This window comes from Amborella trichopoda, chromosome 13 (genome assembly GCF_054954075.1).
Source record: "Amborella trichopoda isolate Santa Cruz 75 chromosome 13, AtrichopodaSantaCruz75HAP2 v2.0, whole genome shotgun sequence".
Classification (NCBI taxonomy): Eukaryota; Viridiplantae; Streptophyta; class Magnoliopsida; order Amborellales; family Amborellaceae; genus Amborella; species Amborella trichopoda.
Genome location: NC_142348.1, coordinates 46996878 through 47141056, shown reverse-complemented (window position 1 = coordinate 47141056; position 144179 = coordinate 46996878). Strand labels below are relative to the sequence as shown.

At 36.3% G+C, this 144179-nt stretch overlaps 9 protein-coding genes and 1 non-coding gene across 43 annotated transcripts in view; 4 read left to right on the top strand and 6 right to left on the bottom strand.

The window, feature by feature from the left end:
• Positions 1-7375, bottom strand: part of LOC18438306 (protein NRT1/ PTR FAMILY 4.5) — a 10466-nt gene extending 3091 nt beyond the window's left edge. Inside the window, exons 1-6 of one of the 2 annotated variants that reach the window (XM_088856682.1) lie at positions 7294-7375; positions 7092-7170; positions 6706-6923; positions 5884-6333; positions 3038-3162; positions 892-1201 (exon numbers count right to left, since the gene is read on the bottom strand). In XM_088856682.1, the coding sequence (XP_088712808.1) occupies positions 1132-1201; positions 3038-3162; positions 5884-6333; positions 6706-6923; positions 7092-7170; positions 7294-7296 (945 nt within the window). In that variant the 5' untranslated portion in view covers positions 7297-7375 and the 3' untranslated portion in view covers positions 892-1131. Of the gene's footprint in view, positions 1-891; positions 1202-3037; positions 3163-5883; positions 6334-6705; positions 6924-7091; positions 7171-7293 lie in introns of those variants that run through there. The other variant, XM_020669945.2, reaches the window with a different exon arrangement.
• A 6706-nt stretch (positions 7376-14081) lies between these two features.
• Positions 14082-22809, bottom strand: LOC18438305 (uncharacterized). Its single transcript, XM_006848491.4, has 7 exons — positions 22332-22809; positions 19987-20114; positions 19693-19878; positions 19484-19582; positions 19299-19370; positions 18179-18295; positions 14082-15431 (listed from the first exon to the last, which is right to left on the bottom strand). The coding sequence occupies exons 1-7, from the start codon at positions 22609-22611 to the stop codon at positions 14292-14294; spliced, it is 2022 nt and encodes a 673-aa protein (XP_006848554.2). The 5' UTR covers positions 22612-22809; the 3' UTR covers positions 14082-14291.
• A 7886-nt stretch (positions 22810-30695) lies between these two features.
• MAPKKK5 (mitogen-activated protein kinase kinase kinase 5) lies at positions 30696-40750 on the bottom strand. 5 transcript variants are annotated; one of them, XR_016048303.1, is made up of 11 exons: positions 39930-40750; positions 38132-38773; positions 37896-37983; positions 37590-37652; positions 37321-37481; positions 36963-37038; positions 33656-33715; positions 33462-33572; positions 32771-33017; positions 32500-32594; positions 30696-31504 (listed from the first exon to the last, which is right to left on the bottom strand). XR_016048303.1 is itself a non-coding variant. In XM_088856681.1 (11 exons), the coding sequence occupies exons 1-11, from the start codon at positions 40111-40113 to the stop codon at positions 31264-31266; spliced, it is 1950 nt and encodes a 649-aa protein (XP_088712807.1). In that variant the 5' UTR covers positions 40114-40750; the 3' UTR covers positions 30696-31263. The 5 variants fall into 5 exon arrangements, 4 of the variants coding, with proteins under 4 accessions (XP_088712807.1, XP_006848552.3, XP_020525599.2 ...); XM_088856681.1 differs by having other exon boundaries at positions 32771-32980; positions 38132-38792; XM_006848489.4 differs by having other exon boundaries at positions 32771-32980.
• A 12529-nt stretch (positions 40751-53279) lies between these two features.
• On the bottom strand, positions 53280-68551 carry LOC18438302 (Ribosomal protein L25/Gln-tRNA synthetase, anti-codon-binding domain-containing protein). The gene is made up of 3 exons (XM_006848488.4): positions 68041-68551; positions 60662-60791; positions 53280-53599 (listed from the first exon to the last, which is right to left on the bottom strand). The coding sequence occupies exons 1-3, from the start codon at positions 68389-68391 to the stop codon at positions 53379-53381; spliced, it is 702 nt and encodes a 233-aa protein (XP_006848551.2). The 5' UTR covers positions 68392-68551; the 3' UTR covers positions 53280-53378.
• A 3465-nt stretch (positions 68552-72016) lies between these two features.
• Positions 72017-72117, top strand: LOC148779282 (U6 spliceosomal RNA). The gene has a single exon (XR_016048695.1). It is a non-coding gene; the product is annotated as a U6 spliceosomal RNA (small nuclear RNA).
• Positions 72118-80500: 8383 nt separating this feature from the next.
• LOC18438300 (uncharacterized) lies at positions 80501-83236 on the top strand. Of its 3 annotated transcripts, none has more exons than XM_088856678.1 (2): positions 80501-80822; positions 82124-83236. In XM_088856678.1, the coding sequence occupies exon 2, from the start codon at positions 82126-82128 to the stop codon at positions 83023-83025; it is 900 nt and encodes a 299-aa protein (XP_088712804.1). In that variant the 5' UTR covers positions 80501-80822; positions 82124-82125; the 3' UTR covers positions 83026-83236. The 3 variants fall into 3 exon arrangements, with proteins under 3 accessions (XP_088712804.1, XP_088712805.1, XP_088712803.1); XM_088856679.1 differs by lacking the exon at positions 80501-80822 and adding an exon at positions 81178-81570; XM_088856677.1 differs by lacking the exon at positions 80501-80822 and adding an exon at positions 81178-81617.
• Positions 83237-88897: 5661 nt separating this feature from the next.
• On the top strand, positions 88898-109236 carry MED19A (mediator of RNA polymerase II transcription subunit 19a-like protein). 20 transcript variants are annotated; one of them, XR_002281665.2, is made up of 9 exons: positions 88935-89147; positions 102354-102419; positions 102537-102577; positions 103619-103655; positions 107789-108078; positions 108177-108401; positions 108476-108535; positions 108716-108853; positions 108958-109236. XR_002281665.2 is itself a non-coding variant. In XM_088856673.1 (9 exons), exons 6-9 carry the CDS (start codon positions 107947-107949, stop codon positions 108758-108760), a joined length of 462 nt encoding a protein of 153 aa, XP_088712799.1. In that variant the 5' UTR covers positions 102377-102419; positions 102537-102577; positions 103126-103218; positions 105745-105919; positions 106926-107565; positions 107789-107946; the 3' UTR covers positions 108761-109236. The 20 variants fall into 20 exon arrangements, 7 of the variants coding, with proteins under 7 accessions (XP_088712801.1, XP_020525585.1, XP_088712799.1 ...); XR_002281664.2 differs by having other exon boundaries at positions 88955-89147; positions 102351-102419; XM_088856673.1 differs by lacking the exons at positions 88935-89147; positions 103619-103655 and adding exons at positions 103126-103218; positions 105745-105919; positions 106926-107565 and having other exon boundaries at positions 102377-102419; positions 108716-109236.
• A 2847-nt stretch (positions 109237-112083) lies between these two features.
• LOC105420976 (Nucleic acid-binding, OB-fold-like protein) lies at positions 112084-119204 on the bottom strand. 7 transcript variants are annotated; one of them, XR_016048301.1, is made up of 5 exons: positions 119047-119204; positions 118164-118716; positions 117985-118069; positions 117422-117538; positions 112084-113312 (listed from the first exon to the last, which is right to left on the bottom strand). XR_016048301.1 is itself a non-coding variant. In XM_020669948.2 (5 exons), the coding sequence occupies exon 5, from the start codon at positions 113295-113297 to the stop codon at positions 112932-112934; it is 366 nt and encodes a 121-aa protein (XP_020525607.1). In that variant the 5' UTR covers positions 113298-113312; positions 117422-117522; positions 117849-117889; positions 117985-118069; positions 118164-118591; the 3' UTR covers positions 112084-112931. The 7 variants fall into 7 exon arrangements, 4 of the variants coding, with proteins under 4 accessions (XP_020525607.1, XP_020525609.1, XP_020525605.1 ...); XM_020669948.2 differs by lacking the exon at positions 119047-119204 and adding an exon at positions 117849-117889 and having other exon boundaries at positions 117422-117522; positions 118164-118591; XR_016048300.1 differs by having other exon boundaries at positions 112175-114251; positions 117422-117522.
• Positions 119205-122497: 3293 nt separating this feature from the next.
• Positions 122498-137516, top strand: LOC18438295 (Thioredoxin superfamily protein). The gene is made up of 2 exons (XM_011626680.3): positions 122498-123290; positions 137246-137516. The coding sequence occupies exons 1-2, from the start codon at positions 122826-122828 to the stop codon at positions 137405-137407; spliced, it is 627 nt and encodes a 208-aa protein (XP_011624982.1). The 5' UTR covers positions 122498-122825; the 3' UTR covers positions 137408-137516.
• A 4061-nt stretch (positions 137517-141577) lies between these two features.
• Positions 141578-144179, bottom strand: part of LOC18438294 (ankyrin repeat protein SKIP35) — a 14211-nt gene continuing 11609 nt past the window's right edge. For both annotated transcript variants that reach the window (XM_006848480.4, XM_020669942.2), the window contains 2 exons: positions 142511-143113; positions 141578-142047 (listed from right to left, as the gene is read on the bottom strand). In XM_006848480.4, coding sequence (XP_006848543.1) covers positions 141829-142047; positions 142511-143113 — 822 coding nt within the window. In that variant the 3' untranslated portion in view covers positions 141578-141828. The remainder of the gene's footprint in view (positions 142048-142510; positions 143114-144179) is intronic.

The following is a 144179-nucleotide window of genomic DNA, read 5'->3' as shown; positions in this document are numbered from 1 at the left end:
TTAGATAGTTGTAAGAGCTGTCAAATAGTTCTAGGGTATGGTTTCTATAAGGTTGCAACCTTAAACAATCTAATTAAGGCGTACCTTAAAATTTTATCATAACATGTAATTTTGTTATTAAAAATTCTTAGTATTATCTTAAGATCAATTTCCATACCTTATTAGAAATCTTAAATTCCAAAAATGGTTTAAATCTAGTAGATCTATAAATATATGAAATCTTGAAAATGGACAGTCTAGATAATGTGTTGCAAGATGCACTATTTCAGGACTCAAAAACTTTTTTTTTTTTATATTCATACATCTCAACGTCGAGATGATCGATTAGAAGGTTTTTTCAACATTAAAATAACATTTCCGATAGATTTTTGAGGTGCATATGTGATTTTACATTTAAGGTTGCAACGTTATATAAACTTTTCCCATAGTTTTATAGTATACAATCACTTTTCAAAACATCTTCGATTCACCGTGCGATGAAATACGATAGTCTTTTTTTTTTTTTGTAAGCTCTTGAAAGACCAAAAACATTCCTCCATCAAATAAAATGTCCTTTGTTACTCGTGGAGTGGCAATTGGGCTGGCTCCATAACTTTTTTTTTTTCTCTCTCAATTTATTTATTAAAGATGTTGTGAGAATTTTGGATCAAAGCGATTCCTCTAATGTTTTTTTCTCGCATGACCAACAATACAATTTGGTTCCATAAGATCACTTAATCATTATCCCATAAATAGTTTGTTATATTTTTTCTTGGAGAGGCCAACCGGAGCTATTGGGTTGGCTCCATAACTTTTTTTTTTCCTCTCAAATTTATTTATTAAAGATGTTGTGAGAATTTTGGATCAAAAAAATTCCTCTAATGTTTTTTTCTCGCATGACGAACAATACAATTTGGTTCCATAAGATCACTTAATCATTATCCCATAAAAAGTTTGTTATATTTTTTTTGGAGGGCCAGCTGGAGCATGTGACTAGCGAAATATGTATGTTTATTGGAAGGCTCGTGTAAATAATGTGAGTCCCCTATTGCAAGGTCACCCTGTCCGAGTATGCCTCATGAGATGATTTCCGGGGCAAGAAAAAGGCTAATGGCTCCTTAAATCCCTAATTTTAGTTGTATATCCCTGTGTTCAAAACCACTTGGGGCGGGTACTCAGGCCCATGCCCGATCCGAGTACTTGGCCCAAGTAATGCCGAGTACTGTAGCAGTAAAAAAAAAAAGGTTAAAATTTTATACAAATACAAAAAAAAATCCAGAAAAATAAAGAACGTATGTTTCAAGTAGGATTGAACAAAACACATCAAAATGAGGATAAAAAAAGTAGTAAATAAATAAATTTTAAAAAATCAACTTGTGATTGGGGGCATATTAAAAAAATCCAAAAAGATGGAAAATATAAAAATAGGTATTTACAAAAAGAAATAAAAAAATAAAAACACTTTCCAATCTTTAGCAAAAATGATAGAAAATATAAACAAATATATCACAAAATAAAATCTTTTTTTAAAATTTTTTTTTATGATTCTTTTTGTTTTCTTTTTAATATCCCACTATCGGGACTCAGACTGAGTAGTCAAACGCTGGTATATCCATGCCTCTGGCCAAAGTTGCTAATTCGTATGGGATGGTATTGAGTTACCATCAAATTGACATTTATGCGCAAACACCTTGTAATTGTTCAAATTAAAATCGAAAAAAAAAGCATGTATACTATGCTTCATGAGGAGTATAGTTTACTTCTACTCTCTTAGTCAGAAGACATACTTGGGAGGATTTTTTCAATCTAGACTTTTGGGACCCACTTAAGAATTACTAATTGTTAAAAAAAAATTGAAATTTGAGTTTTTTTAATACTTATATCTCTCTATTTAAAAATTGGATGGTCTCTGTCCAATCTCGAGATACTATTTTTTGTCAATTGCATAGAGGGTGCAATTAGAAAAAGTTTTAGAAATTTTTTTATTGAGGTTAATCTATGAGTTGAAGAGGTTAGATTCCCAAAGTTCGGAGTCCTGAGGTTTAATTCTAAGCTGAGTTTTACCCGAGGGAGTAAATGAAGTTCTACTCGCACATGAGTAGAATATCTTTTGGCTTGAAAAAAATAGACGACCACAATTGCATTTTGAATTTAAATTTTAACTTCAAAAATGTCAACGCAGAAGGGCATATGTCACTTGGATTAGCCGATGAGAAATCCAGAGCGCAACATAAAGTTTGCAAATTTATTTTTGGACTTTGAGTATTATCGATGACATATCCCATCACCGGATTTGATATCTAATGGCCAAAGATGATTTCAACCCCGACGTACTAAAAGCAAATTATCATATTATATACTTTTCTGTACAAATAAATAACTAGCTCTAACATATCCCTATTTTGTTGATAAATGATAAGATTATGTACCATAAGACGTCACAATTACCCTTAACCAATACATATAAAATCCCATAGCTTAAAGTATGTCTCAAACCTAGAGAAATAATATTTTAGCTTTTGTGCTTAGTTAATGACGTACCCCTAATTATCCGATTTCACATCTAATGGTAAATAATAATTTTGACTTCTTTATACTAAAACTAAAGGCCTTGTAGTATACAATTCCTAATAATAATTATAGCAGAGCAAAATCAAAAAAAGTATGCTTTTAAAATATTTTTGGCTCCAATTGAAACATATTGTCCATTTACTCCGTTCGGGTATAACACATTCTTATAAAATTTGTAGGATCCCAAATTTTGGGAAGTAATCACTTCAACTAGCTAACCTCAAAAAAAAAATTTTAGATCAGCCTCTATATGTGCCTCAAAAAAAAAAAAAAAAATTCAAGATCAAATATATATCGGAAAATATTTGCAAGAAATTTTATGCTTTTCGATTGTATTTTTATGATTTTAAAACTATTTACACCTAATTTCCAGAATTTTTAAATACTAGAGCTCTTTATTCCAAATTGTAAAGCTTCAAAATAAAACATGTTTTATTTACTACAATAATAGTACAATTGTATCTCCAACAATTTTTTTTATGTTTACCTGAACTGGTCTGTCCTTTTTAGGGTTTCACCTTGCGGTCCAGCCTCCTTGTCATGCAATTCATACAATTCTCCTGAATTTTTGGGCACTGAGAGTCTCCAATTACGAGCAGTGGCCACAAACACCTGAACGTTGAGAAAAAAAAAAAAATCAAAATACACCTAATTTTTTGATAATTTATCAATTTTATCTTTTTTCAGCTATTTCAATTCATGGTCACGTGGATTTCTATAGTTATTTTAAAAATTAAATAAAAAATATATAGGTAACCTACTAAATAGTTGAACTCTTGCATGTACCTAGACCCGATGGCTATACCCCACCCAGGTCCAAGTATTAGTGAAAAATTACTCGACAGGTCAGGTCCAGTTTGAAATCTTAGACCCGAACACTCTTCGGATTTGGGTCTGGGTTTGATCAGGTCCGGGTCCCACATTTCGCAATTTATGAAAAAATATTAAGATATATTTAACTACATAGATATTTTAATTTTTTATTCGGATCCAATCCGGTTGGGGTCCAGGTCCCACATTATATTTTTGGGACTGGGTCCCATAATAGTTTTTCGGGTCCAGACCCAACCCGTTGCCACTTTGATCAACATGGTTGCGATAACTTCATCTCTATGTATGCGGTGTTGTAAGTAGTTCCCACCATTTTGGAATGCCATATTTTCGCTTCATATCCAACAAGTTAATGGAACTCTGATGTGGCTGGTCCCAAGCCGATCATATCGGTCCTAAGCCCGGGTAAAAGAAGAGGATTGTGTTAGGTAGGGCGGCTAGCATAGAACTTTACCACATCTTTTCATGAATCCGAAACCTATTTTATATGCTCATGTTAGGGTGTTCTAGACGTTCAGTCTGACTGAGGGTATGACCATTGATAGAGTAGAATAGCATAACATGATTTGTGCAACCAACCTCAAATATTTAGGATAGGACTCAAATGATAGTGATGATGACGATCGAACCAGTTAAGTGGACAATTATAAACCCATTGTTTTATGAACTTATGAGTGATAATATTGTTCTCTATCTCTAATATTCCATGATCCATATGTAGTACCACTACATGTCATAGTTATTAAGAGCAGATTCCAATTGGTCAAATGGTTAGCCAGTGCCTTGATCTTTCTGGTTCAAAATAAAAATCAGGTTTACTTCGAAGCTTGATAAAAACTTTAAATATTTTAATTGTTCCACTCTGTCAGTTTTGACCAATTTGACTAGCTAAACAAAATTGAATAACTTTTTAAATAATATATTATATTATTCATATTTTTAACATTATACGTTTAGAATCATGTCCATCTAATTTGATTGGTGATTAAAATGGTTTTAATTTGACCAAACCCCTTATTGATTCAATAGTCAGTAGTCCCTATGTATGTAAAACTTATATACTGTGATACATATAGCGTACCAACTGTAACCTACATCTCACATCAACCACCATTTTGAACCAGAGGAAGGTTGATGGACTGAGAGAGACTGATTTAGTCTCCATCTTTGACCATTGATGGTTCAGGATGCACTTCGCAATGCACACCAAATGCCACCATATTATGCAAAGCTTAATCGGGTAAACTATTTATGGGCATACTTTATAAAGAAAAAGCAAACCATGTTAGAATTTTAGGTTTCAAATAAGGATAGGGTTTTGTTGAGTCCGACAACTCATATGTACACATGCGCCCCCTCTTTAAAATCCATCTTAAAAATGGACTTTTGAGCCAAATTTTTAGGGAATCATGATCTAGCCCAAGGTGAACATGAATATGAAAGAAAGCAAAAAAATTTAAAATTTAAAATGTGTTTTTTCTTTTTTTCTTACAAGTTATTTTGATCTAATGCACTTCACACAACGTCCATCTTAAAGATGAATGTTCGTGGGCTTGCGTCCACTGACTCACATAAAATTTTTCCTTCAAATAATTTAGTATCAACTCTTTAAACTGTCCTGATGCCAACAAAATTCAGCTCAATATGCACTTGAGTAAAGAGAGCAACAATGAAGAGCATTCATTGTTCACATCAAATGGTTGAGGAGTTACTACAAGACCGTTTGAAACCCAAATGCAAACATTACTAAAAAGAAAAAATCCTATACTAGCATATTGCACCAATATATTGGTATAGAATTTTTTTGCTTATTGGTATTTTAAAAACCGAAGAGGTGGGTCGAATCAGCTAGCCACTGGTTATGAACCGGCTTGGAACAATCCTAGCTACTAAAAAAATGAAAAAACATAAAACAAAAAAGCCGGTTCGAACTACGTGAAATTGGAGGGGTCTTCGGCTCAATCTGCCCACCCACCAGCACCGAGTCGACTTGCCCCTAACTATTATGCGCAAAGTTATTATACTCCCCTATGTATAAACTTGGTTCATTGACGGCTTTGGCAACGAACTACCCTTAGGTATAGACTTGGTATATAAAAAAATTATAAAAAGTATAGTTTTACTAAACTAGTCGATCACAATTAATTGAAAAAAAATTACGATGATGATAATATTTTTTCTAAATTATTTAACACACACTCTCTCTCTTGAAGCTCGAATCCTCTGCCAAGTTACTTAGAATTCCTAGCTACATAAAAAAAATTATAGAAATTATATCCTTTTACATTTTTTTTTGTTTTGAATTTTTCATATTGTTTATAGCTTAGTTGGCATTTCACTTTTTCGTATATTTTAAACAATTTTTTTGATTTTTTAAATTTTTATTTTATTTTTGTTATTTTTTTGTGTTGGTCAAGCGAGTCCACTCGAACTCGCACACTTAAATGGCAAAGACCAACTACCGAGCCAAGTAAATATTCTCTCTTACACACACATTCATACCTGCAAAATTCGCAGCACAGGGCTCCTCCCAACCGGCACATACACCCTGTAATTCGACCTGCCTAAGTAGAGAGAGAAAATCGCAAGCAAAATGGCCACAGTGCAGATCCCAAACCCCCATTCCCAACCTTGATTCACACTAACCCACACCACGAAGGTCACCCCAAAAGAAGCTCCAATGGTGAGACTGAACAAGAACCAGTTAAAGAAACTCGAAAGATCAGGCGCTTCTCTCTCATCTCTCTTATCAAATTGATCAGCCCCAAGAGCTGGTAATGCTGCTTTTACGCCGCCGGTCCCAAGAGCTACCAAATAAAGCCCAGAGAAGAGAATTGCAGCTTGCCCACCATGAGCTGATTCACAATTACTCTGAGAATTGTTGCCTAAAATGGGGCACATCTTCGGCCTCATGAAATCGAAGTGGGCTTGCACTGTAAGAAGAGCATACCCCTGTTTAAACAGTTTGTAGAATGAATTAGTGTAGGAAAGAGAGAAGATGGGAATGGGATGAGCATACCCCTGTTTAAACAGTTTGTAAAATGAATTAGTGTAGGAAAATGAGAGAAGATGCCAATGGGATGTGAGACTTTGTTATGAGCATGGTTCCAAAACTCGGCCGAGCCTTATGGGTAAGGTAAGGCGAGTTTTAGCCGAGTAGGTTGTACAACATGTTTTTACACTTCAACTATATTATCACGTCAATTTTATTTCAGATGCACTCGAATGGCTTATTGGGAGAGAGAGAGTAGGCTTCCTTTGGTTTGTTGGGAAGACCAGAATTGGCCATTTTGATTTTAAGAAAATGATCAAAAGAGAACTTACAATGAGTTCTATGAACCCAAAGATAATGCATGTCTTGAATCTTGAGAGAAAGGTATCAGAAATGAATCCTCCCATTATAGGCAAAAGAAATGAAGTCCCCATAAAGTTGGTGAGAGTGTTAGCAGATTTAGTCAGATCAAAATTCATGTAACCACTGAAATAAGTCACCAGACTGACTGCACTGGCAATGAATGCCATGTTCTCCATTGCTTCCATGGCTGCAAAACCCCAAAAAAATACGCAAAGCCAGAGTTCAAGTGATACCACCAAACCCAAATCCAAAACTTTTCACCAAATTTAGAGAATTATCTAAAAATTAGAGAGGAAAATACTAGTATACACTAGTTAAATTTAGCTGAAATTCTCAAAGAAGATATAGAAATGACCATAGACAAAGAGAACAGCTCTCCTTCCTCCCAATTTCTTAGGCTGCAAAACTTGGGCCTTTCCATCTCTGCAAATACCCTATTCACATTACGTTTAGAGAAGGAGAGTTAGTTATAACTAAATTTGGCATAAGAAAAGAGGAATGAAAACAAGATTTAGGGTTATGTTAAAAAGAAAAACAAATCAAGATTTAGGGTTTACCATTGTTTTGGTCTGTTCTTGAAAATAGAGAGCTGAAAGCTTATTGTTCCTGCTTTTTGAGTCCCATTGCTATATGTATATATAGAACAGGATTACTTTCAGTTGGGGTGGTTGACTTTTGTTTTGTTAGGCAGAGAAGAAGGAGCGCATGATACTTCAAGATTCCTTTGACCGTTCTTGTATTTAAATGGTGTATTTATGTTGGTGACTGCAACTTTTAGGCCATCATTTATTTATAAATATGGTTTCAGAGAGTTGTATGAATTTATAAGTATGGTTTAAGACTTTTAAGAGAGCTGTATAACATTAGTCCCTGTGGTTATGGGTTGCCATTATCTGTTTGTCGTTGTGCTCCCCTGTTAGGCCACACACAATACAGTGTATGCCATACACGCACAAACAGACGGAGAGAGAGGCCAAAGAGAATGCAACATCGATATAATATAATAATATATATATATATATATATATAGAAACTATTATATAAGATTGCAACTTTAAAATGAGAATTAGATATGCACGTCAAAAATCTATCGGAAAGGTTGATTTAATGTTGAAAAACCCTCTATTTGATCATCTCGACATCGATATGTATGAATATGAAAAAAAAAAAATTTTGAGTTCGGAAATTGTGCATCTTGCAACACATTATCTAGACCATCCATTTTCAAGATTTTCATATGTTTATAGATCTACTTGATTTTAACTATTTTTGGAATTTAAAATTTTCTGATTAGATATGAAAATAGATTTTAAAATAATACTAATAATTTTTTACAACAAAATAACATGTTATGATAAAATTTTAAGGTGTGTTGTAATTGGATTGTTTAAGGTTGCAACCTTATAGAAACCGTACCCTATAAAAATATTAACAGAATATTTCAAAAAAATAATTTGAGCCAAATACTTCTTAAAAATCTATCGAAAATTTGTATACAATGGACCAATTTTATACTGGTACCCTTAAAAACCCACCAATTTTTTTTGTTTTTATGTTGGTAGCCTCTTTGGTGACCATAATATTGAGATATATGAATTAGAAAAGATTTTAAGTCCTAAAGACAATATTATTTGTCCCGTTCATTTTTAAGGTTTTTAAATGTTTATATATTCTCTCCAGCACCAATCCTGAAGCTTTGAATTTCACAATTAGGGGTACAAATAAATTTTTAGGCTATTATAGGGATTTCTTACACCGTTGGATTGGAGATGTGGCTCTTTGCATCAAATTTCAACCCCTTTTGTTCTTGGGCATCTTCAAGCTTAAATCAGATGAAAAGGGCAACAAAAAGGAAAATTGTTTTATGCGGCCGGGACCACATTTCTACAGTGCCCCCCAGGTATAAAGCATCTATTTTAAATATGAATGTAAATAGGTGGTCCATCTAAAAGCAGTTGAAATTAACTTTTCCAAATGTTATTTTAATCAAATTATTATTTTTAATTTTTAAAATTAATTAATTTATTCATATTCATTATCTCCATATAAGACATTACATGTCTTTAAAAATTAGGTAAAAAATTCCATCTCAAAAATAGATTTTTAATAGGTGACTCATTTCTACGTGGACTCATAAAAACCGTGTCCGGACTCAGGACATGTGCTTGAGGGGAGAGAGAGAGAATCTTAATTATTAATTGTGAAGAGAGAAAAAAAATGAATAGAGCAGTTGTTTCGTAAAGAAAAGAAACAAAGTCCAGGGAGATGAATAAGGGGTTTGGTTGAAATGAGCATTATTTCAGATTCTCCCCCCAAATAGGGGATAGTCTCTTTCAGGTTATTAAATTATAGATTAATGAAATACATTGCTGACCAAAAGTAGAGATAGAGAGAGAGAGAGAGTTCTTCTTATGCTTACAAAAGAAGAAAGTAGAGAGAGAGAAAGTTCTTATGCTTACAGAAGGAAGTAGAGAGAGAGAGAGGGAAGAGAGAAAGAGAGAGAGTTCTTCTTATGCTTTAAAAAGAATAAAGTAGGTGAGGGCCTCCATTCCTATGAATGTAGTCAATTGCTGTTGATTTTCATGTTAGCTCCAACAGTCATATACATGGTTGTCAACTTCCCTAAGAAAAGTTAAGAAAGCTTGTGGTTTTTTAACCAGTTCATATCTTCCACCTAATCTGTAAACTCTTTCCTTTATTTTTATTTTTATTTTTATTTGTATTTTTTTTCCTGGGAAATATCAAAGTTACTGGTTTCTTTGAGCTGCTAATTCAAACAAGTGCTTTTACCCAATTAGGCACATACCTATTAAAGAAAAAGAAGAAAAAAAAAAAAGAAAAGAAATAAAACAAAAAGTAATCTAATTCCTTTTGGTTATTTTTTCATATTCATGATCTCTATGTTAGATATTACGTGCCCTTAAAAATCAAGTTCAAAATTTCATCTCAAAAATAAATTTATCAATAGGCCCGCATTTCTACATGAAGGTTTGGCCGCACATAAATAAGGTCCATTCTTTTTACTTTATATTGGGATTATATTGTAGAAACAAAAAGCAATCCACAAAAAACAAGAAAGAAGAAAAAAATACAAAAGAAAAAGATAATCAACCACAACGCAAAGATATACGTGATTCGGCAACGTGTCTACGTCTACGGGAGATTAGAGCTTCTTTACTAGCAATAGAGAATAGGATTACAATTCTCTCTCTTCCTCATGCCTCTCTGTTTTTATCTAATTACAAAGAGATTTGTGTTTGTCCCTTAACCTTTAACTTCGGATAATCCCCCAATCGCAACGATATAAATCGAGTTCGAGATAAATGGTACAATTTACCAAAATACCCTTGTACGAATATATATCAAGTTTCAAATATATCGAATCCCTCAAGCCCTACGGGCTTTTAACGGCCCTCCGAAATCGTCTTTTTGACTCCACCTTGATAGATCTATTTCCTCATAATACAAGGCATCAATCCTCAACATATATACTATGCGACTATTTATTTTTTGTACAAGGATGGTACAAATTACTTTTAGCTATTAGATCTAATAAATGAAACTGAGTCACGACACTCGAACAATTTTATTTTGTACTTTGTGTCTAAACAATGGTACGTCCTCAACTCTCAAGTTTCAAATTTAATGATCAATAATGAATGTGATCTCTTTGTATAAAAAATAAAGAGTGTTGTTTGTATAGAGCCTAGGCTCTAAACAATGAAATTAGAGCTCACCTTCAAATAGTATCGAGAAATATGGTTGTAATACTGAAAATCTTTGTAATAAACTAAAAAAATATTTTCACCTTTATTTATAAACTTTAAAACTTCAAAAATACTGTAGATCTATAGATCTATGAAACTTGAAAATTGATGGTCCAAAAATACGTTACAAAATACCATATTTTCGAAACTTAAAATCTATTTTTTTTCTCATATCCATGCATCTTAATGTCGAGATGATCAATTTGAAGATATTTGCGCATCAAAACAACCTACTCTAGTGAAATTTTTGAGGTAGGGTTTAATTTGATTGTTTAGAGCGTCGGCTCTATAGAAACTTTTGTTAAAAATTTCATATGTTATCTCCTCCTTCTCTGTCGCACCTATATTAATAGCCGCAATAGGATTAGTTATGTGTATTCTTTTCCTCATATTTAAGTGTGTTATACTATGCTCACTCGTGAGGATAGTTTACTGTTACTTCCTCGATCACATCACGTACTTCGGAGGATTTTTTAAATCTCAAATTTTGGTAACTACTTGAGAATCAATAGATGATTATTCTCAAATAAAAAATTTTTATTTTTATTTTTCAAAGGTTTAGATCCCACTCCCTAACAATTTAATTGTTTCTTTTTAATCTCGAGACTTTATCTTTATCAAATATCTAGAGGGTGCAATTAAGAATTTGGCTATCTTTTTCAAATATTTAAAGGGTGCAATTAAGAATTTTTTTTTATTTAAGTTAGAATATTTATTAAAGAGGTTACTTGAGGGAATAAATATACCTAAGGGAATAAACATACACTAAAATTCAGAGGGGGCCATATTTAAGTCTACAGCACCATCGTGAGTGGCAATTTAGTGCATTAGCTATATCCTCTCCCAAGCATGTGTACGGGTCGGGCTTGAGACTCGCCCTACTCTTAAGGGACGTATCCCCGATCCAAATGGTGCATTTGATGGTGGTGGGCATTTGTGCGAGTGATCCAATGCCTCTAATACTAACCGTTGAGAAAACTTACGTATGTGTATACTGTTTGTCCGTTGATAAATGGTTGATAACCGTTGGATGCTGGTTAATAGAAACTCAACAGTCACATTGGTAGTGTTTGTCTATTGATTAATAAAAACTCAACGGTCACATTGCTCGTCAAAACTACAAGCGAGTGCTCACTTCAACCGTGACCTCACTTCCCCTTTTTTTTTTACACCTTCTAAACTCATTTTCTCTCTCTCTACCAGATTTTCTCACCCTCTCTCAATTTGAATTGACTCTCTCTATTCTTACACAACTCTGGCGCTTATAGTGGGCTTTTAGTTCATGTGCATAGAACTTAAAAGCAAATTTTTGAGACTTCCCATAATAGGCAAATATTGTGTTGAAAAAGCATGACTGTAACTCCTATCACAGGAAGGTTTTTCCTTTATTTTACTGCACGGGTTTTGGGGTAGGGTAGGGGCATAATGGTAATTATTAATAAAAGAGTTGGAAATAATTTTCAGAAAATAAAAGGTCAAAATAGAAAAATAATTAAGAAATCACAATATGCTTTAGTAAAGAAAAGAAAAGAATAGATGTCGAAAGATTATGGAAGATCGATCTCACTTAAGATATATAATAATAAGAGAATTTAGCAAAATATCCCGTTAAATTTATCATTATTAAAAAAGGATTTTATATAATGAGATTTTTTATCTTTGGTACAAAAACATAGTTACTTATAATCATCCGATGTGAAATCTAATAGTTTGGATATGTTACGAAGTTCGAAAAAATTTCTTTTGAACTTTGAGCTTGATCAATAAAATAAATGCAAGCACCCAATTTCACATACAATAGTCAAGATTAATTATGACCACATTCTATCAAAGGCAAATAGTCTCATTATATACTTTTCTTCAATAAAAACCCCCCTGAAAATGTTAAATATTACACTTGTATCCCCCTCTTATCCTCTTTTTGTATTTTTCCCAAATGCCCTTCGAATTTGAGATTCCAAGGTCTATAAGTTTTTATGTTAATATAACTCATCTGTACAATATGTAGGATCCAGAGGTACAAAGCATATATTTTAAAGATGGACACAAATAGGTGGTCCATCTAAATAATCGTTCAAATATTTTTTTAATGTAATTATTATTTTTAATTTTTAAAACTTATTTATTTTTTCATCATGATAAAAATTATATATTCTCTAAAAATTAAGATCAAATTATATTTAAAAATACATTTATTGCCAAACCCACCACATTTCTTCATGTGCAAGATTGGTCACATGCTAACTGCGCTCTTTTCAAAATCCAAAGTCTTTTCTAGTTTTCTTTAAATGCATTAATTAAAAAAATCAGATTTTGAAAATCTATGGTTTTTTTAGCAGCAAAAAACCTTCAAATTTTCAAAGAAGTTTTTTATGTTAATGTACACCCCAAATATCAAGAAAAAAAATTATGATTTTGAGAATCCAAAATTTTTCCCTGTTGATAAAACTCGCATAGAAAACTTCATATTTTTTTAATCTGAATTTTTTAGAGTTTTATCAATATAAAGAACTTCAAATTCTGAGAAAATTTGAATTTTTTTTTTTTTAGTTCTCATGATAAAAAACTTCGGATTTTCAAAATTTTAAGCATGAGCAATCTTGCCACTAAAAAGAAAGAGAAGAAATTGGGTATGAACGTGTGCACACAACAAAACAAAAAAATAGATTTCTTTAAAATGGAAAAAGGGTCAGGTTTGTACAAAGCGCCTGCTTTCTTGGCATGCAACCCTTGATATTTTCTTAATTACATCAACCCCAAAACCATTCATTTTTATATCCAAACATCCAAGTAAAATATTATTTTTTTAAAGATGAGAATACCCTCGAACATTCACGATAGTTTCTTGCTCTAAAATTTATTCAAATTTGAAATTTTAGATATACACCTTTTAAAGACAGTTTCTATCTCAAAATATTTGGAGAGAAAAAACACAAATTATTTGAATAGAAAAACTATCTCACGATGTCTCAAATTTCAAATTGAAATTATCTCTACAAATTGATACCATCCCAAAATTTTTGAAGAGAAGATGAGATATTCTCAAAAAATTTAAAGAGAAGATGAATTTAGATAGGGATACTCTCAAATTTTTTAAAGAGAAGATGAATCTGGATTGGGATGAATATAGAAAGGGATACTTTCATCCTTAACGAAAGTTACTTCCAAACTTGAGGGCTTGATACAAAAATAAATAGGATAAAGAACCAAGCCACTCGTTTACGCGTGGCCTCCAATAACATTTTCACCGCTTTTGCATGCCACCCAACTTCTTTTCATAGTTTCCGCATGCCCTCCTCCAATAACATTTGGACACGATTTCTATGCGGCCAGCCCACGGCTTGGCAATAAATATATTTTTTAAATATAATTTGATCTTATTTTTAAAAAATATATAATCTTTAATATGGAAATTATGAATATGAAAAAATAAATAAATTATTAAAACTAAAAATAATATTTATATTAAAAAAACATTTGAACCGTTAATTATAATTGTTTTTAGATGGACAACCTAATTGCATCAATCTTTATGATAGATGCTTTATACATATTGTAGAAATGCAATTCAGCCCGCATGAAAAATTTTTGCACTCCATTTAATTCTTAACTGGAAAACTAAACCCAAAAGCACAGGATAAAATTCTTTTCCTGAATCCTGATCATCCACAAAGTTTATGAACACTTCGAAAATCCCAACACCAACCTGAAAACACGCGAACCTAAGACAGAGGCTAAGCACACACACCCAAAGAAAGACGCGAATAAGTCATAAGAGAGAGACCACCTCAACTCTGAGGTGAGGCCTTTGGGACCCCAACTGGAGTGCTGCTCGCACCACTGCCGGTTTCGGCACCATAAGCAGGAGGTGGCTGCTGCGAATACCCATGACCTGATGCTGGCTGCCTATCGCTCGATGGCCTCTGCTCATATCCACCATAACCTTCGCCAACACCACCGGCATACCCTTGTGGCCCACTATAGCCTGGCTGCCCATAAGCAGGTTGCCCACCATAACCCGCTTGCCCATAACTTGATCCACCTTGGTGAGCCTGGTCAGGCGGGGCAGGGCTCGTATAAGGAGCAGGAGGTCCATACCCTGACTGAGCGGGTGGGCTCGGGGTAGGATACCCAGGCTGAGCTACTCCAGCAACAGGCCCATATGCAGGTGGTTTTTGAGCCTGAGGTCCATAGCCAGCCTGAGCATAAGGACCTGGTTGCCCATATGCTGACTGAGCCATGGGTTGGCTCGATGGAAACCCACCTTGAGCAGGTGGAGGCTGAACACCATAACCTGGTTGTGAGCCCACTGGCTGGACCGGTTGTGCCTGGCTCGAGCCCTGGGTTCCATAGGATGGAGCTGACTCTTGCTGGGTTGGTGCACCAGGCGGGCCATAATTGGGTCCAGAGTAGGCCTGAGTCTGGTCATATGGTGCCTGGCTTGCAGGTTGGTTTGGAGCTTGGTTAGTGTTATAGCCATCTTGTTGTGTATAACTAGAGGGTTGAGAATAGGATTGCTCATAGGGTGCGCTAGAAGTGGGGGGTTGTTGGGTGTAACCATAGTTAGTGTCAGGAGCAGTGGGTGCTGTGGTTTGGCCGGGTTGCGTATAGTAATCATAACCTGGGGCTTGTTGAGGGGCCTGTGTTGGGTTTGAGGCAGGGGTAGTTTGGTCCCAAGAGGAATTATAGGCGGCAGGGGGTTGCTGTGGATAGGCAGCGTATTGTTGAGAAGCAGCATATGGTTGGGACATGTAAGGAGGAGGTGGGCCTGAATAGGGTCCGGGTTGTGTGTAGCCATAGCCTGGTTGCTGCTGCTGCTGTTGCATTGGAGGAGGGCCTGGAGGGCCCCAGTTGTAGGGGGGGCGAGGTGGACGGTAGGCACCTGGCTGCAAGTAATTTGTTGACATTGTCGGGTTTCTTGGGCGGGTCTGCAAGAGAGAGCAAAAGAGTAGTGAGGTGGAGAAGTAAACAGTGTCACAAGACTAGTGAGAGAAAGTGGTCATTTAACACAAGAGGCAAGATGAATTTAGTGAGAACCAAGAATTAAGACGGCCTACGCATATAAGAGAGAATCGGAAAGATGCTATTTGTATTAACCAAAAGGATACATTCATTTGATCTAATCTCTATTAGGCAGTAAGAAATGACATGCTCACCTTGTTGCATTGGACTAACTGAATGGGGTTTCATACAACGGACAAATCAGCAAATCCTCATCCTTCCCCACTAACTAATCATGGATTCAAAACTCGTACAAGCAACTCAAGAAGTATATGACATACAGTTCCATTTACAAAGAAACAATTCAACAAGAAAGTGATAGAAGCAGTAACTATTCAATCCTTTAAAACACTAAAATATGATCCATATATAACATTCATAGTGAACCCTACCCAAGTGAGAATACACTTCCTGTGGATGCGCTCAAAATAACCATATCCAGTGGTGCTTCTTTATAAAAAGAGCATCTCTCCTGAGTGAAATTCCACACAAGCTAATTATCCCAATTCAATAGTAGTCTCCAAGAGGAATTAGTTATGACAATATCTTCAACAGATATTTAAATGGAGTATAAATTATACAGAGTAATACCATTGGGATATTCAAAACCATACCAGCACTTGGCATGAAATATAGTTCTGCCTAGTCAATCAGAGACAAAGGAACACCAACATGCTCATCAAGCCAACCCTGTGGTTAGTAACAAATAATGCTGGATCCCAAAATCCCAAATGATTCTTGAGTAAAGTTTCTACAAGTGCGAGCATAAGAAACTGACAAAAACCAGAACCAAACGAGAAATTATTTCATATATATTCTCATCGTTGACGAAGAAATGTATATGACACCAACCAAACCTTTTAGACTAACTTCTATAGAGGCTATCAACATACTTCCTGCTTAACACGATCCCTTCAAGTAATTCCAAGGCAAGATTAACATATCCAGCAATGTTAAACAAGTATACGTGAATTGACTTATCCAGGATTCACAAAAATGTTTGAAGTCCAAACAATTCACAGAAAATTGTAGCACATCTGCACCTAACGCAAACCTGCTTCTATCAAGAAGACCGAACATTGAAGAATGGATTTTAGCAGCCCACTTATCCTGCAGATTCAGAAACTGAGCAGAAAACAGGGAAATAGAGCTTACATTCACTTGATTTATATGGTTCTGGCTAACCTACCACCAACAAAATGCCATAGAGGAATTTTCGAAGCCACTTAACTATAATCCATTAAGTGCTCCAAATAATTGAGTAAATTTGCTTCCATAAAAACTATAATAATCCATCAATTAATAGCTGAAGCAAATTCAATAATGGAATTGGCAAAGGAGATATATTCAACAAGACATCAACTGCTCCACAGACTTACTAAATGAGTTGATGGCCACAACCCTCAATATTTCTCCTCGTCAAATACTTGTGGCCGACAAGAATCCAATAGAAGCATCTAAATACAAAACGTAGATCATGTACAAGAGACCGTGCACTAGTAGGAAGAGCAATAGTGGATATAGTTGGTTTAATAAAAGGTTAAGACCAGCAAAATACACAATGTCGATGGAACACCAAATAAAAAATGAGAAATATAAAAGTGAATGCTATGATATCTGACTATCAGAGTGCATAACTAGACAGCCCTTGTTGGCAGTTGCGTGACAGCCCTTGTTGGCAGTTGCGTGTACACAAAGAATGCAGCAAAAAATGTGGTCTTCAAACATCTGAAACCTCACAAATGACTGGAAATATATATAAGGTAAGTGTACCAAAAAGCCAAAAGTAATAATTACATGTTTGGTGATTAGAAGGAAACAAATATAATGTCCATTGCAGATGTTGTACCGTTCATATTCCTTCAAATTGCTGCAACTAACATAACTTCTCAAAATTCCAGGCACACATGTGTGCATCCAAATGACGACCCTGCAGCTAGGAATATGGAACATAGAGCAATTGCAAAAAGTAATATATGGTAGATATATGGTCCATCAAGTATATCGTTTCCAAACTCACCTTAGAAACCAGTTCTTACATCCTGACAAAACTCGAAGCTTATAAAAATGTGGCAATGCGACATGTAGGACTCTAGAGATACACTTCACATAGTAGACAGAATGATCAAAATCAAGTTTCTTGAATTTCATACAAACAGGGAGTTAAAACAAGAAAGAACAGAAGAATGCCTGCCGTTATAAAGGAATGTACAATTCACATTTCACAAAAGTGCAAAATGCAGGATGCCCATAGACTAGGAGGCAAGGGCACTACACCATAACAAAAATGGCACCCAGTCAATCAATGAATTAGTGCTACTAGAAAATATTGAGAGCATGCCAACAACATTCATATGCATAGCACTTGCAGTGAAATTTCCACCATGGTCAAATCTCAGTAGAACGTAAAGAAGAGATCATTGACACAAATATCCTGCAGGGCACAAAATAGATACAAAAGACCAAGATCTAACACATACACCTTGAATAAAAATAGCTAGTCTAAATGACCATTTTAGTGTTTACGATACATAACTACAGCACCATTTCATGTACACATCCATAAGAATGCTTATCTAAACAAAGGTTTCAAAAAGCATACATGCAAGTATGAATAATAAAAGAGATATCACCAGGCATACCAGGTATTCATGCAGAATCCAACAACGCATACCTCATTAACAATTTCATTGACTAATTCTTTAGCAGCTTCAATTTGCTCTTTAGTGCCATTCATCTGAACTGTTCTTTCTGTCGATGTGTCCCCAGGTGGGAGATGCAATGGTATCACCTGCATTTCACACAAAAATGTATAAATTTTAGTTAAGCATATGCAAAAATACAAGAAAACAGAAACATCATCTACAGCATAGTAGATCAGGACATATTCAGAAGCCAACGAACAAAACATGAGTACATCAAAATCCAAATAAACAAGGGGAAACATTACTCGACAAAACACTTGTGAATGATGGAAAAAAACTGTGTTTTGACAGGTTACTTAGATGCTTTTTAAATGACAGTGACATTTTGAGCAACTATTAAACAGCAAAAGTCTATCTTTGGAAGCTAAATTAGGAAGAGTGGGGCCAGGAGAACAACCATGAATACATCAAATCCAAATAAACAAGCGGCTTTTCTTTTTTGATAGCATATTTGTTAATAATTGAAAAGACCATTGCTCTTTGACAGGTCAGCCAGATGCTATTCGAATGACAGTGACATTTTAGGAAATTATTGAACAGCAAATTCTATCTTTGGAAGCTAAATTTGTAAGGAAGAGTGGGGCCAGGAGAATAGGCAGCAATCAAATGTGTTTTTTTTAAAGAACTAAGAATGGCATCAAATGCTAAACAGATATTGCACAGAAATCTTGTGAAGTTCACCATAATTGGAAGCATAGGAGCCAATAACCGCATGATACCCTATTGAAATATCGAGCAGAAATTATTAACAATATAGTTAAAACAGCTCTCGGGCTTCCAGGGAAATGCACCATTACATGAGCCCAAGAGTCTGGGAAACAAATGGCTAGACAATTGTGTGGGTGCGACTCCAGATCTCTCAAAACCGATTAAAGTACCCAAAACTAGCTTATATTTCTAAAAGCTTCACAAAGTCATAATGAAAAGCTCTGAATGTTGGATAACAATGATGCCAATACCAACAAAACAATTAGTACACTAAATCTAAGGAAATTTTCACCAATTACATGATTTTGTTTTTTAATAAAAGCAGGGCTAGCAAAATAATTGACAGCATCAATTTCCAACTAAAAGGTGAAGGTCACAAACCTGAATCCGTGCTCCAGTCCTGCTTTGCATGGTTTTTATGGTCTCACCCCCTTTACCGATAATCAGTCCAACCTAGATAAGGCAGAGGTCAATCAATTCAAACACGTCTAAAATTCCGCAAAAAGACCACCATCTAGCCCAAAAGAAACCAAAAAAAGAGCAGATAACAAGATCCAGAATATTACCTTGTTATTTGGAACCTTCATCACGAATTGTTCACTACCGTCCGGTTGCACTGAAGAGATGCCCCGAGCTGCAAGCGCACCAGAGCCCCCTGCTTCTGCCTGATCCACCAGAAAGCCATAGAGACAATAAGAAAACACCTTGCTAATGAAATTAATAAAAAAATGAATTCGAAAAGGAACCATTATAAAGTTCAGCAGAGCAAACACACCTCTGCAATCACATCCTTGATTAGCTGCTCTGCCCTGCTGATTTGCTCAGAAGTACCAACAAGTTCTACTTGTCTATTTGGAGAATTCGGATCAGCATCACTGTCCCTGGTAACTTGAATTTTAGCCCCTGACTGGAGCTGAAGATATTTAATGGTTTCTCCTCCCTTCCCTATAATAACACCAACCTGTAAACAGGAGAAAGCAACAATATGAAGGATGAGAATCCACTTAAGTGTCAGTAACAAGTGGAAATCAAAGAAGCATAGGGATATCAATAGAGATGTTAGCCCAACCTTCCCATTCGGTATATCAATCTTTTTACTTGTGCCCTGAAAACCATAGTAAGAAGCTGGTTGTGCTGCAACGGTGGGGTTGACTTGAAGGTTCCCCATTGGCTGGCTTGGGGGGTTTTGTGAAAGATCTGAAAGGGATATAAAAAATCAATAGCAAGAAATTGTCAATAAAAACGAACATATAATTGTCAGCACGGAAGAGTTATGCAAAAAGAATAAGGAATGACATAACAGAATAATATGGATAAGGGTTTTGGTAAAAATATAACAGATGGAGATGTCGATAGCATGAAGAGTATCTGATGAACTTTCCAAAGTACAGAATTAAGACCAGTGGGATTTTCCATATTAGCACCATATATACCATCCAGCTAAGAGACTAAGACATTCACCTCTTACAAACTAAATCCTAGTTGAATATCCAACAATTTGTTAATAGAGGACCTTTCCAACTCCAAGTATCGTGTGTACCTGCCCCCACAATATAAAGAACCCCCACTAATGAAATCATTTATGCATCATCATGAATACTTTCTACAAATACAATGGCATGTTGTTGTCCATGTTTAGGTGCCCACGAAGCTAGTACCAGCAGAAAGCATCATTTACACAATGCCCACCATATGCTCAGGGCTATACCATATACTAACATAAAATAAAATATGTGAATCAACGTTTTCCAAAATTCATTCATCTAAATAGCATGAATATGTAGAAAAGAGAAAGAATGAACTTTACATGTTACATATAATTATACAAATATACAGATATCTTTGTCCTTTTGTTCCCCTGAATGATTCATCACATATGGATCTCTAACTCTTTTTTTTCTTTTGACTAGCAACTACCTTGTAAAAAGACTAGCGCACAAAGTTGGATGAGCAGATGCAGACAAACAGAAGTCTCTACTCTTATTACAGATATCAAACACAACACAGTCACTTCAAAATGTCTAAATCCGTCATACTATTGAAACCCTGTCACGTAATCGCAAGGAAACTGAATTAGCAAGCAGCATGACCTAAGAGAAAAGTATAGGATAAAAAACATTAGAACTTCAAATGTAATCACATCGAATTCCCAAGGCCACCACATGAGGGATGACAAACCAATACCCAATTGAACTAGGTTTAATACCAACACTCAGCCAAGCACATCCTAGAAATCCCGGTTGTAACCTCTGTGTGTGTGTGTGTGTGTGAGTGAGTGAGAGAGAAAGAGAGAGAGAGAGAGAGAGAGAGTTTGGCCAACTCGATATCCTAATGCTGGAAGCAGACACTAAATCACTAACACATACGCACACAGAAAAATCCAAAAGATTCTAGATGCCATATAAAAAAAATTATAACACCAGACTATCTTCAAGACACCATATTAAAATCTTCATAACACCAGATTATCTTCAAGAGACCAGATTTGGTAATGGGTCCACCTTAATCACGCTACAGAGCAAAACAATCAAACAATGAATAATCTGTCAGGGTGGCAGGTGGCATGACTTGATGTCTAGAAACTCCAATGCTCAGGTTAGCATTCAGAAAATAAAAGGAAAAGGGCGATATACATACAAACAAAAACCCTAAAAATTCTTATTTCCCCAAACGAAGCATTCTACAAATAATAGAAAAATAAATATCAAGCTCCCATAAAATCCATGAAAATTATACTTGCAGAAGCCCAGGTGTTTTATCATTGTGTATTGTCCATGCCCGTAATCAATAACAAAGACAGTAATCATGACAGGAAATTGCCATAAAGACAAAGCGAGACAAATTCAATAACAAATTGAGAGATAGGAAGAGACAAATTCAATAACAAATTGAGAGATAGGAAGATGCAATGACGAAGATGCAATGACCTAATAGAGAGCAAATAAATGTCTACAAAGAGAGGGCAAAGAGAGTAAAAATAATAGATCCAGAAAGAAAAGAATATAGCAAAAAAAGACCCAGAAATAGATAACAAATAATAGAGAGAAATACAAAGCAACTCGAACTTACGATATGACAATCAGAAAATAGAGAAAAACTGGCAAATACAGTTAAAAACCTAGCAACAAATAGCAAACACAGCTAGCAATTAGAAAAATGAAGACATACCAAACAGCAAATAGGAAGCTTGAACGAGATGACAAATATAAAATAAAGAGGAAAAAATGACAACACAGAGATAAAAAGCAGATAAAGGGGTACAAAGAGGTAGCAAACAGCAAACAAAGAGGTACAGAACAAAGCATATAGAGATAAAAATACCTAGAGAGATAGATGGAGAAATAAAGAGGCAACAATCACAAAAAAAAAAAAGAAGAGAAAATATAGAGAGAGAGTGTATGTATGTGAACAAACCAGTTAGGAAGCCATTGGAGGGGGTTAGGGTTTCAGATGGGTCATCGGTGCGGGGACGCTTGGCATCCGCACTGTTGACAAGGCGAGCAACAATCTCTTGGGCCCTCTGTTTGGCTAGAGCGATTTCGTCCATCGGCGGGGGGACACTGTTGTATGAACCCGTTTGTTGCTCCGGAGGCGGGGCAGCAGAGAAGCCGGTGGGCCTGCGAGGAGCTGGTGGGGGCTCATCGAACTTCCGCTTGTGGCTGTCCGCCCTTGAAGAGAACGTCTCTTCGGCCATGGTTCTTGAATCTTCAAGCTCTAGGATTCAGAGAGGTTTTATGAGTTTCAAGGCTATCTCAGGTCTAGAGATAGAAGGATACAGAGATGGGAGAGGGTTTAGAGAGTGAGAGAGAAGGATCTAGAAATAGAGAAAGCAAAAGGATTGAGAGAGAGAGATGGAGATTTGAGGCTGTTCTTCAGTGAGGATGGTAGAAATAGTTGGAAAAGTTGGACAGGCTCCGGAACCCTATTATTATGTGGTTGGCTTCACAACCCTATGCAGATGGCGGCAGCGTTATCATGACCGGTCCCGATTCGAACCGGTCAAAGCCTTGGAGCGGTTGGACGGTTTTGTATACAGTTAGTATGGATTTCAAACTTAGAAAATTAAAAAACATAAAGGGCAAACTACAAACAAAAAAAAAAAAAAAAATCAAAATCAAAATATGCTTTTTATACAACTAACCCCCAGCTAAACTTTTCTCCCAAATTTTGCCCCACAACGACCTTTCTATGCAAATAACCCCCCAACCCAAAAAAAAAACTAAACTACCCCGTAGCTTTAGCACACGCCTCTCTCTCTCCGGCAGTAAACGTACAATGCGCTCCAGCAGTACCAAAGGGCACTCCGGCAATACATGCTCTGAAGCCACAGCGCTCTGGCACTGAAGACACAGGGCTCCGGCAATATCAGAAGGCGCTCCAACAGTACACGTTCTGGAGACAATGCGCTCCGGCAGTCTCAAATGGCGCTCTGGCAACACATGCTCTGGAGCCACAGCGCTCCGGCAGTTGCACAGGGCACTCCCGCGCTGAAGACACAACGCTCCAGCAGTTGCACAGGGCACTCCGATGCTGAAGACACTGCGCCCCGGCAGTCTCAAAGGGCGCTCCGGCGATACATGCTCTGCAGCCACAACGCTCCGGTGGTTGCATAGGGCACTCCGGCACTTAAGACACAGCTCTCCGGCACTTGAGACACATGCGCTCCAGCAATGCATGTTCTGGAGATGACAACGCCCCAGCATTTGCAAAATGTGCTCCAGCAGTGCTTATTCTGGAGACGAGGCACGCCGACAGTTGAATAGGGCACTCCGACGGTACTTGCCCAGGAGTCACAGCACTTCGGTTGTATCCGAAGGCGCTCCATTTGATTTTTTTTGTATCGGAAGGTCATTTCCATCTAAAAAAAAAAAAAAAATTACCTTGGGGTGTTTTTGTATTGAAAGTTTATTGTGTGGAAAAAAGTGAGAGAAAAGGTTTGGATGGGGGTAAGTTGCATAGATAGTGTATTTTCAGGATTTGTTGTAATTTTCCCAACAAATAAAGTAAGAGGGGATAAAAACACAAAAATTTAGAAAATTCATCTTTGGGTGCGGTTATATAGAGCCATGGCTCTAAACAATCAAAGTAAAGTGCAACTTCAAATAGTGTCAAGAAATATGGTTTCAATATTGAAAATCTTTGTGCTAGCCTTAAAATATACTTTTGTCTATAATTATAAAATTTAAAGCTTCAAAATTGTGTAGATTGAGCCAATCTATTGAAATTTGAAAATCTTGAAAATTTACAGTCCAAAAATGCATTACAATATGCATTATTTCCAAAACTTGAAATCCATTTTTTTCTCATGTCCATGCATCTTGAGATTGAGATGATCAATTTGAAGATATTTGGGCATCAAAACAACCTCTTCTAGTCAAATTTTTAAGGTGTGCCCTAATTTGATTGTGAAGGTTTAGAGCCTCACACTTATATAAACTTTTTCATTCAAAAAATCGTATTTTGCATAGAGAGCACGTATACTAGGCTCCCAGAAAAAAAGTTAGCACACACACACACACACACATATATATATATATACTATGCTCTTGTGCAAGCATACTATAATCTACACCCTAGAGCATAAGACCTGGGAGGACTCTGTCGATCCGAAATTTTGAGAACTACCTGAGAAGTTTTAATATTTTCGAGAAATTTATGTATATACCATATTGGGGGGAGGTCAATTAAAAACTAGGATCACGTTTGTCCCATATTACGAGCGGCACCCCTCCCCTTGCCATTTTTTCGAGAAATTTATGAACGGATCATATTGAGGGGGGTGTGTCAATTACAAAATAGGATCACGTTTGTCCCAAAACACGGGCGGCACCCCCAATATTTTTTTTCCCCAAGCTATCTCCTTGTCTGGTAAAACCGCACCGGACAGGTGGGGTTTTCACGTTTCAAACGAAAAGTTGTTGTCTAGTGTTCAAATTACCTAATAGCTCTGTGTGTTTTTAAGTTTTAAGCTTGCTGTCTGGTATTTGAAATACCAGACGTGGAATTTTTACTTTACAAGATTAAAACCCATGTTCGGTATTCAAAATACCAGACATGTATTTGGCTCCTTCTAAGCAAAAAGATCCTCATTTCGCTGCTCTGCTATCTCTTTTCTCTGTTTGCTTTATGTTTGGTGAAGCCCAAGGCCAAGTCTAAGCACTTATGCCAAACCCTCTGTGTGACATTCAATCACACTTCTCAAACCACAACTGAATCAGGTATGTTTCAGAAATTTTTTTTGGGGGCTAAATAAGATTTGGAGGATTAGGGTTTTGGGGATAAAATAACCCCAAAATTTTTAAATGATGGACTAGGGTTTTTGTTTCACTTACAAATGTTCATTATCTTATTTGATTGTGATTGAAAATATGCGTTATTAGGTCTTGTTGAATATTCAGTTGAATCGATAATGAATGCTTATTGATTGATAAAAACATAGTAGGATCGGAAATGCCTTGAATGTAGTGATGGGTTACCTTTTTACAAATATATTATTTTATCAAATAATGAACTCGATCTTAGGGTTTAATGGATTTTTATTGATTGAATGTAGTGGGATAGCTTCAGTCACAGCATATTATTTAATTTTGTTAATAAAAAATATTTATGCTCATGCACGAGTGTAATGTTGGTCATAGAAAATAAACCCCAATATTGAGGGGTTTTTTGTCTTATCTAGAAGATTAAAGTTATGCAATCTTGTAGGAAAAAACCCCAAATCTGGATTTTAGGTTACTTTCGTTCGATCTCAATTTTGCGTTATTTTTTAGTTATGCTATTTGTATATCATGTTTTTTTTTTAAAAAAAAATGATTTTGCTGATTATGTTATAGCATATGATGTACAAATTTTTTTTTATGATTATGCTAGATCTATTTTATTTTTTCCTATATATTTTCTAGTCTTGCGGAGCTTATGAAGTAAGAAATTTGTACCAATTATGTGGACCATATTATATTAATACTGCTCACCAGATTCATTCATGGCCACTAGTGGAGTTAGATTATTGGTTCGCCATGGTGGTTATTTTGAGCGTAATGAGTATGATAGCCGGACAAGTTATAAAGATGGTAACTTAAAAACCACATTATATAAATGGGGTGACTCACTACAACAATTGAAGGCTCATATCGGGTCTATATTGAGCTATGACCCAAATAGTTTGAAATTATATATAAAGAAAATGAGCAGTTAGTTGATTTAATAGATAATGGGGATGTAACGTGTACGCTGGCCTCCAATATATTCCTATATGTTGCAAACCAGCCATCGTAACCAAATCCAGTGGAGCATCAACCCTTTGTTTATACATCTACTCCATCAACAAGAGATAGGTATGTGCCACGAAAGACTTTAAATATTAATATTTAAATGATTTCAAATTATGTCTGAGTTAAATGTGGATCGATATCTACTAAATGCTTGAAATTTTTTCTTACAATTGCCCTTATGTACAAGTGAATGTCCCTACAATGAATAACACGCTGCAATGCAGGGGTCTGAACCCGAGGGCGAACCTACGATGGAACGTAATGTAGAGGACACGACACCCTTAGAGCGCCCATTCATATCAACACATCCACATGTTGACCTAGTGGTGGGACAAGATTTCGAGATTATTGTGGAGTTAGTCACTTAGTTAACTAAGGGATATATCATAATTTTGGAATGAAGTTTCGTAGAAATGATAATGAAAAAGTACATGCATATTGTAAAGGAGCACTGGATTGCACTTGATGTGTTCGGTGTTGTAGGATCATTGCCCTTGCATGCATTTATTATATGCTTGTACTTCTGAGCCTAGGATCATTGCCCTTGCATGCATTTATTATATGCTTGTACTTCTGAGCCTAGGATCATTGCCCTTGCAACTTCTTTGCCATGCCAAGCTTGTATGTATGATAATTGGACCCCATGATCCTGTTGAACATCCTTTGCAATATTTTTAGGTCAGAGTGTTATGTGGTCTTTTAGTCGAGGCTTAACCCTTTTTGCAACCCATTGGCTTCTTGCGAATGGCTGATGCGCCCTGGCCATTGGTCCTATGCACGTGTACTCATTTATGAATTCTCTTACTTTGAAGAATTTTGACTGTCCGACTCTAGAGCATCGCACGCACGAAGTCCAATCCAATGCTCCTTTACAATATGCATGCACTTTTTCTTGATCATTTATATGGTACTTCATCACAAAATTATGATATATCTTGTAATCAACTAAGTGATTATGTAACCCCACAACAGTCTCAAAATCATATCCTACAACTAGGTTAACCCATGGATGTGTTGATATGAGTGGGGGCTCTAAGGGCATCGTGTCATATACATCAGGTTCTATCACAGGCTTGCCCTCGATTTCAGACCCCTGCACTGCAGCTGTATTACTCGTTGTAGGAGTGGGAAAAAAGGCAGCAGTGCAAAAAAAGGCAGTAGTGGGAAAAAATTTAAAGCATTAGTAGGTATCGATCCACATATAGTTCAAATATAATTCAAATTCATTCGATATAAATATTGAAGGTCTTTTGTCACACATCCCTATCTCTTGTTGATTGAGCATATGTATGAACAAAAGGCTGATACTCCACTAGATTTGGTTGCGATGGTTGGTATGCAACACATAAGAATATATTGAAGACCACCATCAACATACACGATACATCCCCATCATCTATTAAATCAACTAACTGCTCCTTTTCTTCATATATAATTTTCAATTTGTTTGGGTCAGAGTTCAATAATATGAGCTTTTTAATTATTGTAGTGAATCACCCCCCCTTATATAGTGTAGCTTTTAAGTTACCATCTTTATAACTTGTTTGTCTATCATATACTCGTTATGCTTAAAATAACCACCATGGCGAACCAATAATCTAACTTCACTAGTGGCTATGAATGAATATGGTGAGCAATATTAATATAATAATGTCCAATATAAATTTCTTACTTCATAAGCTCCAGCAAAACTAGCAAATATAAAAAACGAAAATAAAATAGATCTGGCATAATCATAAAAAAAAAAAAAAAGTGTACATCATATGCTATAACGTAATAAGGAAAACATATATATATATATATATATATATATATATATATATATATATATATATATATATATATATATATATATATATATATATATATATATATATATATATATGTATATATATATACATGATATACAAATAGCATAACCAGAGAATAATGACAAAATTGAAATCGAATGGAAGTAACCTAAAATCTAGATTTGGGGTTTTTTTTTACAAGATTGCATAAACTTAATCTTCTAGATAAAAAAAAAAAACCCTTTAGTATTGAGTTTTATTTTCTATGACCAACAATACACTCATGCAGGAGCATAATTTTTTTTTATTAACAAAGTTAAATAATATATCGTGACTGAAGCGATCCCACTACATTCAATCAGTAAAATTCCATTAAACCCTAAGACTGAGTTCATTTTTTGATAAAATAATATATTTGCAAAAAAGGAACACAACACTACATTCAAAGCATTCCCAACCCTTCTTTATTTTTATCAATCAATAAGCATTCATTATCGATTCAATTAAATATTCAATAAGGCCTAACAATCCATATTTTCAATCACAATCAAATCAGAAAATGAACACTCATAAGTGAACCAAAAACCGTAATCTGTCATTTACAAATTTTGGAGTTATTTTATCCCCAAAACTCTAATCCCCAAATCTCATTTAACCCAAAAAATAATAATCTTGAAACATACTTGATTCGATTGTGATTTAAGAAGCTTGCTCGAATTAAGTGTTGGACTTGGGTTTAAGCTTGGGCTTGGGCTTAACCAAACAGAGAGCAAACAGAGAAAAGAGAGAGCAGAGCAGCGGAATGGGACTCTTTTCATTCAAAATGAGCTAAAGACTCTTTTCACTCAAAATGAGCTAAAGACTTGTCTGATATTTCGAACACCGTACAGGGGTTTTAATCTTGTAAAGAAAAAATTCTCTATTTGGTATTTTGAACATCGGACAACAAACTTAAAACTAAAAAACGCATAGAGATGTCCGGTAATTCGAACACCGGACAACAGCTTTTCGTTTGGAACGTAAAGCCCCACGTGTCCGGTGTTCGGTTTATCGGACATGGGGGTAACTTGAGAAGAACAAAAAATACCGGGGGGTATCCACCGTAATTTAGGATAAAAGTAGCCTGTACTCACAACCTTTATCTCTCTTTTGTCTTTATTTATTATTTCTCAAAACCCATAAACCTAGTCCTTTATGCCCCTTTCCTCTCTCTTTGCACTAGCCCTTTTTCTTCTTTTTTTTGGGTAATTCAATGGGGAAGGTAGGTTTTTTGGATAATTCAATGGAGAAGACAGGTCCTGTATTAGTAGGGTAGTGTTAGTGGTGTCTAAGGGAGTAGGGTGCTACCACCACGACTCGGCCCATTTCCCGTCTTTGCACCAACTTTAATAGTAGTATAGAGTACATTGGTGGTGATTCATGTGTTTTTTTATGGGTGTGGTTTCTATAAAGTTTCAACGTTAAACAATCCAATTAAGGTGCACCTCCAAAATTTATCAAACATGTAATTTTGGCGTAAAAAATTCTTAAAATTATATGAAAAACTATTTTCATCTCTGATTATAAAAGTTCAAACTTCAAAATGGTTAAAAATCAAGTAGATCTATAAAAATATGAAAATCTTGAAAATGGACGGTCTAAATAAATGTTGGAAGATGCACTATTTCTAGGACTCAAAATATATATATTTTTTTTCATATTCATACATCTTGATGTTGAGATGATCAACTATAGGGTGGTTTTTCAACGTTAAAATAACCTTTTCTAATATAGGATTTTTCAACATTAAAACAATATTTTTGGATGGATTTTTGAGATGCATCTTTAATTATATGTTGCAACCTTATATACACTTCTTCTTTTTTTTTTAATTCATCTTAATATAAATTTGGGTTTATAGGTTATGGCCTTTAGGAGTATTTTTAGGACCCGGATTTGGGACATGGCCTTCTCAACACAACGAACAATTACATTACAAAGAAATTTTACATGGTGCCTCAAAACACTCATGCCCAAAGATTGAACTACCATTCATTTTACATGGTGCCTCAAAACACTCATGCCCAAAGATTGAACTACCATTCAATTTTTAGGACTTCATATCTAAACTTTTAGGAGCTCAAAACCCTTTTTTTTTCTTTATAAATACTCATTTAACGATGTTAAACATGCCAAGTTTATAGGGCTGGAACCTCACATTTGCATTTGAAGTCTCTCTCGGGCCCGTCCTGCACCATTTGTGTGCGCGTTTATGTGCGCATACAGGTACACTTGATGTCTCTCTCTCAAGCAGGTCACACACATTTGAGTTGCCCTTCCTTCTGTCATGCCCAAGCAATAACGGCTGATTTGCATAGACCAAAAACTTGCAGTTAGGAAATCACAACATGACATCGTAAGTTTTATTCCGACCCCATTAACAAAGAATTTTTTTTGCCTTTACACAATAATGTTGAGTTCCGTTCTTACCCTGTTCACATAAAAAAATGGGGGAAAACAATAGTTCGAGAACTACTCTCCATTGAATTATGTATGCTAACTTTCTACGAACCAGTTTGAAAGCTTAAATGCATATGATCTCATTTCAAAAGAGCAGTAGTTTCGACTTCAGTAACACTTCATGCCAGTCAAAATAGACCATAGGCGATACGCCAAAGCAAACCTAAGCATTCAAGCACCATGTAAACAGCAAAGTTCTGTATTGGTTGCAAGCGTACTGCATGCTAAACTCTAGAAAACATTGCATAAACGATGAAGTATTCTACCTAGTGGCTTTAGAAATTTGAATTGGTACAAAGCTTACAACACAGTGGCTCCAAAGCCTTCTATTTGCTTACAAAGCTTACATCACAGGCTCCAAAGCCTTCTATTTGCTTAACAACACAATGGCTCCAAAGTCTTCTATTTGTACAAAGTGAACACACTGCGTCCCATTCTCCCACTGTCAGACTCATATTCACACCTTATATGCTACATACAAACAATTTTTCTACTCCTGATCATACAACTAAAGTTACATTTATAGAGGCATATTTATGAAGAACCCTGCACTCTGAGAAATTTAGTACCACAAGGCACGCCCAAGAAAACCGTCCATGTGCCTGTTATTGTGGATTATGCACAATAAATCAGATATTTTTCTTGCGAAGGAACAGTAGCTAGCGAATGCTTTGGAGCCATTTTGGCGACATTGCCAATAAATTACTCGATTTCCAACTCAAATAATTAGCAGGGGCATATCCCTCTCTTCTTGGACTCCTATGAAGCGGCGGGAGTATCGAATTATCAGAGGAAGTGAAGGAGATCTTTTCCACAAGGTGACTTTGGCAATGAAAACAGATAGTCATTTGAAGACGCTAGACGAGGAGACCTGGGTATGGTAGGAGGGGGTGAAGGGGAGCTAAATGTGCTATGGTTGCTCGTGTGAGGAGGAGATAGGCTGGATATGGCCTCTAGTGTGGATCGTGGAGAGTGACGGGAGGCCATTGGTTGTTTGGAGATCTCCATGTGAGAATGGGCATGCTCACTGCAAACACAGTAACACAAGTCAGAATGGCATTAGATTTCATTGATAGCATGGTCTTGAATTACGCATAACATGCGAAATTCATGATAAGAAAGAGAAGGAAACTCTATGTACATTTGTCACTATGCATGTCGAAAGATCGAGAGAGAGAGAGAGAGAGAGAGAGAGAGGGGGGGGGAGATAACAAGGGAAACGAGAGAACTGGAAAATGAGGAAAACAGCTCCTTTGTGTATGCGTGTGTGGTGTCATATGTACATTTATAAATAGATAGATAGTATATATATATATATATATAGAGAGAGAGAGAGAGAGAGAATGCATCTACAAAACGCCTATAGGTGAAGTTTTACAGTACTTCACCTATCCTCATCACCGTCCAAAATTCATCACACGATCACAGTTGTCCGGTAGTATTTGAATTTTTATAATTATTGCACTAATCATATTTATTTAAAATTTGGGACGTGTGTACATATGACCAAGTCGCACCAAAATAAAATATTAAAAAAACAATAGTCATAAAATAAAATGATGAAATTACCCTTGAAAGTTTATAAGGATGTTTTGTATAATTTATCATTTAAATTATTTGTTTTATATTTTATTCATGTGCATCTCACTAAGGCGCACATACCTACAAAATTTCAAATCATTATGATTTGTAAAAAAAATATTAAAATTCAAATACTATTAGACATCTATGACCGAGAGATAAACTTTGAACAATGATTAAGCAGTAGGTGAAGTACTGTAGAACTTCACCTATAGGCGTTTTGTAGTGTTTTCCATATATATATATATATATATATAAAGAGAGAGAGAGAGAGAGAGAGAGAGAAAGAGGTTGAAAAATTCTGAAAAAGCTACTCAGTTTCCTTTTTCCAGAGTTTATACCAGAAGAAGAGCTGCTGATTCTTGAAAAATGGAACTCGTTTCAAAAGCTTCGAGGGCATCTCATATTAAGAAATTAGAAAGGAGAGGAGTAATGCATTGCCTTGGTGGTCTCCCTTTTGTGATCTCTGTGCCTGAAACTTTGTTTGCCAGGTCATTTAAATAGCTGGTTCTCTCTCTTGGACTTTGGGTTGCATCCTGAGAGAGGGAGAGAGAAAGGGGGGGAGAGAGAGAGGGAGAGAGAGAAAAGGGAGTATTAGAAGAAAAACACATAAAGATAACAATATAAACCACTCATCAATCATTACACAAACACACACACATATGTATCAAACTACTGGACTAGTGATTATTGAGTTGAAATCAAGGCTTGCCTGCAATCTCATGTTGGAAAAAGCCTGAATAGAATTGGATATATCATGTTGGAGAGAACTTGCTACAAAGCGGTGTTCAAGCAAATCCTTTGCTGGAGGCCTCTCTGCGGGATTCCTTGTAAAGCAGAGGTTTAAGAAACTCTTACCATCCTCAGACAATGAGTCCGGAATTAGTGGGGATTTGTTGCAGACCTTAAACATAGCTTGAACCTGTTGAGATGCAAGAGAAGCAAAAACATTTTGACCTCTAGAAAGACCAAACAAAAGAATCAAACAATTAAACTTTGAAACCCTGCATAGGAAGCAAATTTTACCGTGTGAAATTAAACTATGAAATACTGAACACAATCCAAAAGTTTACTTCGTTTCAGGATTCCTCAAGCATATAAAAAGCAACCTCAAGTACAATATTGCCCACAAGAAACACACAATCTATGCCAATCTATGCCAGTCATGCAGACCCACAAAACAAGCATGGATATAAAAAATTCTTTTTCTTCTACCCCTGAGGAAAGATTTTATTTATTTATTTATAACGTATTCACTATTGTATTGTATTAAGGTAAAGAGTAAGATTGCCATTTCTTTAAAGAAAACATAGATAAATAAAGATCACCAAAGCTAAGGATCCTTTTTATTTATTTTTACAAAAAGGAAAAAGATGAATAATTGTGGTGATGAATGAGCTTACCCCGTCATATTGACTCCATGGCGGTTTTCCAGTAAACATTTCAATTATTGTACAACCTAAACTCCAGATGTCAACAGCAAAATCATATCCCTGGCCTTTGGGCATAATGACCTATACAACGAGCGTGACACTTCAGGCATAATTGCCATAATAATTCAAGGACTGTCATAAATGGTGCCATACAAGAGTGATACCTCTGGGGCCATCCAATATGGAGTTCCTCTCACCGACTGCAGTGCAGATTGTCCATCTAACTGCAAATCACAATGAATTAACAGAAAGTGATTAATCACTTGATATCCTGTACAATAAGTTTGAACAACGGTCTATTCAACTAACAAATAAATACCATGAAATTAGCAAACAGTACTGATTAATCTGAAAGATATTCTCGAATTTAACCCAGCAAAAATATCACATTAATGGCCTTAATATTGCATTAATAGATGTAAGGATGAGAGAATAAAAAAAAGCTCCTAGGATGTAGATATACTTCAGGGCATACAGGAGAGTCGATTAGGATTTCTTATTCACTAAACTATGTTGTCAATGTGGTTATTACCTCTTATAAGTCGTTCTCTAATTTTTATGCTTGACTTTTTTTATGTATAAATTGAAGTGCATTTAATATTTTATAATATCTATTGTTCACAATGAAATATGATCAATGCAAAGTACACATGGATCCCTATGGGGGAAGTACCACATCCTCTGCCGAACACATTTTTATAAAGTTTCAAACCCAAAAATCTCACTTCCTAAACCTGAAGAAATGAGCAATTTAATTAGTACCTAGGATGTCTATGCCACGCACCACATTTTTTTTTAATCATGTACATGGATGAGGACTTGCTAGGATCCCAGGGCTTGAATCAGGTAACTGGATTCAGCCAAGTCCCAGAATGACTCGTCCAAGTAGATAAAATTCACCGAAGAAAAAAAAAACTTCTTTCGAACCTGCGAGGCTTGGTGGGTTCCCAAAGTTTTACTTCTAGACTCAAAAGGCAACCAACTACGAGTAACTTGGCCGAGTCAGAGTTGGACTCAATAAATTTTAAATCAATGACGCAAACAACAAATATAATGAACACAAATTTCTGTAAAATACAAATTACTTAACTAATCCAGTCAAACTAGAAGAGAATTACATATTTGGAAATTCATATCCAGGATAAAACATTTTTTTAATATATAAAACACAATTTTGATCAACAAATTGTCCAACGGACATTAGGTTCTAAGGTAAAACAGGACTTAGAATTCATTAAGCTTGAGGAAACAGATGGGGACATTGCAATTTTTTTATTAGAGATAATGTATGACCAGAAAAAACATACGCAAAATAGCTACCTTGGTGTTAGTGCTAAAGACTAAAGCTAGTCCTATGGTTTGATATACAAGATTCACTAATCAAGACAAGTAAGAAGGCTTACCATAAATAATAGACGAAAACAAGATCTAGAGAAATCGAGGTAGAAGCATTCAGATGGCAGTCGGCGACGAGGGCCTAAATGAGGTTCAAGAAGAATAGAATGTTTTTGTTGTTATGTTAGATTCTATAAGACAGGATTGAGCGGCACCATGATGATTGCCTTCACAGGAAAGTGTTTCCAGATTGCTTATAGCAGTCACAACACATCCAGGGAACAAGGTGCCATCTCAGAGCAATAGGTGAGTAGGCTCTGGGCACTGTAAATTTTGACTCACTTGAATGCATATATAGACGATAGAGCAGTCTTATAAACATGAGACTGGCATGAGCTTCCTTCACTACCAAAAAAAACCTTAACAAGTGAAGAGATGTGGTATGAAGAAAAGAGGCTTTGATGATTTCCAACTCTAGTCTAAGACAAATAACCATGTGAACCAATTTGGTTCAGTTTGAATGGGGTGCAAACATGAAAACAGCCTCTCTCCAAAAATGGTTGATGTATCATTGCACTCTGATGCCACTAACACTCTCAGCTGTCCATCATGCTGATACATGTTTTGAGCATTTCAAGGATTATAACAGTTCAAACATGCTCCTTCTGAAAGCCTAGATTTGTAAGAGTTGATTCATATATGATACCATCTACATAGTTTAAGAAATTTCTACAATCTCATGGTCCCATTTATTAAACAAAGACAGATCATAGTTCTTCCCAGAAAAGAGGAAACAGCAGCTATCTTGTGCAACCCTAGGTAAGAAATGGCTCGGCTATTGTCCAACCATACCCCAGAGCAAAAGAATATTATCAAATAGAGAATCGTAGTGGAGTTAATTTAACAAATGTCAGGGCAACGACTCTAAAACCTCACGTCCAGTTATTTAACAAACAACACTTATCAGATTTCTCACCTAGATTACCAAAAGTCCTAAACGAGCTTGAGTTTTGGAAAAATTGGAATGCAATTACAGACCTAGGAACGAGAAAGGTACTATAGTGGGCTGGGCATCCAACGAAGAAAAGTGGGGGCATCCGTAAAACAAAGATCCGGAGAAAAAGAGGCCCTCTGTTATGTGTTGAGAAGTTTGATATTGCGTAGCTGCTCCAAAATATTTCAATTTGTATTGATCTAGAAACGATATAGCTGACTACTGAGGCAACTGCAGCACCAAGAAGACATGACCCAGTTGACAACACCAACTCTAGAGGAACACATTTCAAACAAAAGAACAACACATAAACCCTAAAGGCATACAGAACATAGAGAACAAAACTTGACTTCAATAATACAACAGACTAAAAATCAAAGGAAATAAATTCCATAACGAGTATAACACAAAAAACTAATATACAAGTCTATGAAGTTGAGTACGCCCCTTGATAGAGTAGAATGGCGGACCAGGATTCATGTAGCCAACCACAAATAGTTGGGAAAAGGCTTTGATGATGATGATGATGATGATGTAGTTAAAAAATAAAATACCAAAATGGAATTTTAGATAGAATCAATATTTCCTTCAAACATCAATAATAAAAAATCAACCTATTAAAAAATCAATAAATCCTCACTGTAACACCAGTGCACATTTCTGGTATTACCGAATGTTACAAACATTTTTTCTAAAATGCCACCAAATGTCATGAACTTTTATATGACTAAGTCAATAATCCGCCATAAAGTTTTCCGGATTATTGGGAATACTTTTCTAGGATTCAAAGCCCATAGTTTTAGCTGCCAAGATAATGATGCAGCAATAAGAAAGAACTAATCTACAAAGTTCTTGTAATTCTGCCAGCAGTGTCATGATTTCCAATATTCCTAGCATGAAAGAACCCAAGGGTGAGTTGGCCTAATCTAAATAGTCCCACCCAATAAAAGAGATAAAGAAAAACCATTAGCCAAGATTCCAAGGAAGAACCAGAATTTCCCTCAGAAAAAAAAAATATATGCAAAAATAATAATGAATAGATAATTCACCTTCAGGGTAGATCCCAGCATTTATAGGTATTGTCGAGTTATTAGATAATTAATTACACAAGAAAATAACTAGAATGCTAAATCCCAACTCACATGTTTCGCCACCCCAAAGTCAGCAAGCTTAACAACACCAGAAGTGTCGACAAGTAAATTTGGCCCTTTAATATCCCTGAAAGAAATGGCAAAACAATTAGCCTGCGTAGAACCCATTTACCAAATCACAGAGCGAAAAGAACAAGTAGCATATCGTGAGAAGGTTCACTTAAATATATTATCATGATGCAGAATGTATCACAACAATACATTGTCAATGATAATTATATAGCCAAACAAATTTATAAATGTTGAGTCATGAAAAATTCTAAATACAAATGCAATTGCAAGTGATCTGCAATTCAACTATAAAGGTCAGATATTATACATTACAGTAATGGAAATATATGATACAAACCTGTGAACGGTACTTGTGCTGTGCAGATATTTTAAACCAGAAAGAATATGATGGGTATATCTGCGAACTACAGGTTCTGAGAGAGCTCCACGCTCACGAATTATTTTGGTGATTGAGCCACCAGCAACATACTCTAAATAAATGTAGAATTTATCTCCAACCTGCATTATGCATGAAAGCAGTAAGTCATTTCTTTCTCTCCAAAAGGTTGGTTGTCAACAAGCAGTTTTGCAACTGAACAAAGATAAACAATCGAGCAAGAGGCTCACTATTTCACTTCCATAGTATTGTACAATATTTGGGTGCTTCAGTTGGCTCAGGAGCTTGATCTCCTGCAACAAGAAGAAGATGTGATATAAAGATAGAACAATATCAAGGAAACAAGAGAACAGTCTATAAACAAACAGCGGGGTGACAAGTTGTAGACAAACAAAAAGGAGGAATCTAACTTAACAGAGAACAAAAAATATAGGAACCAAAATCCTTTTACTTTGAATTCAGATGAGCGGCATATAAAGAAATTTAGAAAGATAGAAAACATTAGAATGCATGTAATGAAGGAGATGATAGCTTACCTGCTCCAACTGTTTAATGCTCTCGGCAGATTTAGAATCATCAGGGATTATACAGACTTCTTTCATAGCACACATGGCTCCAGTTTGGCTGTCAAAATAAGACAGAGTTGTCGTTTTTAAATTGATTACTTTGCTTTTAAAATTGAATAAATATTAAGGAGAATTCACTGGAAAAATTATGAGTGTTAAAAGCAATGGAGCTAGAAACACAGAAATACATCGAACTTTAAACTCACCTGATGTTAAATCCATCATAAACGTTACCAAATGTACCACTTCCAATTAGCTTTCCTTTTTGCCATTGACTCAACAGAGATGGTGTTTCTGGTGCTGTTTGATGGACAAAAGGAGACATAGATGGCACCGCTCCAGGAGGAAGGGGCAGTGGATGAGGAACTATACAGCCACTATCATGCCTTGATCCAGAGTTCTCCCCTGATATCTTTGGGTGCATAGGAGAAGAAGCTCCACTATGAACCTTGGACTTCAACCCTGAATTTATAACCCTGGGACTATGAAGAGGAGATGGGTCAGGACTAACAGAAACTTTCTCGGGCGAAAACTGAAGAAAATGGCTCGAAACCATATTTTTCCTTGTAAATTGAACATCTGGAGACAACCACGCCTGATGTCCTGGAGAACCCACATGCAGAGAAGAGTGGAAATCTCCACTACTCAACCTCCGAGGACTAAGCACCGGGCTTGAGAAAGTGCTAGCTGGAGCACTGTTGGCGACCACATTTGATGCAAATTGTTGCTTCACTGTGTGAATAGGAGAGGGAGCTTGAAGAATGTGTCTTCCTCGCCCCAAAGTAAACCCAACCGGTGGTGGCTCAACATGTAATGTACTCTTTGGTGCAGTTGGAAAAGCCAATTTGCTGAAGCAAACCAACAGTTCTGTGAGAAACATTGTTTTTAAAGTTGGAAATTGCATCATCATATCTGACCATTGTTTTAGCTTAAATATACAACACAACAGATTGAGTCTTGTCTACCCAACAAATTGGCTCATAATGTGTATTTGTTTCTTGATAAGATGGCTTACATATATGCATCTCAATACTTATCAAACAGAAGAAAATCTCCTCATGCACCGTTATTAATGTCATTTATACATTCTGTCACACTAACATACTTATAATGAATGAAAATGGTTTCATTTTCCTCTGAAAACTTTCATTTAACAATGTAAAATGTGACAGAAGATATCTAGTCGAGGGATTAACAAAAGTTCATACTTTGTAACCCAATTATTTGGAACTTATATCCACACCATGATGGTTGGAAAGATAATTATGTTGAATCCTTGAACCTGTTCCCATCATATTTACCCATTTCCTACTCTCATCCACTTGAAACCAGTTCAAGGCCAGAGATTATCCCAAAAGCCGATTGCAAGAATATGTTAAAGTAGAGCCGGAGGTTGTATTTCCAACTTGTCATATTGGAAGAAAGAAACTCCCTCTTTGGGGAAACAGATGGACATCAACATATCTGTACAGTACAAGCAGACTTAGGCTATGCTTCCAGCTTTCAGGTAATGAAGCCTTTTCAATGTTTGTTGCACGGTGGAGTAAACTGATAGGAGAAAGATGATACTGTGGTCCAACTTTGGCTTTTTCTGTAAGTAGTGAACAATCAAATCTTTCGGGATCAGAAATATTGATCCAGGTCGAATGCAATGGTCCTCCAGAGGGAAGGTAAAGAACACAGATGATAAGTAGCCAGTCATAAAGGTTCTCGGAGTCAATATCGGAACTGTATAAGAACAAGGCAATGAAGCACAAAAATAAAGGAATTTGGATTTTGAACATGCAATAGCAAAGAACACAGACATATGGGGATAGCAAATAAAATAGAAAAAAAATTACGCAAAATCAAATAAGATAAAACAATTGAAGGCCATTAAGAACAGATAAAGAAACTACACGGGACCAAGGATGTGGAAGTTGAACTCTGAGCATGCAAAAATCAATCAACGATAAGACATAGGTAGAACAACTAAAATTGATCAAAGATGAAGGAAAGTCCTACCCGTACTTTGGTGAAGAGGGCGTCTCCCCATTGGGAACCAACCAAACTTCATTATCCACCCCTTCACCAGAAGAAAATTCTGCCCAATCAACTGAAACCCCAACCCCACAATTCTCAGAAACCTTAATCTCATTATTCTCAGCCTCGGCAGGAAGAGGAAGACGGCAAGTGGCCACATGATCATGGCTGCTCTGTGTTTGAGACACAGGTTTCGAGCTCGATGGTGGTCTGAAAGCCCGCGGCCCCAATTCCCGGTCTGATAAGTGTCTGAGCTTTCTCTGGCGCGTGAGCCTTGGCCCCTTACAATCCCTTCTGCTTTTAAAGATGCTTATATCTCTGAAAATTCTCTTACTCTTCGAACCAGAAGAAGAAGAGGGAGCAGCGTTTGAAGATGAGTCAATAGAAGATGAAGAAGAAGAGGGCTTGGAGCTCCACCAATGCATCTCTCCTTATCCAATTGATCATTTACACCCGAAAACTATAATCCAGACGACTGCTCAGAAACCCTTAAAACATGAAACCATTTGACTTGCTTCGAGTCTCTGCCTTCAAAAACGCAAAATACCTAGGACCCTCTTCATGAAAAACCCAGGAACCTCCACGGCAGCTTTTCATGGCTGATCCTTTGAACGAGGAGGAAATGAAACCCTATAATTATTCAATGGCTGCACACGTGGAAACCCTAGAACTCTGAGGAATTTGGCTGCGCCAAAACCGTAGATTTTGGTGCCCTGAAAGATTTGGCAGGTGCTGAGAAAGCACTGAAAACCCTAAAAGCATCAGAGAGAGAAATAAATAATAATAATAAAGAGGGTGTCTGCAAAAACAGGGGAATGAGTTTTGGGAGTACTTTAAATGCCGCGTTGTGGAGATGGAGCCATGACATGGCGACGGGGACGAGCAACCCAGGGTCAACTTCTCGAAATTTTTTTTTTTTTTTTTTTAAAGGTTTTACTATTTTTACCCTTTTTCAAGTTTTATAGGAAATTTAGCACGTGGTTCGGAAGAGATGAGGTATTTGATATTTTACTTGGACACGGTTTCTATGAGTCCATGCAAAACGAAACGACTCCGACTATTAAAAATCTATTTTTGAGATGGATTTTTGGACCCTTTTTTTAAGGTTATGTAATCCCTGACATCATGAATATAAAAAAGGAAAATTATAAATTGTTTTGATATCCGAATATCTTCAAATTGATCATCTCAACATCAAGATACATGAATATGAGAAAAAATTAGATTTTAAGTTTTGGAAATAATACGTATTTTTTTTAATGTCAATTTTTAAGATTTTCATGTTTTTATAGATGTGTTTGATCTTACACTATTTTGTAAGCTGTAAATTTTATAATTAAATATAAAAATATATTTTAAAGCTACTCCAAATATTTCCAGTAGTGAAACCACATTTCTCGAAACTATTTGAAGGTGCGCTTTACTTTGATTGTTTAGAGCCTCAGCTCTATGTAAACTGCACCCTATTAAATAAAAAATAAATTTTAAAAAAAAAATAATGATTTATGAATAAAACATTTGGACTATTAGTTTCAGTAGTTTTTAGATGGATCTATTTACATCCATCTTTAAGATGGATGCTTTATACCTTGGGACCACGTATTGTAGAAATACAATCCAGCCCCACATGAAATAATATTCCATTTGACTTATGCGCACAGTTTGTATAGAGCTGAGACTTTAAACCATTAAAGTAAAATGCACCTTCAAATAGTATCGAGAAATATGGTTTCAATACTGGAAGTCTTTGTGGTAGCATTAAAATATACTTTCATCGCTAATTATAAAATTTAAAGTTTTAAAAATAGTGTAGATCGAGCGTAACTATGAAAACTTTAAAATATTGAAAATTGACGGTCAAAAAATGTATTACAAGATTAACTATTTCCAAAATTTCAAAGCCATTTTTTTTTCATGTTCATGCACCTTGAGGTCTAGATGATCAGTTTGAGGATATTTGGGCATTAAAACATCTTCTAGTGAAATTTTTGTTGTACACTCTAATTTTATTGCTTAGAGCCTCTCACTTATTTAAACTTTTCCCTATATTTATATATTTTGATTTAATTTCAAAGTACCCCTACATGAGTAGGCTTTCTATGCTTCCCCTAGTGCATAAAACTCATATGATTCCCCTATCCAACCGTCAATTTTGACTAGATGACCCCAATCACAATGCCACGATTCTACACTATTTCATTTTAAATTTTTTTTACAAACTATATTGACACCAAATTTTGAGCGTCCATTCCTCTCTTTAAAGTAGCACCTGTAAAAATATATATATAAAATGTTATTAATAAATAAAATGACCAAAATATCCCTAAAATTTTTAAGGGGTATTTTGGTCATTATATTTTATATATAAATTATTTTTAATATTTTTTTAGGTGCACCCCATTGATATGATAACACGTACCAGATTTCATATTCACATAATTTGTAGAAAAAAACTCAAAAAAAAATACTTTGAGACGTTGAATCTAAGTCAAACGATCAATGGCTCACTTGATTTAAATTGGACGGCTGGAAAGGTGAGGGAAACATATCTCTTGTATGCAGTAGGGGAAGTATAGAAATCTTTCCCTTTTGATAAAGGGTGAAGTTTGTTTAGGATGCCCATCGTATACTGGTATAAAAGTAACACACACCCAAATTTTGCTAGAAGTTGTAGTTTCAGTGCCCGAAACCTTAAGATGACTTGACAATCCTTTGGAAAGCTATGCAAATTGAGCGTATCTAAAAATCTTGAACGTCGATATAACTTATTATAAGATGCGTTATTTTTAGGACTTAAAGTTTTTTTTTCTTTGAAATATCTTTTTTTTAAAACATTACCAAATAAATTATTCTTCTTTAAAACATCTTGATGTTGAGATGATCAATTGGAAAGTTTTCCAATTTCAAAATGCTATTTTCTACTAAATTTTTGAGGTATACCTTACTTCTAGAATATAAAGTTAGCAACCTTATATAAACTTTTTCCTTTGATAAATTCATCAAATTTTATCCTAAAAGTTAGGATAATACCCAAAAAATAAGAACATATATTATGTATGATTCATAACAGTGTTATTAGGATCGGACTAGTTATTGAATTGGTGAGGGGACTAGTCTAGTATGACTATATTTAAAAAAAAAAAAAAAAATATTATTTTTTTAAAAAATATGTAATATATAAGAAAAGAGGCGTTGCCTTAGGTCAAATTGGCTAAAACTCATCAAACATTGGTTTTGATCGATTTTTTATTAAAGCCAGTTTTTAATTTGAACCAGACTGGCCAAGATACTGATTGGTAGCCCCGATCGGACCATCGATTCAGCACATTCTTGATAGCTGTCATGCAGGGAATGAACAAATCAATTTTTGAATATAGCCACCCTATAACAATGGTCCTAATATGCAGAGAATGAGCAAATCAATTTCTTGATATAGCCACCTTGTAACAATGGCCCTATTATAGGCAAACACCTATGTTTTAGGTGGGGTTAACAAAAATAAATGTGAGTATAGTGGCCTAGATAAAAATGAGAAGTTGATATCAAGATGTCACAATTACTTTTTGCCATTGGATGTGAAATTCAATATACGAAAGTATGCATAATATTTAAGAAATTGTTTTTGGATTTTGTGCTGAAACAATGACACATCATCAATCACCTAATTATGAATTTAGTAGTTAATGATGACTGTGACCTCCTTGTATAAAAAAAGTAAAAGTATTATTGTATACATTTCTATTAATTAATATGGTTCTACAAAGAAATGAGAACTAATGGGTTAGAGAAAAAAATGAAAAAGTATAAGGGAAAAGATTTTTTGAAAAGGAATAAAATGAGTTCTACAAAGAAATGAGAACTAATGGGTTAGAGAAAAAAATGAAAAAGTACAAGGGAAAAGAATTTTTTGAAAAGGAATAAAATGAGCGTTGATGAGATGGAGAATAAAAATGAAAAACTATAGGGAAAATATCTTTTTTTCAAAAAGGAGTTCAAGAAAAAAGGTCATACAATTTTTCTTTTTCTTTTTTTTTTTGAAAAGAGTACAAGGGAAAAAGATATACACGTAATTGCCAAATTGCACATTTATCCTAGGCAAAACTAGTACTTTTGGTACCCAAAGTTTAGGATGGTACATAATAAGAACATTCATATATGGTATAACAAAGTCACGATAACTCCTAACCATTATATTTGAAATCAATGGCCTAAGTTGTATCACAAAGCTCCAGAAATTACCTGTCAGCACTTTGAACATAGCAATTAATGTCTTCATCCACTCAATTGCTCATAAATAGTGACAAGTTGTTAGCTACCTTCATCTATAACCGTCCATTTGGATGGCTCATATGTACATATACGCACTTCATACGTTACAGTGATTTACAGTTAAGAATTAGGATCCCTTGTCCTATATACGTACATCATACTTTGATTTAGAAAAAGATAAACTTTATACAAAGCCGAGGCTCTAAGCAATAAAATTAGAGTCTACGTCAAAAATTTCACTAGAAGAGGTTGTTTTGATACTCAAATATCTTTAAATTGATCATCTGGACATCAAGATGCATGGGCATGGGAAAAAATTGAATTTCAAGTTTTGTAAAATAGTGCATCTTGTAACGCATTTTTTACCATCAGTTTTCAAGACTTTCAAGTTTTCATAGATTTACTCGATCTACTCTATTTTTTAAGCTTTAAATTTTATAATTAAAGATGAAAATAATTTTAAGGCTATTACAATGATTTTCAGTATTGAAACCACATTTCTTGATAATATTTAAAGGTGAGCTTTACTTGGATTGTTTAAAGCCTCAGCTCCATACAAACCACGCCCTTTAAAAAAATGGACCCCGATTTACATGAGTTTGCCGACTCATATGATCGATGTGCATCCTTTCTCCATGATCCATTTTTGAGGTGGAATTTGAACCCAATTTTTTAGGAATATATAATGGCTAATAATTAATATATAAACATAAATAAATTTCTTAAAAATAAAAATAATATTTTTTAAAAAATAATCTTTTAGCATAAAATTTTCTATTTTTGTGGGGCCACCACTATTTTGCGTCCATCTTCAAGATAGACGCTTGGTGCGTCACGAGAGGCTAATGTAGCATTGCAGCCCCTCACGCACAACTTTTCTCTTAAAAATTTGTGAGGCCACTTGACTCAGGAGTAGAGGCCGAGCAATTCCTAGCTGGAAGCACAAAAACATATAATTTCTCTTCTTCTTTCTAAAACCGGTCGAGGTCAGAATCGCCCGGCTCATAACTACAAGACTCACAAGTCAACATATAATTTCTACTCTTCTTCCTAAAAATAGTCAAGTTCAACTCAAACTCGCCTGAGTCATAATTGGGAGACTCACAACAGGGCACTTGAAAAAATCAGAGCCAGAGTTGGGCTTTTTTAACACCGCACCAACTGCCTATAATTATGTTGGCATACGGATGCATCAGTAGCAGTAGAGGTAAGGTGCGCCTTCAAATTTTATCATGGTATATAATTTTGATGTAAAGTGTTCTTAGGATTATCTCAAAATCTATTTTTATATCTAATTATAAAATTTTAAATTAAAAAAATAGTTAAAATCAAGTAGATCTATAAACATATGAAAATCTTAAAAATGGACGGTGTAGATAATATGTTGTAAAATATGCTATTTTTGAGACTTAAAATCTTTTTATTTTTCATGGCCATACATCTTGATGTCGAGATGATCAATCAAAAGGTTTTTTAACATTAAAACTACCTTTTCCCATCGATTTTTGAGGTGCATCCGTAATCCTACATTATAAGGTTGCATCCTTGTATGAACTTTTTCCTATAACTAAATCGCTTAGGCTATAATGACACATTATTTGCATGGTCTCAACATTGTAGATCCCTCTCTCTCTCTTCTCTCTCTCTCATGATCCTCTAATCCACTAGCAAAACCGTGACTAAGTCTTGAAATAGACTCTTTATTATATATTTCAAATCATCAAAGAAACCGATGTCATTTAATATAGAAACTTTTGCCTTTAATATATATTTGCTATCAGCAAAATTAACAAAAAGATCGGATTTTGGTGTGGCAATGCACCTATTCAAACGCCTTCTTCTTAAAAAATTCAATGTTAGGGAATGAGGGATGGATTTTGAACCTAAGATTTTATAGGTCGATAATATCAACCCGCTATGATCATGAATCTGAAGAAACAAATGGAATTTGAATATTGGATGAGGTTTGTATAAGGTGTCAACCCTAAAATATTGAAGTAAAGCGCACCTCAAAACAATGTCAAAAATACAATTTCGGTTCCGCAAAGCCTTGTGATATGAAAATCTATTGTTGTCTTTAATTATAAAATTAAAAATTTCAAAAATGGTGTTGATCAAGCAGATCTATACACACTTAAAAATCTTGAAAATGGATAGTCATATAATGTGTTAAAAGATGAACTAGAGGATCTCAAAGTCAAGATTATCGATTTAAAAGTTTTTCCAACATAAGAACAACCTTTCTCTAGTGGGTTTTTTAGGTGCACCTTACGCATACAATATAAGGTTGACACTTTATAAAAAACATTGCCCTTGAATATTAGATCTTTTCCAATAGGGTGCACTTGGCATGCGGTTGCATCCATAGCTGTAGAGGTAACGTGCACCTTCCGATTTTATCATGGTATATAATTTTGATGTAAAATGTCATTAGGATTATCTCAAAATCTATTTTTATAGCTAATTATATAATTTAAAATTTAAAAAATGGTTAAAATCAAGTAGATCTATAAACATTTGAAAATATTGAAAATGGACGGTGTAGATAATATGTTGTAAAATGTACTATTTTTGAGACTTAAAATCTTTTTATTTTTCATGGTTATACATATCGATGTCGAGATGATCGATCAAAAGGTTTTTCAACATTAAAACAATTTTTTTCTGATGAATTTTTGAAGTGCATCCGTAGCTACATAGATAAGGTTGTAACCTTATATAAACCTTTTCCTTTCCAAAAAGCTAACTTTTAAGGGCATTATCGGCATAATGTTCCATATGATGGTTCTATGAAAAAGAGAAGGTTTGCTTTAATCACAAGCTCCTTATTTTATTGCATTATTTTTTAGGTTGGCGTAAAATTATGTTTGAAGGGTCATGTCCATATGCAAGTAGGTCAATGCTTGGGTTGGAGTAAAGGACGAAAACGAAATTCTCAACTCCTTCGAAATGCAAAATCAAAACCTTCATTTTCAAATGTAAAATCTTGTCTCCATTTCATACTATGTGGATTTGAATGATAAAATAATGGAGACGTATACAAAAAGACCATTTAGGAAACAACAACAACAACAAACTTTTTATGACAAAAGCAAACCCAAGTCAATAGAAATGTCAAATATACCCTTGAAATTTCACATGTGGCCATTTATGTTTTGAGTTGTATTTTCTCTTGACTACTAAAATGTTTATCTTTTTTCTTTTTCATTTTTTGTTGACAGTTAAATATCTATCTTTTTATTTATGGAAAATAAAAAATAAATATCTATCTTTTGATTATTTATTCAAAAAAAAAAGTACGATAGAAATATGTAATAAAACGAAACACCAAGATTTTATGTGGTTTGTCATTAATGTGACTACATTCACAAAAGAACGCTATCAATATTCATTATTGCTACTCCAAAAGTTCAAGATATTCTATATGAAAAATCTCAATAAAGAATCAAGAGCACATAAAGAGCTTGTATATTGTCTCAAATTCTTACTCAGCCTCAATACACATATCATATGCAAAGGTCAACACAGGATAAATATTATATTACATTTTACATATAATTTGTGTGTGTGTGTTTTTTGTTTAATATCATATAATTTGTGTATGATATGTCATTCTCAATAGAAGGATCTTAGACATAGACAGGAACGATTCATCCACTTGAGCAAGGAAATGGCTAAGGAAAGGTTCAGTCCCCATTGGTTCATTGAGGTGAGACCTACATATAGTTTAGGAACAGTAAATTACTTATCGAATGCTGCTAGTCAATAGAAATCTATGCATGAGTTTTCCTTTTGAAAATATAATCTGTCGGGTGGTAGGAATTTTATTGGATTTCTTTAGCTTGTCTTTCAAGAATGCAAAAATATGCAAGGAGATCTATCTTGCATTTTCTTGTTTTTCTAGTTTTTTTAGTTTCAACTTTTTGTTAATTTCTAGTCACCACATTGTGGTTTTCATTCCCAAAACAAACATCACCCCACTAATACCTTAAAAAAAAGCTAACTCTTAATCTACTTAAAAAAACGGGTAGCGGCCTGTCTTCCTCATTGAATTACCCAAAAAAAAAAAAAACTTTTGCTAATTTTTTCTTCTCATGAACTTAAAGATTTTGAGAAGAGATTTCCATTTTTAACCTAGTTTTTTCTTTAGAGAGAGAGAGAGAGAGAGAGAGAGAGAGAGTTCCATATATTTCTAATATGAACACACCTTCTCAACAAAAAAAGTAGAAGCTCCTATGAACATACATTCTATGATTCATATTTACAAATTTCCAGCTTACCATTTAGAGTTCGATTTTTTTCATATTAAGAGATTATATAAAATAAAAGTTTAAAATATGCAAAAAGATTATATAGGGTTGCAATTTTAAAATGTGGAATTAATGTGCATCTCAAAAATCCATTGAAAAATACTGTTTTGATGTTGGAAAGCCCTTTAATTGATTATCTCGACATCGAGATGTATGAATATGTAAAAAAAAGAGATTTCGAATCCCAAAAATAATGCATCATCCAACAAATTATCTGAATCGTCAATTTTTAATATTCCTACGTGTTTATAGATATACTTGATTAGAACTATTTTTTGAGTTTAAAATTTAATAATGAGAAATGATAATAATTCTTAGGCAATCTTAAGAATTTTTTACACCAAAATTGTATCTTATAATAAAATTTAAAGATGCAGCTTAATTTGATTGTTGAAGGTTGCTACCTTATACAAACTATACCCTTAAAATATTCAATAAGATTATTATTTTTGGTTTTTTTTTAGTGCTTTAGTAGTCTTTCTACTAGTATTTAGTTTTCTACCATAGCTTTCTTTTTTTCTTTTTTTTTTCCGAGTTTTCTTTTTTGGATAGCTTAAATACTATAATAGCACTTTCTACTTTCATAATTCCTATTTTCCGTAGGCATAATTAGCATAAAAAGTGCAATATGTAATTTTATAAAAGTTTTCTTCTTTCATCCCTCTTTTTTTTTTTTCTTGATTAATCCTTTAGGAAAAGGATTTTAGGGATGAAAGTTGAGGATTTTAGTGAAGAGAGAGAGAGATTCCTAAAAATATGAGTCAACTTCTTCACCAATGGCTTTCTGTTAGTATCTCAAAAATGGACGTAATATTGTGGAGATCAATTTGGGTGAGTATTCTTTGGAGTATATGAACGAAAATAAATAAAAGAGTATTTGGAGGGTTGAGCACTGATACTTCGATGTTGAAATCCAATATTTTGGCACCGGCAACAAATTGATTTTCTACACATAAAGATGCTAAAGTCTTCTTAAAAAGACAGATCATTGCTAATCCTAGGGCAGTGGTTAGTTTATCTTCTCCTAGATCCAGTCAAATGGGTGATGTTTGGACACCACCACCTGCTAATGCACACAAACTAAATTTTGATGGGAAACCAATGTGCAATGGGTTTTGGTGGATTGATGAGAGACAAAATGGCGTATATTATTTATTCATATTCTGGCCCTTGCAGTGTCACTACAGTTAACGAAGCTGAAGCTAGAGGCCTTTTGGAAAGCATTAAACTCGTCAAGGATTTAGGGAGAAGATCATAAAAAGGACTCAACAACATTACAGCTTGGAGTAAAGGCGAAGCTAATATACCACAGAGGTTGACTGTAATTTTTCATGAGATATGTGATATTCTCAAAACTATAACTGCTGAAATCCGCCATTGTTACAGGAAGTCTAATGTCAAGGCTGATTGTCTTGCAAAAGGAGTACACCAATCTTCATTGGTGATTACTTCCTTTGAGTGATTTTGTCTATACCTTGAAACTTGTTTTTCTTTTAATAGAAATTATTTGATAATGTTAGAGAGAGAGAGAGAGAGAGGGAGTTTTAAAGGGAAAATTAATAGTTAAAAATTTAAAATAACACTCCTATTTATTCCCCCTTATACACATTTTTGATTTAAACATAAATTAAATACTTTTTAGGGAAAATATCTCCTTATTCCCTATTTTTAACTTCCATATCTTATGAGACCCAAGAATTGCAAATATTACTTATAAGCAAAAGGTCTTCATCTTTTCTATCTTACAACCCCTGAATCTCTTTAACCATAAAATTTTAACCCAAACAAACGCTAAAATGACACTTTATTCAAACTCCATCTCTCTCTCTTCGCTTCTCGGTGAGTTTACCAGCAAAGGGGTTTAACTTGAGCTCGAACATGAGCACACCTTCTTATGTGTGAGAGAGATATGGAGTTTTAAAGAGAGAGAGAGATGGAGTTTGGGTTTTAGAGAGAGATGGAGTTTTAGAGAGAGAAAGAGATGGAGTTTGAGTTTTAAGGAGAGAGATAGAGTTTTGAGAGAGACGATGATGTGAGAGAGAGATGGAGTTTGGGTTTTAGAGAGAGATGGAGTTTTGAAAGAGAGCCGATGTTGTGTGAAAGAGATAGAGTCATTTAATAAGTTGTTGAGGTCAATAATACATGGTCAAAAAGATTTAGGGGGTTAGAAGATAGAAAAGATGAAATCCTTTTGCTTACAAGTAATATTTTCAATTATTAGATCTGATGAGATAGAGAAGTTAAAAAATAGAGAATAATAGGATATTTTCCCTATTTTTTAAACATCCGAGGAAACAAATAAAAGAGAAGGAAATGCTTGATCTAACATAGACCAAGTATGAAATTTTGAGTTGAGAGAGACTTCACAACTTCAAATGCAAGTATTAGTACCATCCCAACCGCTTCTTATTGTCCCTATGTAGACATTGTTTTTAAGTATTTTACAGTAAATATAAATATGGAAAAAGTTTATATAAGGATGCAACCTTATAATATAAACCTACGGATGCACCTAAAAAATCCATAGGAAAAAATAATTTTAATGTTGAAAAACCTTTTGATTGATCATCTTGACATCGAGATATATGACCATGAAAAATAAAAAGATTTTAAATCTTAGAAATAGTGCATTTTACAACATATTATCTACACTGTCAATTTTCAAGATTTTCATATGTTTATAGATCTACTTGATTTTAATCATTTTTGAAATTTAAAATTTTATAGTTAGATATAAAAATAGATTTTGAGATAATCCTAAAAACATTTTACATCAAAATTGTATACCATTATAAAATTTGAAGGTGCACCTTACCTCGAATGCATCCTAATGCCAACTGCCCCGATACAATATTTAATGCGACACTAAATTAAAGTTCAAACGTCAGACTGCCATCACCGCCCAATCAATAGGTGAATGTTGATTTAGAGCAAGACCCACGAGCCAGTTCATGTTGTGGGTCCGTATCACCGATCATTAATTGATTGGGCAAATCACAGTCAAAGGTTTGGAAGATCATCGGATGGATCAACTTACTGGTGGCAATTGTGACATTTTTTTGTAAAAAAAAGTAAAAATAAAAATAAAAAAAGATAAAAAAAAGCAAGGTGAGCCCTCATGATAGGCAATCTTTGGCCTACAAAATGCGAGGTCAACTAGGAACAACCACATCTAGGTTAGCTCTTGGACCACGGTCATCCAAATATAAAAATCAGTGGAGCGCATTTTTAAAAACGGATTGATGGGATAGATCGGCCACTAACTTTTGCAATGGTAGGCAAAACAAAAAGAAAAAGAAAAGAGGATAATTAAAAGATTAAAGTGCTCACAGGGGTCCAAACCCTCAATTGCTTAGTTGGCATAGTACTATAGACTATATATTTGGGAGAATGGCTAATTCCTAAAAGAAATCGGCATAATATTCAGTATTCATTAATTTTCGATTCAGATTAGCAATTTATCAAACATTGCACAAACTAATAACTAGTTCCTTAGAATAAGGAATGTGTGTTGGATCAGACTTCCATTGAATAGATCCAGATTTGACGATTACGCTCCAAATCCGCTTATTCTTTAAGCGTATAAAAAACAATTAAAAAAACTATTAAAAAATAAATCAAATTGGAATCACGTAATTCAATGCCCTGGCCTTTTCTACTTAGAGAATCACCTGGGTAATTAACAAAGGCAATTTCCCATTTAGAGCATATTTGTTTCGCGTGAAAATATTTTTCAAAAAATATCACTAAAGGATGATAATATTTTTATAGCAATTCGTTGCGGTGTATCTTTTCACACTAATTGGTGTGAAAAAACTTTCAGACCTACCACATGAAATATTTTTTTTATGTAAAATTTTTTTTATGCGAGTCAAACGTGAATCATCCCGATACAATGTTCCATAGAAGAAATGGGTCAATCACCTAGATCTAAATCGCCAGATCCTTTATGATCAGGAATTTCTCAACCATTGCTGTTAACTGGCGAATATTATCTTAGAAATGAGACTTCAAGATGACCTCCCCTGCCGTAGCGATGGGGGTATCTCTCTCTCTCTCTCTCTCTCTCTCTCTCATGAAATGAATGGCTTAAAGAGTGACACGGGTTTTTGGAGGACCAAGATCCCAGTAGTTATCCCAAGGGCACGGAAGGAGACGCCTCATTGAGAAGCTAACCTTTAGCACCATATGGTGGGCCTCTCTCTCTCTCTCTCCAAAGACCTCCACTTGCACAGCAACTACAATTCCCTACCCAATAAAACCTCCTCTCTCTTTCTCTCTCTAATGCGCTCTTTCTCTCTCTCTCTTTGAAATTCTCTCTCTAAAATGCTCTCTACCCCACTCTCGGCTTTCCATGCTAAATGACCAGTCTCTATCACTGGGTTGGGTTGAGAATGTGAGTCGTTTCTACAACCAAGGACCCTATTTTCTCATTAGAATCAAACTTTCAACCAATGAGCACCCTCCAACATATCGTAAAGCTATAAAATCTCCTCCAGTCTTTGACCAAATTATCAAGTCAAGAAACGGGCGTACTGTGTAACTTGCTAGACTAATCTAGATCGCTGATCCCGTCCGGATCATACCGATTATCGGGTGTTGGAATCAGTGAAACGAAAACTTATTAATGCATGTAATTCCCCTGCTCCAGCATGCATTTTAATTATTTTCTAATGTATATTAAAGCGCTTACACATGTATGTATATGTGCATGTCATTGATATATGCGATGAATTTGAGGAGACAATCTAAGTAACATGGTGAACTCTCTCCTTCCATTAAAACCATAAGTTCTGTAAATATTTTTATATGTTTATTCAGAACCTTAATTCTCACAACAAAATTCCATCTCCTAAGCTTCCAATGGTACCTGTGATTGTGTGGCGACTATCTTACAAATGGGCATATTATCATTTTTACTAAGAAGCTTCAACGAAGAATGAACCTGAATATCTTTCATGAAAACCCTGTCCCCAATGTCCAGGCTGCTCAGGTCTACGTCGATTTGTGGGGGGATGCAGTCAACTGGGCAGAGGTATTTTAGAGAGGTTCTAATCTTGTTTAGATAACCGCCTGTTAAAAAAAGAAAAAAGAGAGCCATTATAGAACCAAAACAATTATTCAGAGTCTAAACTTATGGCGTGAAAAAAGTGAGCGCAAGAGATGGGGAAAGTACATTATAAAAGGACAAAAAAACAATAACGAGCCCAATAAATTATTCTTCATCATCATCATCAAAACATTTTCCCAACTATTTGGGGTCAGCTATATGAATCTTGATCTGCGTATCATTTCTCATTACTTTCAACCATGCCCTAGACGTACCCTTTCTCCTTTTTTAGCTTTTCACAGAAAACCAACTCGCACCTCCTAACGGTGTTGTACTAGTTCTCTGCTGCACATGGCCAGCCCACCTAAAGTCTACTATATCTCATCTTATCGTTTATTGGAGCCACACCTAAGTTCTCCTAATATATTCATTTCGAATTCTATCCCTTCTTGTCTTGCCACTCATCCATCTCAACAAACATCTTCATCTCAGCAACACTCAATCTATGAGTATATGTTGTTTATTGATCACCAAACATTCTATCCCATAAAGCAAAAAGCTGGTCTCATGGTTGTCCTATAGAGAAAAAATTATAAAGAGTTCAAAATTATGGTATGGGAAGCATACAAAAGTAAGATGATCGTACAATATACACCCTACGATATGTGTCACATGAAAGGGGCATCAAACCATACATTACATGTAGGGTTGGTGGAGATCAACTGTACCCAGGTGGGTGTTTCCTTGGCCACGCTGTCCCTTTGGTGTTGCCATGTACCATGTAGGCATATAGCATTGGTGCATTTGCATTCTTTTCCATAAAAGATGAGATGATCCATTGGAGGAACAGGGGGCCGCATCCCCAGAACTAAAGGAAGTTGGCAGTTACTTGATGAATAGTTTGTGTATTAATTCTTGAAGGGAAGGAATTTTTTTTATAAAAAATGAGGAACCAATCCTTCTCTTACTGTTGAACAAACAGATTCATGTAAGCTCTAGCTAAATAGGAAAAGATCTCTCTCTCTCTCACCATTTGTATTTCAATTTTTATTTTCTTACTTTTTCCTGAATTTCGGAAGTTGTTATTTAACATAATTTCATCAATTACCCGCTTCTACATAATTTCTGCATTTTAATATATATATATATATATATATGGATAAACTTTAAATATACTAGCACAGGCACCTCTCGATTCCAAACTTGACTTGACAATGCAACAAGTCAAGTCAACTTTGAGTCCCAATTCAACTCATACCATTTGACAATGTGACATTTATTAGAAGACGACCAATCAAAATGCTTATGACATACATAATTCTTGAGAAACATCTACCATTCTATCTACTAGATGGTTGAAGTCAATCCCATCATCCGCTCTGTGCATATAAATTCAGCAATAGACATTCGAGTACGTGATGGAGCTCAATACCTGAAAGTTTCAGGGAGAAAACCTGGACCTCAAAGAGGAAGATTTAAATTTGGATAGGGGAGAAAGAGGTTTCACTTCTAACCAGATGGAGTCTCAAAAGTAGAAGGATATTTTCAATGTCAATGACATGATAAAACCATTGACTTGGTAATCTATGAAAGCTGAATTGAAGAATGAATCCCTTCTCCACATAAGTTTCCAATGGAGTAAGGAATTTTTCATCTAGTGGAGAAGAACTTACTACGGAATAGCCCCCAAGTAAGCCTGAGAAAACTCAGGACGCACATAATCCCAATACCCTTGATTAGTTGTTCACACCTATAGCCACAAACCTATCAGCCAAATATTAGAATCTCCGGTTACAGACATGAAATACAATGTTTTCCTTGCGCCATGTTTTACAAATATTTTCTTCTTTTTCATATCTTCGTTTTACCCTTACTATTACTATTTCATTTCTGCTTCCTCTACTTGTCACCTGCTCTCTTCTTACTTCGTATGCTCCTCTGATTACTGATCGAATAGCTTTTTGCTTCAATAACGGATTATAATTCAAAGCTTCATACATTCTTCGTGGGTATACTATCTACTTCATTTCAAAGATACATTTCAGTTTGGCTAAGGAAAGAAATTGTCTCGGTGAAAGAAAATGTTGCTTTGGATGAGAAATTTGCATTCACCTTTTAAATAAATTACCATATTTCAGAAATTAGAATCTACAATTAAATAAGAAGAAACACAACAAAATTAAAATTATAATCCTTTCACTTCAGTAAATAAAGATATTAATTTACATCCACATATGCAATCCAACCACTTGAGCATTCCCATTTATGACGAAATAAATTAGGAAAAGAATGAAGTTAAAAACTAAACAAAATTTTTAACGATAAATAAAAGGAAGGGAGAAGGTCTTTTGGTATCATTCAGGTAGAGTGGAAGATAAGTTGGAGACAAATACACAGTCATACATATTTGAGGATATTTCTAGAGGAAATTTCAAAGGGATAAACTCGCATAGTGAGGAAATATGCCATAGATCCTATCATCTTGCATGTGACAATGGGCCTCCTATAAATCCAAGTTCAAAAGCATTGGTCTGGGACGGGACTCACCAAAGCCGGAGTGAAGTCAACTTGATAACATGGGAAAGTCTTAGAGACTCAACTGATTCTCGCTGATACACGGTTTGGTATTGACCCAAGGCAAGCACGCACAGCTTGCACAAAACTGTGTAATTCCATTCCTCAAACTCAACTATGAATAGAGCTATCAGGACATTGCGAGTCTTAATTGGGAGCCATAATGAAGTACATAAAGATTAGTGTAGCATGCATGCACTCAAAAAAAAAGAAAAAAAAAAGAAAGAAAGATCAGTATAGGATAATCCTGCATGATGTCAGTCCAAGGACTTGGACTAGAAGATTCCGAAACAACAGCAGGTGTTACCTACATAAGAGTTTGGGAACAACTATGACCAATTCCAAAGGCACTATTTATTGAGAATGAGCATGCATGTAAACAATTCTAACTTTTAGAAGGTTTACCAAATTGAGGGCAACCAAGTGCTGTCGGCAGCCTCAATGCCCAAAGAACCCAGAAATCAAAATCTCAAATACTTGGAGATAAATAAAGGACAAAGAATAGAGAACACCTATGTAACCAATTAAAAAATTGAACACATCAAGAGCAATGTACATGATTTGGCTTGGGCTCGGGACTTAGACTTCGCCCTTGCTGAGAAACATGGGTGGGTCCAAGTGGACCACCTGAGTCCTGCCCGAGCTCAAAAATGGCCTTAAAAAAAAGCAAAAATAAATAGAAAAAAATCCCCAAAAATAGATAAAATCAGATACAAGAGGAAAGAGCTTTGGAGAGAGAGAGAGAGAGAGTTCGTCTGATGAGCTTTTGGGAGAATCTGACTTTGGTCAGATGGGAAAGAAGCAAAACCCTGCAAGAAATGGAGTACTCCAGTATCTCTGAGTTCTTTTACAATCTTAGATATCTTCTAGATTATAAGCTACTGCAAGAAGAGTTCTTCAATATGAGTTCCTTCTTCAATCTGTGTTTCTCTTTTCCCGTGATGTGCTGAAAAAGCCCATACTGTTCTAGCGATCAAGGTTCCAAACTCAGCTCAAGCTCAAGAATCAGTCTTTGCCCAAGCCGAGTAACTGAGGGGCAAGTCCAAGGGGACTAGCGTGAGTTCTACCCAAGCCCATGTCCAAGGGGACTAGCTTGAGTTCTACCCAAGCCCATGGAGGAATGAAGGAAAAGAAAAATGCAAAAAATTGGGGAAAATAGAAAAATCATAAAATCTAAAAAACGAAAAGAAATGTACATAAAACATGAAATGAAAAGAAATAATTTTTTCGCATATTAAATAATAGAAAAAGTGAAAAATGGAAAAATCGAAAGGAGAATTGAACAAATCCAAAAAAAAAAACTATAAATTCTTTTTTCTTTTTGTGGAGAAACTAGCCAATGGATGCATCAATAACACAAAGATGACCCTAGGCTTTCATCAAAGATTGGAAATAGGAATCGAATAAATAAAACAAATTTGTCATCATCATAGCCTTTTCCCAATTAATTAGGGTCGACTATATAACTACAGGTCCGCCATTCTGCTCTATTAATGGCCATACCCTCAGTGAGGCCATAAGTCTCCATATCTTTTCGGAACACTTCCAACCAACTCCTTTTGGGCCTACCCCTTGCTCTTTTCATTCCTTCTAGGTAAACTAACTCGCACCTCTTGACAGGTGTTGTACTTGGTTGGCGCCACACATGGCCAGCTCACCTAAGTCTACTCTCTCTCATCTTATTGCCTTTTAGTGCCACACCTAAATTCCCCCGCATGGATTCATTTCAACCTGTATCCCTTCTTGTCTTGCCACTCATCCATCTCAACATCCTCATCTTTGTTACAATCATTCAATCGGTATATTGTTGAAAACATTTCGTCCCATAGAAAAAAGCTGGTCTCACAGCTATCCTATAGAACTTGCCCTTCAGCTTCATTGGTATGCTGCGATCACATAAAATTTCAGTTGCACATCTCCACTTTGTCCAACCAGCTCAAATTATGTGTGCGACATCTTCCACAATCTCTCCATTTTCTGGATTACCGACCCAAGATATTGAAAGTGCAGTCTTTCTTTTACTTCCTGGTCATCAATCTTAACTACTTCATCATCTCTACTCATATTATTACTAAACTTGCATTCCATATACTCTGTCTTAGTCCAACTAATTTTAAAACTTTTCGATTCTACAGCATCCCTCCAGTGTTGATGCCATTTCGGGTCTCATCAATCAAAACTATGCCATATGCGAACATGCACCACAGTATCTCATCCTATAGGTGCCTAGTTAAGTCGTCCATAACTAAGACAAAGAGGTATGGACTCAATGCTAACCCTTGATGTAGACTTATTGTCACTGAAAACTCACTCATCTCTCCAATAGTTGTTCGTACACTAGTTAGCACTCCATCGTATATATCTCTTACCAAGTTGATGTAGTGTCTAAAGACTCCTTTCTTTTCCAACACCCTCTAAATCAAATCTCGAGGTACTCTATCATAAGCGTTCAAATCAATAAAGACCATGTAGAGGTCTTTTCCCTTCACCCTAAACTTCTCAATCAATTGTCTAAATAGGGAAATAGCCTCAATTGTTGATCTTCTTAGCATAAAACCAAATTGGTTTTCAGATACACTCGTTTCATGCCTTAGTCGTTACTCAATCACTCTCTCCCAGCGCTTCATAGTATGGCTCAACAACTTGATCCCTCGATAGTTTGCATAATTTTGTATGTCTCCTTTGCTTTTGTAAATAGGTACCATAATTTTCCTCCATTCGTCTGGCATTTTCTTTGTTTCTCAACACCTTGTTGAACAACTTCATTAGCCAGTCAATACCAATCTCCCCATGCACTTCCAAACCTCTATCGGGATACCATCTGGTTTTAAAGCCTTTCCTATCTTCATCCTTTTCAAAGCTTTTTTTACTTCCGACATCCTAATCCTACGAACGTATCTATGACGTCTGTCCTCATTTGTACCAACAGTCCCTTCTACCTCTATGTTCCCATTGTATCCGTCATTTAATAATTTTTGGAAATAAACTCTCCACCTTTCGTTGACCTCGTCATCCTTTACCAAGACCCTTTGATCCTCACTCTTAATGCATTTAATATGGCTTAGATCCTTACACTTTTTTTCTCTTATTTGTGCTAATTTGAAGATATCTTTTTTACCTTCTCTTATTCCTAGTTTATTGTATAGATTATTATATGCCTAAAGTTTAGCTTGACTTACTATTTGTTTAGCATTTTTCTTAGCATTTTTAAATTCTTCCAAGTTTTGATCATTTTATTACACTGCCAAGTTTTATAACATGACCATTTTTCACTAATGGCCTTCTGAACCTCATCACTCCACCACCACGTTTCCTTATCGGAGTTTCTTTTCCCTCTAGATTCTCATAAAACTTCTTTTGCCACTTTCTTAATACAGTCAGCCAACTCATTCTATATTAGATTGACATCATGATCAGAGTTCTATTTTCCTTCTTGAACTAATTTATCCTTAAATAAGTCTATTTTCTTATTTTTTAAATTCCACCACCTAGTTCTTGGACATCCATTACCCTTCTCAATCATGAAAAGTATTTCAAATTCAAGTAAAAAAAATCCCAATTTCTCGATCTTCAAAATGTGAGGAGTTTAATCATTTGTAATTGGATCAAATGCTTCTAGTTTGTAGATTTAGTAATTTTACAACTAGACTCAAAAGGACTCAACTTGGGGCCTGGAAGATGAAGTCCTGCAAAAATAGGGGCCGGATTTCCAGCCTCCTTTTGTTTTCAACCATAAGAGTACAATACTTAGGCTAATGTAGAGCTCACAAGTATTTTATGGACTTGCTGAGTACTATGGGGCTTGTGAATATCATAGAACTCGGGCGAGTCACGCCCGAGTTCTACCACTCGGGCAAGCCTGTACAGTACTCACCTGAGTACTATATGCTTTCCCATGTACCCGAGTGAGTAGATGGTAACTCGACTCTGCCAGTAGCTGAGGCCAAGTAACTCAACCGAGTCCAAGTTGGATGCGGGAGGGTTTCAGAAAGGGGAGTGAGGGTGTTAACAGTTCAGAGAGAAGTGGAAGAGTTCGCTGTGTTATATAGTTCAGAGAGAAGGGGAGGCTTTGCTGGGGAGAGAGAGAGAGAGAGAGAGAGAAGTTAAAATGGAGGGAGAAGACTGTGGGAGAGAGAGAGAGAGATGTTAAAAGGAGGCAGATTTCTGCACCCTTTTATTTTTTGTTTCAGTAGTTCGAGCAAGTTCTGTAGAGAGTCACCCAGGTGCTAAATAACTCATGCAAGTCTGCCCAAGTTCTACGGTACTTGAGCGAGTTTGTACAATATTGCCTTGAGCATTGCGCATGTATACATCCCCTGATTTGGATATCCAAACTCACCATGACACACACTGCCGAGGTTGAGTAATTTGACTGAGTTTTTAAACACTAATCAAGAGTGCATGGAAAAGATGAAGGAAATAACTAGTAACAACCATGATAATGTATATAGACATCCAAGTTATAAGATAGCAAATAATACAAAGAAAATTCATAATAATGGAAGGCGTACCTTTCTGAATCCCTGGACAACATTCCTCTCCCTTGAAGACGATGGGCACATCAACATTTAGTTCACTACCCTCATCAGCCCATACAAAAACCAGATTGAGCACCTCACCATTATCTGGGCGACGGTGAACCTTAAATAATAAATAGCATCAATAAAGAGGAAAGTCAGAAATGAACCCCAACAGGAATCATCAAAAACTCAAAAGTACAGGAAATACTTTCCAGCATTCCAAACAAATCCAATTCCCAAATATGAGAATCACATCACCTAATCACCATATTATGCACATGCATGCATTTATTTGATAGGTACATAGGACCAAGTTCATTGTTGATGTTTCAGCTTATCTAATCGTGACAGAGAATTGAAGATAGTTATTAGAAAGATTTTATATCTATTTAATAGAGCATATAGCATGCTCCCAGAAGCATATTGTATGCTAACTCCTTCAGGCCTAAGGAACTTGAGAGTTTTTCGATTTAAGATTTTGGGATTCACTTAAGAATTACCAGGTGATCATTTTCTTTAAAAAAAAGAAGAAGAAAGAAAACAAAGAAAGAAAAAGGATTTTGAGATTTGAAACACTCAGATCTAACCGTCCCAAAATTGGATGGTCCATGTTCAGTATTTTGACGTTAATTCCTATTGAATTTCATTATATATATGTGTGTATATATATATATATATATATATATATATATAATATCTATTTATTTTATATCTCTTTTTTTTTTTTGGGTTGATCGCTGGGTTCAAAAGGTCAGACCCCCAAAATTTGGGAAAATGTGGATGATCAACTTTAAGAGTATCCATAATGCGACACAATGAGTTGGGTAATGAAAACTAATCTCGAGTAGGGTTGGACTTCACCAGTCATCAAGAATCAAAGCAATGACATTGTTGCCACTAACAAAGGTTGTTCATCACATGCAAAGCATTGTTCTAGATGATGCTTATATTTTATAAATACTTCTAATGATATAAATCAACTAATATAAATCAAACAAGCACACAAAGTAAATATTAACTACTATCACATACTCGGCTCTTTCATCCATTTCTGAAAGAAGGGAAAATCAGGCATATAATAAAAGGATCAAATAGATAAAGATGAAGAACCATCATTGTAGCTTGAAAGCTTCATGTTTTACAAATCACACACAAACCAACCTAGCACCATCTTGCTTGTTATACAATTCTGGCGCACACATTATGAGATCCTACCATATACCATTCTCTTCAATAAGACAATCAAGCCTCCTACCCTCTCTTTCCTATTTCCCTATCAATTGTTCACAGCTTTTATGCTTTCAAAATAACACCTGATTTAAAGTTTAACCTCCAAGGGATCGATACACTCTTCCCCCATAAATCCAAACCCCCTTGTAATAGAAAAGAAAATGAAAACAAAAAGAAATGTGCCCCTTGCTCCAAATATCCTTTCCTTTCAACACATTTCTGAGCCATCGTAGCCATAAGTCAATCGACATTATCACAACCGTATGCAACCCTTATCTCACACATGGAATCATCACTCCTAAAATAAGCTAAGGAAAGCTAAGTATTAGAATAATAATTTAAAAAGAACAAGGCCGAAAGAAAAATTGCAGTTATGTGGGACAAACCACTTCCAAAATGCTTAAAGCACAAATTTGATAGCAGTTTCCAAGTGAAAACAGGGACATCTGGTGGGTGGCTAATTTATTGACAACTTGAGTAGAACATCTAGGATGTGTTACAAAGAGAGGACCATTGTTGCCAAGAGGGCACACCTAGTGCCTAAGCAACTGCTTCGCCTGGCTAAGGGGCCAGAGCACCCCTCTTAGGTCTAGGCGGGCCTCCCTGGATGCCCTATCCCAAGGCCGACAGTAGGCGGCACCTAGCACCTAAGCCTAGGTTCCCAACTATATTGTCATGTCCGAGCACCAAGGTGCAACAAGTGGAGCCTAGGTGGACACTTAAGCTTAGGTCAACCCCCATCCCCCTGCCTATATATATATATATATATATATATATATATATATACACGTGTGTTTGAGGTGCCTACTTAGTGCCTAGGGACCTCCCCGGCCACCTACGCAGCATCTAGTGCTCTTTACAACATTGATAAGATATGTATGAAAGTGTCTGACATGGTTATGAGTGCCATAAATGCTAACCACAAAATTGTTATTTTATATATGACATGTAAATACATTATTTAGAGAAGGGGGATGGTGGTATTTTTAGTGACACTATTTTTACAGTAACATTTCAGCAATAACAGTTAAGAAATGTTCATCTAAAGTGCCAAATACACATGTCACATCCTGGATGTGCCCACACATGCCAAAAACTGTAGACAATTGAGTCTGAGTTACATAGCTTAGGACCTTCATAGGGTTTTTGCGACTCAAACAAATGAGTAAGCAAAGACAGTAGTGGCAGGTCTTAGGCTTTTCTTCAACATCTTTACAGCCTGTTTATGGCAGGTGAGCCACTTAAGGTTTCTAGACTGGCTCACAGAAAGACATATTACACCTAGATACACAATTACACACTACACTAGTATCATGAAGTCGTATCCAATGGGGCCAAAGGGTGTTTATCTCCTATTTCCACATACTTAGAGAGGCTAGTGTTGAGACAGATTCTCTGACGAGAATCTGCTTTGGTTGAGAACTCTGTTTCTTCCTCTTGACCTTTCTATATGTTGTTGGTTTCTTCTTTTCCTTCTAGTGGTCTCTTCTTATGTTCTTGTTTTCAAAAAAAAAAAAATTTTTTTGCCTTTTTACTTTCCTTTGAAACTTATGACCTTTGGTTGCATGAAAGAAATACAAGGAAACCAATAATGAGACAGCTAGCAATTCTGATGACTAATCATTTCATTTAGTATAAACTATAAAAATAAGGATCTATGATTTCTCAAGATCCCATACTTTCACACAGAAACAAAAGCTCTACAATTCATGATTTCCGCTCAAATGGTTTCTACATTCCAAACCAAAAGTTTCAACGATAAATAAACAGATACCTTGCAAAGCACAAACTCCATTCAAAAAATTTAAAAAAAGACCTACAAGATTAAGTTCAAACATTAATGATGAACAATTAATATCAAAATCATAAAATATAGAATGCATTCCGGTTTTCCTTGAACAAGTAAAATCATTATCATCAGCATTTTAGCCTTTTCCCAATTAATTGGAGTCGGCTAAATGAATATTGGTTATCCATTCTGCTCTATTAAAGGTCATATCCTCAATGAGGTCATGAGTCCCATATCTTTTTGGACTACTTCCAACAACGTCCTTTTAGGCTTACCCTTTGCCCTTTTCAGTCCTTCCACTTGAACAAACTCGCACCTCCTAACAGGTGTTGTACTTGGTCGGCACCATACATGGCCAGCCCACCTAAGACTATACTCTCTCTCATTTTATCGCCTATTGGTGCCACGCCTAAATTCCCTCAAATAGATTCATTTCGAATTCTATCCCTTCTTGTCTTGCCACTCATCCATCTCATAATGCTCATCTCTGCTATACTCATTCTATGGGTATATTGTTTTTTGTCCGCCCAACATTCCACCCCATAGAGTAAGATGGCCTCACCGCTATGCTCATCGTAGAGCAAAGCTTGTCCGCCCAATATTCCGCCCCATAGAGCAAAGCTTGTCCGCCCAACATTCCGGCCCATAGAGCAAAGCTTGTCTGCCCAACATTCCGCCCCATAGAACAAAGCTGGGCCTATAGAGCAAAGCTGGTCTCACCACCTCAAATGGCTAATCATTTCATTTAGTATAAACTATAAAAATAAGGATTTATCATTTCTCAAGATCCCATACTTTCACACTGAAACAAAAACTCTACAATTCATGATTTCCATTCAAATGGTTTCTACATTCCAAACCAAAAGTTTCAATGATAAATAAACAGATTCCTTGCAAAGCACAAACTCCATTCAAAAAATTTTAAAAAAAACCTACAAGATTAAGTTCAAATATTAATGATGAACAATTAAAATCAAAATCATAAAATATAGAATGCGTTCCGGTTTTCCTTGAACAAGTAAAATCATTATCATCATCATTTTAGCCTTTTCCCAATTAATTGGGGTCGGCTATATGAATATTGGTTCTTTATTCTACTCTATTAAAGGTCATATCCTCAATGAGGTCATAAGTCCCATATCTTTTTGGACTACTTCCAACCACGTCCTTTTGGGCCTACCCCTTGCCCTTTTCAGTCCTTCCACTTGAACAAACTCGCACCTCCTAACAGGTGTTGTACTTGGTCGGCGCCATACTTGGCCAGCCCACTTAAGTCTACTCTCTCTCATTTTATCGCCTATTGGTGCCACGCCTAAATTCCCTCAAATAGATTCATTTCGAATTCTATCCCTTCTTGTCTTGCCACTCATCCATCTCATCATCCTCATCTCCGCTATACTCATTCTATGGCTATATTGTTTTTTGTCCGCCCAGCATTCCGCCCCATAGAGCAAAGCTGGTCTCACTGTTGTCCTATAGAACTTGCCCTTCAACCTCATTGGTATGCGGTGATCACATAAAATTTCAGTTGCACATCTCTACTTTGCCTAACCAGCTCGAATTTTGTGTGCAACATCTTCCTCAATCTCTCCATTTTCATGAATTATCAACCCAAGCTATTGAAAGTGCGGTCTTTTTTGTATTTCCTGACCGTCAATCTTAACTACTTCTTCATCTCATAAAATATAGAATGTGTTTCGGTTTTCCTTGAGATGAGATTTAATACAATTTATGGAGTGTGAACTTATTGTAACTTGCATATATTTTCTGTACAATATTTTCTTTCCTCTTTTGTGTAACCATATTAGGAAGATGGTTTATTCATACGTTTCTCTTCGTAACAATACACAATTTTTACACAGTATGTAACCCTATAAATTGGGGGTCTTGTACACAATTTCAATATATAGAGAAATACAATATTTTCTATATAGTATCAAAGCGAGGTCCCAATTTGGCACTCCTCTCTCAAGTATCGTGCCATTGTATTAAGAATGAGTCCTTCTAATGATTGGTTTGACTCGATATCAATTGCCACAACATATTTCTTCTTCTTCTTTGGGCATGTAAATTTCATGCGCCTAAGTTCTTTACAATAGTTGCACCTTACAGAAGACATATCACATATCCTGATGAGGAGCATAAGTGCAGTCTTATTTGAACTCTTTTCTTTCTAAATTTCCAGTGGCAACAAATACCGTATTCCCAAGAAAATGGTACAAAGAGACTTTATCTTAATCTCTTCATCAATCAGCTAAAAAAGAGCTTTAGTTAGAAAAGGAAGAGTGGTTATGTGTAGCATGGCGTTATAAACACCCTCAAACTCAGGTCGAAGAGCCATCAGAAATTCAATCACTTGAAATTCATTTCATGGTTTCTCAACTATTTTCAAACTAGGACCATCTTTAATTTCAGGCTCCATAAGGGCCAATGAGTCCCAAAGCGCTTTCATAGAGGAATAGAAATCGTGGATCGACTAATCACCTTGTCTAAGTGAATGAAGTTCTTATACTAATGGATACTTTCTTGGCCAGTTAATTTCCTGATAGATTTCTGCAAGAAAATTCTACGCCTCTCGAGCGCTTTTGAAACTACTCAAATTTACACCAATACTACCCTCCACAGATCCCATTAGCCAAGCTTTAATCTTAGCATTGTTGATGCTCCATTCGGCCGATTTTTTGGGATCATCAGATTTAGGATCAGTTTCATCTCTATTTATATAGCCCAAAGTCCCTTGCCATGAATTACATTTTCCATGGATAAGGCCCAAAAAAAGTATAGTTATTTCCATTGAACTATAGGTACAAGTTGAAAGGACTTGGATTTTTTCCATTTGGGTAAGAAGGGCACTGACACTTACAACTATGCAACCAAGAAAATTGGAGAACACAGACAATGGGTTTTAGATTGGATGAAATAGGGATCACAATGGTGTCCTAATTATAAATAAAATTTCACTTCCAAATAAGATAATAACCTTTCTTTGGTGGAGTACGAACTTGTAAATGTCGTGAAAAGATGGATATGGCTAACTTATTACAAGAGGTTAAAAGGGAAAACGTGGGGTGTAAAGCAAAAGATGAAATTTGTGACAAAAGAGCAAGGGGGAGAGTTCTAAAGCGTGAGTAGAAAGCAGATGTGACAAAAAGCAAGGGGGACAAAATATAATAAAAATGATGAAGGATAATACAATAAAGACAAAAAGCAAGGGGCACAATAACTCTTGTAAGAAACCTGACAAACAAACAAGGAGACGAAATCACAAGGAGACGGAATTACAAATCAGAAAAGAAGAGGGCCTCCATGTAAGAAGCCTAGCCAAATGAACACGAAGACAAAATTGCATATCAGAGAAGCCGGAGAATAGATATGGACAAACCTGGGTTGGTTTCAGTAAGCAGGAAGTAGTGGCACAATACTTGAGAGATGAAGTGCCAAATCGGGACCTCGCTCTAATACCATCTAGAAAATACTATATTTCTCTATGTAGAAACCACTGTATTCATCTGTAAATCAAAATTTTGTACTGTTACCAACTGTATACTGTTATAGAGAGACATATGAATGAACCACCTTCTGAATATGGTTATACAAAAGAGGAAAGGAAATATTGTAAACAAAATATATAGATGCTGCTATCTAGTAAGTAAAAGAAAGTAAATATATATATTAGAAATTCGGTTCATTCATACGTTTCTCTCTATAACAATAAACAATTTTTACACAGTTTGTAACCCTATAAATTGGGGATCTTGTACACAATATTGATATACAGAGAAATACAATATTTCCTACTTGGAGGAGTGTCATCTTAATAGCGAATGTTATTGTACTTTTGTAAAAATGCATCTCCGTACCCCAAAAACAAAAAGAATCAAAATAAACGGCAGGAAAAGGCAATGAGAATCTGAATGATGCTTTCAATGAAGTGATGGTGCCAGTCGGTTCTTTATGTTTAACATAAATACGATAAAATCCTACATTTATAAACCGAATGAAAGAGGCTATCTCAATGTCCGTACAGTAATTATTTTTATCCGTACTTTTTCATGTTTGCTTTTGGACGTACTTTTGATAATTCAGCTCAATATCTACATTAAAAATATTTACTTGGACATAACAGAAAACACTAATACACCGAAAGCTTTAATCTAAATAAACTAACAGAGCATGTTTTCTGAGAGAATCAGACACAGTAACATTGCTTCCAAAGATAAATTTCTTTTGAGGTTCTTAAAAATTACATGAGGGAGACTATGCCGCAACACAACTTGAGGACTGACATTTCGTCAAACACTTCAAAGAAGCATCAGCAACTGAGCTTTGGGGGGGGAGAGAGAGAGAGCACCTTAATGGGCAATACATTGCCGGATTCAAGAAGCTTACAAGAACCAGGACCAGCTCGTATTTGAAGGCGAAATGTCCTGGACAAAAAGAAAGGCTCCTCTTTAAACGATTTTAGCACCGAAACAATCTGCTTTCTCTCTGTCGTCAAGAGCTGCTTTCTTGAAACTGCGACGCCATTCTCCCGTTTAAACACAACAGCAGGGATCCTTCCCTGAGCCCTCTCTTTTGCTGCGACCCTGGGACCAATCAGCTCCCTTGGCACTGCTTGGATGGTGGTGGTATGAACCCTAGCTTCCAGAAGCTTCCTCGAGTTCATTAGAAGCTCCATGGCGCGATTGCTTTTCCGTAACATCTTTTAACTCGCTCTCTCTAACCCACTATCTCTCTGAATGGAGTGTCTTTGCCTCTGCGTCGTCCCACCCTCACGCCCTTAGCTTGGTTTGTGAAGGGAAAATCGGGTGTTCTAACCCGACTAGATCAGTCGATTCGGTTTCGATGAGTTTTGGTATCAGTTGGGTATTTTATAAGAAAATCATATAAACTTTTTAAAATTAGAAATTTTATTTGTAATGTATTTTTAATGTTTTTATCATTGTGTATTTTTAATGTTTTTATCATTATAGCAAAGATTAAAATTTATTTTAGTTATTAATATTTATTTTTATATTTTTCCATTATTTTTATAAAATTTCAAAAATACTTTTGGCACGAATCCATTATTTAGAATTTAATTTTTTCATCTGTTTTCAATATGCTTTTTGTTTAATCATTCCTTAAATATATTTTTCATTTTTATTAGATTTTGTTTTGTATGTGTTTTTATTTTTTCAACACTTTTTTACCTCCCGGATTTATCCGATTAGGACGGTTGAACCAACCCGCTGAACTGCTTTCGAGCCCATATCCAATTTAATCATTTCGATTCGATTTTTCGAACATTGTTTTTACCTCATTTGGTTTGGATTCTTTGGAGAAATGATTGGAAAAATCTCTGAGTTTAATTTTAATCGTCCGATTCAAATCGAAATGCCAAAATGTACCAAGGGGTGCCGAATTGGGGAACGTTCCCAAGTTGAACTGATCCTGGTGGATCGGCTAGCTATTGTACGTGTGACTCCCGATCGCAAAACTGAATTTAGCCGAGTCAGATTGTGTTTTTCTTTTTAACGTTTTTTCATCCTCCAAAAATTTTTGAGTTTCAAGTTTTTTTGGATGCGGGTTATGTGGTTCGCATGTCGGTGAATGGAGTAATGGGCACTTTCTATTTTAATTAGACAATATTGATTTGGAGTTATGGGCATCTTCTATTTTAATTAAACAATATTGATTTGACACTTTTCTTGATATGATAGCGAATAGATTTGTTACAATTTATTTTATTTAGAGATTTTTACATTTTTTAATATGATATTAAAAAGATTTGACGAAATCTATTTTATTTTATTTGGATAGTGTAGATTGCTACCATCTTATTTCTATCATATTATTGTAGTTTTATATTATTATTATTTTTAATTATTTAAGAACTCAATTGCCTATTGGACTCCTTGAGCTATTTTTTAATGATACTTTTTATCAATAAATATTCTTGAATTTTCCATAATAGTTTTGGTTTTTTTTTTCATTTAGGGCCCATTTGGCTCCCTTGATAAAATTTCTTCAAAAATTTCAGGGAGATATATGATTGAGAAGTTGCATGACAGAAAGAGGGCTTCATCATAGTTATCATGTGGTGGTTTCTAATGACACCACTTGAAACTTTAAAATAAGTTTACTCCCTAATATGAAAAAAGGGTCAAAACAAAAAAAAAAAAAAAAAAGAAAGAAAAAGAAGGTCATGCTCACCATAAATAAGCAAATATCTTCTCAATGCTTTTATAGATGTCTTCACATGTCTTTTTGAGCTTCCTTGTCTCTTTTGAGCCTTCTACCTACTGATTCGCGGTTCCTATCTGGTGCTTAGTTGAAATCTTTTCTAAAAATGAAATAAAAAGAGAAGATTAGAAAACTTTTCCTCCTTCTTGATGTCAATCGTTAAAAATTATTCGTACTCTAAAGCATAAACAATGCAGAGTAAATTGTATTTGTTAAAAAAAGATAAATTATTTGAAATGCGACATCTCAAAGGTAAAATATCATAGAAATTAATTTTCAAGGTCCCAAAAAAATCCTGAGAATTGCTTCAACTCGGTTAGCCGAGTCTGGGCAAGGTGACTGAGCTTGTACTAGGCCTCGGTCAATGCATGGGACTTGCATGCGCCGACACTTGGTTTTGTTACAATCCTCCTTATTTCCCTTTTGCCTCGGTCTTAAGATGTCAAATGGAAAATTCCTCAATGTAAGTTTAATAATATGTATCATAAGTTTTTAAACTATTTTCTCCTTTAGCATTAACGAGATATATCAAATTGGATTAATGTTTAGAATTGTATTTATAAATACAAACTCCTAAGTCTAAAGAATTTCTAATTTTAAGGAATTAGTTTTGTTGCTTCTTATTTTTTTGGATAGTTCTTATTAGATAGGATGATTATCTTTTGGATTAGTTCTAGTTGGATTAGAATAGACATGAGATTCTACCTAGTTGATTAGGATAAAGTTGATTTTCAAAAAAAAAGTTGCGCCATCATGTAGGTTTTTTTTGGATTTTTTTTTGCACTAATTAAATTGAGAAGATACTACAAAATGCCTATAGGCAAAAATGAAGAGTGATTTTGCCTACCCTTATCATCATCAAAACTTCACTGCACGGTTATAGTTGTACGGTAGTGTTTCAATTTTTATTTATTTATACTTATCGAAATGATTTGAAATTTGTAGCGTGTGTACATCTTAGTGAGACACATCTAATAAAAATATAAAAAAAATAATTTCCAAAATATAAAGTAATCAAAATACCTCTGAAATTTTTTAGGGCTATTTTGGTTAATTTTTATTTTACGAATTATTTTTTTTATATTTTGTTAGGGGTGCCTCATTAAGATGTACATAGATTCCAAATTTCAAGTAATTTGGATTTGTAAAAAAAATGAAAATTGAAATACTACGAGATACCTGTGACCGTACGATGAAGTTTAGATGGTGATGAGAGTAGACGAAATCACTGTTCATTTTTGCCTATAAGTGTTGGGAAGAGTTTTCCATTAAATTTTATTATGGAGAGAGAAAACATATAGAAAAGAATGGAAACTTGAGGGTATAGAGATAAAATTATAGAGAGAAAGCTTAATGGGGGATTGAGTTTTGTGACTCTATTCACTTATTATTATAGAGAGAAGGCTTATTGGAAGATTGAGTTTTGTGACTCTGTTCACTTATTATTATCTAACAAAAATATGCAAAAGAGTAATGATCCTATTAGATCCTCCCACACCCATGTGTGTAGGATCCCAAATGATCATCATTAAATTTAGCACAAATTTCGAAAAAAGTTATCATATAGGTATGAGACTTGACTTTTTTAAAGATCTGTACTAAATTTAATGGTGATTCCTTACAGTCCTACACAATCTTTCTTGTTTGCCAATTTTCAAATTGGATGGTTGTGAAAATGTAACAATCCTAAACTTTCAAAAAAAAAAAAAAAAAAAAAAAAAAAAAGAAAAAAAAACTTTTAATACATGATGATTCGTTTGAACATGATGGTGTTTAGGGACCATCGCTACTTTTGAAAGCTTTTTGTTTAAAAGCTTTGTGTTTCCTTGCTCTTGCCACGATCCACTAAAGGACGTGGGCTTTAGGTGTTTAAAGCGTAAACTAACGCTCATACCTGTAAAGTAATAAAAGCTTGAGGTGTTTAAAGCGTAAACTAACGCTCACACCTGTAACGTAATAAAAGAATAAAATAATATGTTAGTAGAATTTAAATTCAGAGAGGTAAAGACTCCTACCTTAAAAATATTTTGAGATTTTTTCTCTGGTCGAAACACAGTGAACTCCTCTCTCAACCCGAATTTTTATCGGAAGCTCCCTCTCAAATATTTGTGAGTACATCCGATAAAATTGGAACGATACAGAGAAGATTAGCATGGCCCCTGCGCAAGGATGACCTATGCCAATAGAAACTTACACTGGACAGAGATCACTATCCATCAGAGCAAATCATGGCTTCCATCATCAAGTCTTGCCAGTTTACAGATATCTTTTATCTAAGTGAATATGCCTGATATCCTACACTTTGCTCTACCTTCTCTAAATGTTGTTTCTTTTACATAAATTTGGCTATGATGGAGGCGCAAAGGCCACAAAGGCAACCCTAGAGATCAAACACACTCCTACACCTCACAAAAAAAAGACACGATAATCCAAAGGAGTATGGTATAGGATAGTCAAAAGCACATACACCGTCCATTCCCTTCGACGATGGTGGAGATTAACCGCAACGGTGTAAATGTTCCAAGGGGCTTACTACAATGAAACTCCATAGGCAAGCTCAGATGGTGAATGTGTTTTCTTCTACTCTCGGCCATACTCCTCAGGAGCACGATATAACTAGTCCAATGCCTTACAAGTTTGGACCTCAACACTCTCTGTAAGGCTCCTACACAAGAAACGCATTCCCACTGCACTCAAGACAGTTATAGCACAAGCAACCCACACCACCCACCGCAAGGCAGGAGGAACACTAATCCATAAGTACCCTAGAAAAGCAAGGGTTAGGGCAACTATGGACCCTAGAGTGGCCATTTTAAGGGATTTTCTCTCCTCAAAGGCCTCAGGCTTGGCTGAATGCAATATCAAAAGGAAATCAAGCAACCCCATGGTCAAGAATGTGGCAATGCAGAAAATATTGATGAGAGGTGTAGGAGTGTGTTTGAACAGAACAGATCCTGTTCAAGTAAGGTCGTACATCCGTTTCCATTGACACGATGGAGACACGCACATCAATCTGGAAGATGATAGAATGCCACGTGGTCAGGGTGTGAATACTGGCTTTGGACTCCATGGAGATCCATCCTATGCCAATAGAAACTTACACTGGACAGTGATCACTATCCATCAGAGCAAATCACGGCTTCTATCATCAAGTCTTGCCAGTTTACAGATATCTTTTATCTAAGTGAATATGCCTGATATCCTACTCTTTGCTTTACCTTCTCTAAATGTTGTTTCTTTTACATAAATTTGGCTATGATGGAGGCGCAAAGGCCACAAAGGCAACCCTAGAGATCAAACACACTCAAAGAAACAACATCTCTAGGGTTGCCTTTGTGGCCTTTGCGCCTCCATCATAGCCAAATTTATGTAAAAGAAACAACATTTAGAGAAGGTAAAGCAAAGTGTAGGATATCAGGCATATTCACTTAGATAAAAGATATCTGTAAACTGGCAAGACTTGATGATAGAAGCCGTGATTTGCTCTGATGGATAGTGATCTCTGTCCAGTGTAAGTTTCTATTGGCATAGTGTTATCAGCCCTAGAGGCATCAAAGTGTGCATTGTAGCCAAAGAAAGTATTCTTGAATTTCTATAAGAGTTTTTCTATACATATTAAATTGGCAATTATGCTAGAATGCCTTTACAAACTGCTACCTTTCTAAATTTGAGCCCAAAATATTTGATTGGTTATTTTTGAAATGTTATAGAGAGTGACTGTTATTAATGGTTTAAGTGAAATTCATATTAATGATTTCAGTGATATGTTGAGTACATGATATTGTTGCTTTCGAATGTTTAAAGAGATTTAGAAATAATTTAAGTATGCAAGTGGACTCATCCGGTTCGCCGGTGAGGTATAAGTGGACCTATCTAGGACGCCGGTAGGGATTAAGTGGACTCATCCGGTACGCCGGTGAGGTATAAGTGGACCTGCAGGGATTAAATGGACCTATTTGGGACGCCGATAGGGATTAAGTGGACCCATCAGGACGCTGATGGGGTATATAGGTGACCTACTTGGGAAGCCAGTAGGGTATTTTGTGAAATCCTTTGAATTATGCACTGTCGTTAAAAGTGTTATAAGCATTTCAATTACTTGGATTATACTTAATTTTGCATTTATTGAAAGTGAAACTGTTGATGCATTTTTGTTAATAGATCTCATTTTGGAAAATATTGATATCTTTCAATCATGATTATTTTTAGGATTATGATGATCACTTACTGAGTAGCCAAACTCATCAAACTATGATAAATATTTTCAAGATAACTGTGGTTTCATTTGAGTGCTCGTAAGGATCAACTTTGGGAAGATATTGAAGTTGTGCTTAAACTTTCTTTTGTTACTTTTTAAAAATTCGCCATTGTAAATTTGTCCTAAAAAGAGATATATATATATGTTTTGACTGCCACATCTCAGGAATATCAGTATTGTAAATTCTTGGGGTGTGACAGAAAATGTCATTGATTAGAGTCAAAATTTTAAAATAAAAAATTATCGAATCTCGTGACCCACAGTAATCCATCCAATTTGACTTCTAATGGCTACGAGTAATTAGGCATCCTTGTAATATCCTTGTAATAAAGATAAATAGTCTTATTGTCATCGATCTAACAAAAATAAATAAAAATTAAAATAAGCTGATTTGTTCTAATGATTATGGGGCATTGGATGAGTACGACAACGTGACCTCACAAATTAAACCAATATCAACAAAAATAAAGACACAATTAAGACAATTAATTGTTTGCCTCTCAAATCTTGAGCACTCAAATGTACCCAAAGTAAAAGTAGGATCTTACCGTTTCCAAATCTCAAGATTGTGAGAAGTCCTACTCACTCTATTTTTAACTTCATTGGGCAATAATGAATGGCAAGGGGCTAAAAACTATATATATATTATTATTATTATTATTTTTTGAACTGAACAGGGCACTAAATTTTACCGCCTTGTCAAAAGTAATAGTATGCAAGAACACCACCCTTTCGAGATTCTGGTGTTTGAAAACACCATAATCTTAGTGTGCAAAGGTTCAAAAAGGCCGGTTTGGATCCGTATCTCCATAAAAAATATAAAGTATAGTATAAATATTTTATAACATATAAATAAACTATGGCAATATAGGTGTATGCGTATCGGTGGTCCCCCACCCGATAAATTCCTAGATGGACTTGAACACAATCTGCCAAGTCAAGTGCTTAAAGTATGGATCCCAACCAAGGTAGGACCCACTTGTCTTATTGGAGGGCCGACCGACCCGATTGTCAACCCTAGTAGTAAAGTATTAGGGTCTTCAAATACAAATGTCTTATAAATGTTAAAAATAATAATACTAATGTCCTATATATTAGTATCCAAAAATCCCGAATATCAATATGAAAAAATACATATACCCCAATTTGGCACCGTAAAAAGAAGGCTGGAGGTTTGAGTTCTCATTTTCCTACCTAGGGGATCCAATCCCACTAGCACCTTCAAAAACCCAACTCCTAATCTATTTAAAAAAGGGGTATAGTTTATATAGAGCCAAGGCTCTAAACAATCAAAATAAAGCACACCTTCAAATAGTATCGAGAAATGTGATTTCAACATTGAAAATCTTTATGATAGCCTTAAAATATATTTTTATATTTAATTATAAAATTTAAAGTGTCAAAAATAGTGTAGATCGAGTAGATCTACGAAAACTTGAAAATTGACGGTAAAAAAATGCATTACAAGATGCACTATTTCCAAAACTTGAAATCCATTTTTTTCTCATGTCCATACATTTTGATGTCGGGGTGATCAATTTGATGATATTTGGGCATCAAACTAACCTTTTGCAGTGAAATTTGTGAGGTGGGCTCTAATTTGATTGTTTAGAGTATTGACTCTATATAAATTTTCTTCTTTTTAAAAAAAGGAAGGGCATGTCTTCCTCACTTAATTATACCAAAAAAAAGAAGAAGAAGGCAACAACTACGGGGATCCTCAGGCTTTCTGTGAGCTTGAGGGTTTTCAAGGGACAGGAAATACAAAAAAAAAAAAGGGGCATATGTCATTTTCCCATACCAATATAAAAAAATACATATATCTCACAAAAGGATTATGATTAAGATAAGATTTAAGATTACGTTTTCTAAATTTGAGATAGAGATATAATTTTTGGATAAAGGAGATTCTATTATTTATTGAAATAAACATTCTATAATACAAAAATATTTTCCATATTAAAGAAAAAAAAAAATCAAAATTCTTGAGAAAAGATAACTACATTTCTAAAAAAAAACCCTAGATTCTAGGGCAAAAGATGTTGGTTATTCTATTTAATTTGCTATAAAGATATGATATAAACTTGGAAAAAAAAAACATTGTTTTTAGGATCTTTAAATATGGCAATAAATCTTTCTCCCCTTAGCCATAACCTGCTTCGCCCTTCCCTATCTCCCTAAAAACGAGCTTCTTTCTCTCTCTATCTCTCCCTGAAAATGAGCTTCTTTCTCTCTCTTTCCCTAAAAATTAGCTTCTTTCTCTCTTTATCTCCCTAAAAACGAGCTTCTATCTCTCTCTAAAAACGAACGAGCTTCTTTCTCTCTCTACATGTAAGCTGCTTCCCCATCTCAAACCAGTTTCTCGGAATAAAGTACAGGAGTTCATAAAGAACAGGAATGAATTCATCTGGATCCCTCTCTTAATGTTCCGAGAAAGGTAATGTATTATTCATTCTTATCTTGCTTCAATGTTCATTATTTTATTTGAAATATATGCTGAATCTCTTGAACTATTTATGTAGTTGTTAATTTTTTTTTTTTTTTAAATTTTGTTATACAAATTTTTTAGTTCTTAATCGTAATACTTTAATGGTGATCCTTTGGGGTCCTACACACATGGGTGGAGAATGGTCTTATAGGATCATTACTCGTACTTTAAATAGATGTTAGCTTTGATGTTAAAGAAATATATGTACTTAATTGATTTTTATGATTTGGAATTCATTATGAGTAATTTGCAAATTTTAAATAAAAATTTATTAATAATTTAAAAATTGAGTGTGCTCTTTGGAAAATTAGGAAATGAGATACATGTTTCGAAATATAATTGTTATACAAAGTAATAATACTTTAACACCAAAATAATTGATAAGAAATATACTTTATCTAGTAAGTTTGTTTCTTTCTTAATTTTGAGAACTTCTATTAGTTTTTTTAATAATTTTTCATGAACATGAAAATTGGGAATAACTTATATTGAAGAATTTTTTAACAAAGTCCTAGATAATGTTTTAAAAATTTTGTGCCTTTATTCATATTTACCAGTGTTCGAAAATTCCGCTAATGACAATAATATGGAGTAACAAAATATAACTTGTATTTATTATAGTTTTTTATTTCTGAGATTTTTTTTTATATTCTTATGAACCCCAAGGCCCATATGGCAATTTTTTTTTTTTTTTTTGTTTTTTATTGTCATAAATACAATATTTAAGTTTCCATGAAATGTTATAAAAATTATTCTTATATTTTAAAGAATGTTCTTTAAAAATTAATTTGTCAAAAGTATCATTGGTTGTGGATTATGTATTTGCACCTACACATATTGTTGAAGCTTTCATAGATAGAGTTTATGCTATATATGTATATATATGGAAAAGTATTTCTAATGCTTATAAACAAAAATGAATAGTGAGTTCGTCTACCTTTGTCACCCTCCAAATTTTATTTCGCGGTCACGATTGTCCGGTAGTGTTTTATTTTTCATTTTTTTTTTACAAATCGGAATGATCTGAAATTTGGGGAGTATGTACATCTTACTAAGGTGCATCTAATGAAAATATAAAAAAAAAGCATCCACAAATAAATTGATCAAAATACCCTTAAAACTTTTCAGAGGTATTTTGGTCAATTTTTTTAATGTAAAATATTTTTTTTATAATTTTTGAATATTCTCTTATTTTTGATGAATATACTCTCCAAATTTCAGATCATTCAGATTTAGAGAAGACAATAAAAAATAAAATACCACCAGACAATCGTGACCGCGTGATGAACTTTGGACAATGATGAGGGTCGTTGCGTAGTATTTTCCTATATATATATATATATATATATATATATATATATATATATATATATATATATATATATATATATATATATGCTCTACTGTTGGATGAGATCATATTCAAATATGATTTTATTACATTTAAGCAATACCAAACTTTTCCATTTCGATCATAAGTTTGGATTAAAAAAAGAAAAAATTTGCCTTTAAGAATTTATCTCTTTCCAAAAGACATCCCATGTCTATTTTTGGGAAACTATGAAAGAGATGAGTTCGAATTGTTGGTGCCTCCCCCTAAAAGAGAGTCATCGTTGTTTTCTAGTGTTAGCGTTCCATGACAAGCCCGATCCACTTTTTGGGGAATATGAGTCGAAGCAATAACAAGAATATTTCTAGTGGAAGGAGAGATGGTTCACTAATAGACCGAGGGATAAGTAATTCGACTCATTCACATACAGATCATGAATGTTTGGAATCCATATTATGCAAGGAGACATTGCTTTTGCTAATTCTAATTGAGGGGTGATATCAAACCGGTCCATTTTCGGCGTCATATACATAGTTAGCACATTCGTCATAGTTAGCAGCTCCGGGTGGCGAAACGAGAGATAAATTGGATGGTTATTTTATTAGAGATCCAATCGTTTGGTCATCAAGGAACAAAAACAAAAGAGAAGATAAAAAGAAAGAGATCTTGATTGACAAAAGAAGAATTTATGGGAGATCCATCTATATCTAAGGTTTCAATTTGAAATCTTTGTCCTAGTCCTAAAAACATTCTGTACTCCGAACCGTTCTGCTCTGATATATGTGATGAATACATACTTATTTTCTTAATCCCACACTTCTTCCAATACCGAGGATTTTGTAGATATTTCAATTATTGGCAAGACGCCGAATTTTATCATCCTAACATAAATAGAAATCTATGTTTCTTTTCCAATTGAATCATCAATCAGAATCGGGGCAGTATGATCCCTCGGGTACACGTTATTCTATATACTATATAGTTATAGTATAGCTATATTCTTATCTTAATATTCTTATTCTATCGTAGTATATTCTACAATATGGAATATGGATTAGAATCATTCTATATAACTATTAGATATGAATATTCTATGTAGTGTAAGTAATAAAATAAATATTCAAATTGTATATTACAACAACGATACAATAGAATCTAAGAAATAGAAATAAGTAATAAACACAATAACAGTTAAACAAAACAATACTGAAATAATATTCAATTAAAGAAACAATATTCTGTAATTATTATTCTTATATTTATTTATTCTTAAAATATCGAGTACTTTCCGTTATTAATGTCTGTTTTTTTTACTTCATAATAAGTTTTTTAAAAAAGATGAAATTTTATTTCTCTCTTGTAGCATATTTTTTGTCTGCCTCTCTCTCATAATCTTTGAGATTTTTCCTAAATTTAGGGGCCCAAATTGGTTGTTCCCCTCTCTCTCATAATACCTAATGCTCAAACTAGTTGTTCCCCTCCCTCTCATAATCCTGAGATTTTTCCTAAATTTAGGAGCTCAAACTAGTTGTTCCCGTCGGATTAACTATGACCTCCGATAATTATGACTTACTAAATTTACTCATAATCCCTCAGATTTTTTCTAAATTTAGAGGCTCAAACTCGTTGTTCTCCTCTGATTTTATCAGATAACTATGACTTACTTTAGAGAGGTAGAGCCGATTTTATCGGATAACTATACCTTTAGAGAGGTAGAGCCGATTTTATCGGATAACTATACCTTTAGAGAGGTAGAGAGATCACGGCACAAGAGAAAAAACATTTTTCGATTCTTTAAGACCCTAAAAATTTTAAATTTTGGGTTTTTCAAATAACGGAAATTGGTATTTTGGTAATAATGAAAACTAAAACGGACATTTACGTAATTTTTCCAAAACATAAACATGATGGGTTCGATTAACGGTGATGATTCAAAGTGTGGTATCTCTGCAGTTGTGGATTAAACATTCGTGACACCTAAGACCACGGTGTCATAGTCATGTATATCAATTGGAGATTGAGAGCTTCTTATTCTTATTATCATTATTATAAATAAATTAAATATTTATATAAAACATGTAAAAATAAAAAAAAGTTTTAAAAATAAAAAAAAGTTTTAAAAATAAAAAAATAAAAAATACTTTTATGCAAATATTTACTTGCTTATGCTGAATCAACGCCCCGGACCAAAGAGGCAACATCACCAGCCTTGGCTTTGCTTCGGTTTAGACCTAAAATCTGAAGTTCTGCTAAAGTGAGTGACCCGAATCTAAATGGCTTCACTTTGATTTAGGTCTAAAATCTAAAGTTCAGCTGAAGCGAAATGAATCTGACAACATTATGAAAAGAAAAGAAAAAAGAAAAAAAAAACGAAAAAAAAAAGAAAAAAAAAAGAAAAAAGAAAAGAGGTTGGAGCCATTCCATATTATAAGAGAGAGAGTTTTTTGTACATAGAGAAGGACCCATAATACAAGCAATAGTTTTGCATAGAGAAGAGGCTCATATTACAAGAGAGAGAGGGTTTGATATTTATCTATAGAGAAGGAGCCATAATACAAGAAAGAGTTTTGCGTAGAGAAAAGGCTCGTACTACAAGAGGAGAGGGTTTCATATTTATCTGGAGAGAGACTCAGAGATTCATATGTATCATCAACAGAGTCTCTTGTATATCTCAGAAAAAAAATCATTTTTTTTTTCTTATTTCTTATCAATGTTGACGCCAAGCTCTTTCTCTTTATATCTCCAAAAAAAATCATTTTTTTCTTCTTATTTATTATCAATGTTGGTGGAGAGAGAAACTAGGTAAGTTACATCATGTTGCTTCGCATCTAGGTAAGTTACATGATTTCTGTTTCTCAATTCTTTTTGTTAGGGTTTATCCAATCTACATCCCAAGATAAAAAAAAAAAACTGAAATAAAATTTGAATTTATTTTGAAATAGCGAAGTTATATCATATATGTTTTGCCTTCTTCTTGTGAGAGTTTATTGAATTTACTTATTAAAAAATGAAATAAAAAATTTGCTTTTATTTTGAAATGAAAATACTATCATGAACACCAAAGTATCAATTTTCTTCTACAATTTCAAAAACAAAATAAGAAATTTCACTTTTATTTTGGAATAAAAATCCAACATTATACTCACAATATAGTTAAGTAATTGCAACAGATAAATAAATACTGTTTTTTTTTCTACTTACTGAGATCTTAGTAACATGGAGAGTTAAATATTTCATTAGTATTTTTAAAAACTTCATCTAGAAATAAGCAAGAGAGATTTTGGAAATATATTTAGAGTACGAGATAATTTTGACCTAAAATAGTAAGGAACCTAATATAGAGTCAAAATCATTAACCTTTTAGAAAACAACAGATCTTTTCGTGATTTGTTGCTTTAACTAAACAAGATTCTCTAGCTATTTTTGTTGAATTTGCAGAAAACCCTAGTTTAGGAAGCTGCAAAAAAACCCACCCTAGTTTTTACTCCCTGATTTTTTTCGTGTATCATACTTAGGTAGCAAGGGACCCTAATTTTTTTTTTTTTTTTTTAATTTATTTGGACTCCATATTCATTGCATGGTAAGGGCAGAAAACCCTAATTTCTTACATTTTTTACTCATTGCATGGTAAGGACAGAAAACCCTAATTTTTTTTCATGTATTTGGACTGCTAACTATTTTTTTTTCATGTATTTGGACTTTGGAAAACCCTAATTTTTTTTCATGTATTTGGACTGCAAACTCATTGCATGGTAAGGGAAGAAAACCCTAATTTTTTTTCATGTATTTGGACTGCATATTCATTGCATGGTAAGGGCAGAAAACCTTAATTTTGTTTTCATGTATTTGGACTGCATACTGGAAAACCCTAGTTCTTTTTCGTGGTAGAAAACCCTAACTGTTGGTAGAAAGCCCTAGTTTTTTCCTTTTTGTGTTCCCGAATCACCTCTCGAAGTGTTTAAACTCACCAAAACCTGATGCTAACTTGATTCTAAACGGAGTCCTTCTTAATAAAACTCGGAGTTGCCGAGCAAATCAATTGGGGCAGTTGTTTAGAAACAGGAGATTTTATTGTATTCCTTCTTCTTCTCTCTCAATTTCTCTTACCAGTTACCAATCCTTCCTTCCTGCAGGTATGATGCCCTCAAACAACTCAAACAACTCTCCTTGCGCTGCTTGCAAGTTCCTCCGCCGCAAGTGCACGACTGAGTGCGCCTTCGCCCCTTACTTTCCCCCTGATCACCCCGAACGTTTTGCCGATGTACACAAGGTATTCGGTGCTTCTAATGTCAGCAAGCTCCTCAACAATATCTCTCCTCCCAACCGGGAAGCTGCTGTCACGGGCCTCTTCTTTGAGGCCAGGAAGCGCATTCAGGACCCTGTCCATGGCTGCACGGCCCACATCAACGAGCTCTACGGCGAACTCAATGAACTCTATGACCTCATTAAGAATGCGATGAACGAACTCGCCACTTATAGCCCCCCTTATCCCCACCCCCAACTCCACCACTACTTGGAGATGCCTGCATTGCCTCCTTCCTCCAAACAACAGCAATTGCCTACTGCCTTTGCCCCGCCGCAGCAACTTTCTGCTGTGCAGCAGTATCAGCAGTTGTCCGCAAATGCTGTACAACCGCGCGAGCAGCAACCGTCTGAACACCGGACGTTGCCTTTGCAGCGGAAGATTAGCTCGTGCCACCACCACCACTACCAAGAGATGATGCATGCTGCATCTCCATCTGCATCACAACAACTCCAGCAGCTGTCTGCTTCTGCTTCTGCTGCTGGTGCTGCACAACAACACATGCAATTCTCAGCTGCCAGGCCTGTGAAGACGGAAGGACAACTCCATTGCACGAAGCAGCCCATGATGATGCCACTGCCGCCGCCACAACAGCAGCGACAACAAGTTGTGACAGGGTATGAGGCCGAGCTCCGAAGTAGGGAGAAAGCTTTTGTCGAGGCCTTCAAGGCTGGACGCGACGGATGCAGGTCTTACTTGCATGGTGATGGTGGTGAGCCTCATTCTTCTTAACTCTGCAAATCATGGCTTGCTCTTGTCATAGCATAAGGTTTTCATGGTAAAAGGTACTCTGAATCGGTTTTTAGAGATTTGTGAGATAATGTGTTTGATATTAGTTACTGATTTAGGGTTAAGATATTAGGGAAGGCAGATCTGTGTTTGTAACAGCTTTGGTTTAAATTCATTCATGCCTTTCAAAGAAATGGATATTCATTTTTTATTTTTTTAGGTGTTATATTTATTTTTTATTTTTTAAAAATTAAAAAGTAAAGCTTATTATTTTTTATTAAAACATCACATAATGAATCTACTCGAGCCCTCTTTCTCTCTCTTCCCATCTCTCTCTTCTCATTTTTGCTGAAACTATTGATTGTTGTTTGTTGTATGAAGGAAGCTAACGTGCATTTTAAATGACGGGGAAAATTGCTGTATTTTACAGTGAAAAATACTTAGTGTTATTTCAAAATAATATTTTTTATTATAATGTCTTGAAAAATGTGTTTTTTCTTATTAGTAAAGAGATAAGTAGTAGGTTATTCATCACACATTGACCAATGAAGTTGGGGAATTCATTTTTAAAAATAAAGATATCCTCTTCACTTGTGTTCTACAACCCAACGGGCTATATGACGGACGTGCATATGCCAAGAACAATTGATGAAGCATTTTACACACGTTATACTTGGTGCATTTCAGTAACTAGTCCACTAGTGAAGATGTGATGCATTGCCGATGCACCCTTGCCACCACCAGTAGATGTGTTTCGTGTGTATTATGCTTGATGGTTCAGTTATTTGAACCAATTGCATGTCGGTTGCAATTGAAGAACCAAGTCACGACTCTTCATCTAACTGGTGCACAATGAACATTCGCATTGGGTGGAGATCAATAAACGTTTGCATTGGGTGGAGATGAAAAGCAACTTGCTCTCTTTATAATAAGTATGAACTAGTTTCCTCTCTTGTGTGCCAGTTTTTCTTGCACTTGCTTTAGATCTCGTAATACTGTATTGGTGGGATAGTTTTTCTCAATCCTCTGCTTGTTTGTACCCCAAGGGCAAATTTGCTTGGAGAATTTAGATTCACACTTATTATAAATTTTAACCATGTAAAATTGATTACAAGTATAGTTTTCTTGTAGGCTCTTGCTAATTCTTCAAGGCTCTAAAGTGTATATTAGGTTCCCTGAATCAATGATTGATGGTAGGGTCTAAAGAGCAATTGCTTGAGATTAGTTTCGGTCTCACTAGGCCGATTTCCTCTTGGAAATAGAAATGGCTCCAAAGGCTAGATAAAAAGGATTCTCTTCAAATATTATCTTTTTGTACATAGAAATCACAATCACTCGTGTATCTTAAATTTCAAAATGGGTAGTTATAAGATTGTCATTGAACAGACACAGTTCTAAAAAAAAATTTCTCAGAGTTCGTGACTCATCTCAAGCCATCTAATTTGATATCTAATGAGTGAGAATGCGAATTTCAAAATGGGTAGCTGTAAGAGTATTATTAAATAAGCACAGTTGCAAAAAAAAAAAAAAAATTCTCGGACTTTGTGAACCATCTCAAGCCATTTAATTTAAAGTTTAATGAGTGACAATGATTGTGACCTCCATGTCTAAAAAATAAATGGTGTTTTTTTAAACTATCCTAAGACAAAATCATGACAACAAATAAATGGTGTTTTTTTAGACAATCCTAAGACAAAATCATGACAACTAAGGTTTGTGTGCTTCCTATTAGATTCCTTGAAACAATGTTTGATACAAGGGTTTAAGAATTGGTGGTCGAGATTAAATTTTGTTCCCTCACTAGGCTGAATCCCTCTTCAAATTAGAAATCCACCATATTCTCTATAAAACCATGCATTTGTTTTCCTTCATGTTTTTATTTTGTTTTATTTTATTTTTTTACATTTTCGAACAAATCGCCAATTTGATTGATCTAGATAGCTTGATTGGACTAATCCGGGTTGCTTCATCAATGAACAGACCATACATGGGGAAGATGATTTATGCAATTCTTTTTTGTTTTCCGTTTTGTTATTTTTTTTAATTTTTGGTTTGATGGTGATTCAGATCACCCCATTTGGTTGATCCATATTAGCACAATGGAGGCTGATCCGCACAACCGATCCGTGTTTTAGGACCCTATTTGGCATTAGTATCAAGTTCCCATTAAGATCCTTGAATCTCCATCAGACGATTTTTAATGGAAAAGTATTTGGTCCACTTCATGAGAATGCTTAATCGTGCACAAGCACCCTCCCAACCACTCAAATTAAAAATAAAGAAATTCGATGGCTATGATAAAATTTAAATTTTTAATCTTATTTTTCTTTATAGTGGATTATACTTAAATAGCACAGAAGAAATATAAAGCAAATGATTTGAAAAAATAATTAACGAATATACCCTTAAAATATTTAGGGAATTTTGGTTGAAATATTTTTTATAATTATTTTAGGCGTGCCTAGGTGAAGTGCTCACACCTTAAAATTTTCATGCCAACAAAAATTACAACTCAAATATTATATAAAATCTTGTTCATCAATTCTCTTCTTTTATAATCCGCACCATAGGAGGGTGCTTGTGCACTATACAAGAGAAAAGTAAGTACTCTTATCAAAAAAATAAAAAAATAAAAAATAAAAAAAAGAGAAAAGAAAGAAAGAAAAGTATGACAAAATATACAAGTAGATAATTCATGAGAAGATTTGGGACTTTAAGCTGCTCTTTTTTTGGGCAGCAAGTCCCAAGCATACTGCCTTGCCCAATCAAAATTCTCCAACAACATTAATTATCTCATCGGCACTTCATTGTCTTTGAAGTCAAAAGGCAACCAGGTGCAGTAATCAGGCATCCAGGTGTGGAGGTGTAGGTTCTTTATAGAATGGCTCTTCAGTAGATGCACGAATCTCTCCTCAACCATGTGAAACTAATTGTGAGCAATTTCTCATGGTCGGGACAACCTCCCAGCCAACAGTATATGTATGTGTAATAGGGCCAATAGTTCTCGGGAAGGGGCAAACGTCGTGGTGGTAGCACACCACACCTTAGTCACCGTGTTGTGGTTTCTATTCTCATTTTCACTACTAATACCACTCCACTAACACTTTAAAAAAGCTACAACTTGAAAAATCGAATAGGGGCCTGTCTTCCTCATTGGATTAACCAAAAAAAAATAAAGGCCAACACTTCCCTATTATGACAGGATAGCTTGTGACCACACATCATCTCTCCAATACTCTCTCAAAGGTGGGCGGTGTTGGTCTGAGGCCACCACCTGTCTACTAGTGCCAGTGCTAGTGGGTGAGAGAGAAACAAGGAGAAGAGAGAGAAAAGGCAAGTCTATCTTTTAAATGAGATGGAGGGAAAGGGCAAGTCTATCTTTTATGCTCCATGTTACTGAAAGTAGTCCGATATTGGCAATATCAAAATCGATGTTAAAAAAAAACAAAAAACAAAAAAAACGAAAAACATTATAAGCTGATTAATATTCCCAGTATTGGACTGCTCTACAGATAAGGGTGGCAATTGGCTGGGCTTGGGCAGGGCTAGCCTTGTTCCTAGCTGGGCCTTTGTCCTCATAGGGCTGGCCCAAGCCTAGCCTGAGCAAAAATTAAATAAAAGAAAATAAAAGAAAAATCAATAAGAAAATGAGGGCTGAGCTAGGCCTACCCTATCTCTAGCCCAGCCCTTAGACCACAGTTTATGGCCTAGTCCCTACCTTTTTAGGGTTGGGCCGATCGTGCTAGGCCGGTCTACTTGGCCCATTGCCAACCCTATCCACATAGCAGATTTAACGAGCGAGAATGGGTCGAATATTGAAGATATCACATCGTGTTAAAAAGTTTGAATCTACAAGTGATCCAATGATTCTAATGCAGGACATCTTCACACTCAGCTGATTTAACGAGTGAGAATTGGTCCGATATGTGACATATTAAACCGTTTGAAAAACCAAAAAAAAACTTATTAAGTTGTCCAATATCAAATAACTTCCACTTATTCCTTCAAAAACCACTAACTAATTAAAAACGGATAGGGGTCTGTCTTCCCCAATGAATTACTCAAAAAAAAATAAAAATATTTCAAATTGTCATTGAAATTGGGGAATCCGATATCTAGAGCATTAAATACCTTCAAAAATAAAAAAAAGCAACCAGTTCGATATCAGTGTCATTGGACTAGAGAAAAACTAGAAAAAAGACCACGAAAAGTAGGGGCCTTCAAATAAATTGTGAAAAATATGAACCATTTCGTAACTCCAGTAAAACAAACTAATATGTACATAATTTTTCATAAGAAAATTTTTATATGGATCCCATTTTTCAATATTAAAGAGATGATCCTAAAATAGATTAATTTTACAAGTATGCTTATTTTCCTATAATTTTTCATTAACAAAATTACCTCTAGTTCAACCCTTCGATCAAATATTATGAATTCACAATGGTTCAAAAATATTTCTCAAAAACTAGAAATTCGAATGTTCCTTCTTTTTTAAAAGAACACTGAATAGTTCGACCCTGGAAGTAAACTTCTTTTTTATATTTAGAACATAAAAGAATCCACTAAGTTAAAAACGAAACTCAAAAGTTTTATCCGCAGATTAAGTTTCTATTGGGCCTGGGCTTTATGAAAACAAAATAAAGCTTCACTCAAATCGTCATCCAAAAAGTACTTTTGGTGTAGAAAATCTTCATAAAGGCTCTAAAATCAATTTTCAACATCGACAATAAAATCTAAAACTAAAAACATGGTAAAAATATTGATTTTTTGGGTGAAAATAGACGGTTTAAATGTGTCGTAATATACATTATTTTAGAAATAGAGTGATTTCATGCAACGATTGTATAGTAATATAATGAAATGATCTTAAGAAACTATGTTACGATCAATTTTTTTTTAATTTACACTATTTTCATTTCAATGAATAATCACAAAAAGTAAAACTTGCAAACACAACCTAGAAAATATTTATTTAGCCCAGTTAACATAGACCATTCATATCGGTAAGATGCTAAGATCTAGGTCTGAGAAGGATTTTTTTCATTTCCAATTTCTTTAGATGGATTTATTATCATTAGATGAACAATGCTAAAAAAAGAAAAAGATAATTTTGAGTTTGTAAAGATTTAGATCTTGAAATTCGTCAAATGGATGATCCAGATTTGTTGTTGGAAGTGACTCATTTTAACTATATCTAGGATACAAATTGAATTTTATTTTTTTGAAAATTGATTATTAAGATGAAGAGAGTGTGTATGCAAAATTGGGAGTCAAATAAATGCCACAAACATGATTTTCTAGAAATGCCGTTTCATTGTATTATACTGACATGTTGACATTATATCATTCCCCTTTTTAGAATTTGAAATCTTAAATTTTTTTCGAAACTATCATGTTGGATAAGATAATAAATTTCAAGGTTTCCACTTGAATTGCAATTTCGATGAGTTATGAGGTGAATATTTACTTATTGGAAAATGTTTATATAAGGTTGCAATCTTGAAATGTAGAATTGAAGGTGCACCTAAAAAATCCATCATAAAATATTGTTTAAATGTTGAAAAACCCTCTAATTGGTCATTTAGACATCGAGATGTATGAATATAAAAAAAAAAAAGATTTCGAGTCTATTAAATAATGTATCTTGCAACACATTATTTGGACTGTCCCTTTTCAAGATTTTCATTTGTTTATAAATCTATTGATTTGAATCATTTTTAAAGTTAAAATTTTTACAATTAGAGATGTTGTCGAGCTATCTTAAGAATATTTTATATCAAATTCATATTTATAATAAAATTTAGAGCTGCGCCTTAATTGAAAATTTAGAGTGAGTTGTTTAAGGCTGCAACCTTGTGCAAACGACACCCCTATTTATTTTGACGGCCCTATCAAACGATAAAAAAACCATTTCCCTCGATCTCGACTTGCACTAACCCCGTCTCTCTCTCTAAAGCCTCAGTCCCACTACCCAATAAAACCTGAGGCACCACCATTTTTAGTGAGAATCTATTTTCAATACAGCTGAGTAAGGGTCCGCTCTTTTTTATAAAGGGACCAGGGCAAAAGCCCGAGCAAATTTACGTTCCGATTACTAGGTTCTTCTCATCCTGATTCTACAGGTAACAGATCGACCATTTCTCTCATCTATTGCCTCTGATTTGTCTCTTCTTTTGGATCTATAAAGTTTTTGGGGTTTTCGTTTCATGGATTGTATGGAGTATTGCATATATGAAATGGGTTTTAGGTTTTTCTCATATATTGAGCTCTATCACTGGATTAGTGAATTGGTTTTTATTTCACAGGGTTTTTTTTTCACGGAATGAATTGGGTTTTGCTGGTTTGTTGTGTGTTGCAGAAGGGTTTTTGCATATTTTTGTATGCTATAAATTGCTTTGTATTGGGTTTTGGTTTCATGTTTTTGTTGTATGCCATAAATGTTCGTAGAATAAAGGAAATAGTAAGTATTCTGATACTTGATTGAATGGAGTTTGGGATTTAGGAGTGCAAGTTCTACGAACCTCAATCATAAATTTGGAGTATCAATGAAGACTAATCACATCTTTGATCAAAACTCTTTACATAATGATGAATATTGGTTGTTCATCTTCAAATAAAAAATTTCTTATTTGAGTGCATTTCAATACCTTAAAGACCTATAGGTTTACACTAGAAAAGGGTGGGTGTTCCATTGACTAGATTCATACTTCTAGTAGGTGTTGCACCAGACAGTGCATCAATCCTCTCGCGACCTGCTGTTCAAATTACTGTGTCTGTTATCTATTAATCATTCTCAGCAAGTAAAGAGTGACTTCTTAACTTTCCATAACCAATAACTTCAAATTCTGCTCCCATCAAGCTCCCATTCCATTGACAGAAAATGCAAAATCTTCAATGATGACCTGAAATTTGTTCGTGGCATCAAATTGAACCAAGCAAAATAACCACATAGTGTTCAATCAGTTGGTTCAGAGAGGACCACATCAGGCCTGATCCAGCTCTAAGGTCCAACCAGATTAGAACGGGGTTTGTCATCATCGTCAAAGTATTTTCCCAACTAATCTTGGTCCGCCATTCTGCAATATTAAGAGTCTTACCCTTAGTGAGGCCATAAGTCCCCATATCTTTTCTCGTTACTTCCAATCATGTTCTTTTGGTCCTGCCCCTTACCTTTTTTGAGCCTTCCACTTGAACTAATATCTGATCCAACAAGTAAATTTATTTGGTTATAAGAACAATCCAAATGAATTCAGCAAGGCTGCATTGTATTACAATTCACAACCTCATGGAATTCCTTTTAGAATTTAAGTGTGCGTTGCCTCATTTTTGGCCTTCAGATATTATAATTTCTATGCAATTGAGCATGACTAGAGTGGAAGAAACATGGCTAATGAGGCTGCTAGGATCATTAAAAGGTACAATGAATTAATTATGATCACATGAAGAAATAAGAATCCTGACCATGGTAGTCTTTGAAGCTATAAATAGATTATTACTGTAGGCATGTATGAGTTATAATGATCATAACATAGTTAGATTAGCTTCTAGACGAGGGACAATGGCATAAAGGTTATGGAAGCACTTGCCCATCATGCCCATCACTTAATTGACATAACATGTATTTGCACTACAACATAAGAAAAAGGAAAGGTAAATGACTCCCATATTACTTAATTGCACACCAAGGGTGATTATTATTTTATATCCACTTTGATCTCTAAGTCTGAGGCAATGAGGATGGCTAGTTACTCTGATATGACACAAAGCACAAAAAATCCCATAGTATCAATTGATCGGTCAACCAACACCAATAGCTATAACAAAAGCACAGTGGAAGAAGAAGGTTCGTCACAACCCCACTCACTCACTCGCTTGGCACTCTCTTTCTCTTAGTGTTTCCCTCCCTCTAAATTTATCTCTCATCCTCTTTATTTATTGATCTTTGTCTTTGTAGCCTTTAGATCTCTTGCATACTATGTCCTTTGCTTCTATCTATCTTGTCACTTTTCCCTTTTTTATCTCTTCACATGCCCCATTCTACTAGTCCTTTTTTGTTTCTTCAATTTTTGTTTCTCTATGATGCGGAGGCCTCTCTCTCCCTCAGTTGATTTGTGTTATAATTTTTCAGTCTTAGAATAGAATGGGATGCCAAAATTTGTGGTGTTGTTGTTTTCCTTTTTATTTTCTTATGGCGGAACTGCTGGTTTACATCAGTATAGTTATACATTTCTTTCGTGGATTATTGTCTGTAACTTATTGTCGTCTTTGATGATATTTTCTTTTTGAATGTGGCATTTATTTGAACATTAGTGTGCTGTTTGGGTGCACCAGGGCAATATCTTCGGTTAAATGTTATGTCTGATTTTTCTTTGCCCTGATCTCCTAATTTTTTTATTATGAATTCCTAGTTCCTTCCAAAAATACCTTGTTTCTCTTTGGTATCATTCCTGCCCCAACTATGGCATAGGATGCTGTGATTTACAATACAAAAAGATAAGGGTAAAGAAGTGGTTGTAAAATTTGGTGGAAAAAAATTGAATGCTACCTTTAATTATGGAGATGATGTGCTTGTTTATGAGGGAATTGGCAAAGAAATGACAATTGATCTAATAAAAGCGTGGGTCAGATGGAGAGTGTGCAAGAATGTAAACTTGACATGGGATTGGCAGTATAGGCACCACTATGGCGTCCCATTGTTCTCACTTGTTGAGCCTAGCCAAATTCAGTCCACCTTAAAACAATATTTTCAACTAAACCTGAGGAATTAGGCTCTTCCATGTTTTTTGGCACATAAAAGGTGAATGCTGCAGCACGTTATTCAACAAATACTGCTCTTATTTATATTGTTATACGTATAATGACCATGAAAGCCAATTACAACCTAGTGAATGAAGATGACATAAAAAACCATACATTATAGATTACATATTCAAGTAACATATTGTCATTGTGTAACACAAAAACCTAAAACATCTGTAGGGAAGCCATTTAGACCCTATACTCGTTGTTCTCTAGCATTGTTCTTGTGTCCTCGCACTGTGCTCTCACTTGGAAGTGTGATTATGTGCTTGTTTCGTCTTTGGATTGGAACCATTATTATTATGGAGAAGATTGGTTCCTCTCATGTTCTTTATGGGGCTGTTTGGATCCCTGGAAAAAATTACTAACAAATATTTTTCTAGGGAGATTGGTCATTTCCGCCATTTGGATCCAAATCTGGGCGAAAACTTTTTTCTTTCAGAAATTATTTCTCTATTTTGAGCCCAAAACAAAGAAATTCTTTTTCTCTCCACAAGCTAAACATTTAATTTCTATGTCAGATTTCCTTATGAAGCGGGCCAAAAAAAAAAACATTTAAAATGAGTGTATAGCTAGTGGGGCCCGGATGGAAAAGGGCAATCTCTTGTCTCTCTCATCCACCCTCTCTCTCTCTCTCTCTTCTCTGCCCCCCTCCCCCCTCCCCCCAAACCCATCTCTCTTTCCCTTTCTTCTCATTCTAAAAAATTCTTATAACTTTGTTTGTCGTCTCTCTCTTTTCATGGAAATCTCTTTCTACTTCCATCTTGCTATAGCCACTTCCTCCCTATCTCTACCATGTTTTACTCTCTGTAGATTCCTTCCTTGCATTTTAACCCTTTTTCCAAGTAGAAATGCATCTTCCAGTGGGCATCCAGATGCTATCCAAACTATAAAAATGCATTTTATAGGAAATATTTTTCACAGGAAATGTATTTCACAGGAAAGTTTTTTCCAGACAATTTTTTCCGGGTATCCAAAGGGGCTTATCTTAAGTGCTATTTACCGGTGTATCAAGTGATATGCTATCTTGGTGCTATGGCCCAAAAAGCATCTATTAAAGCAAGTGGGGGTGAGCCATGCCCCCATCTCTTATGAGGATTCACCAGCTTAAGGCTTAAGGTGATAGGACTTCTTGTCAAAGAAAAACATAAGATCTCTCAACACTCTAGTGGTCAGCCAAGAAGGGTCTACACAAAGGCACCTCACCTCAAATAACTTTTTATGATAAAATGTATTGCCAAGGCACCTATTGTGGAGCCGGTAGGAGGCATTCTTGAAAGGCATTGATGATGGAACAGGGAGAGATCTGGTCTAAGAACCTTGTCTAGGAAGAATTCTTTATTGCTTTGAATGACATTATCTTTGTGGTTCAGCATATATTTGAATGTTAGGATGTCCTTGTTGCATGCATCAAAGTAATTTCTTCTGGTTAATCTTATAGTATCTGTGAATATTTCTTTTCCTTTGATTTCTTAATTTTATCTTGTGAGTTTCTACTTCATTCCACAAGGAAAATGCATTGACATATTGGTATCATTCCAGCCCCAAATACTTAAAAGTGTTAGCCAAAAGATTCCCTATTCCCACGGGACTATATTGTACATCTACTCCCTTGAGCAAAATTCATGATAGGACAATGTTATCACATGCAGCCACAATGCATTATGCAGCTGCATTAAGCGGCTGCATAATGCATCATGCGGCTATCATAGCATTGTCCCAAACTGCATATGCGGGACTTCGTGAGTGCATATGCGGTCGCATTGCCTGCATCACCCACATCGTCTGTGATGCAGGGGCCCGCCCATTAGCAGGGCCAAAATTGTAATTTCCCCTCTAAAAGGGGGGTATATTACTCCCCAAAAAACCTCTAGAACCATGCTTCCATGGTTGTAAGGGGATTGAAATAAAAAAAAGAAACAAAAACCTTTTGTGCTTCCAAAATGTTAGAAAAAAATTTGGGGTTCGTTCTTGAATTGTTGGTGGATTGTTTGATATTGTTTAAGGCTTCATTTTGAAAGTCGTCTAGTGAATATTTACAAGTATTCCAAGGATTCAAGGCCTTGGAGATTAAATCCAAGAAATCGGAATTTCTTACGATTTGGGCTTTGTAAGTTTTCTAGTGAATATTTACAAGTATTCCAAGGATTCAAGGCCTTGGATATTAAATCCAAGATATCGGAATTTTTTTCGATTTGGGCTTTGTATGTTATGTTTAGGTTGTGGCTCTGAGGTTATGGTCGTAAAACCTGTGATTTTGTAAGTATTTTAGTCTTTGGATGTTATGTTAAATTGTTAATTATCGTTACTATTGGGATGGAATGGATTGCTTTATATTACATCACATGTAAGACTATAAACTATTTTACTCTTTATCATACTATTAGGCTATCAGGTGACTCGGACAACCAATATATTAGAGAGCACTAAATTGAAATTTCTATTATCACAAAAATCAGACATTGGCGTTTTCTATGCATTTTAACATCTTTTACATTTTTCTATTTGTATTAAATTTATTGAGTGCATCATATGTGTGCCCACATTGAGCGCCCGCATCAGACCCTCGACCGCATCAAGTCTGCATCGCGCATTTGATAACATTGTGTTAGGAACATTTTTTTAGATCCCAAAATTTGGGATCATCTACTACTACTTAGATTTGTTGTGGGCAGAAGCTCTAAACTCGATAGGAAGCTCTAAACTTGATGCGTTGATTTTTTGGCAAATAAAGTACGAGAAAAATAAAACAAGCAACAAGTAAGAAAAAAATAATTTGCCATGGGTTTGTCATAGATGTGACTACATCCACGGGCGAAGAACACTAGAATTTACGTGGTTTGTCATAGATGTGACTCCATCCACGGGCGAAAACGATTGATGTTTTCTACTAAATCAAAGAAAGAAACTTACAAGGCACTTAGCTTGAGAGAATCAGATACACAGAACTCAATCTCCCACCAAACCTTCTTCTCTCTACAAAATAACCCAAAAGATTCCTTTCTTTCTATGCTCTCTCTCTACAAACTTTCCCAATAGAGAGAGAAGAAAGAAACCCAAAGTGCACTCCATGTGATTGCCCTTTACTTTTTCCCTTAGTTTCTCTCTCTAGAATACAATTTTATATAGAAAGGGAAACCTCAAAAAAGGCAAGTATGTGAGATTCCATGTTAATCCTAACTTTATGGGAAGCCTAATTTATCATTATCTTGTATGAACTCATGGCCCTATCCTAATCAAAGTAGGACTCACCCAATCTTGTCGGGATTAGAGCTTCCGCACACAACAAGTGGTATCAGAACCTGGTTTGTGTTGTTGGTATGGCGGTAAAGGTTTCGAATGCAAAGTTTGAGGTGGAGAAATTTGATGGCAAAAATAATTTTTGAATGCAAAATCAATGTTCGGCATTTGCTAGTGCAATAAGGTCTACGTAAAGCTCTAAAATGAAAGTCAAAGAAACCGGAATCTATGTCTGATGAGGATTGGGAAGACTTAGATCTAAGTGCTATGAGCACTATTCGATTGTGCTTATCGAGTGAAGTGCAATTTAATATCGTCTATGAGGATTCGACATCAAGTCTTTGGTCGAAGCTTGAGAGTTTGTATATAACAAAGCCCCTCACAAATCAATTGTTTTTAAAGCAAAAATTATACACCCTGCGGATGAATGAAAGTACAAATATTGATGAACACCTTATTTTAATAAAATAATTTGTGAATTATTGAATGTTGGTGTTAAAATAGATGGTGAGGATAAGACTATAATTTTATTGTCCTCACTCCCTCATTTGTATGAGCATCTAGTCACAACATTGCTAGAAGGTACTCTCGGATTAACCCAAAACTGTATTCCAACTCTTTATCGTAATACAAAAGTTAACGTTTATCAAAAAAAAAAAAAACAACATTGCTTTTTGAAAAAGATACCATGTAGATAGAGGATGTGATTTCAACTCCTCTCTAATGATTTGAGGAAGAGATAGGGTAATGCTCAGCCACATGCAGATGGTTTAGTGGTTAGAGGGAGATCTGTTGAGAGAAGTGGAAGGGACAGGAAGGTCAGGGCAAGTCCAGATCCAAATTCAGATCAGGAAAAGGTAATATTCATTGCATTTAATGCACGAAGTGGAACATGTAAAGAAAGATTGACAGAAACTCAAGGAGAAAGAAAGACGAACCTTTGAAGCAGTCAATATAGTTGATGGAAGCTCGTGGAACAGATAATGTGTTGTTAGTCTTGATAAATTGTGACAACTCTAAAGATTCGTGGATTCTTGATTCATGATGTTCCTATCATATGTGCCCTCATCAGGATTGGTTCACCACATACAAGAGGATTGATGGTGGATCAGTTTCGATGGGGAATGATGCGGCTTGCAAGACCATTGGTGTTGGGACAATTACTATCAAGATGTATGATGGAGTTGTGAGAGCCTTGACTGATAGTAGACATGTTTTAGATCTTAAGAACAATCTTATCTCTTTGGGTGCCTTAGACTCCAATGGCTTCAAATTTGTTTTTGAAGGTTCTTAAGGGTGTTGTGGTTGTGATGAAAGGCAAGAAGACCATACTGAATTTATATGTGTAGCTTGGGAATACTATCACCGATAGAGCAGTAATTTTCATATTTAATGGTGATTTTGACTTGACTAAGTTGTTGCATATGCGGTTGGGCCACAAGGGTGAGAGAGCTTTGGTGGAACTAAACAAACGTTAATTGATCAATTGTGTGAAGAAGTGCAAGTTGGACTTCTGTGAGCATTGTCTATGGTAAACAATATGAGGTGTAGTTCGCACGTTAGAACATACCACAAAAGACATTCTTGACTATATTCATTCAGATGTATGGGGACCTGCATCTGTTGTCCCAAAAGGTGAATCTCTATACTTTGTTTCATTCATTGATGATTTCTCAAAGAAGGTATGGATTAACACATCAAAGAGAAAGATAGATGTATTTAACACATTCAAGTATTGAAAAGTTATGGTCACGTGCTTGAGGACTGATAATGGTGGAGAGTACACTTCAGCGAAATTTGTGAATTTTCGCAAGAGCAAAAGAATTGTTTCTCACTTCACCACTCCAAAAACTCCGCAACAAAATGGAGTTGCTAAGTGCATGAACATGTCACTTCTAGAAAATGCTGACAGCATGTTGAGGAATACTGGTTTGTCAAAGGACTTTTGGGCATAAGCGGTCAATACAGCGTGTTACCTCATCAACAGGTCACCATCTACAACAATAGATTACAAAACACCACAATAGGTATGGTTTGGTAAACTTGTTGCTTTTCTTATTTAAGAATTTTGGTTGTCCTGTGTATGCTCATGTGAAGGATGATAAATTGAGTCCAAGATCAAAGAAATGTATTTTCCTTGGTTATGCGGATGGGGTTAAAGGCTATAGAATGTGATGCCCAAATCCTAAGTCGCGTAAGTTTTTTATTAGTTGTGATGTTAAGTTTGATGAGTCTACCATTTGAAGCACATTTAGAAGGGTGTAGAAAGTGGAAATTGCAGTAGTAGTGATGCAGTTGACGTGGAGTTGACAACTCCAAAAAATACTCTAAAATATGTGTTAGAAATTCCCTGTGAGAGACTTAATGAAGGTGTTGACTATGAGGAGGTCGTTGAGCTACTCCACATGAGGAAGAGGCTTAGCTTGGAAAGGGAAAGAAAATAAAAAAGCCAGTGGTGCGGTATAGTTTTGAGGACGTGGTGGCTTATGCATTGGCTACTGCAAACCAAGAGCCATCTACTTTTAAGGAAGCTACACAGGATAGTGACAGTAGCAGGTGGAGTGATGCCATGGATGAAGAAATAGAGTCTCTTCAGAAGAATCATACTTGAGATCTCATGAAGTTGGTAAGAGAGCCATTGGATGTAAATGTATTTATAAGAAGAAAGATAAGTCACCTGAGACTGGTGGTGATCAGTTTAAGGCACGTTTGGTTGCAAAAGGCTATGCACAAAAAGACGGTATTGACTATAATGAGATTTTCTCTCTAGTTGTGAAACATATTTCCATTCAGGTATTACTAGCCATGGTGGCATTGTTTAATTTGGAGTTAGAGCCGCTTGATATCAAGACTGCATTCCTTCATGGAGATTTAGAAGAACAGATTTATATGACTCAACCATAGGGGTTTGTCGTTAAAGGCAAGGAGGACTATGTTTGCAAGTCGAAGAAGTTATTGTACAGACTAAAGCAGTCTCCTAGGAAGTGGTACAAGTGCTTTGATACATTCATGATTAGACACCAGTATGTCATAAGTAAGTACGACAATTGTGTCTATTTTAAGAGATTTACTAATGGTTCGTTCATCTATATATTGCTTTATGTAGATGACATACTTATTGCAGCAAAGAATTCTTTAGAAATCAGTAAATTGAAGACTCAGCTTGCTAGAGAATTTGAGATGAAAGATTTAGGTTCAGTAAAGAAAATTTTGGGCATGGAGATTCGCAGAGATAAATAGTTGGTAAATTGTGGCTATCTTAAAAGTAGTACATTGAGAAGGCTCTCGCTAGATTTGGGATGGAAAATTCAAAGCCAATGGTACTCCTGCTACTGCACAGTTCAGATTGTCGGCAGCATTATCTCCAAGTGCAGATGCTGAAAAGGAATACATGTCGCATGTTCCCTATTTGAATGCAGTTGGAAGTCTCATTTGTGTAATGGTTTGCACTCGTCTAGATATTTCTCATGTCGTTATGTGTTGTTAGCAAGGATATGGCTAATTTAGGAAAGGTGTATTGACATGCAGTAAAATGGATTCTCCGTTACCTAAGGGGTACATCAGAAGTGGGTCTGGTGTTTGATAGAGGTAACAAATTTGGTAACAATGTTATTGGTTATGTTGATGTTGACTTTGCAAGTGATTTGGACTGTAGGATATCTACTACAGGTTATGCGTTTGTACTTGCAGGAGCTCTGATCAGTTGGAGATCGATGCTTCAAACTGTGGTTGCATTGTCTATGAGTGAAGCAGAATACGTAGCAGTTACTGAGGCAATGAGAAGCCATTTCGCTTAGAGGGCTTGTAAGTGATTTGGGCTTATGGCAAGAAGGGACAATTATTTATTGTGATAGTCAGAGTGCAATACATTTAGCGAAGAACCAAGTATATTATGCAAGGATGAAGCATATTGATGTCAGGTATCATTTTATTCGTGAGATAATAGCTGAAGGTGATATTTGTTACTGAAGATTGACACTAAGAAGAATGTTGCGGATATGTTGACAAAGCTAGTTCCATTACAGAAATTCAAGCTATGCTTGAACTTAATTAATGTGTTGCCAAGGTGAGCGCCTGTGGGGGCGCGTGGTGGAGAAGACGGTCGATGAGAATCTCTTTTGGAAATCAAACCAAGGTTGAGATTTGTTGATAATTGTTTTGATTCCATTTTATATGGGATTAGTTTCTTATTAATTTGAGATTTATCATTAACCCAAATTTCTATTGTATATGAGTTGTATTTATGTGATAAGGTCCAATTAGATTAAGATGGTCATGAGAGTCCATCTTTTATGGGATAATGATACATCCCATAAAAATGGAGATAAAGATAAGGAAAGGTGGAGCCTTGCATATACCACTTTATGGGCGTTTTATAAAGTTGTATTGTAGAGAGAGAAACTATGGGAAAAAGTAGGGGCCATCACGTGGGTACACTTTGGGTTTGTTTCTTCTCTCTATATTATGATATTCTGTGAAGATAAAGTGCATAGAAAGAAGAGAATCTTTTTTGGGTTTTTGTCGAGAGAAAATTGTAGAGAGGAGGCATTATCAAAGGTTGGGTTTCTTCTCTGGTTCTCTCAGGTATGAGCCTCCTGTAATTTTATTTCTTTGATTTAGTGAAAAGCATCTAGATCGTCGTCACTTGTTGTGCGTGGAAGCTCTAAACCCTACAGGTTGATTTTTAGTAAACAAAGTACGAGAAAAATATAACAAGCAAGAAAAAATAAAGCACGAAAGAAATAACATAAAAAAAAAACCAATATTTATCTGATTCGTTACAAATGTGACTACATTCACAGGCGAAGACGATCGATGTTTTTCACTAAATCAAAGAAAGAAAATTACAAGAGACTCATACTTGACAGAACCAAAGAAGAAACTCAATCTCCCATAATGCCTCATATCTCTAAAGTTTTCTCTCTTTACAAAACCCCAAAAAGATTCCATTCTTTCTATGCATTTTCTCGCTTTATAAAATATCCCAATATAGAGAGAAGAAACAAACCCAAAGTGCACCCACGTGATGGTCCCTACTTTTTCTCATAGTTTCTCTGTCTACAATACAATTTTATATACAGAAAGAAACCCCCATAAAGTGGTACGTGCAAGGCTTCACTTTTTTCTTAACTTTATCTTTACTTTTATGGAATCTATCACTATCCCATAAAAGATGAACTCTCATGACCATTTTAATCTAATTGGACATTATCCCATAAAAACAACTCGTACACACTAGGAAGTTGGGTTGATAATATATCCCAATTTAATAAGAAACCAATCCCATATAAACTGGAATCAAGACAATTATCAACAAGATCATCATCATCATCATCATCATCAAAGCCTTTTTCCATTTATTGGCTACACAAATCTTGGTCTGCCTTTTTCTCTAGCAAGGGCTATACCCTCAATGAGGCCATAAGTTACCATATCTTTTCTCACTACTTCCAACCATGTTCTTTCTCACTGCTACTTAGATGGATCCCAAAATTTTGAATAAAAAATAAAAATTTCCTCAATTAGCAATTTTGTATGAGGGAGTTGTTGTACAGTGTACCCTTGCCGGGGCATGCTATATGGGCTTGATTGATTATTATGCAATTTGATGTGCAAAAATGAGTGGCCGACATTTCTGGAACTTGCCATATAAAAGGAGAGGGTTAGGAAGTGATAGTAATATTTGAAAATTATGGGATGCTATTCTTTTTACATCGGAGAAGCAGTTGTGCTGTTTATGAGAGAAACGAAAAAGAAATAATAAATTAAGGATTAGACATCTTGATGTAGCTTCTTTTATGTAGACACCACTAGCAGTGGCCCATTCCACTCATTTGTTGAGCCTGGCCAAATTCAGCCTGCATGCTTGTAATTGAAATCTGTACTGGATAAGCATGTGTCAAAAAAAGAAAGAAAAAGAAAAATAAAGAAGGCATGAGCAGTAGAAGCAATGGTTGGAATGAAACACGCATGGATGAAGCTTGTCCGGCCTTATTAAGGGCAATTTGAGGGCTGGGGAGTGTGTAGCTTCCTTGTGTCAGCATTTTCATTAGTGCGAAGACCAAACTAGCTTCATTTATATTCATCTTTTTTATGCAAGTATTTGTCCTTTAGGAAATCCCATGTTGATTCCATGCAACTAGTTTATGTTTTTGAATCAAACTGAGTAGAATGAATCCAAATGCCTCTTCATTTACTAGCGCTGCCAATGGAAAGTTAGGCATATTGTTTTTTAATTTGCTTAAAATGTTTCTAGAGGGAAGTTATTTTTAGATGATAAACAGTACATGTTTAAAAATGTGTATAGAATTGAGTTTTCTGATCCCAGCCTAACATTCACCTCAAAGACATCATGGTGGATGCCTAAGTGAGGGAACCCTTAAATCCTCAACCTTAGGAGTAGGTAACGGGCGTATTTGGAAGTGATCATGGGAATATTGTTTAAGTAGGATTGGTATTGCCAAATATATATGAAGGATCTTGTCATTGCATGAGTGTTATTTTCTCTGAACAATAAGAGTGCATTTTGGAGGTGCCCATATGAAGAGTTGAGACTTGATTGGAGCATAACATCTTCAATTTGTTGTGGTTCTTTTATGTTACTAGTAAATAGTATGATTCTTTTGGATTTGGCGTAGAGGCATAACTTGGGTCACCTTGTCTTCTTTATATTCCCAGGGCATCCTATGTTACTAACTAGAAAGGAAAATAAAAGTTATGTACATAATTTTGTCTTAAGTAACTTTGAAGTTCTTCCCTTTCACTCCTGTGGCCTTTGTCAAGTGGTTTGTTACCCAGTTTCTATGAGGGAGTGAAGGGTTTTATGGGTCTTCTATTTGGGGCAGGTCAGTACTGGGTTTTGAAATTTGGATGTTCTATTGCAGCCTCCTGTGGGTTTCAAAATTTGTATGTTCTGTTGCAGTCTCCTAAGGCCCTAACCACAGGGCCAAGTGCTTGATTCCAGGTTTGTGTTTTTGTCTTTATAGAACGGAAGCTTTCCAAATTAAGACAAAAGTGGTTACTTTTCATGTTTATTTTCAAAGTGCCAAGCAACAAATTTGAAGCACTCCCACATTGAATAATTTGTGCTGCTTATGTTCAAAACTTGTATTTAGGTCGACAAAATTGATTGGTTTATACCCTTGGGCAGGTTTTCATAAATTAATTTTTTGTTATTCGCTTGTTTTAACTTAGGAGTGACCTGTATATTCATATCTTTTAGATAGTTTGCTCCGTATTGGAAACTTCTTATTTACTGCAAGAACTCTTTTGCTCTCTTTCCCCAGTAGAAGATGGATGGAACTTTGTCATGGCTTTGACAAAGATGGATTTAGAAGGCAAGAAATTTGGTAGAGGTACTACTTTTAAATAGCATACTCATTAGAATGTTGTATGATGTGCACATATTTCATCATAACTTATTGTTTTTTCTAGGTTGAATGATTGATATAGTTTATTTCTTTTATATTCAGGGAAAGTCTGCAAAGCTCCGATTGGATTAAAAAGGGATTATGTATATGCAATTTGATTTTTTTGGGGGATTGTCTATAAAGAGACAATTTACCTTTTATACAAGGAGGTCACAATCATTATTGTACCTTAGATTTCAAAATGGGTGGTTGTAAAAGTGTCATTGATTTGCCACAAAGTTCCCAAACAAAAATATTTCGGACTTCGTGACTCAACCCAAGCAGTTCAATTCGATCTCTAATGAGTGGGAATAGTTGTGACCTCCTTGTACAAAAGATAAATAGTCTCTTTGTAGACAATCCCTTTATTTTTGGGTATAAAAAGTACAGTGAATGCCTTGTACAAAGAACTTAGCGACAATTATCTCCCATAATTGGAATTATCTTTATTTTATCACGATAAATTCTATTGCTGATAATAACTCCAATAATATCCCGGTGAAATGAATTTATCATGATATCTTAAGGATCCCCTTATTATCACAATAAAAGCCCCTCAAAATAGTTACATTTATGTAATATGATATCTGAAAGCAAAATTAACATTTTGAATTTGAAAAGAAACATATTATTGACATAAAAACTGCTCTAGAACTATCAATGAGGCAAATGGGGAGCAATTTGAAGGAGCCATTGCAAGAGATTGATAATGGGGAGTAATTTGCAAGAAATTGATAACAGATATGTAAGTTAAGCTAGTAGCTTGGATAATGAGTTTTGATTTTTTAAAATTTGTATATACATTAAAATTTACTTTCAATTTTTTCAATTGTGAACTTTTTAACATATTTATGTTTTTTGTTGTGTATAATTTGAATTCGTATTTTAAAAACTTATATCATGATAAACATATGTCTTTAGTTTAATATACTGGAGTCCGGAAAATTATCCAAAATTTCCCAATTAACAAGACAAACACGATAGTATCCCGATAAACTCCCCCAGTAGTAATATCCCAATGACGATAATTGTCACCGAGATATAGAGTATGGTGCAAATGCCCCTGAACTAACAGTTGAAATACATATATCCAAAGATACTTCACTGCACACATCTTAACACCCTCCTCCTCCCCCCTCAAACAGGTGCATCAGTGGAGATGCGTGATAGTATGTTCACAAGGTAGTTATGCTATCATTTAATAATTGTTTAATAAGGTTTTCACAGTATTGCCATTGTGTGAAAGAAAATTTCTGGCTAGCAAGCATGAGTTTGGTGTTGATTTAGTTGAGACTCGTTGAAATTTCTTTTGATAAAGAAAATTCATTTTCATATTTAAATTGAATTCGATGATTTCCAATAAACTTTACTGTACGTCGGAATTGATAATACGGGTTTACATTTGTCTGATGTTCAAAAAAGGATTTACATTTGTCTCCTATCCCAGCTCACAAATGCCGAGCAATATGTGTTCTATAAAAACTTGTGGTGCCTGAATTGAAACAAAACGCAAAAAGCCTCTTATGCAGGAGAGCGATTAATTTCAAAACTGACACCTGTAGTCCCATCCCTGGATAGAGAATGAGCCACTTTGTTAGACTCTCTCTGAGTGTGCCTTAAAGAGACTTGAAGGAAACTTGAAATGTTGGTTATTTGGTTGAAATTTTACTCAAATGATAACATTCTTGGAGTCGCCTTAGACGATCCCCAACTTCTGTCAAATGGCTTGTGCCCTTCTAGTAGCACTTTTGCATCCACAACTATGGTGTAGGCAACCTTTAATGGAGTGCTAAGATGATGTCTTATATGCCACTACGCTTGTTGGTCCTGGTTTGCCAAGGGAGCAACCATCTAAATTTAGTTTTGATGGTGCTGGCTTACGGAGGTGACCATAAGTGGAGTGAGGTATTTCTCCTGGAGGTGTTAGTTACAAGTGATTGCTTTCCAGTTAGGTGCAAAATCAGATATAGAGACACTTCAGCTACTTATGCCAAGCAGCTCAAGAAATGATTAAAGCTTTTATCTTACCCTTTCTGCTGTCGATATGTGATACTCTACTTTCAAAGATCCTCCTATTTTCTTCCTACCAAATGATCCAAAGCAATGATGGAGGAATGCCAAAGGAAGATGCCTGTGCTGGGTAGCGTAATCAAGAATTGCAAACAGTTGTTGCATCAACTTAGATGTCACCCCACCCTTGTTGAACAGGTCGGGGATGAGTGGTTACACTTGCTAGGCAAAAGGGCAATGTAAAAGCAGATGGCCTATGGTCTCCACACTCTTTATACATGATACACCAGTTCATTATATGATGTCCCTTTGCTGAATGTTGTCGAGTGCGGGCTTTTTGCCGAATGATGAGCCAGGTGAAGACCTAAATGTTCAGTGGATCAGGAACTGACCACACCTTACTCGAAATTGGTGGTGGTTCATTGCTAGACTGTAGTTGGTCATAGAATGATAACACTGAGAAGGTGTGCAATGAGGCTGGTTCCACACTATTTTGTCTTGACATGCTGTTGTTTGGATTGGGTATTGAGAAGGAACAGGAGTTGCTTCTAACTTGGATGTCTCTGCTCTGGTTAGATTTCTCCTTAAGCTCAGTAACCATGCCAGATGACCACCATTGATTTCATAAGATTGTCAAATAGTGACTCCCTGATCCATTTGTAACATAAAAGGACCTGGGAATCAAGCAACCAATGAGCTGTAGCCCAGCCATGTATCCTTCCATTTTCAAAACTGAGACCCTGATTTCACTACGAACCTGAGTCAACTGATAAAGCTCAGGTAAGTTGATGAGATTCCTTTTTTAACTCCTGTCATTGTTCACCAAAAAAGAAAGAAAAAAAGCTGACATTTGTATATTGATGAACTGTTGAGCAGCCAGTCTGAATCATCAAGTTCGTGATTGTGTTCTATAATTTCTTTCTGTAACTTGCTTCCTGAGTCGTAAAGGGCCACTACATTTCCCCAGCTGTGCTGAATTAATTTTTTTTAGCCTCCTAATGCCAAACATCCCTCTTTTTTACCCATATATACTATTTCTGAATTGACAAGATGGATGTTTTTTGAGATCCACCCTCCCCTGCCAATATGAAATCCCTCATCATTTGTTTGATTCTTTTTATAATGGTCACAGGCATTTTAAAGAGTGGCATGTGATATACTGCAATATTTGATAGGTTTGCTTTTATTAGAATTGGCCTGCTTCAATGAATGGAAACCTTCCATTCCATGCTGACAAACTCCTCTGTGTGGCATACCCAAGCTAAGAGAATGATTGAGGTACTTAGTGGGGATTGCGTCCACCCCACATCCCATCCTTCTTGCAGAGTTCGTTACCATGGCCTGATCCACTCCCACAGATGTAGGGGAAAAGGGAGAAAGAAAAGAAATTGATGTAGGGAGAAGGAAGAAAGAAAATAAATTGCAAATTAAAAAGGGTGAGAAACTGTACCTTATCTCAGGGTCTACAGGAGAGTCCACCCCAAAAAGATTTTTTCAGAAGGCCCAAAAAACATCCTTCTCCTTTATTTTCCAACATTTGCATATTTATAGAAAAAAATTTCTAAAATCTAACTTGCTGCTTAAGAAACCGTAATCAATATTAAATCTTAATTTCATCTTTTAAAAATAAAACTTCCAACTCTACCCCTCAATTCTCTACAACTAAAGACAATCTAAATACCCTGACTTAAATAGATAAAAGACCATATAAACAAAACCTAGTTTTGGTACCTAAAGAGATAATTAAAATAAGATCAAAATTAAAAACCCACTACATCACCCACTCCCATCAGTTTGGTCTTGGCCACATTAATCTTCTTTCCTGTAGACTATTCAAAGCATCTCAAGAATAATCACAAGAAGTCCAAATACCTTCCTTTTTGCGTTCACCTTTTACATGCTTCATTGGATGCAACAATTTGGGTGCTCTGGACTGAAAGAAATACCAGAATTTTTGAGGCGAGGGAGAGCACTTCTAATTCTCTAAAATATTGAATCAAAGCTGTGGTGATCTCTTGGGCTGAAAACTCTAAAAATTGCCATTGCTATGCTACCACAATTTCTGCAACAATAGGCTGGCCATCTTAAAAGCTAGGCCTCTTCAAATCTCTTGGTCGTCCTTATGGAGGTCCCATGACCTTGGACAGGTCAAACCTAACTTTGAAGGGTGCTCACTCTACAACTCTGGCCAGCTGGTCTTGGCGGACTTTTTAGAGGTCAGCCAAAATACCCTGCTCTGTTTCTTAGGTTTCAGTAGGCATACTGATTCCACAATGGCCGAAACTTTGGCTCTCATCAAGGGCATAAAAAATTCAACCAAGAATGGTGTAACTTTTTGGTCATTGAGGGCGACTCAAAGAGCTACATATCTTGGGTGTCTGGTGGTTATCCCTGTCCTTGGTTGCTTATGCACTTATTTGAACAAGTATTTGATCCTTGCAGGCATATGCATACTTACTTTTAGCATATGAGGCAGGAGGCTTATTCTACTGTGGACACTCTTGGCATAAAAAGAGCTAGATCTGGAAATTGCTACGGAACCCTTTTGGCACCTTTTTGAGCTTGGTTCCATTAACTTTTTCTTCTTCTTCTTCCTCTGCTATTCAGGGTTCATATACCCTTTATGATAGAGCATCCCAAGTACCCCTTCTTGCAATGAATAGAGCAACCTTATTCTGGGATGCTTGTATACTGTAACTATTTTCCTCACTGAAATGCAAGCATTACCATTTCGGATGAAAATGTTTACATGCTGAGGAGTGGGATAGAAGAAGACTAGAGTATTGTCTGTGTATTGGATGTCAGAGATGTTTCGGCCTCTTCTGGAGCTTTGAAACCCTTTGACTAAGTCATGGCTATACAGTTTTGAGATGGACCTGCTAAAGATCTTAGCAATTGTTGCCGACAGAAAGGGGGACAATGGGTCCCCTTGTGGCTAGGAAGAGACCTTGGGGGTTACCATTTCTTAGCACCGAGAAATATGCTGCTGAGATGCAGCCTTTGATCCAAGTTCACCACTTCCTGCTGAATCTCATGAGGTGTCATTCAATCGTATGATTTACAGTTGGCAGATAATTTAAAGGTCTGGTTTTTAAAAATAATTACAAAGTAGTAAAACTATATTGGTAATGAAGAACTTCAGTATTTTCTCATTGCTAGTGAAGCATTACCAAAAAACACAATTCCATGTTTATGTGGAACCTGAAGTTGTTCATTATGCTTAGATACTTTTGGATGAGCTTCCACCTTCGCTTATATTTTACCCTTTTCTGGTATCTGATGCCTTAAACTATCTTGAATATTAGGGCCCAGAGAGCTCACAGGTGCTGTGGATCTTTTGAATCACTACAAGTTGTGGGCACACCATGATTTCTTTTGCAAGAGATCCTTGCCTTTGTCCATTTCAGATACACATTATCTTCACAATGTTGTGGGAGACACAGAAATCAGGAAAGGGGAAGGAATGGAACTGGATCAACTTTTCCACACCACGTCAACCTTGAGGAATCTGGATTCGCGCATACGGCCTTTTGACTTGGACACTCTGAGACAGGCATTTCAGCTCAGAGAAACTGAACCAATTGAACTACCTGCTGTATGTTTTAATGTTTATGCCCTTGACATTCTTTTCATACTTCAGAGTAGCATCTTAGGAACAAACTATTTACGCTTTTCTTTTTGTGCCTGAAATAGGTCGAAAAAGGAACCCTCACTTTTAGTGCGAAAGCAAAAGTTGAGAGCACTGACAAAGATAGAAAGCACAAAAAACACAAAGACAAGGATAAAGATAAAGAGCACAAGAAGCACAAACGTCGGCACAAAGACAGGAGCAAAGATAAAGATAGGGAGAAGAAAAAGAAGGATAAAGGTGGGAGCAATGGTGATGGTGATGAGAATCAAAAAAAGCATCAGGACATGGTTAGTTCTTATATGGTCTTCTCCTTTTTAATCTCATTTTAGTTTTGAGGCTCATATTGTATTCTCTCTCTCAGAAAAGGAAGCACGATGATCATGACGAGTATGGTGATATTCACAGGCACAAGAAAAAGAAGGTATGCTGTTCTTGAATATTGTTTCAAATGTTGCATCAAGCAGCTGCAGTTGATTTGTTTGCTGCTTTTTAGGAGACGATTTTTACTGCCTGTTAATCTTAAGCTGTACGAATGGATTTTAGCTTCAAAGATGTATGAATGTTCTTCACCCGCCCCCCCCGTCTCCTCTTAATTTTGCAGCATAAGAATGCCAAGGTGGATGATGTTGGCTTAACAAAGGATTGAAGCGAAGAAATCTATGTTCGGATTGTTTTGTCTCCATATTTGGTGAAGTGAAGATGGGAAGGGGATATCTTGTTATTGATCCAGACACTATCAGTTTGTTTTCCTACCATATGTTTGGCCTGATTGCCCACTGCTTTTTCTGAGTTGTTCTAGGATTGTGAACTCTCTCATCTACTTATTGCCTCCCGTTTGTGTAGATGGTCGCAGTTCTTCAGAGGAGCAAAGAGCCTTATTATCAAGATGAGTGATCCAGTGGTGTCTCATTTCAATTCGCCAAGGCTAGCGTGGGTGGCTTTGCCTTGTTGAAAGCCCCCCCTCTGTTTATTTTATGGGGTTTGCTTGTTGTAATTGGGTTGATCACTGAATGGCCTGCAGTGGGGCTTTGAACGCTTCATGTAATTCATTCTGAAGCTTTTTATTCATTTACAACAGCTCATTTTATGTGATTCGGATCATCGTTGCATACTTCTTCCAAATTTTCTTGTATACATTGAGCACTTACGTGGTTTCTGCATAATTTCACACCCATACAGAACGTGATGGCAATCCATAAAAAATTTGACTTTGTAATTCATATATTGTGAAAATAACACTTGCTCCTCTACATTGTACAACCAGAGGTATGAAGATGAAAGGATATGGTAGCTGTGCGTGAGGCATGCTTTCATCAATGAGGTGTAATGCAAGTTGAATTGGTGGATAATGGCTTACTTTCACTGTTCAAAGTTGAAGAGCTCTCACAACTTTAAGAATAATTGAATTTTTTGTGAAAAGAATGAGAAGCTCTTGTGGAACCTGAAGGAGTCTCTTAAGATAGACATATAAGCGATACGGATGGCTCTCTTTGAACTCTAAAAATTTAGAGCAGTGTAAAAAATCGGGCGGTTCAAATTCTATCCACCCGGTTAGACCAGAACCGGCTATTGGTTTCAGTTTCTGTTGGTTTTGGGGAACTGATTAGGTATTTTAAAAAATTAAAAATTTTGATGTAAATTCCTAAAAAATAAGATATTGTTTTGTAATGTCTTTTTTTAATTTTTCATCATTTTCTCAAACATTGGAAATTGTTTTGGCCATTAATATTTATTTTTACATTTTCCTGTTTTTTGGAAAATTTCAAAACTATCCTTGGGCACAAATCGATTTACCGTTTCGAAAATATTCGTAAACATATTTCCTACACTTTGTTGAGTCAAATGTTTTTCATCAATTTTCTAACTTAATTTGAGATATGGGGGATAGGAAGAGAAATGTTTGTGCCCCCTGCTAAGAAGTGAACCATTAGCTCGAGGTTCTCCACGTGGCTGTCCTACTGATTGGGCTAGAGATTTGGCTTATACTTGGCCCAGTTTGTTTGTTTCTTTTTCTCTCTTTTATTTCATTCTTAATTATATCTCTTTTAATTTATTCTTACTAAGTCAATTGTTTTGTGGTTTTTACTTTTTTAGGATCTTTAGGATCTTTAGGAAAAAGTTTATATAAGGTTGACACCTTAAATTGTAAAAGTAAAATGCGCCTCAAAACTTCATCAAAGATGCTATTTTGATGTTGATCATCTCAAAATTGAGATGAATGGATACGGGCAAAAAAATTATTTCAAATTTACAAAATGGTTATATCTTGCAATACATTATCTAGATTGTCCATTTTCAATATTCTCATCAATTTATAGATTTTTTTAACTTGAACTATTTTTTGAGTTTAAAATATTATAAGTAGAGATTAAAATAGATTCTCATGCTGTCTTAAAAATTTCAACCCCAAAATTGCATCCTACGACGAAGTTTGGATGTGTGCCTTGTTTTGATTGTTTTAAGGTTGGAACTTTTTTTCCTTTATTATTGTACCTTTATATTTAGCTTGATTTTATCAATGCAATGTTCTTCAAGTTTTTCCAACACTATTTGCAATTTAAAATTAGTTAAGGACCACTCAATTGTCAAGAAAATATGAAAGGCCTTTGGCAAATCAAATTGAGTGGTGTAGAATGCTGCAACCTTACTACAAGGTTGTTCCCTTCCATAAACCACACCTTTTTCAACAGGAAAAAAGTTTATACATGGATGTAACCTTATTTGTAGAACTAAGGTTGTATTAATATACATGGTCTATTTTATTCGAATGGAGTAGACTGATACCATTAAGATGTAGTGCAAGCTTTCTATGTTTCCCCTACAGCATAGAAGTTCTCTCCTCTCCCTTATCCAACTGTCCATTCTGAACGGAGGGCTAAGATTACCCCAATCACAATGTTACGTCTCTACACTATTTTATTTTAAATTTTTTTCTATAAACTATTTTGACACCAAATTTTGGACATCCATTCCTCTATTATACTCGCACTAGTGAAAGAAACAAAAAATTTAAATAAAATAAAATGACCAAAATACCCCTGAAAGTTTCAAGGGGTATTTAGTCATTATATTTTATCTAAACAATATTTTTTATAGGTGTGCCCCAATGAGAAGATGATACGTACCAAAATTTATATTCATACAATTTGTATAAAAAAGCTAAATAAAATACTTTAAGATGTCGGATCTAAGATCAAACGGTGAGTGGCTCCCTTGATCAAAATTGGACAGCTGGATGGTAAGAAGAGGATAGGACTTCTATGCTACAAGAGAAGTATAGAAACCTTTCTCTAAGATGTATAACTTTTTTGATACTATCTTAGAAGACATCAAACTTACATTGTCCAAATAAAAGGATGGCATAGGACATAACCACCTGCAACATTCCTTCCTTGTATAAACCGCACCCTCTATACACCGCACCCTCTGATATATCAAACTTGTTAAACTGCCGGCTTCTTGAGAGTTTCAAGTCTGACCAGATCGTACTTTTAATAGACAATAAAAAATGGTATTATATCATGTGGACTACAGGTCATATAAATTTTTCCTGAAATTGACTAAATGCCATGTAGTCCACTATTTGTATGCAACACGCCATCCCACCATTATCGAGTATGGATGGAGTGGTGACAATTACGACTACTATGAGTTAATATGAGAACAATATACACTTGTACCAGCATGGTGTGATTTACATGATGTTGCAACCTTAAACAATCAAATTAAAGTGCACCTCCAAATTTTATCACAAATGCAATTTTAGTGTAAAAAATTCTTAAGATGGCTTGAAAATTTGTTCATTCTAATTATAAAATTTTAAACTCAAAAAATGGTTTTAAGTCGAGTAGTTCTATAAACAGATGAAAATCTTGAACTACTTTAGATTTGCCCAAAATCTCACCCTCTTTCATTAAAGGAAATAGGTGACATCACGTATATTTTGATAAATTTCAAAAACAAAAGAAAGAAAGAAGAAAGGCTTTATTGTTCTGAAGCGGTTAAAAATAAAGTGTTTGGAAGAACTCCCAGGTATCTTCCTGACATAAAATAAACTGTATGACAAGAAAAAACATTTGAAGTACTTAGACACAGTTAAAAGTTAAAGGACAACATGGAATAACCTATGGCAAACAAAGCCTAGAACATTCCCATGTGGGGAGTCAAAGAGCTCATATTCCCCTGATTTTTCAAAAGACATGCCCAAGTGACTTTCCAGGGAAAACCAAATGCCCTATGACCTTTCAAGGTGTACAATGCTTTGTGATGCTTTTTCCTAAGGGATTTGGGTTTGATTATTTTCATACATCAGGTACTTGAGTAGATAGTCATAGATCAATTGGACCACACATCATCCTAAACAACATGGATTCCACAAGAAGCAACCAATCTTTTTTTTCCCTGTTGAAAACAGGTGAGAGCAACCACGGATTATAACAACGGGACAAGTGACAAGCCGGATCCTCAACAGAAAATCGTGGACAATTTGATGATTTGAGAAATTGCCTCATTGGCCAAAGTGCAGCTTTATTGGTAATCCTTTGCCACAACCATGAAATTGTCGGTTCCATCCACCCAAGTGACTGGGGTCAGAGCTCTATTCAGTTTCTCCTTTCCTATTGGCATTTTGATACAAGATTATCAGTGTTTCAGATTAAGTCTTCACGGGTCTCTTCTTGACTGAGCTGCCATCTCACTCATGTTGGGACTCTTAAATTATCGGTTGCATCCCAAGTGACGGGGGTTACAGCTCTATTCAGTTTATCCTTTCCTATTGCCATTTTGATACAAAATTATCAGTGTTTCTGATTAAGTCTTCACGGGTCTCTTATTGCCTTGACAACGGCTGGGGCTGCCATCTCACTCATGTTGGGACTTTCAACAAATAGCATCGTGAACTCCCCCACCTTTTCAATCTTTCCTTTCTTCCCTGCTCTTAGCACAAGCTTGCCTCGATGGTAAGAAAAGATTCCATTGTGAAGGCGAATAATGTCGCCAGCTTGGATTGCATCACATTCACTTCCCCATAGCTGAAAGTTAACAGCAGCTGTTTCATCCGCCACAAGGGCTAAACATGTCCTCTGGGGCCCCGTATCTTTTCCCATGTTGTACTTGTTCAGCACTATAAATCTAGTGTTTACAGAGTTTGAGGCTGTAGGCACGAGATCTTTTATGAATAACATCCTCCTTCAAACCACCTGAGACATAAATTTTCAAGTAGCATGCACGGTAAGAGCAAATTATAGATAAAAAAAGGTGGAAAGGAGCAAATCATCTAAACAGACTAGTAAAATGTAATCTGCAACCTTAAAAGTTCTCATCTTCCTCGTTCCCAATAATATTTCCAGATAGATGAAACAGAAACAAACAATTACATTTTCCCATAGATCCACACAGTCGATATCTTGAGTTTAACTACAATTAATCAAAGCAACATATATTTATTTAGGATCAACTCTTTGAACCAACAGTAGGCAACAATCATGATATCCAGAAATGGCATAGAACCATGCTAAAATGAGTTTAATTCGAATCATATAGAGGTTTTCTTTTTTGAAACTTCGAATCATATAAATAATTACAGTAATCACTCACAGATTCCAATAATCAACTCGTACCAATATGCTAACTTTCCTGTTTAATGCAGTACCAATACAGCAAGAGGCTCTACGTTGTTGGAGACAACTCAAAACTCAAGAAGCATCAAACTACATGTGCCCAGGGGATATCTTTAGAAAATTTTTAAAAAAACAATAAAATTTTATTTGAATAAAATATGATACAAATGTAGGCACTACAAAAGGGCGAGGTCCTATTTTCAAGTCTATTGGATTTTTATTGTGTGAGCCCGAACTCAGTTGAGTCTCTATTCAAGTTCTGATCTTCCCTCCCCCTCCATGTCTTGGCAGTTTCCTATGGCATCTCTCTATTCATGGGATCCTCTTGCATGTGTGGAATATTCAAGAAGAAATATATGTGATCATCCACCTTGGCAGAAAAGCAGCCATCAGTCGGGCCATGGCGAGGAATTACTACAGTATCAGTACTCGTATATCATTGCACACCCAGTTGGAAGGGTGGCATTGCCCGATCGGCAACTTCAGGTGATCCCGAACCAGTGCAAGTCAAACGTAAATCTGAAAAGCCCCAAGGACACATTTTTTATCTAAAGTTACAATACTTGTACATTATACAAATTAATGAAATTTTACTGGTAAATTTCAGAAAGAAAACAGAACAAAAAGAAACAGCTCTAACCCACACTACTCAAAGCTCATGAGAAACCTCAAGTGCAAAATCCATCGAAATCCTAAAGGCCAATAAAACTTGTAAGATATCTGATCTACAAGCCATTAAAAAGAAAATAATAAAAATCCACAACAATCCAGAGTTCTTCTCCCTTCAAATCCTAAAACCAAAAGAGAACAAAAAAAAGAAATTACAAAACCAAAAGCAAAACCGAACTATACTAAAAATGCAATAAATAGAAAGGAAAAATACAAAAAAGAAGAAGAAGAACAACAAAGAAACTATCATCAAAACCAAAAAAGAGTTTCCATCCAAACAAATGCTCCATGAAAGAAACTGCATAACTACATCGATGTAAAGCAGCACTTGTACCATACTCAAATCAACAGAAAAACAACAACATGAATGTTGGCATCCTGTCTATTCTAAAACTGAGAAAATTATAACACAAATCAATTGAGAGAAAGAGGGGCCTCCACATCATAGAAAAACAAAAACTGCAGAAATAGAGAAGTAATAGAATGGGGCATAAGGAGAGATAAGAAAGCGGAGAAACGACAAGACAGACAAGAACAGAGGAAATAGTATGCAAGAGATCTGAAGGCCACAAAGACCTAGATAAAATAAAGTAGATACGAGATAAATTTAAGCGGGTGGGAAACACTAAGAGAAAGAGAGTGCCAAACGAGTGAGTGAGTGAGTGGGGTTGTGACGACCCTTCTTCTTCTCTTGTGCTATTGCTAGCTATTGGTGTTGGTTGACCGAAGAAGATGGCACAATTGATACTATGAGATTTTTTTGTGCTCTATGTCATATCAAAGTAACTAGCCATCCTCATCGCCTCGGAATTACAGACCAAAGTGGATACAAAATAATAATCATCTTTGGTGTGCAATTAAGTAATATGGGATTCATTTACCGTTCCTTTTCTTATGTTGTAGCACAGATACTTGTTATGTCAATTAAGTGATGAGCATGATGGGCAAGCGCTTCCATAACCCTTAGGCCATTGTCCCTTGTCTAAATGCTAATCTAAGTATGTTATGATCATTATAACTTGTACATGCTATTGAAGTAATAATCCATGACATTGGCATCTATTTATAGCTTCAAAGACTGCTATGGCCAGGATTCTTATTCCTTCATGTGATCATAATTAATTCGTTTTACCTTTTAATGATGCTAGCAGCCTCATTATTCATGTTTCTTGAACTCTAGTCATGTTCCGTTGCATAGAAATGATAATATCTGAAAGCCAAAAATGAAAAAATGGACACTTAAATTCTAATAGGAATTCCATGAGGTTGTGAATTGTAATACCTTGCAGCCTTGATTCACTAATTTGGATTGTTTTTATAACTAGATAAGTTTACTTGTTGGATCTGATTTTAGTTGAATTGAATCCCGTTCCGATCTGGTTGGACCTTAGAGCTGGATCAGGCCTGATGTGGTCCTCTCTGAACCAACCGATTGAACACTGTGTGGTTATTTCACTTGGTTCGACATGATGCCATGAACAAATTTCAGGTCATCATTGAAAATTTTGCATTTTCTGTACATGGAATAGGAGCTTGATGGCAGCAGAATTTGAAGTTATTGGTTATGGAAAGTTAGGAAGTCACTCTTTACTTGCAGAGAATGATTAATAGATAACAAATACAGTAATTCTAACAGAAGGTCGTGAGAGGATTGATGCATTGTCTGGTGTAACACCCTGTTAGTATGAATTGAGTCAATGGAACTCCCACCCTTTTCTAGTGTAAACCTACAAAAATAGGTTTTTAAGGTATTGAAATGCATTCAAATAAGGAATTTTTTATTTGAAGATGTATAACCAATATTCATCATTGTGTAAAGAGATTTGATCAAAGATGTGATCAGACTTCATTTATACTCCAAATTTATGACAGGTTCATAGAACTTGCAATCCTAAATCCCAGACTCCATCCCACCAATAACAGAATACTTACTACTTCCTGTATTCTATGAACATTTAGGGCCTGTTTGATAACTGGAAAGTAGTTCATGAACTGTAAATTAGAAGTTCTTCCTTGTTGGGAAGATAGAAGTTACTGTAACAAGTTCTTGGATTTTGTATTTGATAACCTCCTGAGAAGTTAAAGAAGTTCCTGGAATCTATGTTTGATAACCTCCTGGGATTGCTAACCTCCTGGGAAGTTAAAGAAGTTAACCTCCTGGGAAGTTAAAGAAGTTCCTGGTTTCTGTGTTTGATAACCTCCTAGGAAGTTAAAGAAGTTATTGGTTTCTCTGTTTGATAACCTCTTGGGAAGTTAAAGAAGTTATGGGCATATGTATTAGTTTAGCTTTAGAACTAATAGGCAAGATGTGAAATGTTAAAATTGAGACCTAGATATTATTTTTTTAAATTTTTTTTTTATAGAATCCTTATTTGGCCAGTTTATAAGAATGAATAAGAAAAAAAAAGAAGACGAAAGAAACAATCAAAGTCAAGAAGTTCCATGGACATTGCTGGATAAAAATGCAAGCATAGCACTTGTCACATTCTTAATATATTTCACTTAGTTCCCTTTTCATCTGATTTTGTGGATCTGTTGATGAAAACCCAGGCGGGCTTCTGTTTACTCATCAATCTTATCTAATAAATGGCCTTATGACCAACAAGAACATCTAATCACCCAGTACAATCCCCTTTCCCCTTTAACACATGACCCAACAAAGGAACCACCTATGCATAAATCCAACTGTTGGAAACCACCAACGTTTCAGCCAAGCCCCAAGAAAACCAATTTTCCCTCTCCTAACTCCCCACATGTACAAACAGAAAGCGAAAACACAAAAGCATGAACCAAGAATACGAAATCCCTACTCATGTCAAAAAAAAAAGGGAATTCCAAACCCCTTCTGAACACAATACTAAAACAAGTAGTCAAACTCAAGAGGCCAAAAACCACAATAAGCCCATTAATGGAGGTGTAAATGGGCATACAAAGAGAAACAAGTCTCAATTCCTACAGCACATACATAAAACAAACCCCGAATACATAAATAAATCTCACACAATTCCTACAGCACTTACATAAATCAATTGGCATTAATTCCTTTAATAAAATGCTCTTCGCCTGATTTGTTTCCCCTATCGTTACTTGTCCATATCATTTCTTTGGTGCAGATCACATTCTACAAAAGTTTTGGACTTCATCTCAAATTTTAATACACATGCTGCAAATTAACTCAAAATATGCCAAGAAGAAAAACATGAAATGCCTAACTCGAGTAAGATGCAATCAATTAACAAATTTCACAAGACCAAATCACTTTGCTTTAACCAAGTTTGAAAATGGGGCTCAGGAGAAGGAACTCACCCCCTTGCAACTCAGAAAAATCTTAATCAACTGATCAAAGTCTATGCTGAGTAAGCCAAATAAACAAAAAAAAAAAACAAACATTTGCGAAAAATCTGTAAAATCAGAAAAAAAACCAGAGAGAGAATAAACTGATCGTACAGGAAAAAAATCGAGGGATCCATTTTCACCATGTTCGAAACCTGGAGAAAAAAATCAGAGAGCAAAAAAACCCATGGGATACAGAAAAAACTAGAGAGAAAAGAAAGCAAGGGAGAGAGAAAATACTGAGATGTACCTTTGCGAGGAGGCTCGTAAGCGCAAAGAGAAAGCGCAAGATGGTCTCTTCTCCGTAGTTAGGGCAGTTGGAGGCATGCAAATACCTCGAGAAACATAAAGAACACAGATCAGAGCTCAAGGAAGAGATCCAAGGAAAAGAGAGAGAAAGATGAAGAAAATCAGATCTCAATAGCATACCTCAAGATGAATAACACAGAGAGAATCAGAGCTCTTTGCTTCCTCCTCCGTCTTCTTGGACCCTCGAGTGTGATAGAGAAGAGAAGTACAGTACTCAATAGCAAGGATCAGAGATCAAGAGTAAACCCTAGCGAGGCCTGAGTGCGAAGAGAGGGGTCTGGCTGATAGCGGCGTGGTGCGAAGAGAGAGGAGGCTCAGCGGCCGATAGCGAAGTACAGAGGGGTGGCTCAGCGGCTGATAGATGAGTAAACCGTAGCGAGGCCTGAGTGCGAAGAGAGGGCTCAGGCTGGTAGCAGCGTGGTGCGAAGAGAGGGCTCAGGCTGGTAGCAGCGTGGTGCGAAGAGAGGGGTGGCGCAACTGACAGCACAAGAAGAAGAACCTACGGCACAACTCTTCGGGGGTGAAGTCTTATAAAAACTTGCGATTTCAAGTTCCGACTTTTGGTCCAGCTCTTTTTAACACACAAAGCGCGGGGAAGATGAGAAGTTAAGTGAAGTTCCCTACTTAACTTCCGGTTTTTTTTCGTTCCGGTTTTTTATCGATCAAAGATAAGCTACAAATTTCAAAAAGACGCTTCTCGTTATCAAACACGTCTGTATAGCATAAACCAAAACCCAACGGAACCCCATTTATATCTTACAAAAACATGCAAAGACCCTTCTGCAACTCACAACAAACCAGCAAAACCCAATTCATTCATTCCATGAAAAAAAAATCCATAAAATAAAAACCAATTCACTAATCCAGCGATAGAGCTCTCAATACGTGAGAAAAACCTAAAACCCATTTCGTATATGCCATACTTCATACGAAACCAAAACCCCCAAAAACTTTACATATCCAAAAATAAAGCTCATAGATGATAGAATGATCGATTTGTTACCGGTAGAATGAGGATTCGAAGAAGCTTGTAATCGGAAAGTAAATTTGCTCGGGCTTTTGCCCTGGCCCTTAGCTGAAAGTGCCTCTATCTATCGAAAATGGACTCTCACTTAAAATGATGGCGACTGAGGCTTTGTTGCGTGGTGGGACTGAGGCTTTGTTCCTTATTAGGAAGTAAACAGTTTTATTCCAACCCTCAACACTCACGCATACTTTTCAGAAGGGCAACTACCCAAATATTATTTAGGATTATTTAAAGATTTTGTGTAGGGTTTCAACCAGTTAAATGAACATGAAATTTATTAGTTTACCCATAAGAGTCGAACATTTCGACACCTTACCCATATTTTTCTATTTAATTTCAAAATATCCATAAAACAACACATGATATTGAGCTGAAATAGGTAAAATGTTAAATAGTTCATGACTGATTTAATAAATTTCTTTTTAGGATAATTTCCACGAAAAATATTTATATGAAGTTTCAACCTTATATTATTGAAGTAAGGTGCAACTCAAAAACCCATCATAAAATGTTGTTTTGAAGCTAAAAAACCCTCAAATTGATCATCTCAATAGATGTTAAAAAAAGAAATTCAAGTCATGAAAACATGGCATCCTATAATGTATTATCCGGATGGTTCATTTTCAAAATGTCATGAAAAAATTACACATGGCAGGGTTTCAACTTGTTTATTATAATAGTATGGGTCATATTTTTTGCAAAAACTATATGGAGACTATCTTTTTTATTTTTATTTTTTTCAAAACTGCCCACCTATCAACCATTTTCAACACCGAACAAGCGGGAAATCCTATACAACTCTATTTGCAAGGGCATGTTTGGTAGTACCAACATCTAGTAGACACATTGTTCATGTTTGTACCATCGGACAACTCAACTTTGAAAACATTTATTGTACTCAAGGCCTGTTCGATATTTGCAACACCAAACAACTTTTTGTTATGTGTTTCTAATTTTGGACAACTTAACTTTCTAAGTGGTCTGCCATTGGAAATACTGGACCAATTATAATTGATTATTTAAATTCTTATTACTTAATTAGTATAACAGAATTGATGTAATACAATAAATTTCAGAAAAAATATCTCTATATCCTTTATTTTTAGGTTTCATTTATTAATAAACTCAAAGTTTCAAAATATATATTCCAACCCCCACGCCGCTTTAAACCTATTTTTTAACCTAAACAAATGTGAGAAATACATGCTCTTTCTAAACCCAATCATTTCTCTCTTCACTTATATATCACAAACTTATCTCTTTCTCGCTCTTGTTGCGTCTCTCCCTCTCACTCTCTCCTCATGTATTTATCCAAACATTTCTCTCTCCTCCTGATAACCTCTCATCACCAAACAACCCTACTCCGAGCCCGAGCCCGTGCCCTAATCCCCCCATCTCACTCTTCTTTGGCTTTTGGGGATGCCGATAGCAAATCGGAGGCGCCCATGGTGGTGGATATTTGTACAACCTTGTAGGAGGATAACCCGCCTGTGGATAACCGCTAGCAGTAGGATAGCAAGTTGCTGATGGGGGTGGAGGGTTCCCATAATTCTGTGGTGGCGGTGGATAAGGCAGCATTGGCGAGATAAGCCATCAGGCTCATCGGCCTTCTTCTGAGGAGGATAAGGAGAAGATGATGAAGAAGACTAGGGCTTTGAGGAGGATGACTCGACTTTTTTGGCAATTGGATAAGCAGCACCAGCCACTGGATATCCATTCACGGTAACTGGATAGCAGTTTCTGGTAGCTGCATAACCAACATTGGGTGTTGTCGTCATCTTGGCTCAAATCCTCAATAAAATACTCTCCCTCTTTTATAATTCCTCTCTCCAAACCTCTTTGTCAACCAACACCATCAAGAGCCCCATTATTTCTCCAGCAAAATAATGACAAAAAAAAGGGCAAAAAAACAACAAAAATGAGCCAAAACCAAGCCATGGAGTACAAAGATTTGCTTCCTATCATGGCCGAAAAGCTTAAGCCGATGCTTTCAAGGCAAAGAGCTCAATGGATTCAAGCTTTTGGCCTAACCCATAGAAGAGAGTGTGAGGGGAGAGAGATGGATTCAAGATTGTTTCTCTCTCTATCTGCTGTTATCTTTTTCTCTCTGTGTACTTACTGTATTTTAGGATATGTGTTTGAGAGGAGAGTGAGTGAGGGGAGAGATGGGAAATATGAAGAGAGAGAGAGCGGGAGGAGAGATAGTGAGGGGTTAGAGATGGAAAAGACGGAGAGAGTGACAAGGGTTGCAGGGAGAGAGAAAGAGGGAAGTTTGCAAAGATGACTTTTAGAAAAGGCATGCCTTTTTAGATTTATTTGACCTAAAAAAAACATGTTTAAAGTAGATAAAATTACCTAAGGGGGTTAGAAGAAATAAAATATACAATTTTTATGCCATAAGATATATTTTAAAACCTTGGGTCTATTATGAAATGAAACTTAAACAACGGTATAGATATATTTTCCCTTTATTTTATTTATTATTATTTGTAATTGAATTTATTTTTTAATGAAATTTCTTGAAATAATATATATATATATATATCAAATGGCAAAAGAAAAATCTAGAATAGATTAGACAAATAGGATAGAAATAATTAAAAATTTAAAAATAAAAAATAAAAGATAAAGGAAAATCTATTGAAGATAAAATACATTTAAATACAAACAATAATAAATGAAATAAGAAACAAATAAAATTAATTACATTACATCAATTCTATTATACTAATGGAATAATAAGATTATAAATAGTTATAATTACTTATAATAGGTCTTTTTTTTCTGATGCCATATAGCTTAGGAAGTTGAGATTTCTGATATCAGAAACAACTAACTCGGCTTTCATTGTATTGTACAACCCCTTACTAATAGAGATCGGCTTTCATTGTATTGTAGAACCCCTTACTAACAGAGATGATTGGATTTTCCCACCTGTCAATGTGATTAATAGAGATGAATAAAAACTTGTGGATTTCCCACCAGTCTAGTGTTGAAAATGCGGAATAAATGAGCAATTCTAAAAAAAGACGAAAGGCAATGACGTAGAGGTGGTCTCCACGTACTTTTTGCAAAAATATGATTCATATTGTAATAAGCCCCTTGAAACCTTGCCCATATGTAATTTACTCATTCATCGATATTTATAGTATTTATGTTTCGATCCACGTTGATCTTTGGGATGCGATCAACTTAAATCTTCATAAAATTGAGTTAATTTACGATAACGTGGAAAAAGTAAAGACCTCAAACAAAAGAAAAAAAAGAAAAGAAAAGAACGAGTTAGTTTACGATAAAGTAGAAAAAGTAGAGACCCTCAAACGAAAAGGAAAAAAAAAAGAGCTCAGCCAATCCACCCAAATATAGATATGTTCGACCTGTGTGATGGTTAGAGCTTTATAATTCAGGTTATCATCTCGAGACTTTCCACCACCAAACCTACATGTTCCGGCAAAATAGTTTTGATGTAGTTTTGAGGTGCTACTCACTTGAATAGTATGGTGTTGACACCTTCTACAAAAGGTTCTAATGTAGTTTTGAGGTGCCACGCACTTGAATAGTATGGTGTCGACACCATCTACAAAAGGTTCTAATGTTGTTTTGCCTTCTCTACAGAGCCGTTGCACCGATGCTACAAACCGCACTCTTTTCCCAAAGGAAGGCTCAAAAGGTTCATCCTTCCGGTTCGATTTTTCCTGCGACTTGGATCGACGAAATCCATTTCATGGAGCCTCTATTTTCTGGGTGAATGGTTCATGGACCCTGTTAAGAACCCCATCTTCTGTCTCAAGTGGCCATGGTATCTCCCCTCTTCTCAAAAACCCAACCAGGATAATAAAGACCCTAATGTATGCGAACCCAGAACGCCGTTCCTCTTCAAACCCATGCAATTCATTGGAAGTATGGCCGTTAACCTTTTGAATTCCTCTTTGAAATCGCCCATTATAGCACAGAACCATGCACTATTCAATGGGTTTTTACGACAAAAGGGAAGAGAGGAGAAGAACGGGTTGTCTGCCGAAGGACAGGGAGAGGCAGAGCTGAGGGCCTTGGCAATGGCATTGGCAAGAGGAAAGGAGGCCACTGTCATAGAGTTTTACTCGCCCAAGTGTAGGCTCTGCCACTCTCTGTTGAATTTGGTATTGGAAATGGAGAATAGGAATGGAGACTGGCTCTCCATTGTTATGGCTGATGCTGAGAATGAGAAATGGCTTCCTGAGGTCTCTCTCTTAAAAACAGAATTTGAGCAAAACCCATATCTTCCCCTCTCTCTGTCAAGCATTTATTCTTTTATTCTCATTGTTCTGATTATTTTTTATTTTTATTTGATTTGAAAAACTCATCTTCTTTCTTGATTCCCTTTTTTTTTTTTTTTTTTTTCTGAGTGGCTAAGAGTGTTATGGAACTATTTTCTGAAGTAAAAACTGGTACCTTAGAGTGGGAAGTGAAACCGCATCTCTGAAATATTTAGCTTAGCATTGGTTGTCTGCCAGCAACTAATCATACTTTCTTTCAAACTAATTTAGGGCAAAAAATTGTACTTTACTCGCCCATTGAGTCAGTTGCTCATTTATCAAGTTCATTAGCTCATTCATAATGGTTTATTCTGCTATCCTCAACTTTGTTTGTGATCCATATTTCGTGCTGCCCCTTCATCATCAATATGAAGGTGGTGTGTGTATATATTGTTGAACATTTACAAAACTGTGGGTTGATGGCTTGAAAGTTGGGTGGTTTGCAAGTTTACTTATTATGATTGATGAGCTTCATGTGTTCATTATGGATTGTTATGAGGCTTTGTTATAGCATGCTACGTTTTCCTCTTACGAAATTATGGAGTGGGGTTATGTGGTTTCCAATGATTATTTTGTGAGGGACGATAGCGATAAGGAAGGTAACAAATCGGATGGGTTACATCTTCCTTATCACAATAGTAGATGTTGATGGTAAGTCTGCAGAGGCATGGTATGGGTAGTTTCTTAGTTGAAACTTTGTTTCATGTTTACAAATTGAGGACCCTAGCGTGGCAGTTGGTGGTTATACATCTGGATTAACCACACTCATTCGATCCTTATAGATAACAATTTTTGGAGTACAGGGTTTCCAATTGTCTATCTCTTAAATGTGTGGATAGGCTAGGTAGACAATGGATCATTTTGTGATTTCTAGGAGGATCTGTGTCATTATCGGGTTTGATTTGGTGAGAGTGAGAATGGTAGTTGTCCTTATGAGAGGTGGTGACCTCCCTTTCTTTAGGGAAGCTAATTAGCTTTGAAGGAATGATGTTTTCTTTTTGAAATTGTTAACTGTTGTATTAAAGAAGGAAAAAAGTATACATCGTATCTACGAGAACACCCACAAGCACGGGCTTCTCGTCAAAAAATGGGCTAGACCAAAAGGCCCTATACAAAAAATGAGTGGGTCTTATAAAAATGCCCAATAATGAAGGTGTACATGAGGAGCACGTGTTCCAAAAAGAGGTCCTGACCACTATGAACCAAAAAGAGGAACCTCAAGGAATATCCGAGTCCTCAGTCGTTTGAAGTTCTAGGACTTGAGTCACCGCTCCTTCCTTCTCGAGACGGTTTGCCAGGTCGCTTGATTTCCTCCAGGTATGCCTCCATAAGACGGCCGTACCCCTGCAAATGTGCCAAATCTCATCATAAATCGGAGCAAGGTACCAATGGGGAACAGATTTCCCTGAAGCCCTGGTGATGACATTTTGGGCATCTCCTTCCACTATTAAAGGTAGGCCCCAAACAGGGTTAAAAGTTTGAGGCCCGTTAGGAGAGCTAAGGATTCTACCGATTGGGAGTCAAAATGACGGAGAGGCTCTGAGAAGGTGGCCAAGATGTTGCCTCCGTGATTACAGAAGGCACCTCCAACACCGGCTGGGCCAGGGTTTCCCAATGAACACCCATCGAAATTTAGTTTAACAAGACAAAACAGGGGTGGAGACCAGTTATTTGCATGCCCAATGCTCCAATCCTTGGTGTGTGGAGGTTAAGGAGGTTTTCCCAATCTTGTAGGAAGGTTGCTGCTGAAATGCCTTTAAAGGCTTTGTGATTTGAAGCCCAGAAAATGACTTGGGCTGTGATCTTGTTGAAGAGTGCTGCAGGTTCACATTTGACACCATGGAAAATCCTTGCTTTTCTCTCTAGGCATATGACCCAAATAGTAGCAGCCATGGAAGCTTTCCATAATAGCTTGCCTGCTTTTGGCCAAGTGTGAGTCTAAAGACATAGAGAGGAGTGCCTTAAAGGACTCCGTTATGACCCAAGAGAGTCCAAAGAGGCGAAGGATGCGGCTCCAAAGGTTGAATGCCAGGCTACAGTCAATGAAGAGGTGCGAGTTGCTCTCTTCTTCACACAGCCACATCATGCATCTATTCGGGATGGGAATGCCTCTTCGTTTTAGTTGATCGATAATTAGTGCCTTCTCGGAGAATGCTAACCAATTGAAAGCACGTACTTTAGGTGGGGCTATTGCGTACCACACCTTGTTTACCACCGGAGTGGGATTGTGAGGGTAGCTGGGTGGTTGCAGCAGGTTTTTGTAGAAAGAAGCCACAGAGAAGACGCCAGAGGGTGAGGAGGTCCACACTATCCTATCTGTGCCATTGAGAGCCAGAAAGGTAGAGTGTGGCAATGAAGACAAGGAAAGAAATTCATACTCCTCGCTATGGGTTCCAGACCCTTCTACTGCCCAAGAGGGGCATCTCTTACTCGATGGAAGCAATAGGATTTGTAGCCAAAGAGAAGAGGGCCAGGAATGAGTCCCTTAGAGGAGTGTGGCCCACCCATAAATCTGACCAGAATCTTATTCTGTCTCCTCTCCGAGGGTGAAAGTCAATATTTTGTTTGAAAAGAGAGAAGGGAGACATCATGGATTTCCATGCCTCGGAAGTCTTAGAAGGACGATTCCCAGTGTATCAAAAAGTGTTAGGCGGCACCTAGGCGGTCGGGGGGTCCAAGCTGCTCAGCGCCTAGGTGGGTGCCCAAAACCTGGGTGGCCTAGTAGAAATTTTTTTATTTTTGGGGTTTTTCTCTCTTTAAATGAGGCTCTAATGAGTTTTAGGTTTCAAAGGAACCTAAAATCTACAATTTTCTCCTTTAGTATTAAAAAAATGACCCAAAAATATCTTCAACGAGGGGCATTTCACCCTCTGGGCCGACGGCTTGGTGGGTTTCCGGGCACTCAGGGATATTTGCTTTTTTTGGGCGCCTAGGCTTGGGCGATGCGCCCAGGCCCCTAGAACCGCCTAGGCACTGGGCGGTCTGCTTTTTGAAACACTGAGCATTCCCTTTGGACGTCCATTGGGTAGCGTGGATTCTATATTTACTGCGGATGACTTGGGTCCACAGCAGGTTATTGTGGTTGACATACTTTGTCCCAAGATATTGGAACTTTTTGTACTTAATGTTCCCTGACCAGAGGAAGCTCCTCATGTGCTGCTCTAGGCGCTTAGAAATAGCTATTGGCATGTGGAAAAGGGACATGAGGTAGGCAGGGGTGTTGGCTAGGGTCGCCTTAATAAGGGTTGACCTGCAAGCAAAAGAGAGATATCGCCCTTTCCATCCTTCTAGCGGGCGGTCCACGTTATCAACAACATGTGACCACTGCCTTTTTTGAGGTTTGCCCAAAACCTAAAGGCATACCTACGTAATTGGTTGGGAGGTCTTCCACCTTGCAATCCCAATCTAGAATTAAAGCTCTAGTTTCAGCAAGGGTTAAGGCCACCCCAATCATGGTGGATTTCTCCATGTTAACTCTGAAACCAATGGCATATTCGAAACATCTGAAGAAAGAGACAAAGGGTTGCAATCTCCTTGGGGATAGTATCGATGAAGACGAGTGTATCGTCTGCATACTGAAGGTGGGTTATGGTCGGATCTCTAGGAAAACTTTTAAAGCCTGAAAGAAGTTCAGCTTGGTAGAGTCATGAAATTGATTGGCTAAAAACTTTGGCTGAGATTGCAAAGAGGAAGAGGGACGGGGGTCTCCTTGCCGGAGGTCCCTTGTAGACGGGAAGAAGCCTTTCGGTGAGCCATTAATGAGCACCGAGAAGGAAGGATGAGAGTAGCAAGCCCTTATCCATTTGCGCCATTTCACCCCGAAGCCCATTCTGGTCATAGTTTCTTCCAAAATAGACCAATCAACATGGTCATAGGCTTTCTCCCAATCTATCTTGAATATAAGGCTTAGTTTGTTTAAAAGATGCCTAGAGTGGATGCATTCATGTGCAACTAGAATCCCATCTAGTATTTGCCTGTCTTTAAAGAAAGCGCTCTAAGATGGGGAGATCACAAACGGGAGCACTTCTTTAAGTCTAGAGGTTAGGACTTTTGAAAGTATCTTGTAGGTGGAATTGACCAGACTAATGAGCCGAAAGTCTTTGAGTTCCTCGGCACCCTCAATCTTGGGGACTAAAGCAATGAAGGTAGCATTCATTGCTTTATGCAAAATGCCCTATGTTCCAAAAGGTGTGGAATGGGGTTACTGGGAAGCCGTCCAGGCATGGGGCTTTGTCTTTGCCCAGGGCTGATACTGCTGCAATGATCTCAGCTTCAGGGAAAGGACGCTCTAACCACTGGACCCAATTTGGCGAAATGTGGTTAAACTATAGGTCGCCCATCCTGGGTCCTGGGGTTGAAAGGTGCCGAATAAAGGTTCAGGAAGTAGGAGAGGATTGCTGCTTCAATCTCGGATGGTTGGTCCAAGATGGTATTGTCCTCTTTGACTATGGCTATTGAATTGCCCCTTCTCCTACAATTTGCTATGTGATATAAGAAGCCCATATTGTTGTCCCCAAGGTTTAACCATTTTACTCTTGATCTTTGATGCCAATGGATCTCTTCTTTCTTGAGGGTGGAGAGGTATTCCTGTTTGTGGTGGGATCTCAGGTTGGCTTCCGAGGTCGAGAGGGGACGTGATTCCTCCAGAAGGTTGAGATTCTAGATAGAGGCTAGGAGGGTTGATTTCTGATGTGAAAAGTTTCCAGGGACGGTTCTACTCCAGGTTCTTAGGGAAGCCTTAAGTAGTTGGATCTTTGTTTGCAGGATGTACCCAACCTTACTCGAGACAAGGGGGGAGTAGGATGCCCACCACTGTGGATAAGAGAGGACAAGGATGATTCTTCCAACCAAGACAGTTCGAAGTGAAAAGGTTTAGGTCCTCTTGAGATGGCGAGTGTATTCAGGAGGATAGGCAGTGGTCGGAAGTAGGTTTAGGTAAAGCCATGGATTGGGATCCAGGGAAGTCATCGTCCCATTTCAGAGATAAGAACCTATCGTCCCATTTCAGAGATAAGAACCTATCTAGTTTAGAGAGGGTGGGGTTAGAAGCATGGTCGACCAAGTAAAGAGGTTACCCTGAAGAGGAATATCCAGTAGCTCGATACATGAGATAAAATCCAAGAAATCCAACATCCCTTGCGAAATGTTGGAGTTCGAGTTTCTTTCAAATGACCATCTCGTAATGTTGAAATCCCCCCAAGGCACCAAGAGGGGTGGGGTTGGCTACTCGATCAAGTTCGTTCTAAAGCAGGGACTGTTCGTTCTAGAGTTCGGGCCATAGATGGCCGTAAACTTCCAAAGTTATCCGTCCGTTGTTCTGGACAGGACGACAATTACTGAAAATTCCCCCAGGAAGGAGGAGACCAAAGAATGTTCACCTGGGTTCCATACAACCTAGATGCTCTCAGATGCCTCTTTGGCAGGCATGGAGACCCATTGGCTAGGCTTGCATCCCCAGACCCGATGAATGAGTTGCAAAGTTGGGTTGGGCTGCTTTGTCTCAGTGAGGGCTAGGATAGAGGGATTATGCTTCGCACACAGGTCCCTTACCGCATTTCTTTTGCGGTCCTGACCCAATCCCCTCACGTTCCATGATACTTCATCAGGAACTGGGAGGTTGAGAAGATGTACTAGCCTAGGGGATCTTCTTAGAGAAGGCTCTGAGAAGCTAGGTTGTACTACAAGCGCCATGGAAAGTCCCATGGGAGCTTGTTTAACATAGTTGACATTGAAATAGAGGTTCAAAACCTCTCTCTGTCCTTTTGATTCTCACCTGCAATCTACTTTGGGCATCCACCTCAAAGAAACAATGAAGTGGGCCTTCAGGTCCATGGTGGGGAAATCCCATGACTTTAAGAAGTTCCTTGAAGTCTGCCTGGCCTCGATCAATGCGGTCGACGAAAGCGGAGTCCACTAAAGAAGCCGTTGGAGGGGACAAGGACGAACTGCCCGTTTAGTAGAGGGAGGGGTCAGGGCCAGCAGATGTAGATGTTGACGTAAGGGGTTCCTCGAACGGGTTATTGGGGTAAAGGTCATTGGGGAGAGGTGGGTAAAAGTCAAAAAGAGGGGAAGAAGAGGAGGTTGGGGGAGAGGGGGAATAGGGGGGACAAAGGTTTCAGAGGGGTAAAAAGAGTGGGTCTAAAGAGAGGAGAGAGGCTGAAGCCTCCAGAGAAGAAAGGGTTGGGTCTAGTAGGGGAGGGGAAGAGACGGGCGAGGGAAGAGAGGTTGAGAAAGTATTGAGGGAGTGGGGAGAGTGTAGCAGAGGGTAGGGCGAGGGGGGAAATGTCCAAGTGAGTCAAGGCGGGTGGGGGGTTAGTGGTCAGAAGGGTAAGAGGCAAGTTGTAGAAAGGGTTGGGCCGAGGAGGAAAGGAGGCAGGAAGGAACGGCGGGGGTGGGGGGGGCAGGTAGGCCAGAGTCAAAAGAGAATCTGGGTGGGCTGCTGGGGAAGGTAGAAAGACAGGGATTTGTACTGTCAATGGGGATCAGGCTGGGGGTGTAAGGAAGGTAAGGGGCCAATAAGGAGGTTAGGAGTTCCGGGTTAGGGGTTTTGGGATCAACAGATTCCATCTATAGGATACCTGCGGGGAAGGAAGGCCACTCCATGGGGATGTTAAGCACAAACTGGGACGCAGTTTGTTCCTCTGGAGGTTTGAAAACCGGTGGTTGGTGCGGCGCTATGAGTTCGAAGAAAGAAGTGGTGGTTGGGGGTTGGATTCAGGCGAAACTTGGGTTTCTTCCAAGGGGTGGGATAGAGTGAAATAGGGAGAGGATGGGAGAGAGAGAGGGGGTTGAAAATTAGGCTGCTGAGGAGAGTCCGTAGGGGTAGAGGAGGCAAGCGGTGGTGCAGGTGGCTGATGTCTGAGGGGCTGAGGGGGTGACAACAGCTGTTAAGGAGACTGGGGGGCATTGTCAAATTGGGCGAGAGAGGGTAAAGGAGAGGTTGAGGATCCTGGAGCAGAGGATTGGAGGGCAAAGAGGGTTGCTCAAAGGGTTGAGAAGAAGGGCCAGTCAAGGGAAGGGGAGAGGTGGGCAAAGGCGAGGAAGGAGGGGCCGTGGGAATCTCTAGGGCTGAGGGAGGGGAGGCGGACAAACATTGCCAAAGGGATTAGTGGAGTAGGTGGGATGGGCGGGAAAGAGGATTCTCTCGAGGAGGCAAGGCGAGGGTTGACAGGTGTCGAGCAGGAGGGAGGTGAGGAGGTCGGCGTCGGGGCTAACTTCTCAGTGTGGTTGGTAAAGGGTTGGCCCGGTATTGGTCCCAAACCTGATGAACCAGAGCTAGAGGGAGGGACGTATGGGGCAAGGTTTGGGTCAGAAGCCTGAGGGGGGGACAAATAAATTAAATGGGGGGGGGGGGGGGGTGGTGTGTTCAGAGGGACTTGGCATCGAAAAGTGGGGGAGCGTCTGGGAGGGCTGCGGGTTGACGTCATCAACCCAAATTTCCTTGCCACAACGCTGTAGGGAAGAACCACCTGGCGAAGGCTGTGGGACACTTGGCTCTGAAGGCGAACCGTCACACCCTAAGGTTTGCGACGTAGGCTGGGTGACATGGCCAGGGGAGGAACGGATGGGTGCAAACCTTTTTGCCAGTCATGGATCTCGAGGTTTGAGATTATGGGCGGGTGGTTGTTGACTTGCAGGGGTCCTCGATTCCCGAGTGAAAGGTGGCCGAGGTCCTCTCGGCTGGTGGCACCGTCGGGGACGGTGGTGCTTTCTTGACACCTTCCAGTCTGAGGGTTCGAGATTGTGAGAAAGGCCTCTGTTCTACTGTGGAAAGGAAAACGGGGAGGGGGGAGAGGCCAAGGTCCAAGAAATCTCTAGGCGAAAAAAGAGCTCCTCCTCTTCGAGCTCAGAGAGGGGTCCAAGACTTCAAGGAGAAAACACATAGAGCCCAAAGGGAGGAATTCCAACGATTTCCAGTGAATCTCAACCAAGGTGCAGGCTTCAGTTATCTTCTTAAAGATGGTGGGCGACCATGCCTGCAGGCGTAGGTGTGAGGCAGTTACCCAGACCTTGTGCTTCTTAAATGCCTCTCCATTCGGGGACCATTTATGGAGTTTCAGACAAGCCCCTTTGAATTTAAGCGCATCAGCTGAGTTTAGAGCCCTCGAGGCACTCCCCTCTGAAGTCAAAGAGGATAGCCCCGGAGGGTAGCCTACGACAACTCAAATCAGGTCGATTCCACAAGCGCTGCCTCCATCTTTCAATAGATCTGAAGTCGTCCCTTTTAGGCTGGAAGAAACCCACCAGGAACGACAGGAGTTTTGATTTGAGCGAGGTGGACACATCTACCGGCATGGAAACGATAAGAGGAAGATGAGGCGAACGAGGCCAAGGGGGAGGTGGAGGCAGCAAGATCGGTTCCGAAGAGGTCGAAGGAGGATTCTGGGTGGACAACTTAGAAGTTTGGACAGTAGGTGAGGAAGGGACCACTTGAGCAAAAGAGGGCTGGGTGGTCTCACTGCTCTTAGCGGGGGGTGGGGACGAACGGGAGGAGAAGAGGGGGCAGAGGAGTGGGCATACAAATTGTAGATACCGTTCCAGTTCTTTGGGGGGCGCCACCTCTGCTAGTGGCTCTGTGGGGCGGCCACCTCGCTGAAGCGGTTTCTAGAGATTTTTCTTTCTTTGGCAAAATATAAATAATGTGCTTGGGATGCCTGTACGAACTGTGGAGGTGCTTCAGAAAATTGAAATCTTGTTCAGTGGTCTTTTGGTGCGAAAGGGTGAATATATAATATTTATTAGACATAATCATTCAGATATTCTCAAAGAAGGATTCGGACCTCATGATCTATCTTATCGTGAAGGAATTCAAAGCAGTTGGCTTGAATGACTTGATCAACAAGGATAATATAGTGAATTACTAATGATCTGTTAAGCCCCAAGATGTAGCCCTGGTATTTGTTCAAGCAAGCCACCACCACCACAAGGGATTCTAAATCCAAAATTCAATTGCATTTCCATTTGGGAACTGGTCCTTATGGGTGTAGGAATCATCTATTGGAACTGGCACAAGATATTGCGACTCTGTTGACTAGGTTACTTATTGGGTTTGAGTTGACCTGGGATGAGTTTATAAACTTTGATTAGGTGGAATGCAGCGATTAGGCAAATTCCTGAGGGACTGCAACTTGATGGATGCATTTCTTGAATTTACGGACTCATGAAGCCATGTTTGTGAGAGATGTCAGTGAAGTTGTTTCCTTGCCTAGAGATGCAGTGATTAGAGGGACCTTGCTTTGAGTGATAATCTCGCCCCATTCCCTTAATTTTTATAGTTGCATTCGTCCCCAATTGATTGCACTTTTGATGCTATTTGATATCTTGCTGAATACCAATTTTATGGAATTTTAGTGACAATTAGAAATCAAAAGCTGTGTGTGTGTGTGTGCATGCGCATGTCTGTATGCATGTGTGCTTGCTTTTGCTTATATACATACCTAGACGTATGATATCTCTGCTATGGTTTCAGCAATATCAAAAAATTATTTGCTCCCGCGTGGGCATTTCCTCCTTTCACACCCTTGGATAAAACTCTACCTAGGAGTGTATTTACATGTCCTCAAATTTTAGGGATGTAACCTCCCCAACCTAGCAACCAACCTCAGAAAAAAAAATCGAAAAAATAAAGAAGAAGAAGAGGAGGATCATACGCACTTTGTCTTTTGCCTGAGGGAGTAAGTATGCAGGATGCTTCCGCAGGAGCATGCCATACTGCTCTTCAGCAATGGTATCTGTCTGGACTCTTTTCTTGCGCTTGGAACTGATATCAGCTTTATTCTACATGACATTTATTTTGGATAAATGTGGGGGAATCCTATGTCTTTTTATTTATTTATAATGTTAACATTAAATTGCGAGCGAAGAAAGAAGAGTACAAAAGACCTTGGTGATCCACAGAAAAGGATGCTCAAGGGAAGGCAAAATAAGAGGCAGGATCGCGTCCTTTTTTAGGAGGTTACAACTGGGTAGCAACCTAATAAAATAGGTTGGTCCGAAGAACAAAAAAGAACAGCCCAAAAAAGTTAAAAACCCAAAAATCAGTTTGCCGCCATCGTAGCTGCTTCTTTGGCGAGCATATCAGCTTCCTAGTTTCTCCAAGTATGCATACACATGACGGACATATTCCTGGAAAGGTGATGAATCTCGGCAAACACTTGCGCTAGGAACCAAGGGGGGTGAGCAAGAAAGTCTCTGAGCCCAAGAAATGGTGTCCTTGGAGTCACCTTCCACCACTAGAGAGTGTAGGTGGAAGGGTTGTATGAGTTTTAGGCCTTCCAAAAGCACGAGGGCTTCGGCTTCCATAGAGTTGGTATGGCCTATACGTTTGGAAACTGTGGCTGGTGTAGAACCTAGGTGGTCTCGAATTTGTATCGCGTTTTGGATTGCGTCCTTCTCTAGGTGGTCTCTAATCGTGGTCCCACCCAATTTGTATTTAAATGTGCTTCATATCAAGCACACGGCCATGGCATTATGTAAACCACCACTGACCCATCATAGGATTTCTCTGCACAGTTTTGGATTGTAATTGTTCTGACTGAATTCATATATGACACGTAGAAACAATTTAGGCTCTATGGGCTGCTTGTCCCACTTCTCATGGGTATTTTTATAATGTAAACCACCATAGACCCAAAGCTATCATAGAATTTCTGTTCACAGTTTTGGATTGTAATTGTCTTGACTGAATTCGTATATGAAGTTACAGAAACAATTTAGGCTATGTGGACTGCCTTTATTTTAAGCCGTGAATCAAACTTTTGAATGGTGAAATTGCTAATCTTTCCACCACATGCTTCTAAAGATTCTGTTTTGCCTGGTGGGGGCATGAGTTTAGAGTCGAACATCATCCAACATCGTAAAAAAATTCAGTTTGTTTACAAAAGAAAAGAGAGCACTTTCTTTTGATCCTAGCACACTTCATATCTTTGATCTTCATGTTTATTTTGTATGCAACTTCACTTTACTAGATTGCTTCACGCTTGCTCAGATTGCCTCGAAGTTTGGACATATCTTTAGCATTGTTTCTGGTAATTTCTTGTGTCATTGACTTTTCTTGAAGCAATTGTAGGATGATGCCTAAAATGATGCAGTTGAAAAAGAGTGATATGTTGATCTCTCTTATAAGCATTGTTCGCAAAATTGCCCGATCTAACCACTAACCTGCCGGTTAGATTAGAACCGGCCAGTGGCCGGTTCTGGTTTTGGGCGGTTAGGGTGATCAACCGGTATTTAAAAAGTAAAAAAATAAAAAAAATGTATATAAATTCCCAAAAATAAGGAATTTGATTTGTAATGTATTTTAAATATTCTTTACATTATGGTAACGATTAAAAATTGTTTTGGTCATTAATACTCACTTTTATATTTTCCCATCTGTTTTAGAAAATTTTAAAAATAGCCCTTGGAAAATATAAAATGGGTTAAAATCCATTTTTTTCATTAATTTTCAACTTCATTTGAATGTGTTGTGTTTTAATCATTCTTTATATGCTTTTCATATTTTAGTAGATTTTTTTTTGTATTTTTTCTATTTTTTTCAACTCTTTTTTTACCGCCCGGGACTTGTCCGGTTAGAGCGGTTGAATCGGCAGGTTTACTGGTTAGGCCAGTTAAACCACTTCCAGGCCCATGTCCGGTTAACCGTTTCGGTTCGATTTTGCGAACACTGCTTATAAGTGTTGTTATTTAAAGGTCCTATCTTTTCCAAACTGCATCTCCTTGACCTGGATGTAAAGTTTGTTAGTTAAAGGTCCTATCTTTTCCAAACTGCATCTCCTTGACCTGGATGTAAGTTTTAAAGAGTTTTCCCAACTTAACACATATTTCTATATGTTGTACAAACATTTGACATGGATAATGTGTCTTCAAACCCTTGTGGTTCCTATATATAAAACTTATTTGGATGTGCATTTAGCAATTGCATTCTCCTTATTTGGTTTTAATATCTAGTATAAATGTCTGCTAATGCTGAGATCTGTGTGATGATGTTAGGTTTTTCTTATATTTTAAAATTTAGAAGCTTTGTGTGGTCAAGGAAACGGGTTTGTGTCAAGATGGTAGAGGCTAGGTTTTCATACTCTAACATCTCAAGTTCCATTCCTATGTGTAACCTTGTCAAGAAAAAAGCTTTGTGTGGTCAACTTGACTAAATCATTGAACTAGTAAAGTGGCTCTATAACATTCTAGAATGCCATTTGATTTAATTGCTGTTTGTACCAACCATACTTTTCTATCCTTGGCAGAAGATTCAGTTTTCATAGTATCAATTTTCTTTGGAGATTACGTTTTTCTTTGATAAGAGAACCTCAATGTCTATTTCTGATCTTTTTGGAATATGCATTTTTGTAGCATGGAAGCATAGAAAATCTGAATTTGCAGCATTGGGCCCGGTCCCAAGTTGGCTCTGCACATAAGAACAAAGTAAAGTAAAGACTAACAAATACTTAAGATGTGGCTAGGTCTCACATTTGCTTGATTACTCGCAAGGGGTCAAACCAAGTTGGCATTTGGGTACAGCCAATTGGGCTCGACAACTTTGAGGAAAATTTACAAAAGACTAACCAGATTTAAAAACACGAAATCAGTGGTCAACTCTGTCCGTGCCAAAACCGAGCTGACTTGCAGAGTTGAACAGTCAGCTCATAAAAAGTTGGGGGGATTTCTTAGTTTGTTTTGTGAAGAGACCAAAAAAGGATTGATCTCGATGATGGGGTTTGAACCCCGCTCGTTGCCAAGTAAAAAACCACAGTGCTACCACCTCAACTGTTATTAGATAACAAAGTACCAAAGAAGCATATATATTTGTACATGTAGACACAGAGACAGCCAACCCCAATTAGTTGGGGAAAGGCTCTGACGATGGATGATGATGTAGGCACAGAGATGCACAAAGACACCGTTGACACACACAAACTCGAGCATACTGGAGTTTTTTATTTATAAACTCAGCAAGTGGTGGAGTTGACTAAGCTAGTTTTTCCCAGTTGAAGTTGATTTTTTATTCATTTATGCTGACAAATGCTGAAGATGTCGTTGAGTCTTTGATGCTCACTTAAGTACTTGCAAGCAGTCCATCCGAGTCGGCAACGACATATCCACATCCAGATTCTTCCTTTCAGGAAATTTTAAATGTTGATCAAAGCATTCACATTCTTCGCAATGCTTTGTACGATAACATTGGATTTTCCAGGAACATGCTGATCCTTGTTCTTCTCGTGATGTTAGTCTGTATATACATCCCTATTACATGTGGTATTGAGACATTTGGATATGACTTAGGTTGGTTGTATCCCATGTCTCATGGTTTTTGTGGCTTTTGAAGGGAAATGATGCCCCATTCTACCGTAAAAAGAGAAAAAAAAAAGAAAAGAAAGAAAAAATGATTCCTGGTTCCATCATCAACGCAATGTGTCTGAATACCATAAACCTCCCGGGAGTTTTGTCAATGCATATGCATCCACCATGAAAGAGCACTCAAAAGAAAACTTTTATTCCTTCTTCTGAAATATATGGGTTTGTTCTGATTGCTTAATAATACATCTCTTTATATATATTTTCTGATTGTTGTTTGATATGCTAACGAGCCTAAAGAAACATATGTTTTGGTATTTGATCTATGAGGTTTTCGTTTTTGTTGCTGAACACACTTGGCAAGATGATTGTTTTGCATAACACACTTGATGAGAGAGAGAGAGAGAGAGAGAGAGAGAGGTGACATTTATTTATCTGATGTATCTATTTGATCTGATCTTATGGTTTATTTGAGCGAGAGAGAGGTGACATTTATTTATCTATTTTATCTATTTGATCTGATCTTATGGTTTCTTTGGCTTTGAGGTCCTGGTTCTTATATGATTTCCTACTTGTTACAACTTGTGCAGCTTCTTCATTTTGATATCAAGTATGTTCCTTGCTTTGTCCTCCTGGACAAGTATGGCACGGCCATAGCAAAGACTGGCGTTCCCACAAGTCGACTGCATGTTGTTGCTGGCTTTTCTCACCTTCTTCGAATAAAATGCCCCCCCACCAAAAATGTGCCTTGACTTATATCCAACTTTGATATTTTTGTTTAACGAATTCATTTTTAGTGAGATATAGGGATGTGGACCAGTGTTGTTATTCATGATCTTCACCAGCACATTTACATTGCAAGTTCTTGTTTATGTGTTCGATCGGACTGAATGCAGTCCACATTGGGAATCGCCAATCATACCGGGATATGGTCGGCGCCGGTTCACTGCTAGCCACTTGTTGGGGTACCAGTTGGTCCCCCGCTAAAAACCTCTTTTTTTTGTCTTTATTTATTTATTTATTTTTCTAGGTATATTCCAATGTCTTAAGCCCCTTTACATTTTTTTCATTTTATATTAATTTTTTAATTTATTTTTATATTTTTGAATATTTTCCTGAAATGACGTTCCTACCAGCCGACGTGGAATCGGTGGTGATCCACTCCGTTGATTTGTTTTTTAAACAGTACTTCCACCAAGTTCAACCAATGGCTCTTATGGCTAGTATTTTATTTTTCAATATAATAAAATTTTGCTGTTAGTATCTTCATTACTTTCTCTTTTGGGCTTGAATGAGCACACGCACATACTATATGTGTATGCCAGGACGTGTTCAAAGCACATGTTAATATGCTGGTATAATGGAAAATAAAATTTTGATTACTTGAATAATTTTTTTTTATCTAAATTAACATTATATTAAATATACGCTAAGATAATTATAGGCAAGCAATTTTTCTCTTTAGAAGGAACACTATTAACATTTAGATATAAAAGTTCAAACATCATGCTTTTCTCGTACAATTTTTGTGCTCTTAGTTAACATGCTTGCAATAAGGAAAAAATATAGAATGAAGAGATGAAAAAAAATTATGCTGCACGGGTAATATATATAGGGAATGGTTTGCTATATATGTAGGAATGGTTTGTATGAGGCAGAGGCCCAAACCAATCAAAATAAGGCGCTCATTAAAGTGCTAAAACATGTTTTATTATCAGATGGCTTGGAAATTTATTTTTATCTCATTATGAAATTTAAAATATTCAAAAGTATGGTAGAATTTATTTTTATCTCATTATGAAATTTAAAACATTCAAAAGTATGGTAGGTTAAAGCAGATCTATTAACACTTTGAAAGTGATGGTCTTGATAATGCATTATAAAATTCTATTTTTAAGATTTGAAATCTATTTTTTATCATGGTCATGCATCTTGAGTTCAAGATGATTGAATTGATAGTTTTTTAGCGTGGAAACAACCTTTTCTCGCGAACTTTTGATGTGTGCCTTAACTTGATTGTTAAGAGCTTCACCCTTAAATAAATTCTTTCCAAACACACAAGAATCTGATGCTTGCCCATTAGGTGACAGCTATAGTAAACGTCCAACGGTCCATAGGCTGATCTAATTGTCACAATTGCATTTTGTATATGAATTTTATTTTATTTTTATAAATTCAAATCATTTGAAATTTAGAATGTTGATTCTTAAAAATTAGACGAATCTAATAAAAATATCAAAAAATAATTCATAAATATTAAATATATCAAAATACCCTTGAAATTTTGAGAGATATTTTGGTCAATATATTTATTGCAAATAATGTTTTTAATATTTTTATTAGGTGTGCCTTGATGAGAAGAGTGAACGTATCAAATTTCATATTATTTAGATTTGTATAAAATATATTAAAATTAAAATACAAAATATAATCGTGACTATCAGATCGACTTAGATTCAATTTCATATAGTTATAATAATCTTGGTTTTTGTTGTACCGAGAGGGACGGTCTTCTATTTTTTATGGAGAGAGAGTTTGAGTACACGTTAGCAAAGCCTTTTTGCCCGTTGGACAAAAGTGGTATTAACACCCTTGACAAAAGGTCGCTTCATCACCGTCCATTTCAATCAACGGCTTTTTTTTCTTAAGTGAGCTATCCATTTCCTACGCTGGTAACGTATGATATCTTTTTATTAGATTATCTTAATTTTAAAAAACATACCCTCAAAATTTGATTTATAGAAAAAATAAAATAAAATTTAAATACGAAATACAATCGTGATCATTGGATTAGATTAGATTAAATCTAAGCCATTGGATTCATATATAGTTGTAGATTAAAAGCTTACACAAGCTTTTTTTTTTTATATATATATATATATTAAAAGAGAAGGCCCTACCTGGTTTTTATTAAATAATAATAAAAAGAAATACAACTCAAAATATAAACTAGTTTTAAATCTTGAAATCTTTTTTTTTTTCACAACCATAATGTTCAAGCTGAGATGATTGAGTTAAAGGTTTTCCATAGCTTGAATTGCAATTTTCAATGCGTTATGAGGTTTTGCAGCCCTATCAAACCATTTTTGGTGTACAGATGAAAAACTGACATAGGCCTACTATCTCAGAGCTATATATGAGCCTATCGACTCAGATTCAATATGAACAGATTTAATGTGAACAGATTTAATGATCACGATTGTATTTTGTATTTGAATTTTAATTTATTTTATAAATCTAAATTACTTTAAAGTTTAGGTATGTGTTATTTAAAAATGAGAGAATCTAATAAAAATATGAAAAAAATAATTTGTAAAAATTAAATTGACAAAAATACCCCTTAAATATTTTAATGCTAGTTTGGTCAATTTATATTTTGTGAATTATTTTTTAAATATTTTTATTTGGTGCGCCTTGATGAGAAGAATAAACGTGTAAAATTTCAAGTGATTTGGATTTGTAAAAAAAATATTAAAATTCAAATACAAAATGAGGTCATAACTGTCATATTGGCCCAGATTGAATCTGGGCCATTGGGCTCATACATAACTATAAGTTAGTAGGCCTACGTTAGCTTTTATATATATATATATATATATATATATATATATATATATATATATATATATATGCCCATATTGAATCTAAGCCATTGAGCTCATACATAGCTGTGAGTTAGTGGGCCTACGTTCGCTATGGCCCATACATAACTGTGAGCTAGTGGACCTATGTTAGCTTTTTCCATATATATATATATATATATATATATATATATATATATATATATATATATATATATATATATATATATATATATATATATATATATATATATATATATATATATATATATATATATGAGTTTTGTTAGGCTACACCACTTGTGGTGTAGACCCTTAAGGTGCTCAACATTTTTAGACATTTAGATACCCTTATCCTATAGTATAGTAACTTTTTGTTTAGGGGTATTTTAAGTAATTAATTAAAGGTAAATTGAAATTCTTAATAGAAATAAAAACATTTATTAACAATATTGGACAATGACAACACCGATATGGTGTGTGAGATCACCCACAAGATGCATTAATTGTTTTTAACAACTAATAGAATGCCACTATTTTCTTATAAAAATATCTATTCTACCATTCTAAATGACAAAAAATATCCGTACTTGAAAAATTCTGTATTACAATTCAATGGTATTTTAATGTTAAAAATGTTAAGCACTTTAACGGTCTACACCACCAAGTGGTGTAGCCTAACAAAAGCCATATCCATATATATATATATAAGATACTACAAAACGGCAATAAACGAAAATGAACACTGATTTCACCTACCCTCATCACCATCCAAACTTCATCCCATGATCATAATTGTCCGGTGGTATTTCAATTTTCATTTTTTTTAACTAATCGAAATGATTAGAAATTTGAAATGTGTGTATATCTTAATGAAACGCACCTAATAAAAATATGAAAAAAAAATAATTCGTAAACTATAAATTAACTAAAATACCCGCATAAATTTTTTGAAGTATTTTGATCAATTTATATTTTACAAATTAATTTTTTTATATTTTTATTAAATGCACCTCACTAAGATGTACACATACGCCAAATTTAAGTAATTTGAGTTTGTAAAAAAAAATTGAAAAGTAAAACACGACCACATAATTGTGACCGTACGATAAAAATTGAATGGTAATGAACATAAGCGAAATCACTGGTCATTTCGCCTATACGCATTGAGAAGAGTTTTCCTCCCTCTCTCGCCTATAGCCTTAAAAAAGAAAAATATGATGCACATCCAAACAATAGCCCCATTTAATTAAATTCAAAATGGTAAATTTCAGCGGTCTTATCTAGAGTTCCAAACGATGGTTAAAAACAAAAACTAATGCATTAAAGACGTCAGAATTATTTAACGGTTGAAAACAAAAATCTGTTAATATATCACAAGTAATATTTTCTTGAGGCTGACTGTTGACAAACTGCTGGGAACGATCCAAAAAACTCTTAAAAAGTAGGAATTTTGAATCTTAAAGTGACAACCGTGCAAATTTAAAATAACCATAAAAATAAAAATGAAAATGGTCTCATTTCTCATATGCTGATAACTACAACTCATTTTACACGCATTCAGAAACGTAAACCGCAGTCTGTTTTCTTCTTTAAGAATTTTTGCCTGTTATAAGAAATGAAGGCAAATGAGACTCCAAGATGGTAAGAAGCTCATCTTTGGAGCGGCCACAGAGTTGGTCGACACTACCAAAGGCAGCTCCTTCAAGCCTCCACACTGCCTCCACCAGTTGACCGCGCAACCACTGAGACAAAAGCTGACCCCCCGCTTCTACACATTCCTTGTACAATGGCAAGTATGCTATTGCAACCTGTAAAAATAGACAAATTATACCCATAAAAAAAGAGAAGAAAAATAGGTCTAGAATTATTGGCTTAGTGGACTGGATGATCTAAACCCTGATATATTGAGTCTCGAGTGTGTCTCAGTCTCTTCCACACACAAACACAAAAAAAAAAAGGGGCAATGGAAAAGAGTAGGAATATGAGGACAAATGATGTTAAGTGATGCTGCCATAGGCGATGCTCCCATAGGCTCTCTTCTCTCTCTCTCTCACGCACAGCCATGCATCCAAGATCCAACCAATTGCATCTACAGATACAAACATCAATGGATGGACAAAATAGAAAAACGCCCACATGATTCTTCAAAGCTACTAAACCATATGATCACAGAAATCTGCACTGCAATGAGATAAACACACACTCTCTCTCATTCCAATTATTCCTCACCCACCTGCAAAAACCAAAGAGAGTCTGAATCTTCCACTTTACCTGCAATGGCGTAGGTAGGTCCCAGACCCGCAACGCCGATGCCCCACGCTTTAAAACTCTCTCCAAATTCACATAGTGCTCCTCCCCACACCTCCTCCCCCTCAAGAATGCCCCCTCCGACCAACCCTCTCTAAAGAAATCCCTCAGCTCTGGCGTCACCCCTTCCTCCTCCTTCGCCCTTGCTACCCTCTCTGCCGCCCCATATGTTGCCTCTGCTCCCCCCAAAAAATCCGATCTCAAGAGAAACGCCACCCCCTCAAAAGAGCCCCCACTTCTCTCTCCCGCCGCTTTTATAATCTCGGTGCTAAGGGCCAAGACAACATGAGGAGGCACTCGTGGCAAGAGATAGGCAGCAGCTTCAAGGCGGCTACTTGAGGCGGCAGCGGTTAGGGCGAGGCATAGCTCCATGTCTCGACAACCTCTCTCTACAAACCATTTCACTACTGTCATGCAACCCCTCTCAGAGGCTCGCATTAGGGGGCCTAAGAAGGCCCCTGCATGACCTTCGTCGACCAGGCACTCCATGGTACTTATCTTGCGGTAGTGAGATGCAAAGCCAAGCGCAAGCTCCACATCCACATCCAGACTGTTACGCTGTGCGATCTGTGGTGAACAAATGCATCATAATAAAGTTTGTTTCGATAAGTGAGGCAATTTTTATAAGCATACTGTAGAAAAGAGCACTGGCATAACAATGAAGCTGCTAAAGATGCATCACCCATGAGATGTCAAAGTGTTCTTTACAAAAACTCCCAAGTAATTCAAGCAAACAGCAGTTACAAGCATAGTGAGCAAAAGAGCAGTAGCCTAACAACGAAGCTGCTAATGATGACGCACCACCCATTAGATATCGAGGTGCTCCATAGGAAAACTCCAAATGATTCTAGCAAAACAGCAGCTAATAAGGTAGTTCATGAAATTACAAACTTAACAAGGCATGTTTTGTGAAACTCAAGCCACAATACTTGAAGAGATATCATCAATAAAAGATGCAACAAGGCACTGCAACTGTCAATTTCAGTAAGGGAAAAAAAACAACAATAAACCTTCTCCACCAGATCCAATCAGCACCGGTAGACCAGATTAACAAAGACTTTATACTGGTGAAAAGAGACCTCAGGTCGCTAACCTTGTCTTTCTTTTTTGTTTTTTTTGTTTTCGCTAACCTTGTCTTTCTTTCTTGTTTTTTTTGTTTTACGCTTTTCAAACTTGTCTTATATAGAACGTGTCCGGATTAGAATTTAGAAGCTAGGGTCTTGAAATCTGGAGAACATGACTGAAAGGGAGCTTCTCAGCACCAGGTCTCATTCTAGAATAAAGCATGACTGATCAGAACCACCCTAAACCTATCCTGCAACTGATAGGCGCTATATGTCTTTGCATCCCCGATTCCCTATTTACCTACCCAATTCTCTCAAAACTCACTCACTCCAAGTACTACTATTGTATCTAGCATCTACCCTTAAGATCTTTTTACAACAAAGTAACCCTGCTAGCGCCGAATTGCAATAACTAAATTCTTTTTCATATGAGCACACTTTTAGCCCTCCCCAAACTAATCTTTTGGCTTGTAGAACTCTTTCCATTTCATTCATCATGTCAATCTTGTACATTTATTTGGTTTCCTAGGCAAAAGAACTCTCCTATGGTGGTTCATATTCTTTCAAGA

Excerpts from the sequence above, each read along its gene's own strand:
- LOC18438305 (XM_006848491.4), bottom strand. The coding sequence starts at position 22,611 with ATGGCCGAAGAGACGTTCTCTTCAAGGGCGGACAGCCACAAGCGGAAG. Across the intron at positions 20,115-22,331 it reads CTCCAATGGCTTCCTAACTG|ATCTTTCACAAAACCCCCCA; the intron begins GTTTGTTCACAT and ends TATCCCTTTCAG. Across the intron at positions 18,296-19,298 it reads GGACTGGAGCACGGATTCAG|GTGATACCATTGCATCTCCC; the intron begins GTTTGTGACCTT and ends TGTGAAATGCAG.
- MAPKKK5 (XM_006848489.4), bottom strand. The coding sequence starts at position 40,372 with ATGCATTGGTGGAGCTCCAAGCCCTCTTCTTCTTCATCTTCTATTGAC. Across the intron at positions 33,716-36,962 it reads ACTTTGGGGTGGCGAAACAT|TTAGATGGACAATCTGCACT; the intron begins GTGAGTTGGGAT and ends TGTGATTTGCAG. Across the intron at positions 32,981-33,461 it reads CATGGAGTCAATATGACGGG|GTTCAAGCTATGTTTAAGGT; the intron begins GTAAGCTCATTC and ends GCATCTCAACAG.
- LOC18438302 (XM_006848488.4), bottom strand. The coding sequence starts at position 68,391 with ATGTTACGGAAAAGCAATCGCGCCATGGAGCTTCTAATGAACTCGAGG. Across the intron at positions 60,792-68,040 it reads GCAATGTATTGCCCATTAAG|GTTCACCGTCGCCCAGATAA; the intron begins GTGCTCTCTCTC and ends TTATTATTTAAG. Across the intron at positions 53,600-60,661 it reads TTGTCCAGGGATTCAGAAAG|GCGGTTATCTAAACAAGATT; the intron begins GTACGCCTTCCA and ends TTTTTTTAACAG.
- LOC18438300 (XM_088856678.1), top strand. The coding sequence starts at position 82,126 with ATGATGCCCTCAAACAACTCAAACAACTCTCCTTGCGCTGCTTGCAAG.
- MED19A (XM_020669926.2), top strand. The coding sequence starts at position 102,374 with ATGGCTTTGACAAAGATGGATTTAGAAGGCAAGAAATTTGGTAGAG. Across the intron at positions 102,578-103,618 it reads TTGGATTAAAAAGGGATTAT|GTGCATCAGTGGAGATGCGT; the intron begins GTATATGCAATT and ends CCCCTCAAACAG. Across the intron at positions 108,402-108,475 it reads AAAAAAAGCATCAGGACATG|AAAAGGAAGCACGATGATCA; the intron begins GTTAGTTCTTAT and ends TCTCTCTCTCAG.
- LOC105420976 (XM_020669948.2), bottom strand. The coding sequence starts at position 113,297 with ATGTTATTCATAAAAGATCTCGTGCCTACAGCCTCAAACTCTGTAAAC.
- LOC18438295 (XM_011626680.3), top strand. The coding sequence starts at position 122,826 with ATGGACCCTGTTAAGAACCCCATCTTCTGTCTCAAGTGGCCATGGTAT. Across the intron at positions 123,291-137,245 it reads ATGAGAAATGGCTTCCTGAG|CTTCTTCATTTTGATATCAA; the intron begins GTCTCTCTCTTA and ends CAACTTGTGCAG.